At 40.8% G+C, this 111,027-nt stretch overlaps 4 protein-coding genes across 6 annotated transcripts; 1 reads left to right on the top strand and 3 right to left on the bottom strand.

The window, feature by feature from the left end:
- Positions 1–24,380: 24,380 nt before the first annotated feature.
- LOC120058053 (secreted frizzled-related protein 3-like) lies at positions 24,381–29,824 on the bottom strand. Its single transcript, XM_039006535.1, has 5 exons — positions 29,814–29,824; positions 29,584–29,657; positions 29,226–29,291; positions 28,649–28,853; positions 24,381–25,030 (listed from the first exon to the last, which is right to left on the bottom strand). Exons 1-5 carry the CDS (start codon positions 29,822–29,824, stop codon positions 24,892–24,894), a joined length of 495 nt encoding a protein of 164 aa, XP_038862463.1. The 3' UTR covers positions 24,381–24,891.
- A 111-nt stretch (positions 29,825–29,935) lies between these two features.
- On the bottom strand, positions 29,936–30,861 carry LOC120057935 (secreted frizzled-related protein 3-like). Its single transcript, XM_039006411.1, has one exon. It carries the CDS (start codon positions 30,507–30,509, stop codon positions 30,006–30,008), a length of 504 nt encoding a protein of 167 aa, XP_038862339.1. The 5' UTR covers positions 30,510–30,861; the 3' UTR covers positions 29,936–30,005.
- A 5,390-nt stretch (positions 30,862–36,251) lies between these two features.
- LOC120058366 (nck-associated protein 1-like) lies at positions 36,252–107,549 on the bottom strand. 3 transcript variants are annotated; one of them, XM_039006981.1, is made up of 31 exons: positions 107,271–107,549; positions 91,891–92,001; positions 84,441–84,527; positions 82,819–82,875; positions 80,862–81,004; positions 80,485–80,575; positions 80,082–80,219; positions 79,807–79,855; positions 79,227–79,383; positions 79,008–79,064; positions 78,803–78,899; positions 76,519–76,625; positions 76,033–76,165; positions 67,401–67,482; positions 66,847–66,905; positions 62,374–62,519; positions 61,501–61,633; positions 58,619–58,738; positions 56,986–57,125; positions 56,031–56,162; positions 51,961–52,179; positions 51,411–51,541; positions 50,909–51,006; positions 48,299–48,392; positions 47,969–48,051; positions 47,706–47,786; positions 47,360–47,453; positions 44,391–44,507; positions 44,082–44,191; positions 43,192–43,281; positions 36,252–37,422 (listed from the first exon to the last, which is right to left on the bottom strand). In XM_039006981.1, the coding sequence occupies exons 1-31, from the start codon at positions 107,388–107,390 to the stop codon at positions 37,306–37,308; spliced, it is 3,393 nt and encodes a 1,130-aa protein (XP_038862909.1). In that variant the 5' UTR covers positions 107,391–107,549; the 3' UTR covers positions 36,252–37,305. The 3 variants fall into 3 exon arrangements, 2 of the variants coding, with proteins under 2 accessions (XP_038862909.1, XP_038862910.1); XM_039006982.1 differs by having other exon boundaries at positions 47,969–48,048; XR_005478001.1 differs by lacking the exons at positions 36,252–37,422; positions 43,192–43,281; positions 44,082–44,191; positions 47,969–48,051 and having other exon boundaries at positions 44,396–44,507.
- A 738-nt stretch (positions 107,550–108,287) lies between these two features.
- On the top strand, positions 108,288–110,753 carry LOC120058052 (dual specificity protein phosphatase 19-like). The gene is made up of 4 exons (XM_039006533.1): positions 108,288–108,510; positions 108,837–108,883; positions 108,975–109,127; positions 110,535–110,753. Exons 1-4 carry the CDS (start codon positions 108,288–108,290, stop codon positions 110,751–110,753), a joined length of 642 nt encoding a protein of 213 aa, XP_038862461.1.
- Positions 110,754–111,027: the final 274 nt, after the last annotated feature.

Raw genomic sequence — 111,027 nt, 5'->3', positions numbered from 1 at the left:
TAGAATCGGCTTCCTATTTTGCAACAAAGCCTCCTTCACTCATGCTGCCAAACATACCCTCGTAAAACTGACTATCCTACCGATCCTTGACTTCGGCGATGTCATTTACAAAATAGCCTCCAACACTCTACTCAGCAAACTGGATGTAGTCTATCACAGTGCCATCCGTTTTATCACCAAAGCCCCATATACTACCCACCACTGCGACCTGTATGCTCTCGTTGGCTGGCCCTCACTTCATATCCGTCGTCAAACCCACTGGCTCCAGGTCATCTATAAGTCTTTGCTAGGTAAAGCCCCGCCTTATCTCAGCTCACTGGTCACCATAGCAACTCCCACCCGTAGCACGCGCTCCAGCAGGTATATTGCACTGGTCAAGCCAACACTTCCTTTGGCTGCCTTTCCTTCCAGTTCTCTGCTGCCAATGACTGGAACGAATTGCAAAAATCTCTGAAGCTGGAGTCTTATATCTCCCTCTCTAACTTTAAGCATCAGCTGATCTTAGCAGCTTACCGATCACTGTACCTGTACACAGCAATCTGTAAATAGCACACCTGACTACCTCATCCCCATATTATTACTTACCCTTTTGCTCTTTTGTACCCCAGTATCTCTACTTGCACATCATCATCTGCACATCTATCACTCCAGTATTGATGCTAAATTGTAATTATTTTCACATCTAGGGCCTATTTATTGCCTACCTCCCTACTCCTCTACATTTGCCCACACTGTACATAAATAGAAAAATCGTTCTCTTCTTCTGTGTTATTGACTGTACGTTTGTTTGTGTAACTGTTGTTTTTGTTGCACTGCTTTGCTTTATCTTGGCCAGGTCGCAGTTGTAAATGAGAACTTGTTCTCAACTGGCCTACCTGGTTAAATAAAGGTGAAAAAAAAAAAGTCTCCATTCATGCTAGTGCTACCCAATACTTCCACTAATTGGCGCCCAGAAGATATTATCCTCTGTCCCTTTCTATCCTTCTATCTATGCTCTCCTGTCTATCTTATCTGTGCTTTCCTATCATTCTACTCCCTCTTTCCATAGTTTGGGTACTTCCAGAAGATCTCCCTCTATTGCTCTCAGATGACAAAATAAGGTGACCTGTCTGTCATCTGGGCAGTGTTATCTGCTGACAAAAGAACCCAGGCTCTGACTGACTGACAAAATCCTGCTCATAGAACCCAGGCCCTGACTGTCTGTGTTCCAGCTACAGTCCTTTCTCTCTGTCAGTGGTGAGAAAGTGACAGAAATAATAACCTTGGTATTTCACACGCTAAGGAACTGCTGACAGAAACTGTCCTAGGTCTTCTTTCCTTTCCTCTTCATTTCCTATGACACCATAGGGTAGGCTTTCATGAATATCATGGGCCCTTATCAGAAACATGTTCAAAATCCTTTAACACTCAAATATGACATGATTCAAATTTTTGTTTTACTGTACGGTGAAGCACAATCAATGGCTTATGTACTTGGTGGTAATGTTTGAAGTGTGCCTTTTGTTAGTACACAATACATTAAGCAAAAACAACCCCAACATAAAAAGATGTAGCCTGACACTAAGCTCAATTGGCTGATCAGTGTTATTCCCAGCGTAGGCATGTGCTGATGACTAGATCAGTCGGTCCATTGGACTAACCTTAAACAGAAAAGCCTCAGAGAAACTAAATGTTATACAGATGTTATTTGTACATTTTGGATGTCAATTGTGTTTGGATTTCTCTATTGAGGCTTATATCAAATGTAAGTGATTTGCTTATTTTTAGCATTTAATGAAAGTACAGACTTAAATGGTATATCATGCACTATAGTTGGAGGAAACATGGGAAAGTTATGTTGCTTTAAAAGGAAAAACGTATCTCACTTAAGAGACAAGTTGTAGAAAAGACTTCAGAGATTTTCACACTTCCCAGAGAGCATTTCTTTGTTTAAGCCCATTCAGCATAGTTCACACCCTCTTAAGCCTTAGCCCCACCCACACATATGAGTTGGCATGGCAGAAAGTAGTCTCTCTACTTAAACCCAGCTAAATTAAGGGCAACAATGTTTTTGAGAGCTGTACACTTTTGCAACACTTTTCCAGTTGCCCAAATCTATATCTTTTAAAAAAAATCTGCATTAGTAAAGAAAAGAGCAGTAAAAATATTTCTAATATTTCTAATATTTCTTGTCAGACCACTTTTTCCAAATGTTGTTATGTTAGTGTTATTCTAAAACTGATTAAATTGTCCCCCCCCCCCCCTCATTGATCTACACGCAATACCCCATGACAGCAAAAACAGGTTTTTAGAAATGTTTGCAAACTTATAAAAAATAAAACAATTGTGATATCACATTTACATAAGTATTCAGACCCTTTTCTCAGTACTTTGTTGAAGCACCTTTGGCAACGATTACAGCCTTGAGTCTTCTTGGGTATGCTTAGCACACCTGTATTTGGGGAGTTTGTCTCATTTCTTCTCTGCAGATCCTCTCAAGCTCTGTCAGGTTGTATGGGGAGCGTCGCTGCACAGCTATTTTCATGTCTCCAGAGATGTTCGTTCGGGTTCAAGTTCAGGCTCTGGCTAGGCTACTCAAGGACATTCAGAGACTTTTCCCGAAACCACTCCTGCGTTGTCTTGACTGTGTGCTTAGGGTCGTTGTCCTGTTGGAAGGTGAACCGCCCTAGTTTGATAACCTGCTCCAGAGCACTCAGGACTTCATCAAAGATCTCTCTGTACTTTGCTCTGTTCATCTTTGCCTCGATCCTGACTAGTCTCTCAGTCCCTGCCACTGAAAAACATCCCCACAGCCTGGTGCTGCCACCACCATGCTTCACTGTAGGGATGGTGTCGGGTTTCCTCCAGATGTGACGCTTGGCATTCAGGCCAAAGAATTCAATCTTGGTTTCATCAGACCAGAGAATCTTGTTTCTCATGGTCTGAGATTCCTTTAGGTGCCTTTTGGCAAAGTCCAAGCAGGCTGTCATGTGCCTTTTACTGAGGAGTGGCTTCCGTCTGGCCACTCTACCATAAAGGCCTGATTGGTGGAGTGCTGCAGAGATGGTTGTCCTCCCTGACCAAGGCCCTTCTCCCCTGATTGCTCAGTATGGCTGAGTGGCCAGCTCTAGGAAGAGTCTTGGTGGTTCCAAACTTCTTCCATTGAAGAATGATGGAGGCCACTGTGGTCTGAGGGACCTTCAATGCTGCAGAAAGGTTTTGGTACCCTTCCCCAGATCTGTGCCTTGACACAATCATGTCTCAGAGCTCTACGTACAATTTCTTCGCCCTCATGGCTTGGTTTTTGCTCTGACATGCACTGTCAAGTGTGGGACCTTATATACAGTACCAGTCAAAAGTTTGGACACACCTACTCATTCAAGGGTTTTTCTTTATTTTTACTTTTTACTATTTTCTACATTATAGAATAATAGCGCATATGGAATCATGTAGTAACCAAAAAAAGTGTTAAACAAATCAAAATACATTTGAGATTATTCAAAGTGGCTACCCTTTGCCTTTGATGACAGTTTTGACACTTGTCATTCTCTCAACCAGCTTCATGAGGTAGTCACCTGGAATGCATTTTAATTAACAGGTGTGCCTTGTTAATTCTTGGAATTTCTTTCCTTCTTAATGCATTTCAGCCAATCAGTTGAGTTGTGACAAGGTAGGGGTGGTATACAGAAGATGGCCCTATTTGGTAAAAAACCAAGTCCATATTATGGCAAGAACATCTCAAATAAGCAAAGAGAAACAACAGTCCATTACTTTAAGACATGAAGGTCAGTCAATACGGAACATTTCAAGAACTTTGAAAGTTTCTTCAAGTGCAGTCGCAAAAATCATCAAGCGCTATGATGAAACTGGCTCTCATGAGGACCGCCACAGGAAAGGAAGACCCAGAGTTACCTCTGCTGCAAAAAAATATACATTTTACCCCCTTTTTTCATGGTATCCAATTGGAAGTCAGTCCTGTTCCATTGCTGCAACTCCCATATGGACTCAGGAGAGACAAAGGTCGAGAGCTGTGCGTCCTCCGAAACACAACCCAGCCAAGCCGTACTGCTTCTTGACACAACACTCACTTAACCCCAGGGGTAGCCAGGTGGAAAGCATGGCCAACCGTAGATAAATCCTTATTGAAATTCTCGATTATCATGGATTTATCGGTGGTGACAGTGTTTCCTAGCCTCAGTACAGTGGGCAGCTGGGAGGAGGTGCTCTTATTCTCCTGGAGTTTGTGCTACAGGATGCAAATTTCTGTTTGAAAAAGCTAGCCTTTTCTTTCATAACTGACTGTGTATATTGGTTCCTAACTTCCCTGAAAAGTTGCATATCGCGGGGGCCATTCGATGCTAATGCAGTACGCCACAGGATGTTTTTGTGCTGGTCAAGGGCAGTCAAGTCTGGGGTGAACCAAGGGCTATGTCTGTTCTTAGTTCTACATTGAATGGGGCACGCTTATTTAAGATGGTGCTGTAAGCACTTTTGAAGAATAAACAGGCATCTACTGACGGGATGAGATCAATATCCTTCCAGGATACCCGGGCCAGGTCGATTAGAAAGGCCTGCTCGCTGAAGTGTTTTAGGGAGCGTTTGACAGTGATGAGGTGTGGTCGTTTGACCGCGGACCCATTACGCACGCAGGCAATGAGGCAGTGATCGCTGAGATCCTGGTTGAAAACAGCAGAGGTGTATTTAGAGGGCAGGTTGGTCAGGATGATATCTATGAGGGTGCACATGTTTACGGATTTGGGGTTGTACCTGGTGGGTTCATTGATAATTTGTGTGAGATTCAGGGAATCTATCTTAGATTGTAGGACGGCCGGGGTGTTAAGCATATCCCAGTTTAGGTCACCTAACAATACGAACTCTGAAGATAGATGGGGGGCAATCAATTCACATATGGAGTCCAGGGCACAACTGTGTGCTGAGGGGGGTCTATAGCAAGTGACAATGGTGAGAGACTTATTTCTGGAAAGGTGGATTTTTAAAAGAAGCTAAAACTGTTTGGGCACAGACCTGGATAGCATGACAGAACTCTGCAGACTGTCTCTGCAGTAGATTGCGACTCCACCCCCTTTGGCAGTTCTATCTTGGTGGAAAATGTTGTAGTTGGGGATGGAAATTTCAAAAATTTTGGTGGCCTTCCTAAGCCAGGATTCAGACACGGCTAGGACATTAGGGTTGGCGGAGTGTGCTAAAGCAGTGAATAAAACAAACTTAGGGAGGAGGCTTCTGATGTTAACATGCATGGAACCAAGGCTTTTATGGTTACAGAAGTCAACAAATGATAGCGCCTGGGGAATAGGTGGGTTGAAGCATGGTGGAGGAGGTGTGATGGTGTGTGGGTGCTTTGCTGGTGACACTGTCTGTGATTTATTTAGAATTCAAGGCACACTTAACCAGCATGGCTACCACAGCATTCTGAGGCGATACACCATCCCATCTGCTTTGCGCTTAGTCCCACTATAATGTGTTTTTCAACAGGACAATGACCCAAAACACACCTCCAGGCTGTGTAAGGGCTATTTGACCAAGACGGAGAGTGCTGCATCAGATGACTTGGCCTCCACAATCACCCAACCTCAACCCAATTGAGATGGTTTGGGATGAGTTGGACCGCAGAGTGAAGGAAAAGCAGCCAACAAGTGCTCAGCATATGTGGGAACTCCTTCAAGACTGTTGGAAAAGCATTCATCGTGAAGCTACATGATTCCATATGTGTTATGTCATAGTTTTGATGTTTTCACTATTATTCTACAATGTAGAAAATAGTCAAAATTAAGAAAAACCCTTGAATGAGTAGGTGTGTCCAAACTTTTGACTGGTACTGTAGATAGGTGTGCCTTTCCAAATCATGTCCAATCAATTTAATTTACCACAGGTGGACTCCTATCAAGTTGTTGTAATGTAATTTTAATGTTTGTGCTTTTCTTACAACTAATTTCTGTGTTCTATTCATGTGCTGTTCTAATAACCAATTTCTGTGTTCATTCAAGTGACTGATTTAATGAATCCTCACTTATCAGTGTCTGCAATTTGGCAGTACGCCCAGACCTTTGAGAATGAAAGATATCTCAGTTTCAAGGTCTCAGCTCAGAGAAGAAGCTTCGTTAGGTAATGGTCTGTCACATGTTATAAAACAGTATTGGTTGGTCACGTGAATGAAACAAAATGGTAATGATTAATTAATTATGTAAAATCATGCAAATATAACGTGTCTGTGTATAGCCGTATATGACAACTGCTGGGACTGCCCAGGCAGAGCTCCTGATTGACATGTGTACTATGGTGCATTGAGTTGGTTGGAACCTCTCCAGCGCGCTGACAAATTAACAATGATTCATTTAAGATTGACTTCGAGTGTCCCTGTGTAAGAATTTCCACAACATTGTAGAAACATCTCAAGGATGCTCAATGGAAACAGGATGCACCTGAGCTCTATTTAATTTCGAGTCTCATAGCAAAGGGTCTGAATACTTATGAAAAATTTGTTTTATTTTTAATACATTTGCAAAATTATCTAAAAACCTGTTTTTCTTTGTCATTATGGGGTATTCTGTGTAAATTGATGAGGGAAAACATTGATTTAAACCATTTTAGAATAAGGCTGTAAAGTAACAAAATGTGGAGGAAGGGGTCTGAATACTTTACGAATGCACTGTATATACTGACCAGGGAAGCCCCCATTCTGTTATAGACAGAAGCCTGTGACATGACAGACCAAACAGGACTCATCTCTCGGCATGTCCAACCACCCCATTACCTCAGCCAATCATGACTAGCCAGAAAGTACCCTGTCTTTCAGTGCTTTCTCCTGGGCTAAGCTAGGCTCATAACTTTATATTTTTATTCATATTTATGGATCTCACAAAAGGTCATAATTAAGGCATTTGAAAGTTCACATGTTCAAGGAGGCATTTCTGCATTTTTGGGGGTTTTGTTTTACCATCCCTCTTGTGAAGTAGGAACTGGCGTCAAATGCCTTTCCCTGTAACTGTTATTTCCAATTTCATATTAACTTTTCTGTTTGTCCTTGATACATCGGTAATCTGTTTCTCAACTTGTCTTAACGTATAGGTACGTATTCCAAGAAACTTTAAAGTTTGGAAGCAAAAGGCTGTTTAAAGTCGAAGTGAAGCCAAGAGTCCCATGAGTAACCTTTTGCTACAAAAAGTTAAAACTCTCCCTGTTTCCAACATGGCAACTGTTACACAGAAGTTAGTATAAACATCATTAATATTCCGCTCTATTATTTACACGATAAGGAAATGTCTGTGTAATAATCTACTTTTTAAAACTTCAGCTCTGTCCTCCACCCAGGTTTCCCACCTGGCTGTTACAGTAGTTTAATCTGGCTTTCAGTCCACTCACCGGCCTTGGTTTGTGATTACAGCAGCAGAAAATTGTGCTAATTTCTCTTACAATTTCATGCAAATGTTTTCTCAGGTGCTGACTGACATTTCACTCACTGCCATGAGTGAAATGTTTTCAGTGCTTTAAGACTACTGCCAGGTCCAGGCTCCCTCTCCTCCACGCTCTCTAGCGTCGCCTGTTAGGGCCTTTTCCTCTCTGAGAATAATGTAATGCTAACGTCATGCTACACACACACACGCAGTCTTGTATAACTAACCTTGTGGGGCCACACAATTCAGTCCCATTCAAAATCCTATTTTCCCTAACCTTAAACCCAAAACACAACCTTAATGCTAACCCTAGCTCCTAACCCTTAATCTAACCCTAACTCCTAACCCTAAGGGCCGGTTTCACAGACAAGGCAGGTTTAACTTCTGCTTAGTACTGTTTGTGAGGAAGAATTAACTATTTGGAATATCTAAATGAAGACCAACATTCACTACAGAGGCCAGCCAGACGAGTACTTGTGGATAGTAGTAATCCAATAAATTACTTTGATGAAATAGCTTTGAGACTGCTTTCGTATGTACAAAGAAAATGCTTTGGAGATAATATCTTTGCTTGAGCCTAGACTTTCTTCTCTATCTTAAAGAGGAAGGCCTTTACCCAATTCTCTCCAAGTTCTGATCACTTTGAGGTTTTTGGCATCTGAAATCTTTCATTGTGAAACTGGTGATTTGTGTGGTGCCAGTAAAGCAACTGTGTGCAATTCTATGAATATGGGCACTTCCCAGGAGTGATTGGCTCTATAGATGGATGTCATGTTCCCATCAAGTGTCCATCAACTCCTGATGTTGAGGAGTACAGGAACCATAAGAACTGGTTTCCATCAATGTTCAGGGTGTCTGCACTCCTAATTTAGAGTTTTCAAACATTGTTGCCCATTGGAAAGGTGCAACTCACAAATCAAGGATTTTTCTCAACTCTTCAGTGTGTCCTCAGTTTCAGAGAGAACAACATCGTGGAATACTACTTTGTGACAGTGGATATGGTAAAAGTAACTATTTCTTCACTCCATACATAAATCCCACCACAGCTGAGCAGCAAAGATATAATTGAGCTCATATCCACATGAGAGGGATGATCGAGCGTATGTTTAGATTATGGAAAAATCGATTCCAGTGTTTACGCAATACACTTCATTTCAAGCCAAGAAGATGCTGCAAGGTGATCATTGCTACAGCTGTGCTGCACAACTACCTGAAGCAGCATTGCTGTCCTGATCCTCCAATGGAAGATCAGGATCAAGCAGATGTTCCCATGGCTGAGGCAGGCAATGACCAACGAGGACTTGCACACAGAGTTGCTTTCACATTGCAGCACTTCAACCAGATGAGATTCATTTAAATATGTAATGTATTAATTATGGCTTATTTTTGCTTTGATAATGTTTGTTCTGTACAAAATTCAAATAGTGTGCAGCAAAATTAAATGAGCCAAGGCTGGTTTAAAATGTAGTTTGTGGTGATTAAAATACCAAATGACAAAAATGTATTTTTGACATATTGTTCACCATGGCTGATAATCACAATTGTCTCATTACTGTATCTTTTTTGGATCATGCCTCTCTCTTCCAACTTCATATCCAATTCAACCTGTAGAATTCTCATTTTTATTTCATGTTTTTCCTTCAGATATTTCATTTTATGCTCATAAAATTCTCTGGTTAACTTTTCATGCATGGTCATATTTTTTGTTCTCTGCTGAAAGGTGACGGCAGCATCTTCTCTCAGGGATGCTATAGCAGATGTGGAGGGTACACACTCACTGTGCACTGGCTCTTTCAACCTGTTCAGATTCCCTTCCTCTGAAAAAAGAACACTGTTAGAAGCACAAATAAACTCATATGGTCCTTAGAATGAAAGAAGAATAAAGATTGACAGACAGTGGGATATATTTACCAAAGGAAGTAACCAATTTACACTCTTTGGTATATGTACCATTTGCGCTCAGTTCTTCATCTGAACTGTCCAAATGGTCATCATCTGGTATACCATCCAGAGGTTGGTCATCATCTGGTATACCATCCAGAGGTTGCTGGTGCTCTATTACTCCAGACAGCAAGTCACTCAATTCATCAGTCTTGTCTTTTTTTGGTGGACCAGTAGTAAATCGTTCTCTTCTGATCTCCGCATTCTCTCTTTTTAAAGCCAGTTTAAGATTCTTCCACAGAGTCTAGGGCAGATATCATTCAATATAAGTGATGTCACAAGAATATGAGAAATGGGAAATAGTGATATTGAAGTTATCTCACCTGAAGTTGTTGTACTCTTCTTGTGGTTACATTTTCATTTGCATTGAATTCACTGCAAATTGCAGCCCAATCACTCTTTTTCTTTTGCTCAGTAGCAGTAGTATGGTTTTTACTTTCAATAACTGGATGGTTTGACAAAATTTGTTTTCGTAGTGTTTTTTCATGTTCACTAAAGTTTTTTGAACAAATTATTTTTGCCTCTGCCATTGTTTTGCCTCAAGATTCAGACCAGTAATGGGGTTTTCTATTCCATTTCAGGTTTTTATGAGCACCATTAGACCAACAGCATGTGCTCATACTTAATCAGGCTTAACCCAGGTGTTCGTATTTAGGCTTACTTACCTTACTCCAGGACTCCATATTCTCTGACTAATTAGAACCTTAATCCTAAACCCTCTAGAAATAGCATTTGACCTTGTGGGGACTAACAAAATGTTCCCAGTTGGTCAAATTGTTGTGTCATGTTCAAGAGCTGAGGAAGTATGATTGATTGAAGACTTGGGAGAGTTATGGGAGACTACCAGATCTTAAATTGAGCCAGTTTGCTACAGCATGAAAATAATCCTACAATCCTTTTTAAACTTCGAATACACTACAAGTTTGCATTTACTGCTGTGCACGAACATTCTCCACAACAAAAGAGTGATCAAATGAAGATCCTACATCTGTAGGGCCAGTATCAACAAAGCATCTCGGAGTAGGAGTTTTGATCTAGCATCAGCTTTAGATCATAATGAATGTTATAAGGACAGATCCTACATTAGCACTTCTACTTTGAGATGCTTTGTGTATACAGGCCTAGGCTATCGATCAGGCTACCTCCCATCCAAGTCTCTGTCCTACCTGCTGATAGCACTGAGACAAAGATTTGTTTGCAACCCATTGTTTGATTGCTGTCTATTTGTCCAGAACCTGCTGACAACTGCCTCATCTTAATTAGCATGTGGATTACAAGCATGGCCTACTAAAAAATCAGTGCTGGGCGACTAATGTAGCCTCCATCCTATCGTTGTAGCCTTTCTCCTATCGTTGTAGCCTTTCTCCTATCGTTGTAGCCTTTATCCTATCGTGGTAGTCTGTATCCTATCCTTGTAGCCTGTATCCTAATGTTGTAGCCTTTGTCCTAATGTTGTAGCCTGTATCCTAATGTTGTAGCCTTTGTCCTAATGTTGTAGCCTGCATTCTAATGTTGTAGCCTTTATCCTATCATTGTAGCCTGTATCCTATCCTTGTAGCCTGTATCCTAATGTTGTAGCCTTTGTCCTAATGTTGTAGCCTGCATTCTAATGTTGTAAACTTTATCCTAATGTTGTTATTTTGTTATTTGTTATTTTATCAGGATCCCCATTAGCTGTTGCAAAAGCAGCAGCTACACTTCCTGGGGTCTACACAAAACATGAAACATAATACAGAATGACACAATACAGAATAGACAAGAACAGATCAAAGACAGAACTACATACATTTTTTAAAAAGGCACACGTAGCCTACATATCAATGTATACACACAAACTATCTAGGTCAAATAGGGGAGAGGCATTGTGCCGCGAGGTGTTGCTTTATCTGTTTTTTGAAACCCAGTTTGCTGTTTATTTGAGCAATATGAGATGGAAGGAAGTTCCATGCAATTAGGGCTCTATATAATACTGTATGCGTTCTTGAATTTGTTCTGGATTTGGGGACTGTTAAAAGACCCCTGGTGGCATGTCTGGTGATAATTGTGTGTGTCAGGGCTGTGTGTAAGTTGACTATGCCTTCATCCTACTGTTGTAGCCTTTATCCTAATGCTGTAGCTTGTATCCTGATGTTGTAGCCTGTATCCTAATGTTGTAGCCTTCATCCTACTGTTGTAGCCTTTATCCTAATGCTGTAGCTTGTATCCTGATGTTGTAGCCTGTATCCTAATGTTGTAGCCTTCATCCTACTGTTGTAGCCTTTATCCTAATGCTGTAGCTTGTATCCTAATGTTGTAGCCTTTATCCTAATGTTGTAGCCTGTATCCTAATGCTGTAGCCTGTATCCTAATGTTGTAGCCTGTATCCTAATGCCGTAGCCTGTATCCTAATGTTGTAGCCTGTATCCTAATGTTGTAGCCTGTATCCTAATGTTGTAGCCTGTATCCTAATGTTGTAGCCTTTATCCTAATGTTGTAGGCTGTATCCTAATGTTGTAGCCTGTATCCTAATGTTGTAGCCTGTATCCTAATGTTGTAGCCTGTATCCTAATGTTGTAGCCTTTATCCTAATGTTGTAGCCTGTATCCTAATGTTGTAGCCTTTATCCTAATGTTGTAGCCTGTATCCTAATGTTGTAGCCTTTATCCTAATGTTGTATCCTATTGTTGTAGCCTGTATCCTATACATGTAGCCTGTATCCTAATGTTGTATCATATACTTGTAGCCTGTATCCTAATGTTGTATCCTATACTTGTAGCCTGTATCCTAATGTTGTATCCTATACGTGTAGCCTGTATCCTAATGTTGTATCATATACTTGTAGCCTGTATCCTAATGTTGTAGCCTGTATCCTAATGTTGTATCCTATACGTGTAGCCTGTATCCTAATGTTGTAGCCTGTATCCTAATGTTGTAGCCTGTATCCTAATGTTGTATCCTATACGTGTAGCATGTATCCTAATGTTGTAACCTGTATCCTAATGTTGTATCCTATACTTGCAGCCTGTATCCTAATGTTGTAGCCTTTATCCTAATGTTGTAGCCTGTATCCTAATGTTGTAGCCTTTATCCTAATGTTGTATCCTGTATCCTAATGTTGTAGCCTTTATCCTAATGTTGTAGCCTGTATCCTAATGTTGTAGCCTGTATCCTAATGTTGTATCCTATTGTTGTAGCCTGTATCCTATACATGTAGCCTATATCCTAATGTTGTTGCCTGTATCCTAATGTTGTATCATATACTTGTAGCCTGTATCCTAATGTTGTATCATATACTTGTAGCCTGTATCCTAATGTTGTATCCTATACGTGTAGCCTGTATCCTAATGTTGTAGCCTGTATCCTAATGTTGTAGCCTGTATCCTAATGTTGTATCCTATACGTGTAGCATGTATCCTAATGGTGTAACCTGTATCCTAATGTTGTATCCTATACTTGCAGCCTGTATCCTAATGTTGTAACCTGTATCCTAATGGTGTATCCTATACTTGTCGCCTGTATCATAATGTTGTAGCCTGTATCCTAATGTTGTAACGTATATTCACAATACAAATCTCATCTTAACCTACCCCGCACATCTGAGGGACGGCCCAATGAGATGCTAAACTCTTGATGAGCTCCCAAACAGAGAACAGGGCCCATATCCGCAAAGCCTTTCAGTGTAGGAATGCTGATCTAATATGTCTCAGTATGTGTAGGCCATCTATCTGATGCTGTCTGGCCAAAAAGAGTATGACATTGTTGGCGCCTGTAGCATTGAATGCAAGGGAAGCCAGCAAGCATTTGGCCTCTCTTGATAAAAAAAATATAGAGAGAAAAACTGAGCTCAGCTGTGAATGGTCCTGGTGCACCAAAAAAAAAGTGTCAAGGGAAGCCAGTTTGGATTTGGCTTCAAACCAATCACATCACAAGGCAAATTTCATTGACAGAAGGAACTTGAATTGTTGCATCTCATTGTGTTGTTGTCCTGTGGTGGCTAGCTAGCTAGCTAAAATCGTCCCTTTCCTAAATTAGCCATGGACAGGGATTTGGAATTGTGGATTTACTTAATTCTCCATACTGGCCAATGATTATAAGGGTGGTTCTGATCCAACCATAACTTCATACATTGTGCCTCTGGCCTCAGAGGATGAAAGTTCAACATGTAGCTAGATGTAGTAGACTAATGTTAACTAGCTGGCCTGGCGCATCGTTGCCCATGAAAGGAAATTAGGCTAGTGAGTAAGCATTTTAGCCAGGTAGCCTAGGACAACAAAAACTAAAAGCGTGTACTGAATGACAGAGTTATGGACCGTTTAGGCAACATGAAACAGTAGGATGGCATTGTGTCTCTCTACAAGTAGGGTGAGTCAACATGTTTTTCCCCCTACTTGCATACACGCATGCAAACACACACACAGAAATCAGTACCATGGACAGCCACATCATATTTAGCTTATGTTTATTGGACTAAATCGTTTGTCACTGTATTAGACTAAGCATAGGTGATTATATGATGTTGCGCTGTTGCTTAGATCAGCACTCCTACTCTGAGGCGCTTTGTGTATACGGGCCCAGATCCTCTGAGAAGAGATCCACAGCTCCTACATAATGCTTACTTAGGTGCGGTGTGTGTGTATGTGTATATCCTGGGGGCTAGAGAAGAGGGTAACAAAGAATAATTATTTCTTTCAACAAGGTTTCCTCCATCACAGCTTCTAGGACCTCAGTATTTTTCAGATGTATTCCTTTACCTTATTAAGTTTCATCTATATTTTAATCTGTAGTCCCTGGGCAGGTAGATAATATATTGTTTTGAAGACGCTTTTCATTGGTAATCTCTATTCTCCCTCAATGTAATCCAGTGTGAAGTTACAGTCTATGGGTAACTTTACAGGCGCTCTAATTGGCAATGTAAGTCAGGCACCTGATGGAGAGAAGCCATTCACTTTAATAGAGGGCTCCTGGGTATGAATATCGGCTATGTGAAACACATAAACAGATAGGATAGGGGCCACACGGGACTCATGAACCTTTTCCTGTGTACGTTTCTTACCCCTGACACTCTTTCATCGTGTGAACCAATCTTTTCATTCTAGTCTGTGGCTGCTGCATAGGCCTACAGTTTGGGCAAACTGATCTAGGAAAGTAGGTACAAATAAAATCCCAAATCTCTCAACCTAAAAATCATCCAATTATATTATCATATAACACAAAACAAAATTCCAATATTTTTTCTAATAGTTATGTCAAATGACGTACGCTTTTAAAGTTATGTGTGTTTTCCGTGAACTTCAATGTTCCCCTCATAAAAACGACACTGTGGTTATAAGGTGTTACCACACGGTGGACATGCTGCCAACTCCACACCGCTCCGCAGCTCGCTGCTCCAGCTCTTTCCAGTGGCCCCGGGTTAGTCGGGCGGGTGGGGTTTTTCCACCTCAGAGGAGGAAAATAAACATGGAGCAATCATTCCGTCACCCGAGGACCAGCGAACAGGCTCAGCGAAGCCTCGTTGAAGCCAGCCATCAGCAGGGGAAGTAAATGTAATCTCTCCAGGGAGAGCATTATACACGCTGGGCCTGGGCAACAAACAGAACAGCAGCAGCACAGAACCTGTCTCTATACATCGACCCAATTATCATGTTTCACGCTGGAGTTTCACAATTCTAATGGCTATGGTCTGGCCTGTTCACACTTCTACCGAAGATAATCAATTAGGGTCTGTTGCAGCCAGGTAGGTATTGTCTGACGCGAATAAGGTTACATTGGACATGGGACAAAAGCAACCATGGATCCAGTTTGGACACTGGTTCAACACATAGCTAATTATTCTACCGTATGGCTCTTTTACCCCTAAAGCCAGAGGATGAGGACTGAAGATGGAAACAGATCAGCCATCTCCAACTGGTCCAGAGGGGTCGCTTGTGGTGATGAGAGATTATGTTCCAGTGTGTTCTCTCTGTGACGGTGGTCGGGGTGTACCGTGATAAGGACAGAGAAGACGGAGGTTCCTGTGTGATCTCTTGTTCGGTGGAAGCAGCGTGTCGCTGGTGTCGTCACGGCGACCACGGGCGTGTCCAGTTCCGTGGCTCCAGCACAGGAAACACGGCTGCTGAGCTTACATGGGAAATGAGCAGATACTGCAGAGAGAGAGAGGGAATAGAATAGAGTCAGGGAATAATTTTTAATCATGCATCAATTCATTCATAATGATTCATAATTAAATTGTTGCAAAGACATTATGTGAAATAAAATCATTATCCTTGCAGAATACAGAGTGATAAAAAAGTGCACTTTATCTGGCCTATAGTTTCAGCTTTCATTGATCATCAGAGAGGATGCAGGTACAGTAGGGCTTGACTGTGTGTCACTCAATGTGCTCTTATGGAAGTCATTTAAATATACAGTATGTCTTATAAACCCAGTCAGTAATATGTTTAGGGCAGTGATGGTCAGTGAGGGAGGACAATCTTTTTTCTTATGGGCCATATTTCTATTACAGCATATTGGATGACTGTCATACATATTCCATTCACCCAGCACAATGTAACATCGATAGGTTTAGGTTACTACAAGATACTCAAATTTCCCCTATACCCATCATGAGATTGCTACAACCTACCCTACGAATTAAAGTTTACGACGTAGGTGAGAGTAATCAAGGTGACAGACAGCAACACACTCAATACTGCCTTGCACATTCTTGCCTGCATCTAGCTGATCTAGTTGCAAACAAGAGTTCCTATTGGAAAAATTCAGGTATCTTTATGCCCGTTTCGTTCCATTTTCTTCCGTTTAAGATATGTTTTTCAACAGAATCGGCGGAATGAATACACCCCTGATCACACGCTAACACAGAACTAGCAGTCACATATAAACCACATGATCACTTTGCTCATCGTATATATAATTCCTTCCCACATCTACGCTATCTCCTTCTCTCACCTTTTCCCTTTGCTTGTTGACTTCAGTGCACAATATAAAATCTGTCTGTGCCAGGCGAAAAAAAACATCCCTCTCTGAACTGGGTGTTTGAGTAGGCTAAATTATCTAGCTGGATTCACTAGCTAAGTAAATTAAAGTAATACAGTTCAAGTCGGAAGTTTACATACACTTAGGTTGGAGTCATTAAAGCTCGTTTTTCAACCACTCCACACATTTCTTGTTAACAAACTATAGTTTTGGCAAGTCGGGTAGGACATCTACTTTGTGCATGACACAAGTAATTTTTCCAACAATTGTTTACAGACAGATTATTTCACTTATAATTCACTGTATCACAATTCCAGTGGGTCAGAAGTTAACATACACTAAATTGACTGTGCCTTTAATCAGCTTGGAAAATTCCAGAAAATGATCTCATGGCTTTAGAAGCTTCTGATAGGCTAATTGACATCATTTGAGTCAATTGGAGGTGTACCTGTGGATGTATTTCAAGGCCTACCTACAAACTCAGTGCTTCTTTGCTTGACATCCTGGGAAAATCAAAAGAAATCAGCCAAGACCTCAGAAAAAATTGTAGACCTCCACAAGTCTGGTTCATCTAGTAGAAAGAGGAGGAAGGGAAGCGCTACTAAGGTACAAAATAGTACATCTGGTAGACAGAAGGTACTCTTTGGTAAAAGGTGTAAATTGGTCATCAAAAAGAAAGGAGGACCAAGGCACTCTTCCGGTCTGGTTCATCCTTGGGAGCAATTTCCAAACACCTGAAGGTACCACGTTCATCTGTACAAACAATAGTACACAAGTATAAACACCATGGGACCACGCAGCCATCATACAGCTCAGGAAGGAGACGCGTTCTGTCTCCTAGAGATGAACGTACTTTGGTGCGAAATGTGCAAATCAATCCCAGAACAACAGCAAAGGACCGTGTGAAGATGCTGGAGGAAACAGGTACAAAAGTATATATATCCACAGTAAAACAAGTCCTATATCGACATAACCTGAAAGGCCGCTCAGCAAGGAAGAAGCCACTACTCCAAAACCGCCATAAAAAGGCAAGACTACGGTTTGCAACTGCACATGGGGACAAAAATCGTAACTTTTGGAGAAATGCCCTCTGGTCTGATGAAACAAAAACAGAACTGTTTGGCCATAATGACCATCGTTATGTTTGGAGGAAAAAGGGGGACGCTTGCAAGCTGAAGAACACTATCCCAACCGTGAAGCACAGGGTGGCAGAATCATGTTGTGGGGGTGCTTTGCTGCAGGAGGGACTGGTGCACTTCACAAAATAGATGGCATTATGAGAAAAGAAAATTATGTGGATATATTGAAGCAACATCTCAAGACATCAGTCAGGAAGTTAAAGCATGGTCAAATGGGTCTTCCAAATGGACAATGACCCCAAGCATACTTCCAAAGTTGTGGCAAAATGGCTTAAGGACAACAAAGTCAAGGTATTGGAGTGGCCATCACAAAGCCCTGACCTCAATCCTATACAACATTTGTGGGCAGAACTGAAAAAGTGTGTGCAAGCAAGGAGGCCTACAAACCTGACTCAGTTGCACCAGCTCTGTCAGGAGGAATGGGCCAAAATTCACCCAACTTATTGTGGGAAGCTTGTGGAAGGCTACCCGAAATGTTTGACCCAAGTTAAACAAAATGCAATGCGAGCAAATACTAATTGAGTGTATGTAAACTTCTGACCCACTGGGAATGTGATGAAGGAAATAAAAGCTGAAATAAATAATTCTCTCTACTATTATTCTGACATTTCACATTCTTAAAATAGTGGTAATCCTAACTGACCTAAAACAGGAAATTCTTACTAGGATTAAATGTCAGAAATCGTGAAACGGAGTTTAAATGTATTTGGCGAAGGTGTATGTAAACTTCTGACTTCAACTGTATATATACAGTGGGGAGAACAAGTATTTGATACACTGCTGATTTTGCAGGTTTTCCTACTTACAAAGCATGTAGAGGTCTGTAATTTTTTATCATAGGTACACTTCAACTGTGAGAGACGGAGTCTAAAACAAAAATCCAGAAAACCACATTGTATGATTTTTAAGTAATTAATTTGCATTTTATTGCATGACATAAGTATTTGATTACCTACCAACCAGTAAGAATTCCGGCTCTCACAGACATGTTAGTTTTTCTTTAAGAAGCTCTCCTGTTCTCCACTCATTACCTGTATTAACTGCACCTGTTTGAACTCGTTACCTGTATAAAAGACACCTGTTGTCACGTTCTGACCATAGTTCTTTTGTGTTTTCTTTGTTTTAGTGTTGGACAGGACGTGAGCTGAGTGGGCATTCTATGTTGTGTGTCTAGTTTTCCCGTTTCTATGTTTGGCCTGATATGGTTCTCAATCAGAGGCAGGTGTTAGTTATTGTCTCTGATTGGGAACCATATTTAGGTAGCCTGTTTTGTGTTGGGTTTTGTGGGTGGTTGTCTTCTGTCTTCGTGTGTCTGCACCAGACAGAACGATTTCGGATTTTCACATTTGTTGTTTTGTATTTTGTAGTGTTCACGTTTATTGTCTTTATTAAACATGATGAACACTAACCACGCTGCGCTTTGGTCCTCTCCTTCGTCCACAGAAGAAAGCCGTTACACCTGTCCACACACTCAATCAAACAGACTCCAACCTCTCCACAATGGCCAAGACCAGAGAGCTGTGTAAGGACATCAGGGATAAAATTGTAGACCTGCACAAGGCTGGGATGGGCTACAGGACAATAGGCAAGCAGCTTGGTGAGAAGGCAACAACTGTTGGTGCAATTATTCGAAAATGGAAGAAGTTCAAGATGACGGTCAATCACCCTCGATCTGGGGCTCCATGCAAGATCTCACCTCGTGGGGCATCAATGATCATGAGGAAGGTGAGGGATCAGCCCAGAACTACATGGCATGACCTGGTCAATGACCTGAAGAGAGCTGGGACCACAGTCTCAAAGAAAACCATTAGTAACACACTACGCCATCATGGATTAAAATCCTGCAGCGCACGCAAGGTCCCCCTGCTCAAGCCAGCGCATGTCCAGGCCCGTCTGAAGTTTGCCAATGACCATCTGGATGATCCAGAGGAGGAATGGGAGAAGGTCATGTGGTCTGATGAGACAAAAATATAGCTTTTTGGTCTAAACTCCACTCGCCGTGTTTGGAGGAAGAAGAAGGATGAGTACAACCCCAAGAACACCATCCCAACCGTGAAGCATGGAGGTGGAAACATCATTCTTTGGGGATGCTTTTCTGCAAAGGGGACAGGACGACTGCACCGTATTGAGGGGAGGATGGATGGGGCCATGTATCGCGAGATCTTGGCCAACAACCTCCTTCCCTCAGTAAGAGCATTGAAGATGGGTCGTGGCTGGGTCTTCCAGCATGACAACGACCCGAAACACACAGCCAGGGCAACTAAGGAGTGCAAGTAAGAAGCATCTCAAGGTCCTGGAGTGGCCTAGCCAGTCTCCAGACCTGAACCCAATAGAAAATCTTTGGAGGGAGCTGAAAGTCCGTATTGCCCAGCGACAGCCCCGAAACCTGAAGGATCTGGAGAAGGTCTGTATGGAGGAGTGGGCCAAAATCCCTGCTGCAGTGTGTGCAAACCTGGTCAAGAACTACAGGAAACGTATGATCTCTGTAATTGCAAACAAAGGTTTCTGTACCAAATATTAAGTTCTGCTTTTCTGATGTATCAAATACTTATGTCATGCAATAAAATGCAAATGAATTACTTAAAAATCATACAATGTGATTTTTGTTTTAGATTCCGTCTCTCACAGTTGAAGTGTACCTATGATAAAAATTACAGACCTCTACATGCTTTGTAAGTAGGAAAACCTGCAAAATCGGCAGTGTATCAAATACTTGTTCTCCCCACTGTATATATCTCTCTCTCTTTTGATTCTACTTAATTTTGTAAGAAATTAATATGTTCAAAACTGTTTAACTATCGTCTTTGTCTCTCTTTGACTTAACTACCAATCACATGTTATGCACTGCTGTGCTAGCTAGCTGTATCTTATGCTTTCAGTACTATATGCATTTTCTGATCCTTTGATTGGGTGGACAACATGTCAGTTCATGCTGCAAGAGATATGTTAGTTGGTTGTTGATCATTGCTAGACAGCCATTTTCAAGTCTGGCCATAGATTTTCAAGACGATTTAAGTCCAAACTGTTACTAGACCACTCAGACACATTCAATATCATCTTGGTAAGCAACTCCAGTGTAATTGGCCTTGTGTTTTAGGTTATTGTCCTGCTGAAAGGGGAATTTGTCTCCCAGTGTCTGGTGGAAAGAAGACTGAACCAGGTTTTCCTCTTGGATTTAGCCTGTGCTTAGCTGTATTCTGTTTCACTCTTTCACTCTGTCATTTAGGTTAGTATTGTGGAGTAACTATGTTGTTGATCCATTCTCAGTTTTCTCCTATCACAGCCATTAAACTAACTGTTGTAAAGTCACCATTGGCCTTTCCTCTCCGGCAACTGAGTTAGGAAGGACGCCTGTATCTTTGTAGTGACTGGGTGTATTGATACACCATCCAAAGTGTAATTAATAACTTCACCATGCTCAAAGGGATATTCAATGTCTGTTTATTCTTTGTATTTATACCCATTTACCAATAGCTGCCGCTCTTTGCGAGGCATTGTAAAACCTTTTTGGTCTTTGTGGTTGAATCTGTGTTTGAAATGTACTACTTGACTGAGGGACCTTACAGATCATTGTATGTGTGGGGTACAGAGATGAGGTAGTCATTCAAAAAGCATCATAAAGCCTATTATTGCACAGTGTCCATGCAACTCATATGACTTGTTAAGCAAATTTCTAATCCTAAACTTATTTAGGCTTGCCATAAGGGGTTGAATACTTATTGACTCAAGACATTTCAACTTTCATTTTTAATGAATTTCACATTATGGGGTATTGTGTGTAGGTCTGTGACTCAACATCTAAATTTGATCAATTTTAAATTCTGGCTGTAACTCAACAAAATGTGGGAAAAGTCCAGGGGTGTGAATACTTTCTGATGGCATTGTATCATGGTCCAAACACACAAACATAGTCGTGAAGAGGGCACGACAACGCCTCTTCCCCCTCAGGAGGCTGAAAATATTTGGCATGGGCCCTCAGACCCTCATAAAGTTCTATAGCTGCACCATTGAGAGCATCTTGCTTGGCTACATCATCGCTTGGTATAGCAACTTCTTGGCATTCGGCCACAACGCGCTAAGGTAGTGCGGCCGGCCCAGTACATCACTGGGGCCAAGCTCCCTGCCATCCAGGACCTCTATACGAGGCGGTGTCAGAGGAAGGCCCTAAAAATTGTCAAAGACTCCAGCCACCCAAGTCATTGATTGTTCTGTCTGCTACCGCACGGCAAGCGGTACCAATGCACCAACTCTTGAACCAACAAGACCTGAAACGGCTTCTAACCCCATATAACTCAGCTGAATAATTAGTCCGGATAGCTGTTTGGTTAACTATTTAACTATCAGTCCAGATTCTCTGACCCCTTAGTTTCCTAAACATGGTAGCCACTTGAGTCTTCATTCCTCTTTTTACTCCTGTCAATTTAGAGTCTAGACCCCCCACCCAGCTTCTCTCAATATGTCGAGGTGTGTAGGCTAGCCGAGTAAAGGCTACCCATGTTACAGTTTACTCCTGTCAATTTAGAGTTTCAATTGTGGACAGGTTGAGTTCTTCAAGTAGGCTCGGCTATACAGGGCAGGGTAATACTGTACACTAGGTGTTTGATGAGGACAATATTGTTTTTTTTATACAAATTATTTTCTGATCACATTATGTGCAAGTGTAGCATGTAATGCTGATTTCATGATAAATGATCTCTTCTTGAATCACAGACAGACATGGAGTATGTGTTGGTCATGACACCAGCCAGACAATGTTTAATAAAACACTGAAACCAGATTTACAATCACAATTGAAAGGTCGTTAGCATTTCATAGATTGATATATGTTTGTATGTTGTGTATGACGTCAAACCACAGTGATGTATAGATCAACAGTTCAGTTTAGAAAAACCCAAAGCACCAAAAACGTCTGTAAGAAAGACGCTTTGTAAATCATCTTGTTACATCTGAGCTACAAAGCATGCGAAACATAAGCAAGCAATTCAAACCTTTTGTGTGAGAGATTACATGTAATCCAATCATTATTTCAATATCTCAATGTTGTCATCAATTACATGATATACTCTCTGTCCTCTAGGATTATTCTGCCGTTTCTTTGCATACTCCAAAAATATACCCTCTCTCCCACTCTCCTCTATTGTTCATTTCTCTCCTTTGAAATGTGTTTAATCATTTTGTAGGTGAACATTCATTGCAGCTGTAGCCAGATTACAACTCGTTTGTATTTCCTTTGAAAGAAATAAAGCTTAACAGAGCACCCCATCATATTAATGCAGTTTGGTATCTTAAAGACAGACATCCACTTCATCCAATGTGCAGTCTAGCTGCTAGATAAATATAGATATTTTGACTTTAGAGTGCTTCTGATAATTGTGCGTCCCAAATTGCAACCCATTCCCCGGGCTCTGGTCAAAAGTAGTGCACTATATACAGTACCAGTCAAAGGTTTGGACACACCTACTCATTCCAGGGTTTTTCTTTATTTTTTACTATTTGCTACATTGTAGAATAATAGCGATGACATCAAAACTATGAAATAACATATATGGAATCATGTAGTAACCCAAAAAGTGTTAAATCAAAATACATTTCAGATTCTTCAAAGTAGCCACCCTTTGCCTTGATGATAGTTTTGCACACTCTTGGCATTCTCTCAATCAGCTTCATGAGGTAGTCACCTGTAATGCATTTCAATTAATAGGTGTACCTTCTTCAAATTTTATTTGAGGAATTTATGTCCTTCTTAATGCATTTGAGACAATCAGTTGTGTTGTGACAAGGTAGGGGTGGTATACAGAAGATAGCCCTATTTGGTAAAAGACCCAGTCCATATTGTGGCAAGAACAGCTCAAATAAGCAAAGAGAAACAACAGTCCATTGTTACTTTAAGACATGAAGGTCAATCAATACGGAAAAATTAAATAACTTTTAAAGTTTCTTCAAGTGCAGTCTGGAAAACCATCAATCGCGATGAGGAAACTGGCTCTCATGAGGACCGCCAAAGGAAAGGAAGACCCAGAGTTACCTCTGCTGCAGAGGATAAGTTCATTAGAGTTACCAGTCTCAGAAATTGCAACCCAAATAAATGCTTCACAGAGTTCAATTAACTGCGTAAATCAGGCCTTCATGGTCGGATTGCTGCAAAGAAACCACTACTAAAGGACACCAATAATAAGGAGAGACTTGCTTGGGCCAAGAAACACGAGAAATGGACATTAGTCCAGTGGAAATCTGTCCTTTGGTTTGATGAGTCCAAATATGAGAGTTTTGGTTCCACCCGTCATGTCTTTGTGAGACGCAGAGTAGGTGAACGGATGATCTCCGCATGTGCGGTTCCCACTGTGAAGCATTGAGGAGGAGGTGTGATGGTGCTTTGCTGGTGACACTGTCAATGATTTATTTAGAATTAAAGGCACACTTAACCAGCATGGCTACCACGGCATTCTGCAGCGATGCGCCATCCCATCTGGTTTGCAATTAGTGGGACTATCATTTGTTTTTCAACAGGACAATGACCCAAAACACACCTACAGCTTGTGTAAGGGCTATTTGACCAAAGAGAGTGATGGAGTGCTGCATCAGATGACCTGGCCTCCACAATCACCCGACCTCAACCCAATTGAGATGGTTTGGGAGGAGTTGGACCACAGAGTGAAGGAAAAACAGCCAACAAGTGCTCAGCATATGTGGGAATTCCTTCAAGACTGTTGGACAAGCATTCCAGGTGAAGCTGGTTGAGGTAATGCCAAGAGTGTGCAAAGCTGTCAAAGGCAAAGGATGGCTACTTTGAAGAATTTCAAATATGAAATATATTTATTTAACACTTTATTTAACACTCATTACATGATTCCATATGTGTTATTTCATAGTTTTGATGTCTTCAATATTATTCTACAATTTAGAAAATAGTCAAAATAAAGAAACCCTTGAATGATTAGGTGTGTCCCAACTTTTGACTTGTACTGTAGGTAATAGGTTGCCATTTGGGATGCAGTCATTGTCACTCCTCCAGCAAAGTCCCATGCAAGGCTCCCAATCATTCTCCAACTGTATACCCACACATTTAGCACAGTTAAATGAACATTTTGTTTGTGCAAAAAAAAGATTATGAAAACAACAAAGAATTAAACAAAAATAATACAAAACAAAGCAACAACTAAAAAAGGATCTACATTCAGCTATGAATGGTTCAAAAATAAACGTGCAATAGTGCAATTTCTCAGTTTTATGTCTGCAAACACTTTTCTTTCCATCTTTGTCTCCATATGTTGTCCCATATGTCATCACTTGGGGCTGCAAAATTTCTGTAACTTTCCCCAAATTCCCAGGTTTTCCACAAATCCTGGTTTAACGACTGCAGATTGCTTATTTCCTCATGATTCCCAAAATCTTCAAACCAAGATTTCTGGAAAACCTGGGAAGTTTTTTTGCAACCCTATCATCACTGCACAGGGACGCGTCTTGGTTGATCAGTGGCGGCTCCTCCGCATATTGCTTCCGCCAGAGTTCCCCCGGCTCTGGTCCCTCAGTACCTGGTCCCAACGCCTCACCTTCCTCCCCATACGGTCCTTCCACTTCTGTGCAATGGAGCCTTCGATGAGCAGAAGCCTACATGTATGACAGACAGGTACAGTGCCATCAGAAAGTATGCACACCCCTTGACTTTTTCCACATTTTGTTGAGTTACAGCCAGAATTTAAAATTGATCAAATTTAGATGTTGAGTCACAGACCTACACACAATACCCCATAATGTGAAATTCATTAAAAATGAAAGTTGAAATGTCTTGATTCAATAAGTATTCAACCCCTTATGGCAAGCCTAAATAAGTTTAGGAGTAAACATTTGCTTAACAAGTCATATGAGTTGCATGGACACTGTGCAATAATAGGCTTTATGATGCTTTTTGAATGACTACCTCATCTCTGTACCCCACACATACAATGATCTGTAAGGTCCCTCAGTCAAGTAGTACATTTCATATTTTCCAGAAGGGTGGTGGCTGCATCATGTTATGGGTATGCTTGTCATTGGCAAGGACTAGGCAGTTTTTTTGTTGATAAAAAGAAACAGAATGGAGCTTAACACAGGCAAAAGCCTATAGAAAAACCTGGTTTAGTCTGCTTTTCAACAGACACTGGGAGACTAATTCAATTTTCAGCAGGACAATAACCTAAAAGAACAAGACCAAATATACAGTGTGGGTACAAAACATTAGGAACACATTCCTAATAGAGGTCGACCGATTATGATTTTTCAACACCGATACCGATACCGATTATTGGAGGACCAAAAAAGCCGATACCGATTAATCGGCCCGATTTTTTATTTTATTTGTAATCATGACAATTACAACAATACCGAATGAACACTTATTTTAACTTAATATAATACATCAATAAAATCTATTTAGCCTCAAATAAATAATGACACATGTTCAATTTGGTTTAAATAATGCAAAAACAAAGTGTTTGAGAAGAAAGTAAAAGTGCAATATGTGCCATGTAAGAAAGCTAACGTTTAAGTTCCTTGCTCAGAACATGAGAACATGAAAGCTGGTGGTTCCTTTTAACATGAGTCTTCAATATTCCCAGGTAAGAAGTTTTAGGTTGTAGTTATTATAGGAATTATAGGACTATTTCTCTCTATACAATTTGTATTTCATATACCTTTGACTATTGGATGTTCTTATAGGCACTTTAGTATTGCCAGTGTAACAGTATAGCTTCCATGCCTCTCCTCGCCGCTACCTGGGCTCGAACCTGGAACACATCGACAACAACCACCCTCGAAGCAGCGTTAACCACGCAGAGCAAGGGGAACAACTACTCCAAATCTCAGAGCGAGTGACGTTTGAAACGCTATTAGCGCGCACCCCGTTAACTAGCTAGCCATTTCACATCGGTTACACCAGCCTAATCTCGGGAGTTGATAGGCTTGAAGTCATAAACAGTGCAATGCTTGAAGCACAGCGAAGAGCTGCTGGCAAAACGCACGAAAGTGCTGTTTGAATGAATGCTTACGAGCCTGCTGGTGCCTACCATTGCTCAGTCAGACTGCTCTATCAAATCATAGACTTAATCATAACATAATAACACACAGAAATACGAGCCTTAGGTCATTAATATGGTCGATTCCGGAAACTATCATCTCAAAAACAAAACGTTTATTCTTTCAGTGAAATACGGAACCGTTCCGTATTTTATCAAACGGGTGGTATCCATAAGTCTAAATATTCCTGTTACATTGCACAACCTTCAATGTTATGTCATAATTACATAAAATTCTGGCAAATTAGTTCGCAATGAGCCAGGCGGCCCAAACTGTTGCATATACCCTGACTCTGCGTGCAATGAACGCAAGAGAAGTGACACAATTTCACCTGGTTAATATTGCCTGCTAACCCGGATTTCTTTTAGCTAAATATGCAGGTTTAAAAATATATACTTCTGTGTATTGATTTTAAGAAAGGCATTGATGTTTATGGTTAGGTACACGTTGGAGCAACGACAGTCCTTTTTCGCGAATGCGCACGGCATCGATTATATGCAACGCAGGACACGCTAAATAAACTAGTAATATCATCAACCATGTGTAGTTATAACTATTGATTATGATTGATTGATTGATTGTTTTTTATAAGCTAAGTTTAATGCTAGCTAGCAACTTACCTTGGCTTCTTACTGCATTCGCGTAACAGGCGGGCTCCTCGTGAGGCAGGTGGTTAGAGCGTTGGACTAGTTAACCGTAAGGTTGCAAGATTGAATCCCTGAGCTGACAAGGTACAATTCTGTCGTTCTGCCTCTGAACAAGGCAGTTAACCCACCGTTCCTAGGCCGTCATTGAAAATAAGTGTGTTGTTAACTGACTTGCCTAGTTAAATAAAGGTGTAAAAGAATAAAAAAATTAATTAAAATAAATACATTCGGCAAAATCTGCGTCCAAAATTACCGATTTCCAATTGTTATGAAAACTTGAAATCGGCCCTAATTAATCGGCCATTCCGATTAATCGGTCGACCTCTAATTCCTAATATTGAGTTGCACCCCCTTTTGCCCTCAGAACAGCCTCAATTAATTGGGGCTGAGTTGTCGTAATGTGTCAAGCATTCCACAGGGATGCTGGCCCATGTTTACTCCAATGCTTCCCACAGTTGTGTCATTCCTTTTCCTCATTTTCTCATTTAACTGTAAGATGTAAATATTGTGTTTTTTATTGTTCCTTGAGGCGGTTGCCATAGTGATAACCAAAATATACCTGTGATGTCCTTTGGGTGGCGGACCATTCTTGATACACATTCCATCAGTGTTGAAGTTCTTGACACACTTAGATCAGCGTGCCTGGCAACTTCTACCTCCCTAAACCCTTCAATGGTTAATTCTGAAATCCATCTATATAAACACAAGACACTGCAATAACCTTCACCCTCCACACTGCCGCACCTCACATAGTCAATTCTCTATCAGATACAAAGGTACCATACTCTGGAATTCTTATCTTCACATTGTCAAAACCTCAATAACTTCCAAGTGAAGATTGGGGGTCAGCCTGATGAACCAAACTACTCAGTAATCTCCTCCATATAGCCCAACTCTCACATCCACACATACATTTAAACAAAACATATACTGTTTATTTTTTTGTGATTGTTGATCGGTTAATTTGTACATTTGTGATTAGCGGGTTTTGTTATCTGTTTTAACAAGCCTTTTTTATTTTTGTACTTATGTATTGTATATATTTTTTGTGTTTTCATATAAAGCCCTTGTCCTTCCAACCATATCTGCACACCATTTTTATTTTGTTTTCATCTGTATTTCTTTGGTGCAAATAAATTAAACCTAAATTAAATAAATTTTAATCCCACTTTGTATCACAACAAAATTTCAAAAAAAGCCAAGGGGTGTAAATACTTTCTGAAAGGCACTATAGGTGGCATGAGTTACAATGTGGTATGAACTACAATAAAGCTACAGTAGGCTACAGTAGGTCCTACAGCCTTCCTTAATTAAATGAAGAACAGGGTTGGAGTCGTTTCCATTTCAATTCCGTCAATTCCGAAAGTACGCTGTAAATTCCATTCCAATTCCTATTCAGCTCCATTGCTTTTCAATTATGACATTTGGAATTGGAATTGACCGCTATCCTGATGTAGACAATAGTCAACTGTCCCATCAATGATTGTTGCTATTAGAGATCCAGTAATATGACTGGCTCAAGACATACCTGGACCTCTCCTCATTCTCATAACCCATGATGATATACTCGTCGTTGGCGGTGAGAGGAGGACAGGGACAGCCAGAGTTGTAGTGCAGTGTGACCATATCACGAGGGATGTTGACAAAGGAAGACTTCAGGATGTCTTTGACCTCCACGATTGCACTCAAGTCATGATTCCTGCTTTTAATCTCCTTCACCCTTGCACGAATCACTGGGAAGAAAAGATTAAACATGATTTTAGTTTGATTATTTTAAAAAGGATACTTTACATTTGAAGCCTACTTGTTTGACTGAACATACAGCGCCGGTTTCCTGGAAACTAACTAAGCCTAGTCCAAGACTACTTTTGGAGGAGATTCCATTGAGAATGCTTTTTAGTCCAGGACTATAAATGTAATCTGTGTCTGGAAAATCGTCCTTCAGAGTTTTAGGACAATGATAAAATCATGCATTGTAATAATCATGAGTAATAACTAAGTAATAACTACATCACTCTCATTCTATAATATTTTCCCACTTATGAACTGCAAAAAGAATTGCCTATGAAAATCATTCAGAAAATTGTAAATATGTAATAGCTCACCATAGTTGTAATTATTCTTTAGGTAGGTCTTGAGACCCAGTTTAACTGACTTGCACTTGCAACGATCTGAAACAATAAATGAATAATGTGATACATTGTAGAACATCTGGGATTGAAATAGCCCTATAAATGTATACGTTTTTGAACTGCAAAATTACATTCTTGAAATTCATGTAATGAAAAACATGAGGTGACATTCTATACCATATTCTAATATAATACTGTTCAGATTATTTTGCACTAAATTCAATAGCCAAACATAATTTTTAAGCTACATTTGCAGTATGTACTAACAACAGCTCCATATAAAAGTATCAAAATATTTGATGAAGCAAAGAAAATGTGATTATTATTTTACCATTGTTGGCTCCTTTACAGTTGACATTGTGAGAATCACTTGGAAAGTCAGGAGTTGATTCTGAATAAAACCAACTATGATGAGAACATTTTCACTCAATAACAGTATTAACTTCACAAGTAGCCTCTAATGTCATAGGCCACTGTAGTTAAATTTGTCATTTTATAGTGGTAACATAATAAATGGTCATGTTTAATTCACAGAACATTCAAGGGCCACATGCATCTTACCAGGTGAGCATTTTGAGGGGTCCTGATAGTAAGGGTTGTCTAAGTAACAGACAGGAATAAAGTTGATTTATAAGCGGCTGCTGTAGAGATATTTATAGACTACAGATATTGTCATCATCATATTTTTTTCCTTTTATCTTTGTCTTTATTATGTGAGGTAGCCTGTATTTATTCACAATACCTATTTCAGAACTACACTATGGAATCTTCAATCATCATAATCACCCATATCCTACCTGGTCCGTCTGCTTTTACAATGGCCTCAGGTGAGATACAGACCCCCCGGTCGTAGACTGGCAGATCCTCGCAGGCCAAGCTCTCTGGCCAGGTGTGATTATACCGTTTCATCACCGGTTCACAGCCGCATTTCGCACGCTCACACACCGACTTGCAGGGCTTGATAGGGTCGTGTTGGAAGTCAATCGTGCATATTGGGGCGTACATGGCGCACAGAAAGAACAGTAAATCTGTACTACACTGGGTGCCAAGAAGCCCTTCAAACTGCTCAATGGCCAGGACTGCGTTCGCCTGGGTGCTGTGGTGGAGGTGGTTGGGCATTTTCGTCATGTTCCAGGGCATGGACTTGCACAGAGGGATCCGAATGGGCTCACATGCCGCCGAAGACGCTCTGGGTATCCTAAACAGACAGGTAACCGCGAGGAAGGAGACGAATAACTCGTGGGAAATCATGATCATCCTCAGTTATATGCTGACAGTTGGTTTAGGATAATCAATACATCTAAATGCAATGTCTGGTTATGAAGTCGAAATGGATAAACTTAAACGCGTAATGAAATCCTAAAATATATAGCTAGACTAAAGTTGTCTGTCTACCCGGACGTGTCTAAACTTTGCGTCACGTAAAAGGAAAGAGGTTCAAACGTCATCTTTCGTGCGTAAAACGAAAATATCGAATTCCTCGTGGACGGTGAAGATTGATTTCGATTTCCAACTGTTTTGTTGCTTATTCCATTGGCGCGTGTGTGATCATATTGCGTGTGGGCTTGTGGCTCCGCTCTCTCTATCTCCTCCTTCCCAGACCAGTTAGCACTGCAGTGATTGCTCGCTGGAATCGGACTGACCTCAGTCTGCGGGACCAGCTTTTTTACCATCTACAAATGTCCTCTATCATCATCATGCCTGTCTGACCCTCCTCCTACTCTTGATTCAAGCCAACACCAAGCAGGGCTGCAGAACTTGCCCCATAGCCTTCTTTGAAAAACATGGACATTAGACTAGTTCTGGGATGGGCAACTGGCGGATCAATTTCCACACACACAAATATATATATATACAGTACCAGTCAAAAGTTTGGACACACCTACTCATTCAAGGGTTTTTCTTTATTTTTGGACACACCTACTCATTCAAGGGTTTTTCTTTATTTGTACTATTTTCTACATTGTAGAATCATAGTGAAGACAACTATGAAATTACACATATGGAATCATGTAGTAACCAAAAAAGTGTTAAACAAATCTAAATATATTTTATATTTGAGATTCTTCAAATAGCCACCCTTTGCCTTGATGACAGCTTTGCACACTCTTGGCATTCTCTCAACCAGCTTCACCTGCAATGATTTTCCAACAGTTGAAGGAGTTCCCACATATGCTGAGCACTTGTTGGATGCTTTTCCTTCACTCTGCAGTCCGACTCAACCCAAATCATCTCAATTGGGTTGAGGTCGGATGATTGTGGAGGCCAGGTCATCCGATGCAGCACCATCACTCTCCTTCTTGGTCAAATACGCCTTACACAGCCTGGAGACTGTTGGAAATTCATTGCAGGTGAAGCTGGTTGAGAGAATGCCAAGAGGGTGTAAAGCTGTCATCAAGGCAAAGGGGGGCTATTTGAAGAATCTCAAATATAAAATATATTTTGATTTGTTTAACACTTCTTTGGTTACTACATGATTCCATATGTGCTATTTCATAGTTTTGATGTCTTCATTATTATTCTAAATTTTAGAAAATAGTACAAATAAAGAAAAACCCTAGAATGAGTAGGTGTTCTAAAAGTTTTGACCAGTAGTGTGTGTATATATACAGTGCATTCAGAAAGTATTCAGACCCCTTGACTTTTTCCACATTTTGTTCCATTACAGCCTTGTTCTACCATTTATTAAATACATTTTTTCCCACATCAATCTATACACAATACCCCATAATGACAAAGCATAAACAGGTTTTTATTGCTCGAAATTGAGCTCAGATCCATCCTGTTTTCATTGATCATCCTTGAGATGTTTCTACAACTTGATTGGAGTCCACCTGTGGTAAATTCAATTGATGGACATGATTTGGAAAGGCTGTCTATATAACACTTGTCTATATAAGGTCCCACAGTCCACAGTTGACAGTGTATGTCAGAGCAAAAACCAAGCCAAGAGGTCGAAAATATTTTCCGCAGAGTTCCGAGACAGGATTGTGTCAAAGCACAGATCTGAGGAATTTTACATTTTAGAAATTTTACCTTTATTTAACTAGGCAAGTCAGTTAAGAACAAATTCTTATTTACAATGACGGCCTAGGAACAGTGGGTTAACTGCCTTGTTCAGGGGCAGAACAACAGATTTTTACCTTGTCAGCTCAGGGACTCGATCTAGCAACCTTTCGGTTACTGGCCCAATCCTCTAACCATTAGGAAGGGTACCAAAACATTTCTGCAGCATTGAAGGTCCCCAAGAACACAGTGGCCGCCATCATTCTTAAATGGAAGAAGTTTGGAACCACCAAGACTCTTCCTAGAGCTGGCCACCCTGCCAACCTGAGCAATCGGGGGGGAAGGGCCTTGGTCAGGGAGGTGACCAAGAACCCGATGGTTACTCTGACATGGCTCCAGAGTTCCTCTGTAGAGATGTGAAAATCTTGCAGAAGGACAACCATCTCTGCAGCACTCCAGCAATCAGGACTTTATGGTAGGGTGGCCAGACGGAAGCCACTCCTCAGTAAAAGGAACGACAGCCGACTTGGAGTTTGCCAAAAGGCACCTAAAGGACTCTCAGACCATGAGAAACAAGATTCTCTGGTCTGATGAAATCAAGATTGAACTCTTTGGCCTGAATGCCAAGCATCACGTCTGCAGGAAACCTGGCACCATCCCTACGGTGAAGCATGGTGGTGGCAGCATTATGCTGTGGGGATGTTTTTCAGCTGCAGGGACTGGGAGACTAGTCTGGATAGAGGGAAAGATGAATGAAGCAAAGTACAGAGAGATCCTTGATGAAAACCTGCTCCAGAGCGCTTAGGACCTCAGACTGGGGCGATGGTTCACCTTCCAACAGGACAATGACCCTAAGCGTACAACCAAGACAATGCAGGAGTGGCTTCCTTGAGTGACCCAGCCAGAGTGAACTTGAACCCGATCGAACATCTCTGGAGACCTGAAAATAGCTGTGCAGCGACGCTCCCCATCCAACCTGACAGAGCTTGAGAGGATCTGCAGAAAATAATTTGGAGAATCTCAGAAAATACAGGTGTACCAAGCTTGTAGCGTCATACCCAAAAAGTCTCGAGGCTGAAATCGCTGCCAAAGGTGCTTCAACAAAGTACAAAGTAAAGGGTCTAAATACTTAAGTAAATGTGATATTTCATTTATTTATTTTTTTATTATGTGTGTGTGTGTGTGTGTATATATATATATATATATATATATATATATATATATATATATATATATATATATAACCTGTACTGAGTGTACAAAACATTAAGAACACCTTCCCAATATTGAGTTGCTCCACTCCCCTCTTTGCCCACACAACAGCCTAAATTCGTCACTCTAAAAGGTGGAAAGCGTTCCACAGGGATGCTGGCTCATGTTGACCCCAAGTGTCAAGTTCCCTGGATGTCCTTTGGGGGGGGTGGACCAGTCTTGATACACACGGGAAACTGTTGAGTATGAAAATCCCTGCAGCTTTGCAGTTCTTGAGACAAACCGGTGCACCTGGCACCTACTACCATACCCCATTCAAAGGCACTGAAATATTTGGCTTGCCCATTCACTCTCTGAATGGCACACATACACAATCTATGTCTCAATTGTTTCAAAGCTTAAAAATCCTTCTTTAACCTGTCTCCTCCCCTTCATCTACACTGATTGAAGTGGAATTAACAAGTGACATCAATAAGGGATCATAGCTTTTACCTGGATTCACCTGGTCGGTCTATGTCATGGAAAGAGCAGGTGTTCTTAATGTTTTGTACACTCAGTGTACAAAGGTTCACTCAATTAGCACGTCAGCTAATATTTTTTCGATTGGTAAATTAGTCTAGCCAGCTATCTATCTATACTTGTAGTACTGATGGTCGAATTTCTGACTGGGGCCCACTTTAATTTTGTTAGTCACTAACTCAGATATCATATAAAAAATGACAAAATGTGTTGAATTGCAGCAAACCTGGTTTAAAACTGCATCATGTTCTATATTCCTCATTGCAAAATGGGTAGAATTGCAGGAAATTAACTCTAAAACTTATTTTATCTTCTTTGTTCTCAATAGGGGGTTCTCTAAAGTGATTTACTCGCAAGTTGGGGGGTATGGCTGTGTGGGTATGGATGTAGGTATGCAGACCCGCGAGCCACTGTGGCCCCTCTTGATGAGTTCAGATTTTTGTGGCCCCCACACTCATCAAAGTTGCCCATCCCTGGTCTAGATAACCTAACTTATTTGAGTAAAGCGGCCTATACATTTTTATTTGGAAGTAAACAGTCATGATGGCCCTTATGAAGTCACCATTATGAAGACATGGGGTGTGTTCGTAAATTCACACTGGATTGTCAGAGAGCGATCTGGGCGTTCGTAAATTCAGAGCGTTGTCAGATTGTCCGTTAGTAAATTCAGAGCGTTTCGCTCTCTGAGCATTCAGAGCGCACACTGGACTCTTTGGCTGTGGAGTAAGGGAAAGGGAAAGGAAAAGGGGGATACCTCGTCAGTTGTACAACTGAATGCATTCACCTGAAATGCATCTTCCACATAGGGTTGATCAGAGCGTTCTGACCTCATAAAGTCAGTCAAGCACCCAAGCTAACTGATTAAAGTTGGCTAGCTTGCTAACTGGCTAAAGTTGGCTAGCTTGCTAACTGGCTAAAGTTGGCTTGAAGACCTTACTCTGACCATTTTCCTCACCCTGGCAGAGCTGGTTAGGCTGTTTTCATGTTATCTAGAGCGTTGGTGACTGTAACTGAGCTGCTGGCAACAATTTAATACATTTTTTTGGTTGACATTTACAGACACCGGTCATATTCAACGGGCGTTGCGCGTTCGTAAATTCATCAGTTATTCTGCTCTCTGAGTGAATTTACGAACGCACCCATATTATGATGACAGTGCTATGTACACAAGCAGCTTTAATCAAGCCTAATTATTAGTGTGAACTCAACACAATGATGAGTGTTAATAGGTGTTAATGAGTGTTAATTAAGAACATGTTAAATATCATTATTTATTTTATTTTTTATTTAACCTTTATTTAACCAGGCAAGTCAGTTAAGAACAAATTCTTATTTACAATGACGGCATACTTGGAAACACTTGGAAACTGCCTTGTTCAGATTTTTACCTTGTCAGCTCAGGGATTCGATATACTAAACCCAGTGTTTAAATAGTATACAATGGACAGCATGGAGGATTTTACAAGTTGACCAAGAGGTCATATAGGGTCAGATTGTTAAATAAGATACAGTATTCACCATTTCAGTGTTCTCTATTTCAGAATGAACTGGATCCATGCAACATTAGGCCAAGTAAAGTGGAGCAAATTACTCTTATGAAAGCTTTTTAACATACCTTTTTGTTTAGTTTATCACACATACAGTAACAGTGGAATAGAGAGCAGATTTAGGATTTAAGGTTTAGATTTGTAGAAGATCAAAGGGACTTCTGATTGACCTTGCCAGCCATTATTAGAATGTTCATGTTTGTTCCTCGTCAAACTGGATCATGGCTTGTGTGTGTGCATGCGTTCGTTCCTGTGATCATGTGACTGAGGGGTGTTTAACAACATGACCAGGGAAACATCAATGTGAGGGCTGCCTGCCAGGACTCTCAGTGTTCTCAGGCCGGAGGAACACTTCCCCACTAATATTTTGACAGCAAAAAACTAAAAAATACACAAAACAACCAAGACCAATGTTGGCCTACATACAAAAAAGGAAACTGTTCTAGGAAAGACCTTCAAGTTCTAAGCACTGAGAAGTAAACTCAATAACACATGACAATCAGGTCAGATGTGAGTCAATTTGCTGCCAATTGTGATAGCTAGAACTGTGGAAATTTCCCTAAACAAATGTCTCAAGTGGAAACACTCAAGTTAAAATGATTAGGCTAATCATAGCAAATCTGTGTGTGTGTGAGTATGTATGGTATTTTGTGTGCAGCTTATATCCTGAAGTTTATTCAAACATTTTAAACAAATGGGACTCTAGGCCAGTAAGTGGATATAACCTAAGATTTATTTGTCACGTTATGGAGGATACGCGGTTCATTGAAACATTGAAAACATATAAAAGTGGTAAAAGGAAAACTATGTATAAACATTCAATAAATATGAAAGAATGTTTATTATATACCGTACAGACAGGTACTATGGAGTAGTTATGCCAATGAGGCATTTAGTTAAAAAATTATTCTATGCTTTGTACAAATATCAACCATCTGTTATCAGTTTTCATAATATTTAAGTTTAATACCAACATTTCAGGTTAGCTCCAAATAATATAAGATGCTATGTTTTCTCAACAGTTTGGCAAATATCTCAAAGAAACACAAAAAATGTAAATAACAGAAATTCACAAAGATACACATACTGTAATAACCGACAGATAATGATAATGAATATAACTGTGTATCACCATTTCCAAAAAACTGCAATTAGTTTTGCACATTCCCCTTTACCGATAATAGCATTTTTAGTGTTTAATTTTTAACCCATTCAATATTTAGAAACTAAGATAATATTCAAAAATTAAATTAAGTAGTAGTGTATTGTCACTGATCATTGTCAACAAAGCTTACATCAGATTAAGTAAACAAATTATTAATTCATAAAACTGTATGAAAAGAAAAACCCTGATCCCACAAAACCAATAATACTATTTTTTTGTTTTCTTTAAGACTGTAAGTTGAAACACAGCACACCCACAATGGTCATATCATCATATAAGACTCATGTTGTCCAAAGCCATATATTTATATTCTCAGTAAAGAGCTCTGGGGCTGCCTGCATGTATCAAGCTTCTCAGAGTAGAAGTGCTGATCTAGGATCAGGTCTCCCCCTGTCAAGTTAATGTTATTCATTATGATCTAAAAGGCAACACTGATCCCAAATCAGCACTCCTACTCTGAGACGCTTGATACATACAGCCCTTGTCTCCTCTTCACTATCTGCATGCTGAACTCCAGACAAGGTGAGGAGTCTCTCACTCGCTCTCTCCCTCCTCTAATCTGTCTCTCCTCTAACCCCTCTTTCCTCTCCTCCTCTCAGGGCTCTCAGGCGGAGGAAGACACACTCTGCTTGTAGACAGCATGGTATGCATTACGGAGCAGCACATAGGGGAAGCAGGACTCCAGAAGGTCCATGGTCAAGAACGGGGACTCCTGCACAATCTGGTAGAGAAAACACATGGATGGATATGGATAGAACCTAAAAGAACCACTGTGAGAACGTCTCAAATAGCATCCCATTCCCCATATAGTGCAGTACTTTAGACCAGGGCCCACATACGGCTCTGGTCAAAAGAAGTGCGCTATATAGGGAGCCATTTGGGATGCAGCCTGAGTTTAATCATACTTTTGTGATTTTTCCTTGTTCTCTATATTATCGAGGCAGAGTAGCCCCATGGATAAGGCATAAGGGTGTGTGTGTTCTATATTATGCAGTTCCAATGCAGGATAAAGACTGTGGGTGATTCTTCTTTCTTTCCACCCTGGTTGTCTTTCTATTCTATCTCCTGTACATTATTCTTCAAAGTCAAGCAAATCCAAATCCCACAGACCAGTAAGCCCCTCTGATCAACAGACAATACATGTGTATGCATGACTGCATATGTCATTTTCAATACACAGTCTGAAAGAAAATAGTGCTCTGTTCATTTTCAAGTAGAAAGAGGTTTGCAATTCTCTTTATTTTCTTTCTGCTTTGGGCTGGCCAGAGACTAATGAGAATGTTGACCTTGGAACCAGTATATTACATGTGTTAGATGGTAGCTAGATGATGTGACAACGTGTTAGATGATAGCTAAATGTTAGTTAGAGGATGTGACAGCGTGTTAGATGATAGCTAAATGTTAGTTAGAGGATGTGACAGCGTGTTAGATGATAGCTAAATGTTAGTTAGAGGATGTGACAACGTGTTAGATGATAGCTACATGTTAGTTAGAGGATGTGACAACGTGTTAGATGATAGCTAAATGTTAGTTAGAGGATGTGACAGCGTGTTAGATGATAGCTAAATGTTAGTTAGAGGATGTGACAACGTGTTAGATGATAGCTAAATGTTAGTTAGAGGATGTGACAACGTGTTAGATGATAGCTAAATGTTAGTTAGAGGATGTGACAACGTGTTAGATGATAGCTAAATGTTAGTTAGAGGATGTGACAATGTGTTAGATGATAGCTAAATGTTAGTTAGAGGATGTGACAATGTGTTAGATGATAGCTAAATGTTAGTTAGAGGATGTGACAACGTGTTAGATGATAGCTAAATGTTAGTTAGAGGATGTGACAACGTGTTAGATGATAGCTAAATGTTAGTTAGAGGATGTGACAGCGTGTTAGATGATAGCTAAATGTTAGTTAGAGGATGTGACAACGTGTTAGATGATAGCTAAATGTTAGTTAGAGGATGTGACAATGTGTTAGATGATAGCTAAATGTTAGTTAGAGGATGTGACAACGTGTTAGATGATAGCTAAATGTTAGTTAGAGGATGTGACAACGTGTTAGATGATAGCTAAATGTTAGTTAGAGGATGTGACAATGTGTTAGATGATAGCTAAATGTTAGTTAGAGGATGTGACAATGTGTTATATGATAGCTAAATGTTAGTTAGAGGATGTGACAACGTGTTAGATGATAGCTAAATGTTAGTTAGAGGATGTGACAACGTGTTAGATGATAGCTAAATGTTAGTTAGAGGATGTGACAACGTGTTAGATGATAGCTAAATGTTAGTTAGAGGATGTGACAACGTGTTAGATGATAGCTAAATGTTAGTTAGAGGATGTGACAACGTGTTAGATGATAGCTAAATGTTAGTTAGAGGATGTGACAACGTGTTAGATGATAGCTAAATGTTAGTTAGAGGATGTGACAGCGGGTTAGATGATAGCTAAATGTTAGTTAGAGGATGTGACAACGTGTTAGATGATAGCTAAATGTTAGTTAGAGGATGTGACAACGTGTTAGATGATAGCTAAATGTTAGTTAGAGGATGTGACAACGTGTTAGATGATAGCTAAATGTTAGTTAGAGGATGTGACAACGTGTTAGATGATAGCTAAATGTTAGTTAGAGGATGTGACAACGTGTTAGATGATAGCTAAATGTTAGTTAGAGGATGTGACAGCGTGTTAGATGATAGCTAAATGTTAGTTAGAGGATGTGACAACGTGTTAGATGATAGCTAAATGTTAGTTAGAGGATGTGACAACGTGTTAGATGATAGCTAAATGTTAGTTAGAGGATGTGACAATGTGTTAGATGATAGCTAAATGTTAGTTAGAGGATGTGACAACGTGTTAGATGATAGCTAAATGTTAGTTAGAGGATGTGACAATGTGTTATATGATAGCTAAATGTTAGTTAGAGGATGTGACAACGTGTTAGATGATAGCTAAATGTTAGTTAGAGGATGTGACAACGTGTTAGATGATAGCTAAATGTTAGTTAGAGGATGTGACAGCGTGTTAGATGATAGCTAAATGTTAGTTAGAGGATGTGACAGCGTGTTAGATGATAGCTAAATGTTAGTTAGAGGATGTGACAGCGTGTTAGATGATAGCTAAATGTTAGTTAGAGGATGTGACAACGTGTTAGATGATAGCTAAATGTTAGTTAGAGGATGTGACAACGTGTTAGATGATAGCTAAATGTTAGTTAGAGGATGTGACAACGTGTTAGATGATAGCTAAATGTTAGTTAGAGGATGTGACAGCGGGTTAGATGATAGCTAAATGTTAGTTAGAGGATGTGACAACGTGTTAGATGATAGCTAAATGTTAGTTAGAGGACGTGACAACGTGTTAGATGATAGCTAAATGTTAGTTAGAGGATGTGACAATGTGTTAGATGATAGCTAAATGTTAGTTAGAGGATGTGACAGCGTGTTAGATGATAGCTAAATGTTAGTTAGAGGATGTGACAACGTGTTAGATGATAGCTAAATGTTAGTTAGAGGATGTGACAACGTGTTAGATGATAGCTAAATGTTAGTTAGAGGATGTGACAACGTGTTAGATGATAGCTAAATGTTAGTTAGAGGATGTGACAACGTGTTAGATGATAGCTAAATGTTAGTTAGAGGATGTGACAATGTGTTAGATGATAGCTAAATGTTAGTTAGAGGATGTGACAACGTGTTAGATGATAGCTAAATGTTAGTTAGAGGATGTGACAACGTGTTAGATGATAGCTAAATGTTAGTTAGATGATGTGACAACGTGTTAGATGATAGCTAAATGTTAGTTAGAGGATGTGACAACGTGTTAGATGATAGCTAAATGTTAGTTAGAGGATGTGACAACGTGTTAGATGATAGCTAAATGTTAGTTAGAGGATGTGACAGCGTGTTAGATGATAGCTAAATGTTAGTTAGAGGATGTGACAGCGTGTTAGATGATAGCTAAATGTTAGTTAGAGGATGTGACAACGTGTTAGATGATAGCTAAATGTTAGTTAGAGGATGTGACAACGTGTTAGATGATAGCTAAATGTTAGTTAGAGGATGTGACAACGTGTTAGATGATAGCTAAATGTTAGTTAGAGGATGTGACAACGTGTTAGATGATAGCTAAATGTTAGTTAGAGGATGTGACAGCGTGTTAGATGATAGCTAAATGTTAGTTAGAGGATGTGACAACGTGTTAGATGATAGCTAAATGTTAGTTAGAGGATGTGACAACGTGTTAGATGATAGCTAAATGTTAGTTAGAGGATGTGACAACGTGTTAGATGATAGCTAAATGTTAGTTAGAGGATGTGACAACGTGTTAGATGATAGCTAAATGTTAGTTAGATGATGTGACGTGTTAGATGATAGCTAAATGTTAGTTAGAGGATGTGACAATGTGTTAGATGATAGCTAAATGTTAGTTAGAGGATGTGACAACGTGTTAGATGATAGCTAAATGTTAGTTAGAGGACGTGACAACGTGTTAGATGATAGCTAAATGTTAGTTAGAGGATGTGACAACGTGTTAGATGATAGCTAAATGTTAGTTAGAGGATGTGACAACGTGTTAGATGATAGCTAAATGTTAGTTAGAGGACGTGACAATGTGTTAGATGATAGCTAAATGTTAGTTAGAGGATGTGACAACGTGTTAGATGATAGCTAAATGTTAGTTAGAGGACGTGACAACGTGTTAGATGATAGCTAAATGTTAGTTAGAGGATGTGACAACGTGTTAGATGATAGCTAAATGTTAGTTAGAGGATGTGACAACGTGTTAGATGATAGCTAAATGTTAGTTAGAGGATGTGACAACGTGTTAGATGATAGCTAAATGTTAGTTAGAGGACGTGACAACGTGTTAGATGATAGCTAAATGTTAGTTAGAGGATGTGACAACGTGTTAGATGATAGCTAAATGTTAGTTAGAGGATGTGACAACATGTTAGATGATAGCTAAATGTTAGTTAGAGGATGTGACAGCGTGTTAGATGATAGCTAAATGTTAGTTAGAGGATGTGACAACGTGTTAGATGATAGCTAAATGATAATTATAGGATGTTTCAACGTGTTAATGTTAGAGGATGTGACACTATGTTATGATAGCTAGGTGATAGTTAGATGTGACACTGTGTTATGATAGCTAGGTGATAGTTAGATGATGGGACAACGTGTTAGATGATAGTTAGATGTGACACTGTTATGATAGCTAGGTGATAGTTAGATGTGACACTGTGTTATGATAGCTAGGTGATAGTTAGATGATGGGACAACGTGTTCGATGATAGTTAGATGTGACACTGTGTTATGATAGCTAGGTGATAGTTAGATGATGGGACAACGTGTTAGATGATAGTTAGATGTGACACTGTTATGATAGCTAGGTGATAGTTAGATGATGGGACAACGTGTTAGATGATAGTTAGATGTGACACTGTGTTATGATAGCTAGGTGATAGTTAGATGATGGGACAACGTGTTAGATGATAGTTAGATGTGACACTGTTATGATAGCTAGGTGATAGTTAGATGATGGGACAACGTGTTCGATGATAGTTAGATGTGACACTGTGTTATGATAGCTAGGTGATAGTTAGATGTGACACTGTGTTATGATAGCTAGGTGATAGTTAGATGATGGGACAACGTGTTCGATGATAGTTAGATGTGACACTGTGTTATGATAGCTAGGTGATAGTTAGATGATGGGACAACGTGTTCGATGATAGTTAGATGTGACACTGTTATGATAGCTAGGTGATAGTTAGATGATGGGACAACGTGTTAGACGATAGTTAGATGTGACACTGTGTTATGATAGCTAGGTGATAGTTAGATGATGGGACAACGTGTTAGATGATAGTTAGATGTGACATGATAGCTAGGTGATAGTTAGATGATGGGACAACGTGTTAGATGATAGTTAGATGTGACACTGTTATGATAGCTAGGTGATAGTTAGATGATGGGACAACGTGTTAGATGATAGTTAGATGTGACACTGTGTTATGATAGCTAGGTGATAGTTAGATGATGTGACAACATGTTAGATGATAGCTAGAGTAGGCATAACTGTATAATTCTTAGTCATTCGGTTTGATATAGTATTGTAAATTAATAGTATATGACTCTCCTAAATTACTTTCCCAGGTCTCCCTTTGGGAAATAGTTATTCTGACCTTAACGGGACTTAAATAAAGGTTAAATAGAACATGACGTGTGTTGTAGTTTAGTCCGCATCCCAAATGGCACCCTATTCCCTATATACTGCACTAATTTTAGCATGAAACACAACCTGAGAGTGGCTGATGACTTCCAAAGTCTTTGCTGTGTCAACACAAAAGAGATTGTCTGCCGACACTGTTCAGAGGTTCTAAGTACTGTCGGCACGCAAACCTGAGCTTTTTGACCAGGTAGTGTACAGTAGTGTACTTTATATGGAATAGGGTGCCATTTGGGACACATCCATATAGTATGTGACTCACCATGTCCAGGAGCAAGTAGACAGATTCTCTGTTCCTTGTTGTGGTTTTGTCAGTCTCCTGGCCGATCTTCAGCAAACTGGAGGAGGCAAGCTGCACAGGAGAGAAAGAACAAATGAAATCAGATTTTTTTTCTCTCCCAGTACTAAGCTTTATCTGTGTCTGGGGAAACCGACCCTGAAAGTGTAGAAGCACTTGTGTCTCTTTCCATCAGTTTTACAATGTTACTAGACATTTAAAGTCTATAACACAGTCACTATGAAAAACCCCAAACCACCAGTTTACCATTCTAAACTTGCCATGTGGGTTCAGCTTTGACACATGGATTTAAACACTGGATTTAAGCATTTCAAAGAGGACCTGGCTTGGTTTGTGTCTCACATGGTTTCAGATGGAGAACAGCATTAAAGATTTCAACACTGTTATAGTAATACATTATTGGAGCGCAATAAAAAGTAACAGGACATTGAGGAATAATTCCAATGGAAATACATAGAGGGGAAAACAAGGTCAGTGGGTCGCTGTGCCCTCCTCCTCAGCAATGCAGAAAAATCACAAGTCATGCAGAAAAAATCATTTAAGATATTAAAATAAAAATTATTTAGAATCACAGAAGGTTTATGGAACATTAATGTTTTTAAATCCTGGTTATGAAAATAAAAAATAATATAAATAAAAAATGATCCTGCCTTTTCCCACATTGTGTGTATTAAAACATGGATGCGTCCCAAATAGAACCCTATTCCCTACATAGTGCACTACTTTTGATGCAGGCCCAAATAGAGAATAAATATAAAACAGATGAAGGAAGAGAGCTGCTTATAATAAATAATAAAAAAGGGTGAAGATAAATGTGTGGTATAAACCAAATGGACTATCACTATAAAACGTACTGCGAGGAACTCTTTGAGGCGGTCCTCGATGCTGCCCTTGTGGATGGTGAATAAAGCTGCAGCGATCTGGTTTATAGCTTTAGCCAGACAGTGGATGTTGTTGCAGTGACCTGTGAAAGGATGACAGACAAGATGATATTAGTGTCTCGACTATGTCTTTAAACACTGTGGGTAAAAGGATCTACTATATCTTACAGCACTGTTAACAAGGACGATTATGAAGGAACCATATCAATAAGTATAACAACAAATGTCATAGAACATATAATATACATAGAACATATACTTCATGTATCTAAGAACAGGTACCTTGGATAGCAGGGCTATACTGGGACATGACGTTGCTTGCCAAGGTGGGCATTGAGACCGCCACAAAGACCATCAGCAGGCACGCTATCTTGTACTCTTCCTCCGGACTGATGTTCTCTGTTACCAAAGAAAGGAAATGTCCGTTAACACCATCAGGGGGATCCATTTTGGATATTATCCAAAAATGAAGACCCGCTAGCCAAGACAAACTGCATTATGGCTCCCTAATTAACTGTAATTTATATTTACAAGACTGGGAGGGGATTCAACTATGTGGACCCAATAAGGGGTAGGTGTGCCTCCCAAATGACACCCTATTCCCTATGGGCCCAGGTCAAAAGTAGTGCACTACATAGGGAATAGGGTGTCATTTGTGACATATACGAGGAGATGAGGTTGAGGGTTGATAACTATTTTGAAAGTAAACAGAGGTTTGTATAAAAACAGCTGCGGTGTATAACAGAAATGTCTTCACTGGCCAAAAGACCCCCAGGGCTCTTTGTAGCTCTGAGTTAAAGCAATGTTATTTAGTATTTTCCTTAGAGCAACAGAGAGGGGTTGGGAACTTGAGGAGAGCCATTGGCTTCGTCCTAAATGGAACCCTATTCCCTCTATAGTGCAATACTTTTGACCAAACCCCTATATATGGGTTGGGTGCCATTTGGGACGCGCCCAGAGAGGAATCTCTAGTAATAGGGTGCCATTTGGGACGCACTCCAGGGCCCATTTGTGCACTATATAGGGAATTGTTGGGTGCAGAAATTGGACTGGACTGGACTTTGTGGATATGGCTGCAGGCTACATGACTTGACAACTTAATACCAGTGTGTATAAGCATCAACATGTCCAAACGTTACCTAAACAAATGCATGGCCTATCTGTTGCAATTATGAAATTGACAGGACATATTTATTTTTAATTTATGAAAACTTTGATTTTGATACATGACTACAGAGTGGAATGCAGTTCTAATGCTTGTCCAACTCTCACGCTCTCTGACATTATCAACAGATTACTTTTCAAACTGTGAGATTCCAACAGTGAATCAGTCATCCCTTTACACAGCATGTGGACATGGAACTCAGGCTATGAGGCATATGAGTAATAGTCATCATTTCAGCTAAACAACTTAACATACACTACATGACCACAAGTATGTGGACACCTGCTTGTCAAAAATCTCATTCCAAAATCATGGGCATTATTATGGGGTTGGTCCCCCCTTTGCTGCTATAACAGCCTCCACTCTTCTAGGAAGGCTTTCCACTAGATGTTGGAACATTGCTGCGGGGACTGATTTCCATTTAGCCACAAGAGCATTAGTGAGGTCGGGCACTGATGTTGGGCGATTAGGTCTGGCTCTCAGTCAGCGTTCTAATTTATCCTAAAGGTGTTCGATGGGGTTGAGGTCAGGGTTCTGTGCAGGCCAGTCAAGTTCTTCCACACCGATCTCGACAAACCATTTCTGTATGGACCTTGCTTTGTGCACGGGGGCATTGTCATGCTGAAACAGAAAAGGGCCTTCCTAAAACTGTTGCCACAAAGTTGGAAGCACAGAATTGTCCACAATGTCATTGTATGCTGTAGCATTAAGATTTCCCTTCACTGGAACTAAGGGGCTTAGCCCGAACCATGAAAAACAGCCCCAGATCATTATTCCTCCTTCACCAAACTTGTTGGCACTATGTATTAGGGCAGGTAGCGTTCTCCTGGCATCCGCCAAACCCAGATATGTCCGTCGGACTGCCAGATGGTGAAGCGTGGCGGCGAGCTTTACACCACTCCAGCCGACGATTGGCATTGCGCATGGTGATCTTAGGCTTGTGTGTGGCTGCTCGGCCATGGAAACCCATTTCATGAAGCTTCCGGACAGTTCTTGTGCTGACGTTGGTTCCAGAGACAGTTTGGAACTCGGTAGTGAATGTTGCAACCGAGTATATATGATTTTTACGCGCTACGCGCTTCAGCACTCGGCGGCCCCGTTCTCTGAGCTTGTGAGGCCTACCACTTTGCGTCTGAACCGTTGTTGCTCCTAGACATTTCCACTTCACAATAACAGCACTTACAGTTGACCGGGACAGCTCTATCAATGGGTGCGGCTGAAATTCACAAATCCACTCATTTGAAGGGGTGTCCACATGCTTTTGTATATATAGTGTATGTGTCCAGATTTCTCAATTGAGGCTTAAGTCAAATGTTATTTTTACATTTATAAAAGTACAAAATGGTATAATACAGTGCGGTTGGAGGAAACATGGGACAAGTTGATTATCGTGTTATTCGACATATGAGAAAATGCTCTTGAAAGATTTTGATGAGATTTTCACACTTCCTAGAGAGCGCTTCTTTGTTTACATCTATTCAGCACCGTTCACACCCTCTTAAGGCTTAGCCCCACCCCACCCAAACATGTAAACACGTGTGAGTCAGCATGGCATTGACCTCCAGAAAGTAAGTCTCTCTACTTAAACCCAGCTAAATTTAGGGAGCTGTAGCAACACTTTTGCAGTTGTCCATAGCTATATCTTTCCAAAAAATCTGCGGTAGCAAAGATGATCTATATACTAACTAGGAAAGCTACCATTCTGTAGACAGAAGCCTGTGACATGACAGACCAATCAGGACTCATCTCTCGGGATGTCCAACCACTCCTTATCTCAACCAATCATGACTGTTATGGGTATACTTGTCATCAGCAAGGACTAGGGAGTTTTTTAGGATAAAAATAATACAGCTAAGCAAAGTAAAAATCCTAGAGGAAAACCTGGTTCTGTTTGCTTTCCAACAGACACTGGGAGAAATTCACCTTTCAGCAGGACAATGAGCAGGACTTAAAACACAAGGCCAAATATACACTGGAGTTGCTTACCAAGATGACATTGAATGTTCCTTACTACAGTTGTAACTTAAATCGGCTTGAAAATCTATTAAGATTCTAAAATGGCTGTCTATGGTACATCCTATCTCACCTGACTTCTGAGAGGAGAGGGCCACCACTAAGGCAGGATCTATCTCACAGGGCAGACCTGCTGCAGACGACAGCTCATACACGTTCATGGCCACCTGATGATCAACAGAGACATAAAGGACATCAGAGAATCAGACTGCTTCAAACACAATAGCCATTCATATATAATATTCATAATTATATAGCTATGCCACTTAGCAGATGCTTAAATACAAAGCAATTTACAGTACAATGTATGTGCATGTGAACCTTGTGGGACTTAGTATTCTTATGTAATCCATGTCAGAACTAAACCCACAACCTTGACCACATTAAGCTTAATTTAAAGGTCCTACTGTGTCTCTCACCTTCATGTCGGTCTCTCTTGGAATGTGATCCTTGAAGTCCTCCACTGAGCTCACCAGGAATGGGATGTGGCAGGACAACACCTGGTGACAAGAAGAGGATCATGCTTTATTTCAACACAATGACAGAAATATTAGATTAAACTAACTTTGGCACAGGGTGAAATGTGAGAAAACCAGCTTGAGACAGATCAAAATAATTGTGTACTGTATTGTGTCAATATATGATGCCATTCAAGTGGTGGAAAGTTAAAGGGCCGACATACATCTCGGAGTGCCTCCTGAGCAAGGGATCGGAATGAGAGGATGACTCCGATGATGGTCATCCGTTTCAGAACACTGTCGACTGCTATAACACCAAGACAAAGAACATGCAAGTCTCACAGACAACTGACATGTCTCTAGTCATTTTACAGGTATGCAAATTAGACTAAGGTGGTTTGTTATGTCACTTTTTCCCTTCAGCAGCCATGTAGACAGAACAGTACTATGGGAGAAATGTATATGTTGCTTATTTGGCCTTGGCAGCACTGAGCCTTGTGTCTGTCTGGCCCAGGAAAACTCTGACCAGGCCAATATAAATACAGAGTACCCACATGAGAGCTTCTTGAACAGAGAAGCCATGTGTTCAGGCTTGTCAAAGCTGGTCCTCATCTGGGTCAGAATCTCAACGTTGTCCACCACCAGTTTCTGAGGAGAGGAGAAGAAGAATGAGTTGAGGGAGAGGAGTAGAAGTGGTGAGAGAGTGAGAGAGCCTCCTAAGTGGTGAGGCGATTATTTGGGGATTCAACTAGGGATCCTAAATCCAAAGACTTTACCCTTCTTTCGCACAACAGGAAAAGGCCCTTACCATCAACAGATGGGGCACTATGCAGGGGATCTTACAAATGTTTGTCCCAAATGCCACCCTATTCCCTATATAGTGCACTACTTTTGGCCAGAGCCTATATACTGCACTACCTTTGGCTCTGGTCAAAAGTAGTGCACGATGGGCTCTGATCAAAAGTAGTGCACTATGTAGTGAATAGGGTGCCATTTGGGATGCATACAAAATTAGAAGCCTGTACTTTTTTGTGATGGTGTCTTGGCGCAATGTTCAGGCAGTCATGTGTGCGGCTCACAATGGGTTGCATGCTTTCCACTTGTTCAGTTTGCTTTGAGAGTGTTCGCTGATAACGTGTTTTGTGATAAGTAATTTGATGAACACGGCTTGGTTTGTACAGAGACTGAATAAAACCAATGCTTAATTCCTACATCTGATTGTGAATCAGACACAAACATATTTTATTTTCACAAATTGCTATCAGAAGCGAAGGGAAAAGTTTGCATGTTAGAGAATCATAAATATGTGCCAGCGCTATGTTCCAACACTAATGTGTGCTCTAGAGTAAAATACCAATTATATTATAATCTAAAGAACTGTTTGAATTTTTTTTTTCTTCAATTAAATAGTACCCACAAAACACCAGTCTCAAAGTCAACCGTGAAGAGGCGACTCCAGGATGCTGGCCTTCTAGGCAAAGTTGCAAAGAAAAAGCCATATCTCAGACTGGCCAATAAAAATAAAAGTTTAAGATGGGTAAAAGAACACAGACACTGGACAGGAACTCTGTCTAGATGGCCAGCATCCGGAGTCGCCTCTTCACTGTTGACGTTGAGACTGGTGTTTTGCGGGTACTATTTAATGAAGCTGCCAGTTGAGGACTTGTGAGGCTTCTGTTTCTCAAACTAGACACTCTAATGTACTTGTCCTCTTGCTCAGTTGTGCACCGGGGCCTCCCACTCCTCTTTCTATTCTGGTTAGAGCCAGTTTGCACTGTTCTGTGAAGGGAGTAGTACACAGCGTTGTACGAGATCTTCAGTTTCTTTGCAATTTCTCGCATGGAATAGCCTTCATTTCTCAGAACAAGAATAGACTGAAGAGTGTCAGAAGAAAGTTATTTGTTTCTAGACATTTTGAGCCTGTAATTGAACCCACAAATGCTGATGCCCCAGATATTCAACTAGTCTAAAGAAGGCCAGTTTTATTGCTTCTTTAAATCAGAACAACAGTTTTTAGCTGTGCTAACATAATTGCAAAAGGGTTTTCTAATGATCAATTAGCCTTTTAAAATGCTAAACTTGGATTAGCTAACATAACGTGCCATTGGAACACAGGAGTGATGGTTGCTGATAATGGGCCTCTGTACTCCTATGTAGATATTCCATTAAAAATCAGAAATTTCCAGCTACAATTATCATTTACAACATTAACAATGTCTACATTGTATTTCTGATCAATTTGATCAAAAACATGGACATTTCTAAATGACCCCAAACTTTTGAACGGTAGTGTACATCTATTAGGACTGATTTTGGTGCTAATTTCGATTTATCAGTCTGGCTAGCTGCTTTCGCAACACTTATCACTAACACTAAATTAATTTTGTCTTAGTCTTATGATATCTAATGAAAAAGATTTAGCTGAACACACAGAATTTCCTGGCACTCTTTATTAGTTACCAAAAATGTAGTGAGGGTAGGGAACCTGATCAAATGTCAGTCAGTTAGCAGTTAGAGGTTACCAGTAACCCACACTACCTCTGCTCTGCTCTGGTTCTGTTTCCAGGGGAAAACTCTGCTTCTGGAAAGACCCTCTAACCTCTAATGACTCATACTGCCAAAGCTTCATCTGAAATAGCACCCTATTCCCTACATAGTGCACTACTTTTGACCAGATCCCATAGGAGACCACCATAGGACCCAGGTCAAAAGATGGGCAATATATAGGGCTCTCAAACTCAACTCTGGACCTCAAAGTCAGTTCCACTGCATTTTTTCATTGTACCCCTCTAATCAGGGACTGATTTAGACCTGGGACACCAGGTGGGTGCAATTACTTATCAGGTAGAACATAAAACCAGCAGACTCTGGACTTCATAGGGTAAGAGTTGAATACCCCTGATATAGGGGATAGGGTCGCATTTCGGATGCACACTAAGAATTATAGAAGAGAGAAACGAGGGCCGTGTTCTTTAGGCACCAAAAGGAACAAACCTGTCCAAAACAGGGGACGGACTTTCTGGAAGTGTGCAATAAGAAATGCTACATTTCTTTTATATTTTGCTACAAGGTGCCCTAATGAACATGACCCAGCCTGACCTGGGTTAACCCTGGATGACCTCTACCATTAACCCTTGATCTCTGTGACCCCCGTGACTCCTCACCTTGAGCTCGGCCACCTGGGAGGAGATGTGCCACATGAGGCTCTCACTGAGGAACTTCATCCCATAGGGCCCCAGCAGCTCCGACAGGGAGCGCATCTCTGAAAAGAGGAGAAGAAGAAAATAGGAATAAGATGACTTTATTGCCCAATACGTCCATGAATGACCAATGGAAATGTGGTGGTCTACTTTAATCCAACCCATCCAACACAAGGTAATGGAAATGTTCTGTCATCTACTGTCTACTTTATTGTTGGCTACTTTATTGGCTACTTTATTGTCCAATGAATGTCCACAAATGTCCAACATACATGTGTTTTCCTGCTTTATCCCAACCCCTCGACATAAGATCATGGGAGAGTTCTGTTAGTGATTCTTAGCTCCATCCAACACTGCTATGGCTATAAACACAGTTTAAATATTCTAAGTAGTAAATCATTACTCATACTCTCAGTACCATGAGTCTATTGGTGTCTAAAAGGACAGCATAACTGACGAAGCTTACCTGAGATATCAGAGTATTCCTCTGCGTTGAAGGTGAGCTCGTTCTCCGTAGGTAGGTTGACAAAAGCCTTCATGGCTGGGAAGTAAGCTATGTGTCCGTTGCTAACTTGGCGCAGTAAAGTCTCCAGATACCTGTAGTACAGAGAGAATGTATGGCTTGTCATGTTGGTGGTTATCTGATTGAATGGAAGGCATGATCAAGGCTGGTATTCAGACCAACCCAGATGAACAACCTGCGCACTGCGATAGACTTTTAAAAGGCAATTTCTCAGATGTTCACAGAGCCCACATTCATCGCAGATGTCAGCTCAAGCAGAAGTCACCATTCAAACTCAATCGCAGTGCACAGGACATTTACCTGCGTTGGTTTGAATCAAGGCTCAGAGCTGTTATTCTCAAACAGACAGAAAGTCGAAATTCATATTGTTTTGTGAATGTATTCCAGTTGGTGAAGAGGTTAGTGATTGGTTGGTTGGTTGGGGTTAGGGTTAGGAGGTTAAGGTAAAGGGGTTAGGAGGTTAGGGTTAAGAAGTTAAGGGGTTAGGACTCACCAGTTGGTGTAGAGGCTGGTGATGGTTGGTTCTCCGTGACTGTCCAGATGTTGTGTCTGCTGCAGCAGCACGTTGTTGAACACCCTGGTGATATCTATCTGAACATAGTTCTCTATGCTCTGGAGCACAGTCATGTAAGCCCTGACACTGGTCAGCAGCTCAGACGGTTTGGCTATCTCCTGGGTCGCCTGGTTATACATGGTCATCCCCACGATAGACCTAGAGATGGAACGAAACAGGATTGATCTGTCAATCAATCTAGGGCAGTGGTCACCAACGTTTTTTGAGGCGAGATCACTTTCTGAGTCAAAATGCAAGCCAAGATCTACCGTAAAATTACAATTTATTTTTATTTTTACATGACTTAAAAACGTAAGCCAATGCAGCAACATTACCCTATTAAAAACTGGATTGATGAGTTTGTGCAGTAGGTTATAGGCCCAAAACCTTATCACCCCATATTGGCTTTGCTTGAATTGCTCTGCCAATGCATTGTTGTTCTTCTCAGACAATAAAAATTTAAAAAAATCTACATTTGAGGTAGGCTGGTAATAGATCAGTTGTTGTATTGCTTGTGAGGCACAGCTGAGTGAGCATACATTTAAATCATTCGTTTTTTAAATTTTACTGGGCTGATGGTGCCTGCATCTGCTGGTCAGTCTTAGCGGAGGGAGAGAGCAGCAGACTGAGGGTCCGCCTCTCAACGTCCTTCTGCTGTCCCTTTCCTCCACTGACACTAACCAAAAAGGGACACTGACCAAAAAGGGACACTGGCCAAAAAGGGACACCGTCTTTCAGCTGATGGTGAAACTCGAGTCGCAACGCATTATTTCTGCCTCATGCACAAATGAATGTTGTTACTCCTATGACCAGAGAAATTGAAATATTCCTTGATATAAAAATTTGCCCAAGCTGCTAATAATAATAACAACGCAAGCCTATAGATACACTTTCCTACTCATTCATAGCAGCTGCAGTGCTGGTTGTAGCGCGAGAGGAAGTAGGGAGAACGTGCATTTTATGTTATAGGTTTATAAAAGAGTTAAATAGAAAGTGTTGATAGTGCTGACTAAGAACTTAAACATGAACTCACTCATAAAAACAGCAGCTAATTGCTGTATTCGTTGACAGTCTCTCTCTGGTCATGGTTTTAAACGTTTTGAAATCTCATTGTATTAACTTTGCTGTAGCTTTCTTTTGTGCCTGCAACGTTACTGCAGACACGGTAATCTGAGCCATCTGATTGGCCAGTGGTAGGCATATAGTGCACTTGATTTGCTCCCCCCAGGCCCGCCAGGAAGGCAGTTTGAACCATTTTCATATGTCTCAAGGTACAAAATGGGAACACGTTGCCTACCCAGCGCGCAGGGCAGCTGTATCAGGTGCACCTATTGCCAACAGTGCAATACGCTTATCGTTGTGTTTTTTACAGAGATGTTTGCGATCGACTAGGATCTGTCCCAGTCTCAAGTCTCTGGAAGACTGAAACAGGTTTCCCTCAAGAATTTCCCTGTATTTAGCCCCGCCCAGTCCCTGCCGATGAAAAACATCCCCACAGCATGATGCTGCCAACACCATGCTTCACTGTGGGGATAGTGTTCTCAGGGTGATGAGAGGTGTTGGGTTTGTGCCAGATATAGCGTTTTCCTTATGTTTGGGGAGTCTCCCACATGCCTTTTGGCAAACACCAAACGTGTTTGCTGATCTAGAGCATGATGACCAATTCTTTGCAATTCACTGACAGAGGCTGAGAGGGTGTTCATATTGTCCTGGAAGTAGATATTTGACCGGCAGATCCAAAGGTTAAGGTTAGGCATATAGGGATCAATCAATCAATTGATCAAACAGTCAATCGAATGTATTTATAAAGTACTTTTTACATCAGAAAATGGTGCCTGTTAGTTACATGGACTCCAGGGAGTTTGGGCGAGTCTTCAACAATGTTCAACAATGGCTGTATTGTTTTCCCTAATCCCTAACTTTTCCATATTTCTACGGAGATAACTTGGTTGTGCAGCTGCAAGGTGTGGAGCAGGCAGATCGGATCAAACATGGCAGGGTTTAAAAACTATGGCGCCTGATCGATCATTAGGAACATTTAGTAATTAGCAATTTTTCTCGTCTGTCTTAAGTGTGCTAGGAACTGGGAACATAAGGGCAGTAAAACTTTTATCCTGCGCTGACCTTAAGGAGCGGAGCAGGGCGTAGTCGTAAGTGGCGGTAATAGAGTGTGTGTATATGTGCATGGTAATAGGCCCTGTGAGTGCCTTTGTATGTGTGAGCATGCCTTTGTGTGTGCATGGTAATAGGCTCTCATATCTGGGAAGCACGGGAGAAGTTCACGGCCCGGGGGAGAGGGGTTAGCCAACGACTCTCTCTCTCTCACACACACACACACACACACACACACACACACACACACACACACACACACACACACACACACACACACACACACACACACACACACACACACACACACACACACACACACACACACACACACACACACACACACACACACACACAGAGAGAGAGAGAGAGGGGCCAGCCAAAGCACATACGTCACAACCCTAACTCCCACAGAGGAAAATACCTGTTCCTCTCCAGCACAACGTTTATTTCATTGGACCGGTCAGGCCCAATTCTGGACGCACGTCAAAAATCACTCTGATCCCAAAAAAACATGTCTGCTGGACCAATAAATCACACAGATAAAATCCTAAACCCCTGAGAGGTTTTTTGTTCAACTCTGCCTGGGGATTGTAATTATACTGAACAAAAATATAAACGCAACTTGCAGCAATTTCAAAGATTTTACTGAGTTACAGTTCAAATCAGTCAATTGAAATAAATAAATTAGGCCTAATCTATGGATTTCACATGACTGGGAATACAGATATGCATCTCTGTTGGTCACAGATACCTTAAAAAAAAGGTAGGGGCATAGATTAGAAAACTAGTCCGTATCTGGTGTGACCACCATTTGCCTCATGCAGCGCGACATCTCCTTTGCATAGTTGATCAGGCTGTTGATTGTGGACAGTGGAATGTTGTCACACTCATCTTCAATAGCTGTGCAAAGTTGCTGGATATTGGCGGGAACTGGAACATGCTGTCAGACATGTCAATCCAGAGCATTCCAAACATGCTCAATGGATGACATATCTGGTGAGTATGCAGGCCATGGAAGAACTGGGACATTTTCAGCGTCCTGGAATTGTGTACAGATCCTTGCGACACGGGGCTGTGCATTATCATGCTGAAACATGAGATGATGGTGGCTGAATGACACGACAATGGGCCTCGGGATCTCGTCACGGTATCTCTGTGTATTCAAATTACAATTGATAAAATGCTATTATGTTCATTGTCCGTAGCTTATGCCTGCCCATACCATAACCCCACCGCCACCACTCTGGTGGACATTCCTGCAGTCAGCATGCCAATTGCACGCTCCTTCAGACATCTGTGGCATTGTGTTGTGTGACAAAACTGCACATTTTAGAGTGACCTTTTATTGTCCTTTTATCTTTGTAATGATCATGCTGTTGAATCAGCTTAATGATATGCCACACCTGTCAGGTGGATGGATTATCTTGGCAAAGGAGAAATGCTCTCTAACAGGGATGTAAACCAATTTGTGCACAAAATGTAAGAGAAATTAGCTTTTTGTGCATATGGAACATTTCTGGGATTCTTTATTTCACCTCATGAAACATTGGACCAACAATTTACATGTTGAGTTTATATTTTTGTTCAGTGTAATATGTACAAATGGATGACAATGTTCCTTGATTTATAACAATAAACTAAGCCTCAAAGCCTTCCTGCATGAGATAATCAATGGATTGATGTTTGGTGGAGGAGAAGCAGGTTTCATAACTAACCAGCTTACGTTACAACACAGTGGAAACAGAGAGAGAGCAGTCAGACTATCTGCAGGAATTCACCCATAGCCTCCTGTGAAGACTGGTATTGTAATAAAAGAGTGGATACCCTGAGTGTGTTTGTGTGTTCGTGTCCATGTCCATGTGTGTGTGTGTCTGCAAGCACATATGTGTACTCACTTGGTGAAGCGTATCTCCAGGTGTGAGGTGAGGTACTCCCTAGGAGTGAAAGTGTGTTCCCATATCACCATGTTGGGTACGTAGTTGATGGAGAAACACAGCTCGGACAACGCCGTGTGAAGCTTATCCAGGCTAAGAACACACACACACACACACACACACACACACACACACACACACACACACACACACACACACACACACACACACACACACACACACACACACACACACACACACACACACACACACACACACACACACACACACACACACACATCAGTTAGGCATTAAAACCTAATTTCGTTCAGATTAAAGGGGAAATCTGTGACAGAGCAGATGGATTAAATTCCTCCAGCACCACAGCTACTGTTGTTTTTACACATCCCTTTTGGCTCAGACCTGATTCTATATTATTATACTAGCCCTGCTGGTGGTCTGTTTCTATGTATCTTACTGGAAGCTGAGTAGAGTCGAGAATTAGGAGTAGCGTAGTAGAGTTAGGACCAAATTAGAGTGGAATATCCAGAACAGGGAGGGCAAGTGGTGGAAATATATTTTAGCATGGTATTATTCAAACACAGTGGGAAATAAAGTTTGACCAGGGCCCATACTAGTGCACAATGTAGGGAATAGGATGCCATTTTGGACACATGTAGACCATGACTTGCAAAACCAGCGATTAATAGTGTACTGTTGAAAACATCTGAAAGTGGAGAGGAGGTCATGGAGTGCAGAAGTGGGGGTGGAAGTGGCCATGTCTCTGTGTTTCAGGCCTCTTTCCAAATTTGTCTTTCTGTTATTCCTCGGAATTGGAGGAGAATATCCAAGGTTCCCTCCCCGTGGACGTTCTCCAATTTGTTTTGAGAAAGCGGAGAGGACGAATCGAGTAAAGACACATTGGGAAAGAGTCCCTAACTTAACTGAGGGACCCTACAGAGTGTACACTACTTACTTGGTGACCAGCAGCCTGTTCTTCCTCATGCTCTCTACTCCAGGCTTCTCTCTCTCAGGCTCTCCTTTCTTCCCAGTCTGCTTCTTTGACTTCTTGTTCACCGCCTGACTGATGGTTTTGGCACAATGTTTTGGCAGCAGCTGCAACAGGAGCAACAGGAAAACCCCTTTAACACCCACAGACCAATAAGGAATGAAGTGACAAATTATATTTTGAAAGCACTTAGTTGGGACGTGCACAACTTAGGCTATATTGTGTTCTATTTACTGTACATGATCGAAATAGAATTATGAAAAGTATCTGACTTAAGACCTACAGTTGAAAAACTTAAATGGCTAGTGGATAAGTTCAGTTCCAACATACGAATAACAAGTTATGCACTCACTGTAAGCCTAAATGACTAGGCCTAAACTGTGTTTGGGAAACGGCCCTTCCTCAGAAATTATAATAAATTAGATGGCTAGGAATGACACAAGTGGTTAGAGCAGACCCCTGATTAATTCATCACCATGACAACATGCACTCACCTGGTTGCTTAGCATTAGTGCTGAGCGATTAACCGAAAGGTATTTAAAACAAGTAACTGAAAAACATTGGTTAAATTATTTGAATTCCATTTAGTTTCGTTTTTTTCCTGTGAGCTCAATGTGCACATTGCGCTGCATTTTCTCTAGAGATAAATCAGATCATACATGAACGGTGCTATGTAGTAGGGAGTTGTAGTTTCCAACAAGCCAATGTTCTACATAATTTAGCGCAGAAAACGTGATAATTAGCTTGAACATAATCAATTGCGCGCCTACTTTTCCGGTCTGTGTTTCTTTTACACCTGCTACGTAAGAGACCAGAAGAATGCGCTACATAGAGAGCAGTTGCCTCGAGAGGTATTTTTACCTGAAAATACATGATACTTCGAGATGTATTTTGACCTGAAATTACATGATACGTCAAGATCTATTTTTACTTGAAAATACATGATATTCGAGAGGTATTTTGACCTAAAAATATATGATATTTCGAGAGGTATTTCGACCTGAAAATAGATGATACTTCGAGGTATTTTGACCTAAAAATACATGATACTTCGATAGGTATTTTTACCTGAAAATACATGATACTTCGAGAGGCATTTTTACCTGAAAATACATTATATTTCAAGAGGTATTTTTACCTGAAAATACATTATATTTAGAGAGGTATTTTTACCTGAAAATACATGATCTAAGAAGTGATTGATAGACAGTTGGTATTCAGCAGTCATAAAAGTATGCCTTATTTTACTTTGATCACAGCATAGGCAGCAGCTTTATAGAGATGAGATAAAACAAATGTAATATACACATAAACTTTTATATTTTATTAAAGTAAAGTAATGTGAATAAATGATGGTTAATAAGTGATAAGCAGTAATGGGCAGTCACTACCATCATGGGACTTTTATTCATTGTTGTATTCTGTGTAATTACAGCAGTCAACCCACATAATACATACTGTAGTGCATTAAATGTTTACAAAAAATGTTTAATGAAATCAAAAATCATGATTCTTTTTTAAATAATCGAACCGACTTCAAAAAGCACTCATCACTACTTAGCATGGACTGTGATTAATCACCATGACAACATAACCTCACCTGGTCGCTGAGCGTGCATTGCTCGGTGCAGATGTCTGTGATGAGGTTGCGGGCCTGTTTAGCCATTTCATCCAGAAACATGTTGCACAGGGACAGGCTTCGGTCGCCTATGTGGTGCCTCTGTAGGAAGGGAAAAAAATGTTGTTATCTTGGGGAAAGCTACACCATATATACAAAAGTATGTGGACACCCCTTCAAATTGGTGGATTTGGCTATTTAAGCCACAACCGTTGCTGACATGTGTATAAAATCAAGCACACAGCCATGCAATCTCCACAGACAAAGATTGGCAGGATAATGGCCTTACTGAAGAGCTCAGTGACTTTCAATGTGGCACCGTCATAGGATGCCACCTTTCCAACAAGTCAGTTTGTCCGATGTCTGCCCTGCTAGAGCTGCCCTGGTCAACACTCACTACAGTTCCAAACTGCCTCTGGAAGTAACGTCAGCACAAGAACTGCTCGTCGGGAGCTTCATGAAATGGGTTTCCATGGCCAAGCAGCCACACACAAGCCTAAGATCACCATGCGCAATGCCAAGCGTTGGCTGGAGTGGTATAAAGGCTGGAGCAGTGGAAACGTGTTCTCTGCAGTGAGGAATCACGCTTCACCATCTGGCAGTCCAACGGACAAATCTGGGTTTGGTGGATGCCAGGAGAACACTACCTACCTGAATGCATAGTGCAAACCTTAACGTTTGGTGGAGGAGGAATACTGGTCTGGGGCTGTTTTTGATGGTTCGGGCTAGGTCGCTTAGTTCCAGTGAATGGAAATCTTAACGCTACAGCATACAATGACATTCTAATGCTCTTGTGGCTGAATGGAAGGAAGTCCCACAGTAATGTTCCAAGAAGAGTGGAGGCTGTTATAGCAGCAAAAGTGGGACCAACTATATATTAATGCCCATGATTTTGGAATGAGATGTTCGACGAGCAGGTGTCCACATACTTTTGGTCATGTAGTGTATATAGGAGATTGGCTGGTGGTTGCGCAGTGGATGGTTTGGTGAATGGCTGTTTGTTAGCCTGGTCCCAGATCTAATTCCTTCAGTAGATGTCATTGCCAAACAGATCTAGAACCAGCTGTTTGTAGGTAGAGATGGTCTGAGTGAACCTGTCATTCATAGGTAGCCAACCCTTAACATTCCCCACTGACCAAACTGCCACACTAAAACCGGTCACACACAATCCCCACACACAACTCTGGTCAAACAGTGCACACACCCTCTAAGCTGCGAGAAAAGTCTATCTGATGCTAAGACTGACCGTTGACTGAAGTTCCGTGATCTTAGGTTTGTTCCAAATGGCACCCTATTCCCTATATAGTGCACTACGTTTGACCAGGGCCCATAGGGATCTGGTGAAACGTAATGCACTATATAGGGAATATGGTGCCATTTGGGATGCATGCCTTTTACTGTTACTATAAACTGCTGTAAAAAGTTTTCTTTGCAAGATGGAAATATTCTTGGAAACATTTAGAGCTTTTCCAACATAAATAACTTTTGCAGCTGTCCAAAGCTGTGTGGAATGGACATAGGAAGAGGAACATTTTGAAGACATGCTGAGAGAGGGAGTTTTGTGTTTGAATAAGTGAAATCCAAGCCTTCTATGTCTCAATAAATCTCTTTTATTTCTCTAAGTGCACTCAGACAGCTCTTAAGCAAAAGGCTCTCCCTTGACCACTTTGCTCGGCCACATGAGAACGCCCATTGTGCCACTTATTGTGCCGCCTATTTCAGTACCGTTTTTCAACCAATTACGAGTGAAAATATGTCTTATTTACCAAACTAAATGGATATTAGAGGGCTACGTGTTTGTTAGGAACAATCACTTCATGATATGTGCCTGGCGTATTTCAACAGAGAGGGAAACAGAAATCCGTTGTGGAGCTTGTGTGTGCTGAGGGCTTTCACATTCCCCCTGAGAGTAGCTAGCAGATGCACCCGTGTATGGTTCAATTACAGATTTAATAAATCATGCTTTTCAGCCCTCTGCTTCTCGGTACACATCTGGGTACATTGACCACAGCTCTGGACGCTTCGTTCTGCGACATTCCACAACCCACAAAAATTTGCTGTGACTTTCCTGATTCTCTGTATGACTCCATCCTGCTGCTCTGGTCACATGCCCTAACAGCATGGAAGGAAACACAGGTTATGTCACAAATGGCACCCTATTCCCTATGTAGTGCAATACTTTTGACCAGAACCCATAGAGGTCTGGTCAAAAGTTGTGTTCAAAAGTAGTGCACTGTATAGGGAACAGTGTTCCATTTGGGATGCACCATGGACCCTAGCAGAACTGAGACGGAGCTGATGGAGACCTACACACATGCAGCCTCCCTCCAATCCCCAGGTGCAACACTGACATTATTCAGTGTGTGAGACATCCTGTGAAATGGCCTGCTTCTCTGAGACTACCAGTCCCCATAAGAGCTAGAAAACGACTGCATGAGATGAAACTCCAAATGGAATAGGTTGCTACTGCACCAAGAGCTTAACCTAAGATTCCAGCTCTTGGAAAGAGATCAAGTCAAACGTATTAGTATACATACAAAACATTTTAAATCTTTACATTGCAAGTATAATACACAAACATGTCTGGGTTCATTTAATAAACATGTATTTTATGTATTAATTGACCCTTTATTTAAGTAGGAAAGACCCTCGAGTACCTTTTGACATTCAACTAGGAAAGAATTTTGAAAACGTATTTTGAAAGGCCGATCTGATCAATTGAATATATTAGTTATTTATGTTGAAAATAAGTTTGTTTCCTAAATGACTAGATCCCAGAGTGACCAGCCAGACCTTAGTGATGCTTACTGTGATGTTTCGTGATACGGTCGTTACTTCATATCTCAATGGGACACTTCACTCACCTCCTCAGGACAGAGCTCATGAGTGCAGCTCATGAAGTGGGTACAGAGCAGAGGGAAGGAGATGGAGTGCCGAGACTGGGAGGGCAGCTCCAAACACTGCTGGAACATCTTCTCAAACGCACGACTGTAAAAGCTATCAGAGGAGAGAGAGAGAGGAAAGGAGAGAGAGAGGAAAGGAGAGAGAAAGGAGAGAGAGAGAGAACAGGAGAGAGAGAGAAAGGAAAGATATTAGAAGAGAGAGAGTAAATAGGGAAGAAAGGAAAGGAGAGAGGAAAGAGCATGAGCTGCCAACTTCATCATATATCTCCGGTCCAATAATACCTAATCTGTCCAACCCTCTCATCTCCCGTCCTGTCCTGTCTCCACCAAACATAACAAATAAAAATAACATAACAAAGGGTTTTATAGGATGATGATGCTATATAGCCTATTACTGTTTACTATGTTTTCCTTGAAAACAACTTTAACTTTAACTGGATCCAATCTATTTGTATTGATGTTATGCATTTTCCTGTGTTGCAGTTTTTACTTTTGTATGTATATTTGATGTGTTTTTCTTAGTATTTTACTGCTTCAATTAAACTACCCAGCAATGATTCTTCATGTTTTTCTGAATTGGAGTCCCAAATGTAGAGCCCCTACCAGAAGATGGAGAGGCTATATGACCTATTAGTTTTTACTATGTTTTAAATGTCTGTGTAACTGAACTGAACATGGAGGTAAATGTAAATGTAGACCCTACCAGAATAAGCCCTGTGGAAAACTAGCTTCTTGTCCAGGGGGTGTACTTGTACATCAAGCTGCCTCAAGCTACGAAAACATGAGATAGATATATGCTCCTACCCTCTGAGCTGTTCTGGCTCGTTTATTTACCAGAATATGGAGAGGTCAGATGTCTCCACCAGCATCTCCACCAGGGAATCCACCATCTTGGTGTGGAATATAATGGTATTCATCATCTTGCCCAACTCACGGTGGTCTGCGATGCCCAGAGAAGCCTTGGATACACTGGTATAGGCCTAACCAAGGTGGAAACAAGGCATTATTGGTATAGGCCTTACCAGGAGAACACTTTCTTTGGAGACACTAAGGTCGGCCCAGGGGAAAACAAAACGTATTAACCCTTAACAGTTCATCATTCTTTACTCATGTATGCCATGTTGTTTCCAGCTGAAGCGGCTTTATATCTACAGGACCAGTCAAAAGTTTGGACATACCTACTCATTGAATGGTTTTTCTTTATTTTTACTATTTTCTACATTGTAGAATAATAGTGAAGACATCAAAACTATGAAATAACACATATGGAATCATGTAGTAACCAAAAAAGGGTTAAACAAATAAAATATATATTTTATATTTGAGATTCTTCAAAGTAGCCACCCTTTGCCTTGATGACAGCTTTGCACACTCCTGGTATTCTCTCAACCAGCTTCATGAGGTAGTCATTGTTTGTATCATGTAGTTTTAAGTCTTTGGACAAATCATATTCCTATTAGTAGCATTCCTTTCTCTCTTTCCCCAAAAATCCCCCTTTTCTAAGAATCAAATAAAAACCTGATCCGATTTCAATTTGGAAGTCAGTGGGAGTCTGGAAGGAAAAGTGTGGTTGGATGAGTTACCATGTCATTAACATCTGAGGAAAGATTTCTAGGAAGATGTCTGTGTTAACTTGATACTACTGACAATGGCCAAACAATACAATTTCCTCCCAAAGCATTTGATATCAAACCAAGACAGTATGCAAAACAGATACTCTCTGCAGAGTTCAAGACATTGCTTTCTTTGATCGTGGAGATTGTTAAAAGGAAAACGGCCACAGTTCTGAAGCCCTGAAGCAGCGATGCCATCAGTTATTTTTTTGGAGACCAAAACTACATCCCATAGGGCACTACTTTTGCCCTATGGTGCACTATGTAGGGAATAGGGTGCCATTTGGTACACACACCAAGGGCAGTGAAACAGCTGTGTTACCAGGGCACAACGAGGCCTTAATGAATCCAAGTCCAAAAATAAAGCGTGAAATCCATCAAATAAAAACACACACTTTTTGGAAAGAAGTGATTTCGAGCTACACAAGTGTGAGAAAATGCAGCGAGAGTGTTGACTCGAACATGTTCCGCTGGATCTCAACATCTCTAAAATGCCTGCCAACTAAAAGAACGTTTGATGCCAACCTGGTACCACAGCCACATAAAGACATTTAGCAGGTGCTAAACTCACACAACCACTTGTGGTTCAAATGTCTGAGAAAGGACAATAAATAGAAAAAGTAGGCAAGAGGCAAACTTAAGAGTATTGATATTCAAGGCCTATTTTGAAACTTTAAAGTGCTGTTGCATGGTGGTCACAATGCCATAATCAGAACAGAAACAGAAAACAGCACTGTGGAGAAAGGAGACATGAAGAAAGACAGACGAGAGAGAAAAATAAGGGTTAGGGTTTATCTTCTCTTCCCTCCATCCAGTCCAACTGTGTCTCAACCAATGTATGCTAGTTGAAGTTAGATGACATGATGCAAGACTCTGTTTAGATTAATATCACTAACATGACATCATTGTGGTAATGGCAGTTTGTGTTTCTCATCCAACACGTTCACTTAATGGATCACACAAACAGCAAGAGTTTCCAAAGTAAAACTATGAAAGATTTATTTTTTCTTGAAAATAATGAAAAGTACTTAACAGAAAGGACATTGATATGGCTTATGACAAAGTCTGTCTGCCAGAGTGCTGTAACGGCTCACATGGCATGTGGATTATGGAAGGAGAAGAGAGTACATGCGGTAGTACCTTTAGAAGAAGAGTGTTCTTGTGGAACAGACAGACTTAGGTTCTGATCCAAACATTAATCTTTCAGGGCTAAGAACTCCATCTTGATAAATTAGGATTATTCACTGTCATATTCTTACTTACAACCAGCTATTTTTAGGGATGACAGCAGCACCTGAATATGTAGGCCTATACTGTATATATAGCTGTTCATACATTTATCAGCTGTTCTTGTACAGGATGCTTAAATACTTCCTGAATTTTCTTTGTCCCTGGCAAACGCCGAACCAAAGACGCATAGTGAATAAACCAACGTCCTGCTTCTTGTTATCTGAGCAGTTCTGTTTTTGCTATCCTAGTGTACAGTACGAGAGGCTGTCTGTGAAGGGTGTAGAGCAGCCAGTAGAAAAACCATGAGACTTGAGAAAATAGTTGTTCAGCTGTGTTGGGAAAACAGTTCCCATTCCACGCATGGAAGCTTTTCTCTTTTCCCCCTGCTTCCCCTGGCCTAATTTACCGACTAAACTGAGAAACTTTTCCAAGTTGTAGCATTTCTTGCCGAGGCCCTGAGCTGAGATCAGACAACATCTCAGAGGGAACTGAGCGGGACGGCCATGGCAGAGCCTCTGTCCCAAATGGCACCCTACTCCCTATGTAGTGCACTACTTTTTACCAGGGCCCATAGACCTACCCCATAGGGCCCTGGTCAAACGTATTGAACTATATAGGGAATAGGGTGCCATTTGGGACGCAACATGAAAATCCATCTGAGAGGAGGGCTGGGCCAATCGGACGACGGTGGAACAACGAGTCGACCAACGGATCAGGGAGTGATGTAGGTCCCTGGCAGCAGGGGTGGTTGTGATGATCTCAGCAGAGTACTGAGGAGCCAAGCATGGTTGAGAGAACAAGAGAGAGCGAGCGAGACAGGGATAGATGTGTTAAGGGATGGGTTAATAGGCGAGCAACGATTCTTAAACAAACACAGCTTCAAAGAAGAATATTTATTGTCATTAATTCCAAATAGTTTTTAAGAAATTCAATGGGGCCCAGAATCTATCCTCCTATATCCATAATACATTTTCTCTGAAATGCATGAAAATGTATTTTTCATCACTTCAAATAACATGCACATCATGCACATGAATGAAAAAATAAAAAAATATTTCTTTATGATGGTTAGACATTTGTCACTAATGACAGACAGAGCGTACTCCTCCTCCTTTCAGTATTTCAGGCCATATCTTCTCCATTACTAGTCTGTTAAATTCATTCATGTGTGGGTTATGTGGTTGACATAGAGCTGGGAGAAGAGAGCACAAGAGTGCTCTTGTGGAACAGACAGGTTTAGGTTCTGATCCTCACATGAAGAGCTCCACCTCGATAAATAAGGACTACTCAGTGACATTCATACAACCATACTACTTTTAGGGATGACAGCAGCACCTGAATATGTAGGCCTATACTGTATATATAGCTAGCTGTTCATACATTAGTCAGCTGTTCTTGTACAGGCTGTTTAAATACTTCCTGAATTTGCTTTGTCCCTGGCAAACACCGAACGCAAAGACGCATAGTGAATAAACAAACGCCCTGCTTCTTGTTATCTGAGCAGTTCTGTATTTGCTATCCTAGTGTACAGTACGAGAAGCTGTCTGTGAAGGGTGTAGAGCAGCAGCCAGAGGGCCTGTATCACAAAGCATTAGAGTAAGAGTGCTGATCCAGGATCAGATCCACCCTATTATTCATTACGATCTAAAATACAAAACTGATACTATATCAGCACTCCTACTCTGAAAACAAGATCTGAGCCTGTATTCACAAAGCAGCTCAGAGTAGGAGTGCTAATATAGGATCATTTTTGCCTTTTAGATCATAATAAATAAGATCATATGAACAGATCCTAGATCAGCACCCCTACTATGAGATACTTTGTGGATAGGGGCTCAGGTCATTCTCTGATCTATAGATAGGCAACAGTGTGACAGGAGTAGGGTAGCATGCTAAACACTGTTCCCTTATTACTGCCCCAGAGTGCTAATTATGGCTGATGAGACGGAGGGGAACCTGGTCTACTGTATCTACCGGAGGTTCCCCGCGTTCCCCAACACACACAATGGGCTACAGGACACAGCACAGCACAGCAGAGCACAGCACAGCACAGCGGCCTATAGATAGGAAACAGGAGTAGGCCGACAGGAGTAGGGTAGCATGCTAAACACTGCCCCCTCATTACTGGCCCAGAGTGCTAATTATGACACACACAGTGCTAATTACAACACACACACCTAGCAGTGGCCTCAAAGCCCAGACATTGGTTCAAATAATATTTGAAATCCTTCCAAATACTTTAAGCCTTTGCTCTAGCCTGCCAGGATTGCCAGATGGGCTGGGGTTGACACTTTTCAGACTATTATATTGGTTCCATTGAGCTTGCCTGGTGCAATGGAACCAATAGAATAGTCTCAAAAGTGTCAAACCCAGTCCAGTATTGTGAAAGGATTCTGAATACTATTTGAACCCAGGTCTGCCTCACTGCCACAAAGCTCGTCTCATTTTCCTGATGGCGTCTTACCTGCAATCTGAACCAGTCCAGCCTCATGCCCCTGAAATCAAACACGTCCCCGTCTTCCACTGTAACACCGACAGAGACAATTCACTCAGATATGGGATCACCATGACACAGGAGGACACAGGAAGGAGGGGAGCGGGCGGAGAGGTGGAGAGCGGCTCAGGCTCCTACTCTGCCCACCATCTGCCCTCCCTCCTTTCATCTGTCCATCACTCAGCCATTACCAAATCAACACATGTCTACACATACAAAGGCTTTTAGTGCTTAAGGCTAATATAGATAGATAAAAACAACTAAGCATGATTAATTAGACATTTTCTAAACTGGAATATTTACTGTACCGCAACAGAATAAATTGAATTGTGTTATAGGTCTGGTCAACATAAAAACAACTATGGTAAGCATTGGCCAATACAAGTAGAGGTTTTCTAAACTGGAACATATACAGTAAAAAGATGGAATGAACTCTCTTTTAGGTTGGATCAACAACATGAGTCTAAATGAGAAACTGTATATATTTATGTTATATGAGTGGCAGGCCGTGTTAGGTTGAATACCTTGTTTGACGCTGAGGGACGTCATGGTATTGACGAAGGAGGACATGATGATGGACTCATCCTCAGGACAGACGGACAGATTCTAGAGGGGAGCAGAGGAAAGCCTCAGACACTGTTTACAGTAGAATGCTGTGAGGGGATCAACTGAGCAAATACAAGAGTTTTACATTGCATATCAGAGAGCGAGATGTGGCCAAGCAAAGAATCACATCAACAAAATACTTGGTCTCCATCTAGTGGTCAGCTCTGCTTTTTCCCTTCAAAATATCAACCTGCATATGGGTCTTTATAAATAAATGGGCCAATGTGTGACATCAGGGTCAACATCTCTAAATAAATATGATTAGGTAGCTTCATATGTGTAGTTAGAGGGATAAAAGTCTAGGTAGGCACAATGAGACCACACAGTATCTCTACCTAGCAACAACAAACCATCTACTGTACATGTCATTCAAAATGTTCCAAGAAACATGGACACCACATGTTTCTTTGTCATGCCTAGTCGCCAGGCATTTTTTGTGCTCAAGTCAATTTCGCTATCATTTATAGCCATGCTAAACATTCCTGGAGAATGAAAAAAAAGAAACAACAGCATTTCTATATGTTTTAATAGGTGATATAATAATTTAATACAATGGGTTTTGTCAACAAAATCATTGACAATAATAATAACCAATAATGAAATCATTATAATCAGTAAACTCTTCAAGCCTTGTGTGTGTGTGTGTGTGTGTGTGTGTGTGTGTGTGTGTGTGTGTGTGTGTGTGTGTGTGTGTGTGTGTGTGTGTGTGTGTGTGTGTGTGTGTGTGTGTGTGTGTGTGTGTGAGTGAGAGAGTCTGTGTCTAAAAACTAGCCGTCAAATTCTTGCTTCCTCTGTCCATATTTCCTCCAATCCTTGCCTCTCCTTGAAAGTGCATTGTAGCCTGAGGGGAGGAACCTTCACTCCTCTCCCCCAATGTGCTTTAAGAGGGAGGTGAGGAATGGGGGAAACAACGGCAGAATCTCAATTGCATTTCCTTGATCACTCAAGTCCTGCCTCCTCACCTCCTTCTCAAAACCCTTTGGATAAGAAGGTGACAGTGGAAGGACCTCTGACATTCTCATCCAATGGGTTTTAAGAAGGAGACGAGGAGAGGATGCGACAAATCAAGGAAATGCAATTGAGATTCTCCTAAGGACGTAGGAATCAAGTATTTGAAAGCTATTAAAGCCCACATGCAGTCTTTGTAATTGTATTTTTAAATCATCACGGTATAACTAATAAATCACTCTGTGTTTTTATTTAATGAAAATTACGCAGAAATACAGTGCCTTCGGAAAGTATTCAGACCCCGTGACTTTTTCACATTTTGTTACGTTACAGCCTTATTCTAAAATTGATTCAATATTTTTTCCCCCCTCAGCAATCTACACATAATACCGCATAATGACAAAGCAAAAACTGTTTTTTAGAAATTTGTGCAAATTTGTGATTCGTTTCGGTCTTATGTAGCAACATTGGAAATTGTGTTTTTTAACATTGGATAAAAGTAGAGACTCAGAGCTATAAAATAGTATTTCATAGACTACAGTTGAGGAACAATGGTAAAGTAATTCTGCTTTGAAAGTAATGCTAACTGGCTAACATTGGCTAGCTTGCTAGCTACTTCCAGGCATAAATGAGAGAACAGCTCACTCTGACCATTTTACACGCCCTAGCAGAGCTGGTTAGGCTGATTTTATGTTATCCAGAGCGTTGGTGACTGCAACTGTGCAGCTGGCAAAACATTTATTTGACTTTTTATCCAACGTTTAGTGACACCGGCCATATTCAACGGGTGTTGAGCGTTCGTAAATTCATCAGTTATTCTGCTCTCTAGATGCTTACCTGCTACATCTATCGATAGGTGTCGCAGTGTCATCATAAACATTCTATTTAAATAGTAACTTGCATAGAGTCTTTTGTTAAGGCATGTAGCTAGCAAGCTAAACAATGAACCATAATACCAACTCATACGTTACTACCCTGCATGAATCTGCAGGTAGCAACCCGGTTCAATGTTAGCTAGCTAACATTAGGCTATAACTAGCAATGCAAATGGCTCTGAGATACAAATATTACTACACAGATCATACACGTAACGTTAGCTAGCTAGCTAACAGTACACTAACTTGAAATTACTTTGACAAAGTTAGAAACGTGTAATATCTGAAAATGTAGCTAGCTAGACTCTCTTACCCGTATAAATGGATGGCCATCACTAGCACAGAGAGGCTGCGGCCTATATACACAGACTTGAGATCATTGGCCACTTTAATAAATGGAACACTAGTCACTTTAACTTCACTAGGGTAGGGGGCAGCATTGGGAATTTTGGATGAAAAGCGTGCCCAACTTAAACTGCCTGCTACTCAGTCATAAAAGCTAGAATATGGATATAATTAGTAGATTTGGATAGAAAACACTCTGAAGTTTCTAAAACTGTTTGAATGATGTCTGTGAGTATAACAGAACTCATATGGCAGGCAAAAACCTGAGAAAAAATCCAACCTGGAAGTGGGAAATCTGAGGTTTGTAGTTTTTCAACTCCTTGCCTATCGAATACACAGTGTCTATGGGGTCATATTGCACGTCCTAAGGATTCCACTAGATGTCAACAGTCTTTATAACCTTGTTTGAGAATTCTACTGTGAAGACGGGGCGAATGAGAGGGGATTGAATCAGAGGTCTGCCAGAGAGGCATGAGCTGACCACGCACGCTCACGTGATAGTTAGCTTGCATTCCATTGCAATTCTACAGACAAAGGAATTCTCCGGTTGGAACATTATTGAAGATTTATGTTAAAACATCCTAAAGATTGATTCTATACATCGTTTGACATGTTTAGGACTGTAACGGAACTTTTTGACTTTTTGTCTGCACCTAGTGATCTCGCCTCGTGAATTTTGATTACTGGGCTAAACGCGCGAACAAAGAAGAGGTATTTGGACATAAATGATGGACATTATCGAACAAAACAAACATTTATTGTGGAACTGGGATTCCTGGGAGTGCATTCTGATGAAGATCATCAAAGGTAAGTGAACATTTATAATGCTATTTCTGACTTCTGTTGACTACACAACATGGCGGATATATTTGTATATATTTGTTTGGGTTGTTTTGGTCTCTGAGCGCTGTACTCAGATTATTGCATGGTGTGCTTTTTCCGTAAAGTGTTTTTGAAATCTGACACAGCGGTTGCATTAACTTCTCTGGGATAGGTGGGACGGTAGCGTCCCACTTGGCCAAAATCCAGAAAAAATGTAGCGCGCCAAATTCAAATAGCTTACTATAAAAATCAATCTTTCATGAAATCACACATGAAAGACACCAAATTAAAGCTACACATGTTGTGAATCCAGCCAACATGTCTGATTTCAAAAAGGATTTACGGGGAAAGCACACCAAACAATTATGTTAGCTCAGTACATAGCCACAGAAAAACACAGCCATTTCCCCAGCAAAAGATAGTAGTCACAAAAAGCAGAAATAGAGATAAAATGTATCACTAACCTTTGATGATCTTCATCAGATGACACTCATAGGACATCATGTTACACAATACATTTATGTTTTGTTCGATAATGTGCATATTTATATCCACAAATCTCGGTTTACATTGGCGCCATGTTCAGAAATGCCTCCAAAATATCCGGAGTAATTGCAGAGAGCCACGTCAAATAACAGAAATATTCATCATAAACTTTGATGAAAGATACATGTTTTACACAGAATTAAAAAGATACACTTGTTCTTAATGCAACCACGGTGTCAGATTTAAAAAAAACTTTACGTAAAAAGCACACCATGCAATAATCTGAGACGGCGCTCAGATTTAACATAATTTCTCCGCCATGTTGGAGTCAACAGAAATACGAAATTACATCATAAATATTCCCTTACCTTTGATAATGTTCATCAGAATGCACTACCAGGAATCCTAGTTCCACAATAAATCATTGTTTTGTTCGATAATGTCCATTACTTATGTCCAATTAGCTACTTTTGCTAGTATGTGTAGTACACGTGTCCAAACGCTCTCACAGATGCAGGCAAACGGACGAGAACTTCAAAAAGTTATATTACAAGTCGAATAAACTGGTCAAACTTAGTAGAGAATCAATCTTCAGGATGTTGTTATCATTTATATCCAATAAAGTTCCAACCGGAGAATTCTTTTCAGTCTCTATAAGTAATGGAACGCATGGCGATATCATGAGGAATGCGCGTGACCAAGAACTGGCAATCTGCCAGACCACTGACTCAAACACCTCCCATCCGGTCCCACATCACAGTATAGGCTTCATTCAGCGTTCTACAGACTGTTGACATCTAGTGGAAGGCGTAGGAAGTGCAAACAGATCCATATATTACAGGGAATTGAATAGGCGATGAGTTTAACAATGACCAGTCTCAGAATTCTCACTTCCTGTTTGGATTTTTTCTCAGGTTTTTGCCTGCCATATGAGTTCTGATATACTCACAGAAATCATTCAAACAGTTTTAGAAATTTCAGAGTGTTTTATATCCAATAATAATAATAATATGCATATATTAGTATCTGGGACAGAGTAGGAGGCAGTTCACTATGGGCACGCAATTCATCCAAAAGTGAAAATGCTGCCCCCTATATCAAAGAAGTTAAGGAGAAGTAGATCTAAAATTCCATGCATAACAGTTGTATCTTTTAGAAATGTTTATTATGAGTATTTTTGTAAATTGATGTGGCTCTCTGCAAAATCACCGGATGTTTTGGAACTACTGAACATAACGTGCCAATGTAAACTCAGATTTTTGGATATAAGTATGAACAAAACATACATGTATTGTGTAACATGAAGTTTTATGAGTGTCCTCTGATGAAGATCATCAAAGGTTAGTGATTAATTTTATCTCTATTTCTGCTTTTTGTGACTCCTCTCTCTGGCTGGAAAAATGGCTGTGTTTTTCTGTGACTTGGCTCTGACGTAACATAATCGTTTGGTGTGCTTTCGTCGTAAAGCCTTTTTGAAATCGGACACTGTGGCTGGATTTACAACAAGTGTTTCTTTAAAATGGTGTAAAATACTTTCTGTTGTTTTGAATTTGGCGCCCTGCAATTTCACTGGCTGTTGACAAGGTGGGACGCGTCCCACATACCCTTGTGAGGTTAATAATGTCTATTCTACTGTATCTTAGTCTATGCCACTCTGACATTGCTCTTCCATATATTGATATATTTCTAACTCCATTCCTTACTTAGATTTCTGTGTATTGGGTATACGTTGTGAAATTGTTAGATATTACTTGTTAGATATTGCTGCACTGTCGGAACTAGAAGCACAAGCATTTCGCTACACCCGCAATAACATCTTCTAAACAAGTGTATGTTACCAATACAATTTGATTTGGATGCTTCTCCCTCTCTGTCACGTATGCCATTCTAGCCATTAGATTGAAGATCGAATGTTTTATACAACAGCCTTCTGTGTATTTCTATTAAATACTTCTATTTCTATTAAAAAAAAAGAATAAATACGCCGTTTTCACCCTCCCGATTGCTCCATTTGAACTCGGAAAACAAACGATCAAAACGTACACGGACAGTAATCTTACCTCAGGAATTGAACTACAACCGCAACATTTCGCTACACCCCGGCGATAACATCTGTCACATGTGTATATGTATATGTGACCAATACAATTTGATTTGATCTTGCCAATGTTGTCCACGGCTAATTATCTTGACCGCCGTAACAACAGACACCAAAATGTTCTGTCAATTCTCCAGATCAACATTAATTCCCGCACTTTGGATGTTGTTCAATCGTCTGCAGTATCACACCCGATCTTTATCACTTGACTGTCATTCAGAAAACCCTTTCCTGAATCAGCTGATGTTGTGCGCTAAATTCCCTACGTACCTAAACAGCTACACATAAAAAATGCACATCAAACAAATATTATGCTGAATTATTGTTAATGACCGTTAATGACAGTGTCAATTTTTATTTGATTAATCTTGTTAAAGTTACTCTTTCTGTTATAAGAATTCGATTTTGAAATCCATACATTATTTTGTATATGTGTGCCCATGAAAACTGTTTTCACACCTCAACATTGGGAGATTCTAAATGTTACGAGGTTACAGTGCACTTCCAAGATCTCCATACAGAAAAAGAGTCCAATATCCAGGAATTTTACAGGATCAAGTTCAATGTGTAATTCATTGTTGTTAAATGCTTAGTAAATGATATAACAACAAACAGCAGTATCATAAATGTAAAGAAAGAAAGGTAATGTTTTATGTCAAACAATTTTGGCCAAATCTGTGAAGACTCCAAGCATGAGAAAGGGTTTAAACATTTTTTGATTCAACTCATGAATTATATTGAATATATCTACGTTCCCCCTTTATATCTTAATGTATTCAAGTGAAAAAAAGAGGCAAATTATTATTAATGACTTTGTAACAGCTCCAAACAGTTGTCCAAACAGTTGTCACTGGTACTCTATACCCTTTATAGAAAGACCCATATACCAGAGTACTCCATCATCAGTCATACACTTAAGCAATAAGGCCCGAGGGGGTGTGGTACAGTGGGGCAAAAAAGTATTTAGTCAGCCACCAATTGTGCAAGTTCTCCCACTTAAAAAGATGAGAGAGGCCTGTAATTTTCATCATAGGTACACTTCAACTATGACAGACAAAATGAAGAAAAAAAAATCCAGAAAATCACATTGTAGGATTTTTTATGAATTTATTTGCAAATTATGGTGGAAAATAAGTATTTGGTCAATAACAAAAGTTTATCTCAATACTTTGTTATAAACCCTTTGTTGGCAATGACAGAGGTCAAACGTTTTCTGTAAGTCTTCACAAGGTTTTCACACACTGTTGCTGGTATTTTGGCCCATTCCTCCATGCAGATCTCCTCTAGAGCAGTGATGTTTTGGGGCTGTTGCTGGGCAACACGGACTTTCAACTCCCTCCAAAGATTTTCTATGGGGTTGAGATCTGGAGACTGGCTAGGCCACTCCAGGACCTTGAAATGCTTCTTACGAAGCCACTCCTTCGTTGCCCGGGCGGTGTGTTTGGGATCATTGTCATGCTGAAAGACCCAGCCACGTTTCATCTTCAATGCCCTTGCTGATGGAAGGAGGTTTTCACTCAAAATCTCACGATACATGGCCCCATTCATTCTTTCCTTTACACGGATCAGTCGTCCTGGTCCCTTTGCAGAAAAACAGCCCCAAAGCATGATGTTTCCACCCCCATGCTTCACAGTAGGTATGGTGTTCTTTGGATGCAACTCAGCATTCTTTGTCCTCCAAACACGACGAGTTGAGTTTTTACCAAAAAGTTATATTTTGGTTTCATCTGACCATATGACATTCTCCCAATCTTCTTCTGGATCATCCAAATGCTCTCTAGCAAACTTCAGACGGGCCTGGACATGTACTGGCTTAAGCAGGGGGACACGTCTGGCACTGCAGGATTTGAGTCCCTGGCGGCGTAGTGTGTTACTGATGGTAGGCTTTGTTACTTTGGTCCCAGCTCTCTGCAGGTCATTCACTAGGTCCCCCCGTGTGGTTCTGGGATTTTTGCTCACTGTTCTTGTGATCATTTTGACCCCACGGGGTGAGATCTTGCGTGGAGCCCCAGATCGAGGGAGATTATCAGTGGTCTTGTATGTCTTCCATTTCCTAATAATTGCTCCCACAGTTGATTTCCTCAAACCAAGCTGCTTACCTATTGCAGATTCAGTCTTCCCAGCCTGGTGCAGGTCTACAATTTTGTTTCTGGTGTCCTTTGACAGCTCTTTGGTCTTGGCCATAGTGGAGTTTGGAGTGTGACTGTTTGAGCTTGTGGACAGGTGTCTTTTATACTGATAACAAGTTCAAACAGGTGCCATTAATACAGGTAACGAGTGGAGGACAGAGGAGCCTCTTAAAGAAGAAGTTACAGGTCTGTGAGAGCCAGAAATCTTGCTTGTTTGTAGGTGACCAAATACTTATTTTCCACCATAATTTGCAAATAAATTCATTAAAAATCCTACAATGTGATTTTCTGGATTTTTTCCCCTCATTTTGTCTGTCATAGTTGAAGTGTACCTATGATGAAAATTACAGGCCTCTCTCATCTTTTTAAGTGGGAGAACTTGCACAATTGGTGGCTGACTAAGTACTTTTTTGCCCCACTGTATATGGCCAAAATACCACGGCTAAGAGCTGTTCTTAAGCACGACGCAACGCGGGGTATATTGGCCATATATCACAAACCCCCGAGGTGCCTTTTTGCTATTATAAACTGTTTACCTACGTAATTAGAGCAGTAAAAATAACTGTTTTGTCATACCCGTGGTATACGGTCTGATATACCATGGCTGTCAGCCAATCAGCATTCAGCGCTCGAACCACCCAGTTTATAATATATAATAAATACTAGGATATTATGAAACAAAGGGAGAACATTGCCAATTAGTACATCCGAAATTGCACCCTATTCCCTACATAGGTGAACTATTTTTGACCGGAGCTCTATGAATCATGGTCAAAAGTATTGCAATATAGGGAATAGGGTGCCATTTGGGAGGCAAGCCAATGTTCGATCCAGAGAGCAGTCTCACCTGTACTAGCTCGTTGAGCACCACGGCGTCAAAGCCAGACAGGTACTGGACGTAGTATCTCTGCATGACAGGACCATACTTCCTCACGTGGGCCCTCAGTTCCTCCATGTAGAAGATCAGCTCTGCAATGTGCCTGAGGACATAGAATAGCAAGAGTTATCTAAAAGAATAGAATAGACCTACACTTCATTAGTATGCTCAATACTCCTTCACACTATGGCATTCCTTAAAGGGTCATTTTACTCAAAAATGTTTTTTACTTTCTCTGCTTTTGATATTGTTCCACAAAACGGTGCATGTCAACATTCAAGTTAAGACACATCACTTTCAGTCTCCTAATGGACAAAATCAAGCAAGAGCAAAACGTGTCATGAAGAAACATTTTGACACAGACTTTTCAAGGAGGTAAACACAGCGCCACTACATTTCCTGAGGGGTAAAGGGAAATCCCATAGTTACAAGTTGAGTCAGTAGGATGCGTCTTACTTGTCAATAAAGTCATCTGTGCTCTTCTTCTGGATGTTGTCTGCATGTCGTAGCAGCCAAATGATCTCATCCCGAGCGAATGACAGAGCCATGAACACGAACAAGGCCTATGAAGAGGACAGGAGTCAAGTTATATAGTTACTTTCACCCATCAATTAGTCACATCTTTCAGGATTTGAATCCTAATCCTCTGATCACTTTACAGTTAGTCCAACTAGCATAATCATGTTAACAAAACTAGAGTGCAGATAGTGCTAGTCCAACTCAACCAAAAAAAGACTAAAAAATAAATAAATATTTTATATTGTCACATACACCGGATAGGTGCAGTGAAATATGTTTTTTTACAGGGTCAGCCATAGTAGTACCATGGCCCTCGAGCAAATTAGGATTAAGGGCACATTGACCGATTTTTTACCTTGTCAGCTCGGGTATTCAAACCAACAACCGTTTGGTTACTGGCCCAACGCGCTGACCACTAGGCTACATGCTACCCTAGAGAGCAGCGGAGCACTAGTGTTATTATGATGTAACATTATCGTGTTAAGACAAGTAGACAACTGTGGTGTATGTCATGAGCTACAATTTTTCTTCTAGCTTTCAAATAGGCACATCCTTCTCTTCTCCTCTTCCCTGCCACTCTTACTGGGTCCTTAGTGTACAAGAGAAAGTAGTGTACTACGTTTTCTGTCAATATACTTTGTAAAATAATGGTTAATAAACAACTCTAAGGGGGGTGGCTATAAAATCTTTTTTTTTTTCTTTTTTTTTCAGTTATATATTTTCCCAAATTATGTTTTCTGTTTTATTTTTCCTGGTTTAAATTATTATTTTTTTTCACTCTCAAAATTACAATTGTTCATAGAGAACAACAAATTGGATGTTCTGAGTCCATGTCAATGCTCAACTCATATCTGAATAAAAAAAATTGCGCATCTGGCCATTTAATTGTGAATCTATCGAGTGAGGAGTGCAGTCTAGCGATGGTTCTGCAAAGTTAGCAAATAACAAATAATAGACACAAATTATATACTTACTCATGATATACCTCTGCCAGGTAAGCCTACTTTGCAGTTAACATTTAATTGAGAAGGTTTTATGGAAAGTATTTCTGTCAACCCACAAGACGGTTATCATATCAACTGGCTACACACAGAGTGATAGACAAACGTGCACACCACACAGACAGACAGGGGCAATATTGCTAGAAATGAATTGGTGGATATTGTGTTAGGTTTGGATTTTTAAGCCAATAGGGGCTAACCAGGGGTGGGATAATGTTAATGTTGTATTGATTAGATAGTACCTGGGAGATGTGGTGTCTGATACTTGTGAGATGTGTTTATGACAGTTTGCAGTGGAACACGTGAAAATTGTATCTATTTTCTGAGTTGTTTGGCGTGCTACTCAATACGTGGACCTGTTGGAGACCCCTGGTCTAATGTAACATTATCATGTTAACACAACTAGAGAGCAGTAGTGTGGTATCTTAGGGCCCAGTAATCTAGATTGTGTTAGTCCAACTCACATTACCATATTAACACAACTAGAGAGCAGTAGCGCAGTGTTGTTAGTGTAACACACGGGATTTAAACTCAGGTCTCCCACTGGAGCAACCAACGTCTTAGACCGTTAGACCAAGAGGAAATTCCTTCTTACTCCGAGGGCAGACACTGGATTTGAAGTTCGCAGGCGGGGCTATGAGCAACCATGCCCGACTCATGTCCGCCACATTAGTCTGATGTAACATTATCATTTTTATTTTTTATTTTGTCATTTAGCAGACGCTCTTATCCAGAGCGACTTACAGTAGAGTGCATACATTTTATTAAATTTTTTACATACTGAGACAAGGATATCCCTACCGGCCAAACCCTCCCTAACCCGGACGACGCTATGCCAATTGTGCGTGTTAACACAACTAGAGAGCAGTGGTGTTAGTCTGATGTAACATTATCATGTTAACACAACTAGAGAGCAGTGGTGTTAGTCTGATGTAACATTATCATGTTAACACAACTAGAGAGCAGTGGTGTTAGTCTGATGTAACATTATCATGTTAACACAACTAGAGAGCAGTCGCGCAGCAGGGTAGGTGAAGAGCCGTCATTAAGTGGCAACACTCCTAGCAGGAGTCACACATACAAATCTTCCCACTTGAGACTGGGGTTCAATCCCTGTGTCCACCCTTCCACTGTTTCTCCCACCTGCCGTACCCCCATCTGATTTCCATACTGTCTAAATAAAAGTGTAAAAATACCAAAATAGAGCACTAGTGCAGTACCTTAGGCCCCAGTAACCCTGGCTGGTCAGATAGGACTGTGGCCAGCTCCTTCAGGGCAGATCTCAGGAACTTGCGTCTTTCTCTGTGCATCAAACCTCTGTAACAAAACAAAAACAATCGGCAACAATTTCATAATGAGAGGATACTGTGACAAATACCATTTAAAACATCTTGGTGCAATAAGATGCATTTATGAGGCACTTACGCATGTGACAGAGCTTGTTCTTTGCACTCTTTGATGTCATTCACACGCTTGTTGTAGCTATGAAATGAAAAGGGAGAATAGTTAACATACTTACTCACACACACACTTAACAGATGTCTGGGAATATGCTCAAACTGTACCCATTGAGCATGCTTTTCAGTCCAGGATTAGGCTTAATCTGGCTTCAGGAAACTAGCTCAGAAAGTTAGTGTCCCTCACCCGCGGATGTTGATGAACAGGTCCTCAGTAGCCTTATGGATGTGGAACACCTCGTCTCTGAAGAGACAGAGGCAGGTGCTGCTCTGAAGAGCCAGCTTCCACAGGCTCAGAGCTGCCTGATCACTGTTTAGGACCCCGTGACATAAGATGAAGCCAACTGACAATCAAAAGTTAGAGACAGATAGAAAGTTAGAGGCACAGAAATATGATTTTGAACAGTATTTGCGCGGAATGAGAATATTTAGACTGATTTATATATTTTTAAGTGTTGTATGACTTCACATTTCATGCATGTTTTTAATAATAAGCCTGTACCTGAACAATGAACTACAATTAAAAAACAATCACGCTCCCCCTTCCCTCCAATGGTATAAACCTATTAAATCAATTAGATCAGACTCCACTCTATGCACACATCCAGGCTGCATCACATCCGGCCGTGATTGGGAGTCCCATAGGGCGGCGCACAATTGGCCCAGCCTCGTCCGGGTTTGGTCGGGGTAGGTGTCATTGTAAATAAGAATTTGTTCTTAACTGACTTGCCTAGTTAAATAAAGGTTAAATAAAAACAAACACTTACAAACTATCCACTTCTCCATGGCGTCCAGGGACAAGTATTCACAGGGCATCTAGAACAAATCAGAATCATAGGTAAATGCACATGCCTGTGAGCAGAAAATGGTGTGATTTGAGAGATGTATATTGATGGTCCTGTGTGACTCAAGTATGGCACTAGCAACACCATAGTCATGGGTTCAACTCCTGCGGGGATCACATTACTGTACACACCCACTGTACTGTACACGTCCCTTTGGATCAAAACTAAGTGGAATATGTTATATATTGGATTCTCACTGTGTCTGACTGGGCTGGGTTGAGCATGGTGCTGGGGGCACTGATGAGACTGAGTAGCTGTGCATTCCTCCACTGGTCAGCAGACAGGTTTCTCCTGGGGTACACCATCTGGAGGGAGAGTAGGGCATCTGACAACGACTACAGGGGAGGGAGGAGCGAGAGAGATATATTGGTTTATGACAGTTAATAATAACTTTCATGAACAAGCATTAATCAACCATTTATACATTTATAAAACTGTATAAGCAATATATGCATACATAATCATTGCTTAAGCATCAAAGTTATTGTAAAGTGTAACCAAAAGTTATATTATAAATTGTAACCAAAATATGTATTTTCATTGTCAGTGCTCAGGAAAAGAACATAACATGTTGAGAAACAGGTGACACTTTATATTCACCTTCCCATGGGGAACAAACTCCTCCATCATCTTTTTCAGTGGGTTCTCGTAGTCAACAATCATCTGTCCCAGCCTCGGGTACTCTCGATCACTAAATAAAAAAATAAATACAAATAAAGATGTTGTTGACATTGGTAGTTCTCAGGTGTATCTAAGCTAGGTCTGTAACTACCATACAATGTTTTAAGAACGCATTTTTCATATATTACTATGTGATTTTAATATACGGCCACTGTCAATTGGTATAACAGTACGTTAACATTGTGTTAAAGTATGACCTTAATATTATTTTACAGGGATGGTGCTAATGGAGATTGAACATTTCAGAGATGAGCCAGAGAAAGGACATAGACAGGAAGAGACACCACCCTACATACCTTGATCCATGTGTCATTTCATGGGCATAGTTGTAGAGGCCAATGATAGCTTTCCTCTCTTCAATCCGAGACAATAGCATCATTAGGTTAGTGTAGGTCACTACTAAGTCAAGGTAGTTCTTGGTCAGGTCAAAGTTTACAGTCTGTAAAAAGAGATATGGGAACAAAAATAGAATCTACATCCAAACTATTAAATCTGAATCTAAAAACATTTCATCTACATTGCCTTCAGAAAGTATTCACACCCCTGGACTTTTTCCACATTTTGTTGTGTTACACCTGAATTAAAAATGTATTAAATGCAGATATGTTTGTCACTGGCCTACACACAATAGCCCATAATGTCAAAGGAGAATTAAGTTTTTAGAAATATTTGAGTCAATAAGTATTCAACCTCTTTGTTATGGCAAGCCTAAAGTTCAGGAGTAAAAATGTGCTTAAAAAAAGTCACATAATAAGTTGCATGGACTCTGTGTGCAATTATAGTGTTTAACATGACTACCTCATCTCTGTGCCCTACACATTCAATTATCTGTAAAGTCCCTCAGTCGAGCAGTGAATTTCAAACACAGATTCAACCAGAAAGACCAGGTAGGTTTTCCAATGCCTCGCAAAGAAGGGCACCTATTGGTTGATGGGTAAAAAAAAAAAAAAGCAGACATTGAATATCCCTTAGAGCATGGTGAAGTTATTAATTACACTTTGGATTGTGTATCAATACACCCAGTCACTATAAAGATACAGGCATCCTTCCTAACTCAGTTGCCAGAGAGGAAGGAAACCGCTCAGGGATTTCACCACGAGGCCAATGGTGGCTTTAAAACAGTTACAGAGTTTAATGGCTGTGATAGGAAAAAAACTGACAATGGATCAATAACATTATAGTTACTCCACAATACTAGCTAATTGACAGAGAAAAAAGAAAGATTCCTGTACAGAATGCAAATATTTCAAAACATGCATCCTGTTTGCAACAAGGCACTAAAGTATTACTGAAAGAATTTGGCAAAACAATTAACTTTTTGTCCAGAACACAAACTGTTATGTTTGGAGCAAATCCAAAATAACACATTACGGAGTTCCACTCTACATATTTTCAAGCATTGTGGTGGCTGCATGATGTTATGGGTATGCCTGTAATCGTTAAGGACTGGGGAGTTTTTCGGGATAAAAAAGAAACGGAATGGAGCTAAGCACAGGCAAAATCCTAGAGAAAAACCTGGTTCAGTCTGCTTTCCATCAGACACTGGGAGATTAATTCACCTTTCAGCAAAACAATAACCTAAAACACAAGGCCAAATCTACACTGGAGTTGCTTACCAAGAAAACAGTGAATGTTCCTGAGTGGACGAGTTACAGTTTTGACTTAAATCTACTTGAAAATCTATATCAAGACCTGAAAATAGTTGTCTAGCACTGATCAGCAATCAATTTGACAGAGCTTGAAGAATTTTGAAAAGAATAATGGGCAAATGTTGCACAATCCAAGTGTGGAAAGCTCTTAGAGACTTACACAGAAAGACAAAGATGTAATCACGGCCAAAGGTGCTTCTGCAAAGTTTTGACTTAGGGGTGTGAATACTTAAATTTCTGTATTTTATTTTCAATACATTTTCTAAAAACACGTTTTCCCTTTGTCATTATGGGGTATTGTGTGTAGATTGGTGAGAATTATACTCAATTTTGAATCCAGGCTGTAACACAACAAAATGTGGAATAGGTCAAGGGGTATGAATACTTTCTGAAGGCAAGAGTTCAGGTGGGCTTCAGCAAACAAAGGAAAGGAGGGGTGCTAAACAATGACAAAAATCATGAGAATGGCTTACCAAGAAATACTTCCAAAAGGACTAATTCTACTTTCTGAAGGCAGTGTGTGAAATCTAATCTTTGAGAAAACATTTGAGAAAGCATCCTGTAATTACATGCTATGTACAGATCAATGTGCCTTATAACTTACAATATCAAAGAAGACTTGGCAAGCATCGATAGTGTTCAATAGCTCACAGACATGGTCCTGGAAGGAGAGAAAGATATTAGACGGATGTACATTTCACAGTATAGTAACTTGATGATAAGTAACTATTATTTGTGATGGATTATCATTACACATGTACAGTCAGGGTTGAGGAGTAACGTAACTGTAATCTGTAACGTTACCAGTTAAAATATTGTAATCAGATTACAGATACTTTTGAAAAACTAGATGATTACTTCCGAGGATTACTTTTAAATTCAGAAAGGATGTTTGCTCAATGACATTCAAATCAGCATTGAAAATAGGCACATTTGTTGCACCTTAGTGAGTCTGACCATAAATCAGAGACCACTATGATGACACCCCAAATGTGTAGTTGGATCGCGGGAAAAGAGCAGGAATAGGCTTTTGTAGGCTACAGTCCAACACGTCTTCCAATGGTGGGACTGCTGTCGGCATCCAAAGATTATCCAACTTGAATAAACGCTTAGAGGTAAGGATGACAGCAGTGGTGTAGTCTATGGCAATACGGATATCACTTGTCATTGATATCTACATAGCGCATTGATGTGAATCACACTGCTGCTCTCTCATTTAGCAATTTGTGCCTTAGGAATTGTGGTTGTTGTGGATGGCTGTTCACATATCTAATTTTAATAATAATGTTTGAATTCACCAAGTTCAAGCTGCCTATCAATCATTGTTTTTGAAACCAGTGGACAGCCAGTGAAATATGCATCCCTGCAACAGCTGCATAGTGCGGATTCCAGCCTATGGAATAAAAGTGGGGCTTTTATTGCTCAATCTAATTCATGCTAACAAACAAAAAAATCCATATGTCTAATGGACACATGCTCAAACTTACACACTTTTGATAGACTTAAAAAGGGGCAATCTGTAGTTGCTACATCCATTGATTCTTGAAGAATATAACTTATAAATGCCTCATGAGCTTAGTTCAACTGTCACACTACATGAGAACCCAAAATATAAACAAACACTGTATAGTCTCATAACATGGTTAAAACAATTTTGATATCATGGATGGTCAGTCCTTGCATCCATAGCTATGTCTATTAATCTGAGAGTGGTTTATTTCTCCAGGCCCATCCCTCAGCTTTTCACCAAAACGGGGCGGGGCGACCGTTTTGTTATAGTTTCCTCTGTGGATTTGCCCTTTAAACAGCTGGATATTATCAAGATATCAAAGTGTCACCAACAAAAAGGTCAACAATAGGCCTTCAGCAAATGCAGCATATGGCAGATCTATATTTTTCACATGTAAATAGTGCTCAAAGCATGCCATTCCATGAGCGCAGCATTTATTTTTCAACTCGAATCAATGAGCCCAATCAGTCCTCCATTACAACAAAAATCATAAACAACAGAGTAGGGCTGGCTAATAAGTCCTTAGTTTTGGGGTTATGCTCAGGTAAAACAATTTGGCTAATCTATACTTCCATATTTCCAGGTCCTATTCTTGAAGATCAAGGGGTATAATATTTATTGGAATGACTGGAATTCTGATAGACTTTAGTTTTTAATGTGAAGATATAAGATATTCTCTTTTTTCACTACATTGAATGATGCTTAGTTGCACATACCTTAAATTCCATCACATCTACGAATGTGAAGTAATACAACGCTAAATTCTTAAGGATTTCAGACTTCTCTTTTTGTAGTTGTGCAAGCTGTTGCTGTAGAAGTAAAGAAAAACATGGTTGTAAACTGAAACATTTTGTTTTATATTCAAGTTAAACTTTACAGGATACACAAAGCTTCATGGTATGGATAATGAATGATGAGCACAATAAAATAGGCTGATGGAATCTGGTAGTAGGGTGGTAACATGTTATACTTCATCATGAATTTGTTCCCATTACCATCTGTGCTTGGTAGTGCATGTTTTCTCTGGATAGTGTAAGTGGTCTCAATCTGTTAACATCCCTTGATATCCTGAGAAATACTACCAAGGATATCACACAACGGGTCAGGGTGACATTTTGACAACTCAAAAACGTAGAGCTCTACGCAAAAACAACTTTATTATTCCAAAATACTCATGTTGATTTCGATAACATCTCTGCATTTTAGCACTGTCACAATGGGGCCTTTATTTAGCCAATGATAGCCTCTCACAAACCAAATGTGTAGTCATGTTGGCTGGATTGTTATCTTTGGTGTGCATCCCAATTGGCACCCTATTCCTATTCCCTATTCCTTATGTAGAGCGCTTCTTTTGACCAGGACCAATAGGGCTCTGGTTAAAAGTACTGCACTATATTGAGAATTTGGGTGCCATTTGTTAGACAGCCCTGGTCTCTTTCCCTACAACATAAATGTTACTTATTCTATTTTTCAAACAAAAACCTAACAAAATGTTACCTAACATTTAACTGTTACCTAGCAGTATAGAAAAACTTGAATGATCTTGAGGTGTGAAAGATGATAAAACATGAATCATTAGCAATATTACTTAAACAAGAATCTACTACATACAAAATAAGAGAACATGCTAAACATAGAAAAAAAACAGAGGCTGCGGATCTGACTTTACTGGACCCTGCTTCCCGACAGCTAAAGGTCCTAAGCTTCTGCGCATGTGCGGGATTCTCTACTTTACACCCAGTCTCTGTTCTACTCGTAGACAACCTCCTTTCAATTATGAATGATAATTCATTCAAGTTTTACCAGTGAAACATCCACGCAGCATCTGAATACCAATCATTTGATCTCAGTTTCATGGAGTTATGCATTTAGATCTTCTTGAGGTTTAGTGTTGTTTAGAAGCAGAACAGTGTTGTGTTGTTTTGAATTACAGTGCATTCGGAAAGTATTCCTACACCTTGACTTTTTTTCACAATTTGTTAAGTTACAGCTTCATTCGAAAATGGATTAAATTACTTTTCTCCCTCATCAACCTACACACAATACCCCATAATGACAAAGCGAAAACAGGTTAAGAAATGTTTGCAAATTTATTACAAATAAAAAACAGAAATACCTTATTTACATAAGTATTCAGACCCTTTGTAATGCGACTCGAAATTGAGCTCAGGTGTATCCTGTTCCCATCCTTGAGATGTTTCTACAACTTGATTGGAGTCCACCTGTGGTAAATTCAATTGATTGGATATGATTTGGAAAGGCACACACCTGACTATATACAGTCCTGGCCAAAAGTTATGAGAATGACACAAATATTAATTTTCACAAAGTCTGCTGCCTCAGTTTGTATGATGGCAACTTGCATATACTCCAGAATGTTATGAAGAGTGATCAGATGAATTGCAATTAATTGCAAAGTCCCTTTTTGCCATGCAAATGAACTGAATCCCCAAAAAACATTTCCACTGCATTTCAGCCCTGCCACAAAAGGAACAGCTGACATCATGTCAGTGAATCTCTCGTTAACACAGGTGTGAGTGTTGACGAGGACAAGGCTGGAGATCACTCTGTCATGCTGATTGAGTTCGAATAACAGACTGGAAGCTTCAAAAGGAGGGTGGTGCTTGGAATCATTGTTCTTCCTCTGTCAACCACGGTTACCTGCAAGGAAACATGTGCCGTCATCATTGCTTTGCACAAAAAGGGCTTCACAGGCAAGGATATTGCTGCCAGTAAGATTGCACCTAAATCAACCATTTATCAGATCATCAAGAACTTCAAGGAGAGTGGTTTAATTGTTGTGAAGAATGCTTCAGGGCACCCAAGAAAGTCCAGCAAGCACCAGGACCGTCTCCTAAAGTTGATTCAGCTGCGGGATCGGGACACCATCCGTACAGAGCTTGCTCAGGAATGGCAGCAGGCAGGTGTGAGTGCATCTGCACGCACAGTGAGGCGAAGACTTTTGGAGGATGGCCGGGTGTCAAGAAGGGCAGCAAAGAAGCCCCTTCTCTCCAGGAGAAACATCAGGGACAGACTGATATTCTGCAAAAGGTACAGGGATTGGACTGCTGAGGACTGGGGTAAAGTCATTTTCTCTGATGAATCCCCTATCCGATTGTTTGGGGCATCCGGAAAAAAGCTTGTCCGGAGAAGACAAGGTGAGCGCTACCATCAGTCCTGTGTCAGGCCAACAGTAAAGCATCCTGAGACCATTCATGTGTGGGGTTGCTTCTCAGCCAAGGGAGTGGGCTCACTCACAATATTGCCTAAGAACACAACCATGAATAAAGAATGGTACCAACACATCCTCCGAGAGCAACTTCTCCCAAACATCCAGGAACAGTTCGATGATGAACAATGCCTTTTCCAGCAAGATGGAGCACCTTGCCATAAGGCAAAAGTGATAACTAATTGGCTCGGGGAACAAAACATCGATATTTTGGGTCCATGGTCAGGAAACTCCCCAGACCTTAATCCCATTGAGAACTTGTGGTCAATCCTCAAGAGGCGGATGGACAAACAAAACCCCACAAATTCTGACAAACTCCAAGCATTGATTATGCAAGAATGGGCTGCCATCAGACAGGATGTGGCCCAGAAGTTAATTGACAGCATGCCAGGGCGGATTGCAGAGGTCTTGAAAAAGAAGGGTCAAAACTGCAAATATTAACTCTTTGCATCAACTTCATGTAATTGTCAATAAAAGCCTTTGACACTTATGAAATGCTTGTAATTATACTTCACTATTCCATAGTAACATCTGACAAAAATATCTAAAGACACTGAAGCAGCAAACTTCGTGGAAATTAATATTTGTGTCATTCTCAAAACTTTTGGCCACGACTGTAAGGTCCCACAGTTGACAGAGCATGTCAGTGCAAAAACCAAGCCATAAGGTCGAAGGAATTGTCCGTAGAGCACCGAGACAGGATTGTGTCGAGGCACAGATCTGGGGGAGGGTACCAAAACATTTCCACACAGTGGCCTCCATCATTCTTAAATGGAAGAAGTTTGGAACCACCAAGACTCTCCTAGAGCTGGCCGCCCGGCCAAACTGAGCAATCGGGGGAGAAGGGCCTTGGTCAGAGAGGTGACCAAGAACCCGATGGTCACTCTGACCATCTCTGTAGACGGAAGCCACTCCTCAGTAAAAGGCACATGACAGCCCACTTTGACAGCATTTCAAACTCATAAAAAGACACACCCTCGTCCACTTAGCCTCGCCTTATGCCCTTGGGGGACTCCCCGTCACCATCTTGGACGTCGGTCCAAACGATTAGCCAAACAAGGGAAGTTTGCAACGTAAGCCCCTCAACCCTCGTTTTTTATCTAGTTTGCGAATGTACAATTATGTTCACTTCAGGGCCTGAAATGCCCCATAATTCAATTTGCGATGATTGTACATTCGGTAAGAAAAGTCAGCCGAAATTTTAAACTTCAACGTCAATATGGATAAGTCAACATACAAGTGTAAGTAAAAACGAATGTAAAAAGGTTAGAAATTGTGCTACTAATGCACATGACGGCACAAACACTTCTCGTAAACATAATGATGTTTTTATTTGGTTATCTTTTGGAAATTGTAGAAATAAAACATTTTCCTTCTTCAGATGTTCCAGCTAGGCAGGCTAACGTTAGTTAGCTAATTAATTTGCTAGCTATCATACAGTACGCCTATATTAATAATTATATAGTTAATATAAGTAGACATGCAATCATAATTGACTGTAGCGCATATAAAGCACCCACAAGCTACCGGTGTCTGAAAACACAATCATCGCTGGATGAACGAGCGACGAATTTCCAGGCAAGGGCGGTCCATTTAAAAATCATTCCTTCCTCCCTCGCCCTGCAAGTGTATACTCGTCAGACGTCATGATACGTCATCAGAAGTGTCCACTTAATTTGAGGACTGAGGGGATTGGGTGTGTCTTTTATGTGTTTGGAATGTAGCCTTGGAGTTTGCCAAAAGGCACCTAAAGGACTCTCAGACCATGAGAAATAAGATTCTATGGTCTGATGAAACCAATATTGATTTTTTTGGCCTGAATGTCAACTGTCAAGTCTGGAGGAAACCAGGCACAATCCCTATGGTGAAGCATGGTGGTGGCAGCATCATGCTGTGGGGGTGTTTTTCAGCGGCAGGGACTGGGAGACTAGTCAGGATCGAGGGAAAGATAAATGGAGCAAAGACCAGAGAGATCCTTGATGAAAACCTGCACCAGAGCGCTCAGGACCTCAGACTGGGGTGAACGTTCACCTTCCAACAGGACAATGACCCTAAGCACACAGCCAAGACAATGCAGGAGTGACTTCGGGACAAGTCTCTGAATGTCCTTGAGTGGCCCAGCCAGAGCCCAGACTTGAACTTGATTGAACATCTCTGGAGAGACCTGAAAATAGCTGTGCAGCAACATTCCCCATCCCCATGTGTAGATTGAGGGGGGAAAGTATTTAATCAATTTTAGAATAAGGCTGTAACTTAACAAAATGTTGAAAAAGTTAAAGGGCCTGAATACTTTCCGAATGCAGTGAGCAAATTTTATAGCAGATGGTGTTAACACACTGTAGCATAGCCTACCTGTGTTTAGTTTCAATCAAAACACATATTTTGCTTAGTGGCGCGCCCTGTTGAGTTTTGGCCACATGAGAGAAAAATGCAACCATTTGCTCAATCATCCTAAAATCTCATAAGAAATTACCATGGTGTTTTTGTCTTACAGTAATGTTATACTATTATAGTCGGTTTTGTTATGTAGAATACTATCATTGTGTTTTTGCAGACATTGATTAAACTTTGATCTAACTTTATTAAAAGAGCACCTTCGCCAGACTAGCCTGTTCTCTAGGAGCAAAGGAGAGGATCCTGCACATGCTCAGAAGCTTCGGGACATTTAGCTGTTGAGAAATAAAGTCCAGAAAAGCCGGATCTGCAGCCACTCCGTAGAAAAAAAAGGAACTATGAGGAGCTTCAACTTACCAAAAGAATATTCCAGAAAAAAGCCAAGATGTTTAGCATGCAAAAGAAAAACACAGACAGTAAAACATAAAACACTGCAGCAAAAAGTACAACAACATAGAAAAACACATCACAGCTACACCAAAGAAGCAATTTAACATTTCTAACAAAATACAAAGCCAGCCAACGGTGATAGCTGAGCATTGGGGAGAAAAAATACTTGAAAAGACAAACATGGTGAGAATATATTAGTTGTATTGAAAAAGTTTAGCTATAAAGATAGAATTAGCATACATAACATAACATTTATGGAAATGTACATGTGGGTGGTACACCAATATTGAAAAGATAGGATGATGAATCTCAGATAGAATTTAATTTACAATTCCTATTTGATAAAAAAAATGCTTTAATTAAAGTATGACAAAACACAAAATGTATTGCACAGACCTAGTAGTTCAATAGAGAAAGGACTGCATATAGTATAGATACCAAGGCTTAAAATGAGCTTAAATAGAAAGTAATACAGTATATCACAAAAGTGAGTACACCCCTCACATTTTTGTAAATATTTGAGTATATCTTTTCATGTGACAACACTGAAGAAATGACACTTTGCTACAATGTAAAGTAGTGAGTGTACAGCTTGTATAACAGTGTAAATTTGCTGTCCCCTCAAAATAACTCAACATACAGCCATTGATGTCTAAACCGCTGGCAACAAAAGTGAGTACACCCCTAAGTGAAAATGTCCAAATTGGGCCCAATTAGCCATTTTCCCTCCCCGGTGTCATGTGACTCGTTAGTGTTACAAGGTCTCAGGTGTGAATGGGGAGCAGGTGTGTTAAATTTGGTTTCATCGCTCTCACACTCCCTCATACTGACTGGTCACTGGAAGTTCAACATGGCACCTCATGGCAAAGAACTCTCTGAGGATCTGAAAAAAAGAATTGTTGCTCTACATAAAGATGGCCTGGGCTATAAGAAGATTGCCAAGACCCTGAAACTGAGCTGCAGCACGGTGGCCAAGACCATACAGCGGTTTAACTGGACAGGTTCCACTCAGAACAGGCCTCGCCATGGTCGACCAAAGAAGTTGAGTGCACGTGCTCAGCGTCATATCCAGAGGTTGTCTTTGGGAAATAGACGTATGAGTGCTGCCAGCATTGCTGCAGAGGTTGAAGGGGTGGGGGGTCAGCCTGTCAGTGCTCAGACCATACGCCGTACACTGCATCAAATTGGTCTGCATGGCTGTCGTCCCAGAAGGAAGCCTCTTCTAAAGATGATGCACAAGAAATCCCGCAAACAGTTTGCTGAAGACAAGCAGACTAAGGACATGGATTACTGGAACCATGTCCTGTGGTCTGATGAGACCAAGATAAACTTATTTGGTTCAGATGGTGTCAAGCGTGTGTGGCGGCAACCAGGTGAGGAGTACAAAGACAAGTGTGTCTTGCCTACAGTCAAGCATGGTGGTGGGAGTGTCATGGTCTGGGGCTGCATGAGTGCTGCCGGCACTGGGGAACTACAGTTCATTGAGGGAACCATGAATGCCAACATGTACTGTGACATACTGAAGCAGAGCATAATCCCCTCCCTTCGGAGACTGGGCCGCAGGGCAGTATTCCAACATGATAACGACCCCAAACACACCTCCAAGACGACCACTGCCTTGCTAAAGAAGCTGAGGGTAAAGGTGATGGACTGGCCAAGCATGTCTCCAGACCTAAACCCTATTGAGCATCTGTGGGGCATCCTCAAACGGAAGGTGGAGGAGTGCAAGGTCTCTAACATCCACCAGCTCCGTGATGTTGTCATGGAGGAGTGGAAGAGGACTCCAGTGGCAACCTGTGAAGCTCTGGTGAACTCCATGCCCAAGAGGGTTAAGGCAGTGCTGGAAAATGATGGTGGCCACACAAAATATTGACACTTTGGGCCCAATTTGGACATTTTCACTTAGGGGTGTACTCACTTTTGTTGCCAGCGGTTTAGACATTAATGGCTGTGTGTTGAGTTATTTTGAGGGGACAGCAAATTTACACTGTTATACAAGCTGTACACTCACTACTTTACATTGTAGCAAAGTGTCATTTCTTCAGTGTTGTCACATGAAAAGATATACTCAAATATTTACAAAAATGTGAGGGGTGTACTCACTTTTGTGATATACTGTATATATGTAATATACATGCAAAAGACAGACTTACATTGTTGTTGCGTGTTTCAACTGCTGGGAATTTTCTGACAATGAACTTGACAGCGGACTCCAGGTTCTTGTCTATTAGATAGGATGGTTTGGCTTTGGGGTCACCACAAGCCTATAATGAAGAGGGCCAAAAACACAGACAAATGCTAAAGATGCATCAACAATAATACTAACAACATATCAACAACAAAACATTGGCAGATAAGAAGTGATAGGATGATAAGTCAAATTAAGAAAGTGGTATTTCGGTCACGACTTGAAAATACATTGAGAGAGACTGTGTGAGAGAGAGCAAGCGAGAGAGCGAGCGAGACAGAGATACAGTGACATTGAGAGAGAGAGAGAGAATACATTTCTACTGACAGAGTGGTGTATGGGAGGTTGGAGAGCAGTTAGTGAGAAAGCAGTGCATAGGCATACTCCTACTGGGAGAGAAGATAGTTGAACTGTGTGTTACATTTTAGATGTTAGAAGCAACAAAAAGTTTGCAGATGTATGTTTGAGGTAGGGTGGTGTATGGTATATGACACTGGGCATGCACGTCAGCCTGACAAAACAGGAATAGCAATGTTTTAGTATTCAGTCTATAACACGTAAGAGTTGAGGTTCGCAATACACTCAAATGAACACAGTACAGCCGACAGACATGTAAAGAAACAATATGAGCTTGATAGAAGTATGAGAACAGTTATAAATGTTCAAATCCCCATATGATCAAGACTGGATTTAAGATTAGTGATATGATGCCATGGATCCATGCAGGGAACATTTTCATTTTGCAGAGGAGAGCAGAGCTGTGTTGAATTGCAAAATGAAGTGTCTGAATTCAACTAGGCCCTATGTCTTCCCATTGCCTGATCTTCAATCCCTAAAGATACATTATTTTTGTTTTTGTGGTGCAAATGTCCTGGAACTGTGAAACTGTTAAATTTGATGCTCACAAACCAAAATAATGTATTCTGATCTAATTGTTAGGCTATAGCTGCTCACCGCTTTTCATAACAAGCTAGATAGTCTGCAACTGTTAGATATCATGTAAGAAATAAACTGGGAAAAATTCACAGTAGCAATTATGATATCTATTTTGACCTAGTGAAATAATCAGAGAGATTCAATTGCAACTTGGGATGGGCCTGTTTGTTGAATTGTGAAGGTTGTTAGTACTGAAAAGCATACAAGTAATTCTGGGACATGATACTGGTAGGAAAGAAAGGAAGGGTAGAGGGAGAGGGAGAGATTTAGGGAAGAGCTGAGCAAACCTTCCAAACTTGTCCTTGCTGAGGGAAGCATTGTGATAGAAAGAGAGAAAACCACACAGGTAAACACGGGTAAAGTCAGGTAAACACAGGTAAAGTCAGGTAAATACAGGTAAAGTCAGGTAAATACAGGTAGAGTCATGTTTAAAACATAGAACCATGCATCTACATGAAAAAGGCTTTAGGTTTTACTTCCAGGATAGTTTGTTGAGGAATAGTTTGGCTTTATACACTGTGCACAATAATTAATGTGCTGCTTGTAAAAGCATTGTTCAACAACTAGCTCAGCCTATGGTGGAGACACTCCTCCTAGAGTAGTAACACAGTAGACTGTAGAGTATCAAGGCTTTAAGTTTAAGAAAGGATATACAGTGACCTCCAATAATATTGCGACAGTGACAATTTCATTTTGATTCGGCAGACAGTCAGCTTTAATTTGAGGGTATTTATATTGAACAAAAATACAAATGCAACATGTAAAGTGTTGGTCCCATGTTTCATGAGCTGGAATAAAAAAATCCCAGAAATGTTCCATATGCACAGAAAGCTTATTTCTCTCAAACGTAGTGCACAAATTTGTTAACGTCCCTGTTAGTGAGCATTTATCCTTTGCCAATATAATCCATCCACCTGACAGGTGTGGCATATCAAGAAGCTGATTAAACAGCATGATCATTACACAGGTACACCTTGTACTGGGGACAATAAAATGCAACTCTATAATGCCACAGATGTCTCATGTTTTGAGGGAGCGTGCAATTGGCATGCTGACTGCAGTAATGTCCACCAGAGCTGTTGCCAGATAATATAATGTTAATCTCTCTACTATAAGCCGCCTCCAACGTCATTTTAGAGAATTTGGCAGTGAGTCCAACCGACCTCATAACCGCAGACCACATGTAATCACACCAGCCCAGAACCTCAAAATCTAGCTTCTTCACCTGCGGGATTGTCTGAGACAAGCCACCAAGACAGCTGATGAAACTGAGGAGCATTTCTGTCTGTAATAAAGCCCTTTTGTGGGGAAAACTCATTCTAATTGGCTGGGTCTGGCTCCCCAGTGGGTGGGCCTGGCTCCCAAGTGGGTGTGCTTATGCCCTCCCTGGCCCACCCATGGCTGCGCCCCTGCCAAGTCATGTGAAATCTGTAAATTAGGGCCTAATGAATTTATTTCAATTGACTGATTTCATTATATGAACTATAACTCAGTCAAGTTGTTGAAAATGTTGCATGTTGCATTTATATTTTTGTTCAGTATAAATCCATATCGGGTGAAGCGCTTAGAAATTATAGCACTTTGTCTATATAGGCCCCACATTTTAGGGGACCAAATGTATTGGGACAAATTCACTTATACAGTGGATTCGGAAAGTATTCAGACCCCTTGACATTTTCCACATTTTATTACGTTACAGCCTTATTCTAAAAATAATTAAATAATTTCCCCCCCTCATCAATCTACACACAATACCCCATAATGACAAAGCAAAAATGTCTGGACACATAAGTATCCAGACCCTTTACTCAGTACTTTGTTGAAGCACCTTTGGCAGCGATATCAGAGAAAGAGTCCTTTAGGTGCCTCTTGGCAAACTCCAAGTGGGCTGTCGTGCCTTTTATTGAGGAGTGGCTTTTGTCTGGCCACCCTACAATAACGTCCTGATTGGTGGAGTGCTGCAGAGATGGTTGTCCTGGAATATTCTCCCATCACAGAGGAACTCTGGAGCTCTGTCAGAGTGACCATCGGGTTCTTGGTCACCTCCCTGACCAAGGCACTTCTCCGCCGATTGCCCAGTTTGGCCGGGCAGCCAGCTCTAGGAGAATCTTGGTGATTCCAAAATTATTCAATTTAAGAATGATGGAGGCCACTGTGTTCTTGGGGACCTTCAATGCTGCATACTTTTTTTGTTACCCTTCCCCGGATCTGTGTGACACAATCCTGTCTCGGAGATCTACGGACAATTCCTTTGACCTCATGGCTTGGTTTTTGCTCTGACATGCACTGTCAACTGTGGGACCTTATATAGACAGGTGTGTGCCTTTCCAAATCATGTCCATTCAAGTTGTAGAAACAGTATGATCAATGGAAACAGGATGCACTTGAGCTCAATTTCGAGTCTCATTGCAAAGGGTCTGAATACTTATGTAAATAAGGTATTTCTGCTTGTTATTTTTTATAAATGTGCTAACATTTATAAAAACCGGTTTTCACTGTCATTATGGAGTATTGTGTGTAGATTGATGAGATTTATTTAATGTAATTAATTTCAGAATAAGGCTGTAACGTAACAAAATGTGGAAAAGGGGGTCTGAATCCTTTCCGAATGCACTGTATGTGTATTAAAGTAGTCAAAAGTTTAGTATTTAGTCCCATAATCCTAGCACACAATGATTACATCAAGCTTATGACGCTACAACCTTGTTGGATGTATTTGCTGCTTGTTTTGGTTATGTTTCAGATTATTTTATGCCCAATAGAAATTAATGGTAAATAATGTATTGTGTCATTTAGGAGTCACTTTTATTGTAAATAAGAACAGAATATGTTTCTAAACACTTCTACATTAATGTGGATGCTACCATGATTATGGATAGTCCTGAATGAATCGTGAATAATGATTAGTGAGAAAGTTAGACACACAAAAACAACAAAAAATTTGTGATTGTCGCAATACTTTTGGAGCTCACTGTAAGGTAGTCTTTGATTAGTACAAGTAGGAACAGAAACATGCAAGTAAACCCAAGGAACCTACAATCAAATGAACCATCTACCAATGAACTTAAAAAGAATATGGACTAATACATTTAATGCGCACAACCCATAAAGTAGAAGGCAACAGATTTGATCATTTGATTCACTGTACTGTTAATTTCCCAGATATTTTTTATATTTTTTGTATATTGCAATGTGTCTAACAGTAAAATGACAAAATTCACTTTGTTGTACATATTGTATTTCCCTTAAAAATGTGCAAAATCAAAAGGAGTAAACAGAAAATATATTTCTCTACACAACCATGGTCTGAGACCCTAGTTAAGGTAAGTTGGTCTAATTTTATTTAATGAGCAGCACTTTGGTATTTGGTATTTATTAGGATCCCCATTAGTCGCTGCAAAAGGAGCAGTTACTCTTCCTGGGGTCCACATAAAACATGATATAATACATAGTACAGAAAAGGACGTAAATACATCAATTTAAAACATCACACATAGCCTACATATCAGTACATGCACACAATATCTAGGTCTAATACATAATACAGTGCACATTACAATATATATAAAATGGCTGTGTGTCTTCACAGTCCCCTTTGTGCAGTAAGGTGTTCTTTTATCTGTTTTTTAAATCTGGTTTTATTGCTAGCTTGAGTTACCTGGGGTAGCAGAGTTCTATGTAGTCATGGCGATATTTAATACTACAATCCAATGATTGTTATTTTTTCACTCTTTATGTGATGCACAATGCAGAGAACGCCGGAATAATTATAATTGAATTACCATAGTGAATTATTGTAATGTTTGTTCATGTGTCAATTAATCCCATAAGGGATGGGTTGCCAACTGGTGATTTGACACAGAAATATGTGGTTCCCAGCCTCTGGTTCTGGACCTTGGGACCTTGACTGTGAAGTGACCTGTGAAGAGACCTCTGGTTGCATGTATTGTGTTGTACTGATGAGTGTCCAAACTGTGTGCCAACTGCTTGAACAGACAATTTGGTACATTCAACATATCAATACCTCGCACAAAGACCAAAAGTGATGCAGTCAATATCTCCTCAACTTTGAGCCAGTAGAGACTGACATGGATGTTACTGACACTTGTCCTCCGTGTACGTCTAAGTGTGATACGTCCTGCTTTGTTCTGGACCAACTACAATTGACCCATGTCTCTCTTTGCCACACATAACCACACAGCTGGGCAGTAGTCCAGGTGTGACAAAAGTAGGGCCTGTAGGACCGGTCTGGTCAACTGAGATGTCAAGACGGCAGAGCAATGCCCTATCATGGTGTCATGACTGTCCACAAGAATCCAAATAGGTCAGGTCAGGTTTGCAATGAATAACTTCAATCAGACCCCCTCTCCATCTCTCCTTTAATAAGCATCCATGTTGTTGTCATTCTGTTAGGGACCTGTTTTTAGCGTATTAAGTCTCCAGTCATTGAATACTGAGTTATGATTAAAACTTCTTGTCAATAGGGGGGCGCTATTTCCACTTTGGAAAAAATCGTGCCCAATTTAAACGGCCTCGTACTCTATTCTAGATCGTACAATATGCATATTATTATTACTATTGGATAGAAAACACTCTCAAGTTTCTAAAACTGTTTGAATTATATCTGTGAGTAAAACAGAACTCATTTGGCAGCAAACTTCCAGACAGGAAGTGAAAAATCTGAAAACGATGCTCTGTTCCAGGGCCTGCCTATTCAATTGCCTAATTTCTATGGATTTGCATGCACTGCATACGCCTTCCACTAGATGTCAACAGGCAGTGGAAGGTGGAATGGGGTGTCTAGCTTGATCTGAGGTCGAACAAGAGCTCTTGGAATGACGTGACCACAATTTCCTTTCTCTACCTAGGCGCGGGAAGGACATCAGCATTGGCTTCTGAAAAGCGGTCGGTATAGACGGTGGATGTCTCCGGCTCTGATTTTATTTGATAGATGTGATAAAAACATCATAATGTAGTTTTTTTCAACCGAGTTGTATCAGTTTATTCAACGTTTATTGCGACTTTTGGCATTTTCCTTTCTTTGCGTCAGGAGAAGATGGGCATGTTCGCGCCACATGGCTAGCTAAGGTTGCTAATTCGAACAGGAGAAGAGGACATTCTAAAACCAAACAAAGATTTATTCTGGACAAAGGACTCCTTGTACAAGATTCTGATGGAAGCTCAGCAAAAGTAAGAACCATTTATGATGTTATTTCGTATTTCTGTGGAAAATGTAGAGTCCTGTTTTCCGCCCTTTTTGCGGGCGCCGTCTCGCTATAACGTAAGCTGTTTGTTATGGTAAAGTTATTTTTAAAAATCTAACATGGCGGTTGCATTAAGAACTAGTGTATCTTTCATTTGCTGTCCAATATTTTTTAGTAAAGTTTATGATGAGTTCTTTGGTCAGATTAGGTGAGTGTCCAAAATATCTCCGGAGATTCTGGTGAATCGATGCTACATATTCACAATGTATAACCACGGTTTGCAGCTCAAAATATGCACATTTTCGAACAAAACATAAGTGTATTGTATAACCTGATGTTATATACTGTCATCTGATGAAGTTGGTCAAGGTTAGTGATTAATTTTATAACTTTTGCTGTTTTTTTGCGATCGCTACCTTTTGCTGCTGATAAATGCATTTGTGTGTTTGGCTATTGTGGTAAGCTAATATAATGCTATATTGTGTTTTCGCTGTAAAACACTTAAAAAATCAGAAATATTGGCTGGATTCACAAGATGTTTATCTTTCATTTGCTGTACACCATGTATTTTTCATAAATGTTTTATGATGAGTATTTAGCTATTTCACGTTGCTCTATGTTGTGTGTCTAGTTTGTCTGTTTCTGTGTCCAGCCTAATTTTTGTGGGTGATTGTTTCCTGTCTCTGTGTTTTGTCAGCACCAGATAGGGCTGTCTCGGTTTTCACATTTGTTATTTTGTTACTTGTAGTAGTGTTACCGTTTATTCGTCTATTAAACATGTTGAACACTAGCCGCGCTGCATTTTGGTCCTCTCCTTCATCCCAGGAAGAAAACCGTGACAGAATCACCCACCAAACTCGGACCAAGCAGCGTGGAAACAAGCAGCGACAGCAGCAGCGGTACCAGGAGGAATGGACATGGGAGGAAATTCTGGACGGAAAAGGACCCTGGGCAGAGCCAGAGGAGTGTCGCCGCCCCAAAGCGGAGCTGGAGGCAGCAAAAGCGGAGAGGCGGCATTATGAGGCGCTAGCAAGGCAGAGCGGCTGGAAGCCCGAGAGGCTCACCCAAAAATGTCTTGGGGGGGGGGGGGGGGGGGGGGGGGGCTAAAGGGGAGTGTGGCGAAGTCAGGTAGGAGACCTGCGCCAACTTCCCGGGCTTACCGTGGAGAGCGAGAGTACGGGCAGACACCGTGTTGTGCGGAAGAGCGCACGGAGTCTCCTGTACGTGTGCTTAGCCCGGTGCGGGTTATTCCACCTCCCCGCACTAGCCGGGCTAGAGTGAGCATTGAGCCAAGTGCCATGAAGCCGGCTCAACATATCTGGCCTCCAGTACGTCTCCTCGGGCCGGTGTACATGGCACCAGCCTTACAAATGGTGTCCCCGGTTCGCCAGCATAGCCCAGTGCGGGCTATTCCACCTCGCCGCACTGGCAGGGCTACGGGGAGCATACAACCAGGTAAGGTTGGGCAGGCTCGGTGCTCACGAGCTCGTGTACTCCTTCACGGTCCGGTATATCCGGCGCCACCTTCCCGCCCCAGCCCAGTACCATCAGTGCCTACACCACGCACCAGGCTTCCTGTGCGTCTCCAGAACTCTGTTCCTCCTCCACGCACTCTTCCTATGGTGCGTGTCTCCAGCCCAGTACCTCCAGTTCCGGTACCACGCACCAGGCCTACTGTGCGCCTCAGCAGGTCAGAGTCGGTCGTCTGCCCAGCGCAGTCTGAGCTGCTTGCCTGCCCAGCGCCGTCTGAGCCATCCGTCTGCCCAGCGCCGTCTGAGCCATCCATCTGCCCAGCGCCATCTAAGCCATCCGTCTGCCCAGCGCCATCTGAGCCATCCGTCTGCCCAGCGCCATCTGAGCCGCCCGTCTGTCCCGAGCCATTAGAGCCGTCCGTCAGTCAGGAGCCGCCAGAGCTGCCCGCCAGTCATGAGCTGCCCTCCAGTCATGAGCTGCCCTCCAGTCATGAGCTGCCCTCCAGTCCGGAGCTGCCCTCCAGTCCGGAGCTGCCACTCAGTCCGGAGCTGCCACTCAGTCCGGAGCTGCCTCTCTGTCCGGAGCTGCCTCTCTGTCCGGAGCTGCCTCTCTGTCCGGAGCTGCTTTTCAGTCCGGAGTTGCCCCTCTGTCTTGAGCTGCCCCTCTGTCTTGAGCTACCTCTCTGTCTTGAGCTACCTCTCTGTCTTGAGCTACCTCTCTGTCTTGAGCTACCTCTCTGTCTTGAGCTACCTCCTCTATCTAGGGGGGGCCTTGGTGAAGGTTCCTAGACCAAGGTCGGGGGTGAGGGTCACCACTCAAAGGACGCTAAGGAGGGGGACAAAGACAGTGGTAGAGTGGTGTCCTCGTCCTGCGCCGGAGCCGCCACCGCGGATAGATGCCCACCCAGACCCTCCTCTTGAGTTTTAGGGGTGCGTTCGGAGTCCGCACCTCAGGAGGGGGGTACTGTAACGTCCTGACCAGAGTTCTTATGTGTTTTGCTTGTTTAGTGTTTGTCAGGACGTGAGCTGGGTGGGAATTCTATGTTGTGTGTCTAGTTTGTCTGTTTCTGTGTCCAGCCTAATATGGGTCTCAATCAGAGGCAGCTGTCAATCGTTGTCCCTGATTGAGAATCATATATAGGAGGCTTGTTTTGTGTTGGGATTTTGTGGGTGATTGTTTCCTGTCTCTGTGTTTTGTCTGCACCAGATAGGGCTGTCTCGGTTTTCACATTTGTTATTTTGTTACTTGTAGTAGTGTTACCGTTTATTCGTCTATTAAACATGTTGAACACTAGCCGCGCTGCATTTTGGTCCTCTCCTTCATCCCAGGAAGAAAACCGTGACAATGCGGTTGAGTCTTTTGCTATTGTGGTTAGCTAATAGAAATACATTGTGTTTTCGCTGTAAAACATTTTAAAAATCGGAAATGATGGCTGGATTCACAAGATGTTTATCTTTCATTTGCTGTATTGGACTTGTGATTTCATTAAAATTATATTATATGATATCCCTGTCGCGTTAGGCTAGGCTATGCTAGTCAGCTTTTTTGATGAGGATGCTCCCGGATCCGGGATGGGTAGCAATGAAAGGTTAATAAGTTGACTGTTTATAGACGTAATAGGTAAAGACCTTTTAGAGTTTAATTCGGGAAATGGTAACTGTTTAAAGAACTGCTCTCGTGGTGCCCCAGATCCTAATGAGTTAATTGTTACATGATTAATTGAAAATCGGGTAACAATTAAACAATTAAACACAGTTAGATAAATAACAGTCTTCAGATTAATGTTAAAGTCAAGTCACGACAATCGACAGACCTCTTCCCATTTTAGCAACCATTGAGTCTATATGTTTTGATAGCTTGCTAACTTGTGTTACACCCAGCAGTTTAGTCTCCTCAACTTGCTTAATCACCACATTATGATATTTTTTGATATTTAGCACCAGCCTATTGCTAGTTACCCACTCTAAAACTGACTGGAGATCTACGCTAAGGGTGACAGTTATTTATTTTACTGCTGCAGCCGACGTGTATACTGTTGAGCTGTCAGCATATGTAGACACACAGACGTTATTCAAGGTCTAGTGGTTAGAGCGTTGGACAAGTAACCGTGAGGTTGTAAGATCGAATCCCCAAGCTGACAAGGTGAAAATCTGTCGTTCTGCCCCTGAACAAGGCAGTTAACCCACTGTTCATAGGCTGTCATTGAAAATAAGAATTTGTTCTTAACTGACTTGCCTAGTTAAAAAAAGGTAAAAAATAAAATAAAACAATTGTAAAAACAGAAACCAAAAATGGCCCTACCCGGCTGCCCAGTGGTACACCACACTCAACTGAATGTGCATGAGAAGTTTCCATTAACGAAAACCCTCTGTGTTCTATTAGATAGGTAACTCTCAATCCATAATAAGGCAGAGGATGCAAATCTACATTTTTTTCAGCAATCGGTTATGATCAATGACATCTAAAGCTGCACTGAAGTCTAACAGAACAGCTCTCACAATCTTCTTACTACCAATTTCATTCAGCCAAGCATCAGTCATTTGTGTCAATGCCGAGCATGTTGAGTGCCCTTCCCTATAAGCATGCTGAAAGTCTGTTGTTAATTTTCTGTAAAATAACGTTGCATTTGATCAAACACAATTTTTTCAAAAAGTTTGCTAAGCACTTGAAACAGGCTGATTGGTCGGCTGTTTGAACCATTAAAGGGTGCTATGCTATTCTTGGGTAGCGGAATTACCTTTACCTCCCTGACACACCGTCTTTTAGGCTTAAATTGAACATGTAGCAAACAGGAGTCACAATGTATTCCGTTACCAACTTAAGCAATTCATCATCCAGGTTGTCGGTACCAGGTGATTTTTCCAGGACTGACAGTGTACTGACGTCCCCAGGGCGAACATTTCTTTCCCAGTGCTAATACAGTGCTAACTGTGCTTTTCCAGTTGTAACAGTGCTTCACCAGTGCTTTCCCAATGCTAACAGGGTCATTGGAGAGTGAGTAACAGACTGAGGTCAAGGCTGTTTCCTCATAAGAGACCCTCCCTCTGACCGCATAGTAGAGTCCCTCCCTCCCTGCACTCTCAGTCAGTCTCTTGTCTATGACAGGACTCTTGTCTATTAGGACTCTTGTCTATTAGGACTCTTGTCTATTAGGACTCTTGTCTATTAGGACTCTTGTCTATTAGGACTCTTGTCTATTAGGACTCTTGTCTATTAGGACTCTTGTCTATTAGGACTCTTGTCTATTAGGACTCTTGTCTATTAGGACTCAGACTGAAACACACAATACAAAGGAGCTAACTGAATTCCTTTATCACCCACTACATCAGTGTACTAATGAACTGTTGAACTGATTATTGACATATGGATGGATGATTTATGTTTTTTCTGCTGTACTGCTATCTGGTTTTACTACATTGATTGCTGTTTTTGTGACTGTGTCTCTGTAAGTACAGTATTTCCCGTCGGGATTAAACTGTGTATTGCTATTCTTTTCTAATAAATGTACCTACCATACAGTGGGGTCCATACTGCCAGTTAAACTTCCACTATATTGCTGTTGGGTGCATAGTTTAATGTAATTCTTCTCAGGCTGAGTTCTAAAGATGCTAGATACAGTAGGCCTTCAGTACAGTACCATCTTCCCTGATATATATCTCCGCTCTACTGACAAGTCCTGCATAAGAACATCCTAGATAAGAGTGAGCTTCCTGTTGTCTCTGTAAAGACTAGGAGGGTTCTGAGGAGGGGCCCTGGGCTGCTTCCGGTTTAGATTTCCCCTTCAATTATATGACGTCATAAGAAGCTCCCCTCTCCACAAACAAGGTTATTTTTGATAATTCTGGAAACCAACAAATTATTTTTTGAAATGCTACATTGCATTATAAGGGGGTCATACATGTTTATGACAAGTCTTACAATGTACTATAACTACACCGTAAAGCATTATACTGGTTACTCACTTTAAAAACAAATATTGCACTCTGTGACACTGATACACTACATAAACATTATCGTGACAGAAATATTATCATGGGAATCAGGTGGTTGTGTAAGTTACATCAATATAAAAAGCAATACTGCTGGCCCAGACAGTAGTGTCCAACTTGCAGCCAGCTGTCATAGCAGGGGTCTCATTGTTTTGCTGTCAACAATGTTAATGCTAAACTATAGGCTCTTCTTGGTACATAATCCCATATTGTTGGCCACTGAATCTTCAGATTCACGTTACTTGCCGAGTGGATATGAACAAAATACAATAGATCTCTATTTTGGATGAATTGTCTGTTTAATTCTGTTTGATAAAGCAGCTTGTCTAAGCAGGTTGATTTAATGAGGTAGGCCTAGTAGACTTGTGCAGTAGACTACAGTAATGGGATACACCTGTGGTAGTAGTATTACATCAAATTAAATTGTATTTGCCACATGCCTCGTAAACAGCAGGTGTGGACTAACAGTGAAATGCTTAGAAGGCTTGTGCGGTAGGAATGGGCAGTAAACGTGTGCCGTAGGACTACTGCAGAAGTGTACAATTGTTTGATTTACTGAGGTAGGCCTTTGCACCAGCCTACAATCACAGTAGCCTACAATCACAGATGAAACAGAAAAAGACATCTTAAATTCTTCCTAAATGATTCTGTCAGCTAGTATCAATGCCTACCAGTTGCCAAGCAACAGATCTGTTAGTTCAATGCACAAGCATCAACCTGCCGCCACAGTTTCAATAAGTACAGTATGTTTTTTGATAAAACAAGAAATGTACCATGGGTATAAAACCTTTGGCATGTAGCCTATTGTGTCATGCTGAACATAAAAACTGAGGTATATAAATGGAAATATATGAGTAATAGGCTGAATATTACACACAAATTGACTGCAACAGAGAGTGACAAATCGTCACACAACTAAGCTCTTGCGTGTAGTGACAATCCTGTATCTTGTGGTCATCATGATAGTCATCTTGTGTCCTGGGGTACGTTTTTTCCGTCTGAATTCTGTATCTGCATAATGTTTTTATGCTAATGTTTCTATCACATCGAACTTGAATTGAGAGTTGGGAGTGAGGGAGTGAGACACAGAAGATGATTGTGTGGTGCCTATAAAGGGATAGGCCTACTAGGCCAGGTAGACCCTCAGCACAAGGGTTGGTTGGCTGGAGGGTACTAGCAGACAGACAGTCAAGGCAGAGAGGCATGATTCTCCACTAGCCTCCATTCAGCTACACACTGGACAGCCTTCTATCTGCTGCCAAGTCGGCTAAGAATCTCTGATACCCAGTTATTGTCCCAAATGGCACCCTATTCCCTATATAGTACACTACCCTGGTCAAAAGTAGTGTACTATATAAGGAATAGGGTGCCATTTGGGACACCGACACAGTACTCTCTCTCATCATTAAAGGACTGACTGTCACTGTATCAAAGTCATTAAAATGGACTGCTACACTCTAAGAATGCTCTTCTCTGTTACACTGACTGAAACGTCTAGTAGGGTTGGTTGGTACACAGATTGTCATACTGTCTCTGTACCATACTGAGGTATACGGTATTACTGGAAGTGCACACAAGGGACACACAAACAATTTTAGCAGGGATCTTGATCCAGGATGGGATTGAATGTTTCTGCTGTAACCAAGAAGCTTGATCATTACATCTAGCCACTTAGCTAGCAAGTTAGCAAACCAAATACATAGCCGGAGCCCTGAGCTAGATATAAATTTCATATAGTTATACTTATATTTATAAACAGTGGCGTAGCACGCACCCCCAGAGCTGCTGCTGTTTTAATGCTATTGAAAATCATTGGTATTTCGAAATACCTCGGTATATGTTATAAATGGTATATCGCCCAAACCTAACGTCTAGTATGGAATCTGCCATTCATGACACACCTCACCAGTCCCCACTATGAATAAGTAATATATCAGTCACCCAAGCCACGGACTGTTTACCTGGCTACCGTCTAGCAGATGGAATCAGTACAGGTGCATCAGAGCCAAGACAGAGAGACTAAGAAGCAGCTTCTATTACCAGGCTATCAGACTGTTGAACAGACATCATTAGCCGTCTATCAGGTCACACACACACACACACACACACACACACACACACACACACACACACACACACACACACACACACACACACACACACACACACACACACACACACACACACACACACACACACACAAACACACACACAAAACGCTGCTGTCCCATGTCAGAGACATTGAACCACTGGACACTTCCTGTTTCACATTGAGTATTTAAATACTGTATTCCCAACATAATGCATTCTAATATTTATACAACTGTACTTTGTATTTAGTTACACTGTTTATACACACTGCATATTTATTTATATACTGGATTCTTGACATTGCTCACTCTAATATATCTACTGATGTACATATCATTCTTAGTATATCCTGTGAAAAGTATTCCGGTGTACATACATATAGATTGCATTTTTATTACTGTTACAGTGCTATTTGAGTTGTTAAATTGGATTCATCCTGACATTCGTGATTGCTTATTGTAACTTGTTTACTCTTTGATTATTTGTGTACTTGTTTGACATTATACTGCATCATTTGGAGCTAGTAACACAAGCATTTTGCTGCACCCACTATAACATCTGCTAAACTGTGTATGCAACCAATAAACATTGATGACTTTTTTTATTATAAATTAATAGTGAATACTAATACACTAGTAATAATGCTACTAAGAGTGGTTTTCTCTGTAGGGTTTTACAATTAGTATATTAAACACCATGGGCCAATTTCCCAGACACAGATTAAGAGTCTTGGACTAAAAAGCACTAGACTTAATTTGTGTCCAGGAAAGTGGCCCTAGTATGGAATCAGTATATCACAACATCCCCACTATCACTATGAGTAAGTGTAACAAACAAATCATAAGTACCTCTAAAACTGTGGCTTCTTTAAAATACTTCTCCCTTCTATCCCAGGAAAATGTGTGTTTACTGAATGTTTTTCAAACCAGGACCTATACAGTATGTGCTCCGGTGCATCAGGCATTTATAACAACTGCATAACAACCATATAACATACATGTATACCAACTGTAGATACTGCCGTGCCATTGGTTAGTAAGTAGTATGCTTCAGTCATTATGTGCCAATATGTGTCTGTCAGATGGTAACTGCTAATCTGACTGATTATAAATGTGTTCCCATTATATTGATCTCCGACTTCAATCTTAGCATTGGCTAAAGAACCTAGAAAAGCATTCCTTTGTCAATTTATTTGACTAATATTGTGGTGCTTTATGCAAGTATGCAGGAGAAACTATGTAGCTAGCTAGCCATCAAGCACAACATTTACTGCAAAGCTAGGCATGTTGTTACATTATAGGCTATTTCAGTGAGATACTATTTTATTTCAAGCCAGTGAACCATAGCTTTCAGTAAGTAGCCTATGAGTTATTATTCTTTTTACACGAAGATTGACATAGACCAATCTCAGAAAACAGTGATTTATTTGTCCTATTGATGAGTGGGCTTGGCTAGCCAAATAACGTTAGCTTATCTGCAACACATTTTCAAGAGGGCCTTGACTGGCATTCTGCAGCCGTAGCTGTCATGCTTTGGGTTTCAAAACAAAGGTTTCTGCCATACACCACATATGATTTTGGGGTGTTTGATCTTTCAATCTCTTGAATGCAGTACAATTTATTATGAACCGAAGAATTACACTGGTATCTTACCTTCTTGATATTATAGATGCGAGTGAGCATTCCGATGCCCCTGTCGTTCAAAATGGTAAATTTCTCGGCCAGTTTTTGCTGGCCAGGTTGGAGCGAGCCGCGCGACAGTGTTGCCGACATAGCTACTGATTCTTGTAAAATATTTGTTGTAGAATTGCTGCCGCGTTTTGTTTGTTGTGAAAATACTGACACTCCAGTGCTACAATGTTACAATTCGCCCATTCTGTGGGTGGAGCGGTTTCGCCAATCCCCACTCCTCTCTCCCGTCGCGGTTTTTACTAGGTGTTGTCCTATTTTACGAAAACGAGGCTGACAGGCTGTTTCCTGCAATCCAAATGCACGTCACGTGACCAGCATTTTATTCTTGGGAAGGAATATGGGCCTATATGTAGGCGGCTACACCCACGACAAAATAGTTCTCAAGTATTTGATCCTACATTGAAGGCCTACATTAAAAAGGCAACAATAAAGTGTGGCTGGATGTCTCAATGTGAATATTTTATATTAATGTCCAAAATCCTCAGTTATGTTTGAACATTATGATGACAGCATGTAAAATAGACTTTGAAATACTATACCACTGCACCAAACTGAATAGCCTATGGGACACACACACACACACACACACACACACACACACACACACACACACACACGCACACGCACACACACACACACACACACACACACACACACACACACACACACACACACACACACACACACACACACACACACACACACACACACAATGATGGCATCATGTGATAGTGACATCTGTGACGCCTAGAAAAATACTCTGGTCCCCCATAAAGGCTGGGTGACTAATCTGAGTTCTCAATTTTCAAGTTGGGGTTGACAAAACCTGCCCATCAACACGCAGGAGTCCATTTGAACCAGGAGCTAGGCACTGTGAACATTACATCCAATGGAGTAGCCTAGACTGGTAGAGTGGCAGACCAATCTAACACTGGATTCTTTTTTTCTCCTTTGCTTTGTTTTGAGAAAACAAAGGCGATGCAGTCTCTTGCCCAGGAAATCAAGACATTTTCCAAGACCAATTTGAGAAAGCAATGCACCCGCGTGACGACGTTGAGCGGCAGGAGGATTATTGAGACATGGAAAGGGTCGACTATACATGTTGTAGAGGATAAAACTCAGCCTCAGACAGCATGCGGCTATGTACAGGACAACAGCTGGGACGTACAAGTTGGAGTTATTAAACCTTATTTACTATTAGGTGAGTGGATGTCGATGAGATGTGTGTTATTGACAGGGGATAATTGACAGGTGCCTACACAGACACACATACTGTAGCTGTCAGTATGATATGAGGCCTTACGTTTTCAGTTTCTTGTCTCTGAGACTGAGTCTACTATATTATTGCATGTAAACACATTTAATCTTTCCTCAATATACTGTTTAAACTCATGTTTTTGAAAAAAAAACATCTTTATCAATACTGAAGTAAATATCATAAAAATATCTATGCTCAGTTAAAAATATTTCAATTTAAAACAATTTCTTACAGGCTCACAATTTGATGGTTGTTTTTTCTTGTTGTAGGCTCACAAGATGCTGCACATGACTTTGGCACTTTGAGAAAATATAAGGTATTGTTTTATGTCATAGAGATAAGCTTTATATTTAATACAATTTTCTGTCTTGTTTTGGTGTTTCATAAATGTTCTTCTTCCATTTCAGGTGTCCCACATTTTGAATGTAGCCTATGGTGTTGAAAACGCATTTCCAGACCTGTTCATTTATAAAACACTGAGCATTCTGGATGTTCCTGATACTGACATAACATCCTATTTCCAAGAGTGCTCAAAATTCATAGACCAAGCAAATGCAGAGGTAAGTTGTATGTGTTTTCACAATATTGCAGGCTAATATAGTCTAATTGGGGGCTGCAATATCCAGTTTCCTTTTCGCTGTTTTCTTTATTTTTATGCTTTAATACCGTATCTTTCACTGCATTCATCTTACCTGACAGTTTCAACATTCCTACTCATCATGAAAGATGACACATCATGAAAGTTATTTACACTTGCTAACTTTTATGATTGATACCGGTCTCCATGATGTGGTGGTTGTAAAGAAAGCGGCATACGTTAATAATCAGATGTTTTATATCAAGGAGAAACTATGCATAGTCACTTTACCCCTACCTATATGTACAAATTACCTCGACTAACCTGTACCCCCGCACATTGACTCGGTGCCGGCACACCCTGTATATAGCCTCGTTATTGTTATTTTTCACTTTAGTTTATTTGGTAAATATTTTCTTAACTCCATTTATCGAACTGCATTGTTGGTTAAGGGCTTGTAAGTAAGCATTTCACGGTAAGGTCTACACCGGTTGTATTCGGCGCATGTGATAAATACAATTTTATTTGATAATCACTTTGCTGTATACAGTACATACTGTAGGTAAAATTACTTTACTTTAATAGTAATTTCTTTGAGTGTTCAAGTTGATGACCTGGCATATATCTGATACTGGACAGCAGTGAGCCAATGTAAGGCCTCCCTCCCTACCAGTAGGTATCTAGGTATCCTCCCTACCTCTGTATCCACTCTGTAGTAAATAATACATGGCTGAGTTTTCACCATGCATAATTTAGCCTGTTGTAGAAAGATCTTATCACTAGTGGCCCTTTGTTTGCTATACAACCTTTTACCAAATCGCTGTGCCTATCACGCAACAACCTGACACTGTCACATGTTGCAAATTCACCAAAGGTTTATGATTACAATGACTGGGCCTTTTGGAAATAAGTTTCCACTCTCTGTTGAATGGAGGTCAGTGGCTCTTTTTACTTCCCTATGTAATCTGGGATACCATGCAGGGGTAACTCCAACTGCCTAATCAAAGCATCCATGTTGCTTTTAGCTAAGTGGGAGAATAACTCTATCACCTTATAGCTTTAAATTTTCCCATTATGTGTGATTAGCATAAACGTATTTTATTAGATTGACCTGTGTGAATTGAAGACATGGGATTCAAATTTAAAGCAGCCGAGCACATCAGGTCTCATTCTTTTGGACTGGATAGCACTAAACTGACATAATGCATCATACCCCCAAAACATTCCTTACCCCAGGACACTTCAACAGGTTTCCTGGGGTAAGGAACATATTTTTTTAAATTAAGTCCCTCAGTTGACCACCTGATTACTTTTTTGTTCAAGCTGGGCTGAAGTCTGTTTGTGCACATTCTACTAACATAAGGCTTGTTTCTCTCGTCTCCCCCCTCAGAAAGGAGTTGTGTTGGTTCACTGCAATTCTGGAGTCTCGAGGTCAGCCTCGGTCGTCATTGGATACCTGATGTCCACGGAAGGAAAGCCTTTCAATGATGCGTTTACCTTGGTGAAATCGGCTCGGCCAGCCACATGTCCAAACCCAGGGTTTCTTGAACAGTTGAAAGGTTTCAAACTGAAAGGGGGCATAGAAGCCAATGGTGTGGGCTATGCATGAGCAACAACAGCAACACCTCCAGAGCCAGAGTAATGCATTTCATCATCAGCCACTGTTTCTCACAAGGAGGCCATTCTGATGTGTCCAAAATTGTGCCCTATTTTCCTATACGGTATAATGCGCTGGGGCCCTGGTCAAAAGTAGTGCAACATATAGGGAATAAGGTGTCATTTTGGATCTTACTAAGACCCCTAATACCCAAGGTACCCCAACATCATGTTGAGGTGTTCATTAGACTCAATTTTTTCAAAAGCCCTACAATGCCCTATCAATA

This window comes from Salvelinus namaycush, chromosome 13, assembly GCF_016432855.1.
Source record: "Salvelinus namaycush isolate Seneca chromosome 13, SaNama_1.0, whole genome shotgun sequence".
In the NCBI taxonomy this organism is placed as follows: domain Eukaryota; kingdom Metazoa; phylum Chordata; class Actinopteri; order Salmoniformes; family Salmonidae; genus Salvelinus; species Salvelinus namaycush.
This window is presented reverse-complemented; position numbering and strand designations above follow the sequence as displayed.

Bases quoted from the DNA above. Each gene is read 5' to 3' on its own strand.
- LOC120058052 (XM_039006533.1), top strand. From the start codon at position 108,288: ATGCAGTCTCTTGCCCAGGAAATCAAGACATTTTCCAAGACCAATTTG. The intron at 108,884-108,974 runs GTATTGTTTTAT...CTTCCATTTCAG, and splicing joins GCACTTTGAGAAAATATAAG to GTGTCCCACATTTTGAATGT. The intron at 109,128-110,534 runs GTAAGTTGTATG...CTCCCCCCTCAG, and splicing joins TAGACCAAGCAAATGCAGAG to AAAGGAGTTGTGTTGGTTCA.
- LOC120057935 (XM_039006411.1), bottom strand. From the start codon at position 30,509: ATGATCATGATTTCCCACGAGTTATTCGTCTCCTTCCTCGCGGTTACC.
- LOC120058053 (XM_039006535.1), bottom strand. The intron at 29,292-29,583 runs GTAAAATAATAA...TTATTGTTTCAG, and splicing joins CTGTAAAGGAGCCAACAATG to ATCGTTGCAAGTGCAAGTCA. The intron at 25,031-28,648 runs GTATGTCTTGAG...TCATACATGTAG, and splicing joins GAGAATGAGGAGAGGTCCAG to GCTTCTGCTCATCGAAGGCT.
- LOC120058366 (XM_039006981.1), bottom strand. From the start codon at position 107,390: ATGTCGGCAACACTGTCGCGCGGCTCGCTCCAACCTGGCCAGCAAAAA. The intron at 80,576-80,861 runs GTATGTAGGGTG...TTTTTTATTTAG, and splicing joins GAAATGACACATGGATCAAG to TGATCGAGAGTACCCGAGGC. The intron at 62,520-66,846 runs GTAAGACGCCAT...CACCTTGGTTAG, and splicing joins TGGACTGGTTCAGATTGCAG to GCCTATACCAGTGTATCCAA.